This window comes from Aphis gossypii, chromosome X (genome assembly GCF_020184175.1).
Source record: "Aphis gossypii isolate Hap1 chromosome X, ASM2018417v2, whole genome shotgun sequence".
Classification (NCBI taxonomy): Eukaryota; Metazoa; Arthropoda; class Insecta; order Hemiptera; family Aphididae; genus Aphis; species Aphis gossypii.
Genome location: NC_065533.1, coordinates 29,982,293 through 30,101,768, shown reverse-complemented (window position 1 = coordinate 30,101,768; position 119,476 = coordinate 29,982,293). Strand labels below are relative to the sequence as shown.

The 119,476-nt window shown below is 30.4% G+C and overlaps 6 protein-coding genes, 2 long non-coding RNA genes and 3 pseudogenes across 14 annotated transcripts; 8 read left to right on the top strand and 3 right to left on the bottom strand.

The window, feature by feature from the left end:
• Nucleotides 1-5,682: 5,682 nt before the first annotated feature.
• LOC126552049 (uncharacterized) lies at nucleotides 5,683-9,276 on the top strand. The gene is made up of 5 exons (XR_007605905.1): nucleotides 5,683-5,745; nucleotides 6,146-6,202; nucleotides 7,265-7,883; nucleotides 8,015-8,163; nucleotides 8,241-9,276. It is a non-coding gene; the product is annotated as an uncharacterized LOC126552049 (long non-coding RNA).
• Nucleotides 9,277-13,308: 4,032 nt separating this feature from the next.
• LOC126552708 (insulin receptor substrate 1-like) lies at nucleotides 13,309-15,966 on the top strand. Its single transcript, XM_050207460.1, has 5 exons — nucleotides 13,309-13,443; nucleotides 14,034-14,088; nucleotides 14,157-14,305; nucleotides 14,511-14,682; nucleotides 15,799-15,966. Exons 1-5 carry the CDS (start codon nucleotides 13,417-13,419, stop codon nucleotides 15,831-15,833), a joined length of 438 nt encoding a protein of 145 aa, XP_050063417.1. The 5' UTR covers nucleotides 13,309-13,416; the 3' UTR covers nucleotides 15,834-15,966.
• Nucleotides 15,967-15,994: 28 nt separating this feature from the next.
• On the top strand, nucleotides 15,995-25,173 carry LOC114122528 (putative nuclease HARBI1; annotated as a pseudogene).
• A 340-nt stretch (nucleotides 25,174-25,513) lies between these two features.
• On the bottom strand, nucleotides 25,514-27,025 carry LOC126551900 (uncharacterized; annotated as a pseudogene).
• Nucleotides 27,026-29,282: 2,257 nt separating this feature from the next.
• LOC114120999 (uncharacterized) lies at nucleotides 29,283-31,667 on the top strand. The gene is made up of 9 exons (XM_050207823.1): nucleotides 29,283-29,423; nucleotides 29,605-29,775; nucleotides 29,836-30,043; nucleotides 30,120-30,320; nucleotides 30,427-30,513; nucleotides 30,586-30,779; nucleotides 30,874-30,965; nucleotides 31,083-31,147; nucleotides 31,233-31,667. Exons 1-9 carry the CDS (start codon nucleotides 29,329-29,331, stop codon nucleotides 31,392-31,394), a joined length of 1,275 nt encoding a protein of 424 aa, XP_050063780.1. The 5' UTR covers nucleotides 29,283-29,328; the 3' UTR covers nucleotides 31,395-31,667.
• A 9,317-nt stretch (nucleotides 31,668-40,984) lies between these two features.
• Nucleotides 40,985-42,068, top strand: LOC114130518 (uncharacterized). Its single transcript, XM_027995510.2, has 3 exons — nucleotides 40,985-41,204; nucleotides 41,339-41,459; nucleotides 41,919-42,068. The coding sequence occupies exons 1-3, from the start codon at nucleotides 40,985-40,987 to the stop codon at nucleotides 42,022-42,024; spliced, it is 447 nt and encodes a 148-aa protein (XP_027851311.2). The 3' UTR covers nucleotides 42,025-42,068.
• A 725-nt stretch (nucleotides 42,069-42,793) lies between these two features.
• LOC114130517 (uncharacterized) lies at nucleotides 42,794-44,247 on the top strand. Its single transcript, XR_007606078.1, has 3 exons — nucleotides 42,794-43,611; nucleotides 43,689-43,961; nucleotides 44,058-44,247. It is a non-coding gene; the product is annotated as an uncharacterized LOC114130517 (long non-coding RNA).
• Nucleotides 44,248-51,173: 6,926 nt separating this feature from the next.
• Nucleotides 51,174-52,016, top strand: LOC126552721 (uncharacterized). The gene is made up of 2 exons (XM_050207506.1): nucleotides 51,174-51,463; nucleotides 51,540-52,016. Exons 1-2 carry the CDS (start codon nucleotides 51,454-51,456, stop codon nucleotides 51,887-51,889), a joined length of 360 nt encoding a protein of 119 aa, XP_050063463.1. The 5' UTR covers nucleotides 51,174-51,453; the 3' UTR covers nucleotides 51,890-52,016.
• Nucleotides 52,017-52,038: 22 nt separating this feature from the next.
• LOC126552720 (uncharacterized) lies at nucleotides 52,039-94,131 on the bottom strand. Of its 7 annotated transcripts, XM_050207499.1 has the most exons (33): nucleotides 93,733-94,131; nucleotides 89,971-90,234; nucleotides 82,572-82,690; nucleotides 82,438-82,511; nucleotides 81,412-81,572; nucleotides 74,543-74,721; nucleotides 74,266-74,476; nucleotides 74,028-74,193; nucleotides 73,539-73,765; nucleotides 72,214-72,414; nucleotides 71,929-72,050; nucleotides 71,762-71,840; nucleotides 71,578-71,669; nucleotides 71,259-71,485; nucleotides 71,034-71,139; nucleotides 70,843-70,968; nucleotides 70,639-70,737; nucleotides 70,224-70,565; nucleotides 69,996-70,154; nucleotides 63,628-63,975; nucleotides 63,429-63,569; nucleotides 61,542-61,894; nucleotides 59,169-59,272; nucleotides 58,992-59,103; nucleotides 58,835-58,914; nucleotides 58,630-58,756; nucleotides 58,342-58,534; nucleotides 58,136-58,288; nucleotides 57,855-58,066; nucleotides 57,695-57,795; nucleotides 57,410-57,613; nucleotides 56,909-57,138; nucleotides 52,039-52,681 (listed from the first exon to the last, which is right to left on the bottom strand). In XM_050207499.1, exons 1-33 carry the CDS (start codon nucleotides 94,031-94,033, stop codon nucleotides 52,271-52,273), a joined length of 6,024 nt encoding a protein of 2,007 aa, XP_050063456.1. In that variant the 5' UTR covers nucleotides 94,034-94,131; the 3' UTR covers nucleotides 52,039-52,270. The 7 variants fall into 7 exon arrangements, with proteins under 7 accessions (XP_050063456.1, XP_050063455.1, XP_050063457.1 ...); XM_050207498.1 differs by having other exon boundaries at nucleotides 82,438-82,690; XM_050207500.1 differs by having other exon boundaries at nucleotides 71,094-71,139; nucleotides 82,438-82,690.
• On the bottom strand, nucleotides 54,278-55,456 carry LOC114130519 (uncharacterized; annotated as a pseudogene).
• A 6,977-nt stretch (nucleotides 94,132-101,108) lies between the features above and the next one.
• LOC126552461 (uncharacterized) lies at nucleotides 101,109-104,420 on the top strand. Its single transcript, XM_050207158.1, has 7 exons — nucleotides 101,109-101,655; nucleotides 101,721-102,124; nucleotides 102,186-102,416; nucleotides 102,483-102,716; nucleotides 102,792-102,948; nucleotides 103,015-103,568; nucleotides 104,402-104,420. Exons 2-7 carry the CDS (start codon nucleotides 101,766-101,768, stop codon nucleotides 104,418-104,420), a joined length of 1,554 nt encoding a protein of 517 aa, XP_050063115.1. The 5' UTR covers nucleotides 101,109-101,655; nucleotides 101,721-101,765.
• The last annotated feature ends 15,056 nt before the right edge of the window (nucleotides 104,421-119,476 follow it).

Sequence of the window (119,476 nt, the reverse complement as noted above, 5' to 3'; positions counted from 1 at the left end):
AATTATGCTAAATTTAGCCATAATTTCCCAGTTATCAGATTTATTTCAACTGATTCTAGCTATATAAACATTAGGAATCGTTGACACGATATCGAGTCTTTAACGAGTACGGACGTATCTATATCTACCTATCTGTAATTTTAAGACATAAAGTCACGGATAGAATATTTTTCTACCTATCTGTAACTTTAAGACATAAAGTCACGGATAGAATATTTTTCTACCTATCTGTAATTTTAAGACATAAAGTCACAGATAGGTAGAAAAATATTCTATCAGTGACTTTATGTCTTAAAGTTACAGATAGGTAGAAAAATATTCTATCCGTGACTTTATGTCTTAAAATTACAGATAGGTAGATATAGATACGTCCGTACTCGTTAAAGACTCGATATCGTGTCAACGATTCCTAATGTTTATATAGCTAGAATCAGTTGAAATAAATCTGATAACTGGGAAATTATGGCTAAATTTAGCATAATTCAATAAATAACATGCTTATCTTTGTACCTATATTAAAATATTACATTGCCGCGTAAAGTTTACCAAGACACTATTAAATACTTCAATCAATGATATTAAACCTGTTTTTAGATCTACACTAATTGGAAAGTTAGACAAAACAAAAATCGATTTATTCAATACCGAGTAAATCATTAAATAGAATTCATGAAAATAACCAGTCCATACAATAGATAGAATACTAATTATTACTATTTAGTATTTACTAAAGTACCTATTGATTAAAATATAATTTGATTATTATGAATTGATGATATTATAATATTATTTTATCTGAAAAATAAATTACCAAAATCGAAAGAATAACCAAGTTTTGTCTGATGGTTCCACGTGATAAAAAAAAAAATTAATTAACTTAACTGTAAAATAATGATAATTAACTGTAAAAAGCTAAGTTAAAAAAAATTAACTTTTTAACTTTTTAATAAATTAATGCCCACCATTGTAAGTTAGACATAGGTTTATAAGTTGTCTTTTAAAAGTAATTTATAAATTATTACAATTTTAATTTATTGAGTTAAGTTAAAGTAAAAGATTTATGTATTGTCTACCTACATAAATTGTTAGTATAGTGTCAATGTTTATTAATGTAAGAGGAAGAATTTAAACACATTATAAATACCTAAACATATTGTTTCTAAATCGAATACCTAATTTTTTAAATCTAGTGGATTTTTACCCCGGGGTAAATATTCACTTGTGAAAATATCATCTGTGAAATTTTACTAGGGTAAAATATGCCTAGCGAGATTTTACTTGGGGTAAATAATCGCTAGTAAAATTTTACCGGGGTAAATAATCGCTAGTGATATTTTAACTCAGTGGGGTAAAATATCACTGAGGTACATTTTCGCGGTTACACTGGCATTACCATCACAGTAATGCTATATTGCTGTAGTATTAGTATACAGAATGTGGAAAAGTCGGTGTTAGATTGACACACACCACGTCACCACTGCACGTGGCACGTCTACACAACAATTACAACACAGGGGGCTAGTATTAAAAAAAGTATTAAAAGATTTATTGCATTACATTTTCTTTGATTAAGACTGGTTAAAGATTTTCTAAATAAAACGTTTTAATTTTGGTTTCCATGTTATTTTTCCAAAAATCATCGTCTTGTTTTATTTTTACATACATCAAACCTGTAATGATTAGTTTTTTATAGTACATATCTATCTACCTATCCAGTAATCCTCATTCACTAATTGTTTCCAAGAATCGATGTGAGGTAATAGCATTGATTATAAAATATCTTATAAATATTAAGATTTAAATGATAAAAATCAAATGCTAATTATAAATGTAAATTATTCTTCATTTAACTCAGGCCTTAAGGCACCAACGAAAATGCTTAATTCTATAATCGATAATATTTAAAATATTTTTGAAAAAAATTTTGACAAATTAAAACATAAAAAAAAAATCAGACATAATTTAATCAACAAATTACAAACTAATGAAAAAATAAAAGCATGGGTTGAAATTAATGCCGATTGTGTTGAATATAAATTATATATTACAGAACAGCTTTGTGTGAAAAACTTATTTTCAAAAAACTTGTTATTCGCAAAATACATTAAGATTTTGAAATAAGCGCCCATAAAGCATATCGAGAAGTATTCTCAAGTATTGAAATTCAAGCATGTCGATTTCATTTAGGACAGTGTTGGTGGCGAAAAGTAATTAAAGTTAAAATGTATTATAAATATATACATTATAAAATTATAATATTAAAGGTATTAACTTTACAGATAAATGCTGTGCAGCAACTCCGTACAGCATAATATACTAACGACGACGAGTTAGGAAAATGGTTGAAACTATTTTTCGGGTTGCCATTCCTATCACCACATGTCCACATGAGATAGAAAATACATTCGTTGAACTTGTATAGTTGTATCTATATGTCCAAATATAGATATAGGATGCTTATTTTCTGATCATATATTAAATACGTACGTAGAAGATGATTGTCTATTTCCGCCAAAAATTTGGGCTCAAGAGACATCAGAAAATCCTCGGTAATACTAAATAACTATACATAGTAACATAGTAGATACTATAACCTAACAAGTTTTCTTATATTTTTTTATTGTTGTTAGTACAACAAATGGATCGGAGAGTTTCCATAGTACATACATGCGCAATTTCATAATCCACACCCTTCTATTCATTTGGTTATATCAGTTCTGAAGAAAACATAAGAGACCAAAACTATATCAGCATCTAAAGGGCGTTTCAATAAAATGGCATTAGCCGACAAACAACGTTTAAACCACACAATTAACGAATACAAAAAATATTTGATTCATAAAAATATAATAAAATATTTATCAAGTATTATATAATTATTTTTTTTACATTTTTAAAATTTTAAAATTTTTTTACCTCTGTCCTATAGTAAAATATCCAAGTTTAAAATATCCAGGGATAAAATAATCAATGTATAGGACAAAATATCCAAATAAAAAAAAATTATAAAAATCTGTATTTTTAATACTCATAATTTTGTTGATTATAAATTTGTTCATTTTTAAAGCACATTTTAATAACTTTATACTTTATAATACAGTGGGTAATAAAATAATAATAAAAATAATATGTTGCCTTATATAATAATCATATCTACAGTAAATAGTTATAGATTATAGTTTTAAATAATATTTAAATAAATATAGTCAGTTAAAATTAAAATTATAAAAAATCTGTTTAAAAAGAGGTAATAAATTGTATAAAATATCGTATTAATATCATATAAATTATCGCATTATATTTGCTATTGCAATTATAAAAATATCTTATTCTTTTTCACTATTAATATATTTAAGACAAAGAAGCTTAAGTTTTTCTTGCATCTTTACATATTTTTCGTTTTACGACTTACGCGTACGCCGATAAATTTACATTTTTGTGTTCAATCGTATGTGTATGTATGCCTATTGCCTATTTTGGGTAGGTAGACAAATGCTGAAATGCATACTTATAATATATAATAGCTACCTACAAGTCATCTGCCCTAATAATAGTTATTGGTTTAAACAGTTGAAACCAATATAAAGAACATAATCGTGTATACTGTATTACTGTATAATAAAGATCATACATTTTATACGCCATACATATTATTATATTATGTCTACATTTCTGTCCTATTGTATTTAACGTACCGCGTATTACAAATAATGAAATAAATAACTCCGAAATAACTATAGTTTAAATAGCAATGGCCAATGACGTTCCCATAAGTTCAAATCAAGTGTCTCTTAGTTGTTGAATAGATATGATAATGTTTTTAATTTTTAATTGTGCTTTTGTGCTTCTTGAAAAATTAAAGATATTCATTGAAATTCTGAATTTAAGATTTCAACCCTTTCAAAAATAATAATCATTATTTCTGTATAAAACAAAAAGTAAAAAATAAGAAATTGTTTGCTATAACCACTGACTTTTGCTCCATTTTCATTTTTTTCCTTGGAAATATTATCAAAAAATTCTATTAATACTGCATAATTATCATACATCTCCTTGTTAGACAAAATGAACGAAGAGTTTTGGAATTAATTATGATTTATGATTTATGTCTTGATCATCTTGAAGAGTATTACAGTGTTGGGACTTATCTAGATGAAAATGTCATTATCTATTATCTTATCTAGATAAAAATCTACTGATCATCTATTTTTTTTATCTTAGATGAAAACTTCGGTCATCTATATCAATTTATCTAGATATTTTTTTATACATATTATGTATTTTTTAATATTTTCGTATATAGATATCTACATTTTTGTACGAAATCAAAAACCATAACAGTATACTGTAACAGAAAGTACATAGTACACACTATTCTATAATAATTCTATTCTGTGGCATGATAAAATTTTATCATGTTCTGTGGTACAAATTTAAAGCATTCACAAAGTAATTTTATACTTTGTGAATGCTTAATATCCTGATTCTTGATAATCAGTAATTAAATGGTAGTTGGCTGTTGTGTTATTTGATATTTCCGTTTATTATTTATTTTAATGTTTCTGTAGGTTATTACTTATTAGTTATTTCTGACCGTGGCGACAGAAAAACATGATGATATAATTACTATTATTATAATAAAGATTATAAAGATTTCGTATTCCTGCGTATACTAGTTTATGTTTATCTATATATACTATTATATATATTGTTTACAATACGTATACTATTTTTCCATTGTAAATCCCGTGGAATTACCCATAAACTACCATTACCTATTGCAGTTATAAATAGTCTTATAATATATGATTATGTGTATAATATGTATATATAATATATTTTCAAATAATTAATCGATTATTTTCTATCGATTTTTCTCTTCATCAATTGGTCGTTTATTAGTCGATGTCTGTAGCTGTTATTCCTTAGATTTTAATCTTTGATCGTACTCAGACCTGTGCGGTTGTGCTGATCTGCCTGATCTACCTACACAAATATATTCTATATCACTGTAAGTACCAAGTATTTCCATTTTTGTTTTATTAATATTAAATAATATTATATTATTATTATTATCAATTAATTACAATATTAATTTATAATTGCTGATAAATTCCTAGATTATAATTCCCTAATTATAATAAGGTACTTGTGCGTTATTGCGACTATCTCGATGTCGAACACATGGCGTGCCATGTACACTATTATAAAAAAGTAATATGTATTTCGTAGGTAGGGGGTTTTTTTTTCCTATGACGGGGCTTTTTTTACCGTATTTTTTTTCTGGGGCTTTTTTTTCCTAGATTCCAAAAATTGTGACCATATTTTCCGTAAGAATAATTTACAAGATATTTTGTGTTTAAATTTTGAAAGTTTATATCAACAAGAATTATAGAGGTTTTTCTAACAAAACTGCTTAACACAATATAATTAATGCGCTACGCGCAGCTTTTAAAGCTTTTTTAATTTTTATGTAATTATTTTAGATGTTTCCCGCTAATTACATACATAATATGATGCCGTACCAGCAGCAGCTGCCGTACCAGCAGCTGCTGGTACAACAACAACCGTACCAGCAGCAGCAGCATATGTTTAACGGCAGTACGTTTGATAATTAATTTCATTTCAGTTAACGTAATATACCTACTTTGATTAAAACATTTAAATTTTAATTAATTACAGAATGCCACACCTGTAAACAAAAAGGGCACAAAGCTGCGAAATGTCTTAGGCGCCTTAAAAAAGGTATTGATGATATTTACGATAATTATGTTTTTATCACAAATAATTAATATTTTTAATAAATAAAATTTTTATTCTTAATGGTATAAAATATCTATATCAAAAATTCAAGTTAATATAACATAACATTAATAAACAACTACATATACCTAATAGGTAAATATATTTGCCTATAAGTAATTAAAATATTACCATTTATCCTAATCGTTATTCAATGTTTATTGTTTTATTTATTGAAATCAACATATTTATAAACATTAGTAGGTATATATTGCAATGTATGTATTTTAATGATTTTTAGGCATGTATAAATCTAAACAAAAATTGAATATACTTTGATTAGATTTATTATGTTAAAATACTAGTTAGATATTTTTAATTTATTGATAAATATATTTTTCAGATAACCGGAAAATCAAGATTAGGCCACCCCGCAAACACAGATTTATGACGCCCACTTGTAAGTTGCAAAAACATTTTAGTACTGAAATATTTCTTTTAAAAAATTACCTATATTGGCCTCTTATCAATTAACAATTATATTTTACTATTTATAATTATCTGTTATAGTAGTATATATGTAAATACATAGGAGTGCGCACGGGTAGGGCTGATTGTTAACATTTTCCAGTCACCAACAAAAAGGTCACTTCGTAATTTGTATTGGAAATTTCTACAATTTTTTTCTTGGGTCGCCATGACAGAGGGGGGGGGGTCAGATTAAATTTAGCCACACCTGATTCAGAAGTCTGCGCACACCTATGTGTATATACCTAAGACTTCTGTTTTTTACTTATAACTTATATCTTATATTAAAGTGGAGACGGACTTGTAAGGGTTTTAAAAAAAAAATACCAAACTTGGTCGCCCGCGTACCTCGTATTTCGATACGAGTGGCCGTCCTTCCGCGAGCTCCTGACAATTTTCCGGGCCGACTCGCCGCGTTCTGATTGCATATTCAAATTGTCCGTGTTATAACGAAAATTTTCATACCACTTAAAAAGTGGAGACGGACTTGTAAGGGTTTTAAAAAAAAATACCAAACTTGGTCGCCCGCGTACCTCGTATTTCGATACGAGTGGCCGTCCTTCCGCGAGCTCCTGACAATTTTCCAGGCTGACTCGACGCGTTCTGATTGCATATTCAAATTGTCCGTGTTACAACGAAAATTTTCATACCACTTAAAAAGTGGAGACGGACTTGTAAGGGTTTTAAAAAAAAATACCAAACTTGGTCGCCCGCGTACCTCGTATTTCGATACGAGTGGCCGTCCTTCCGCGAGCTCCTGACAATTTTCCGGGCCGACTCGCCGCGTTCTGATTGCATATTCAAATTGTCCGTGTTATAACGAAAATTTTCATACCACTTAAAAAGTGGAGACGGACATGTAAGGGTTTTAAAAAAAAATACCAAACTTGGTCGCCCGCGTACCTCGTAGGTGTCGGATATTGTTTAATTTGATTTGTATTGCTAGTGTTTTGCGCTATCTATTGGTTAAATATGATTTTTGTGTATTTTGTAGTTTTTTCACGTGTTTGGGAACCCTGCACTACCTTATCAAATATTGCTAGCGGAACATACGTTTGTATCACCACAAAAAGCTTGATATTTTCACTGTCGTCTTGATCATCCACCGTTCGGCGGGACGCACAAAACACTCGACCGGCCGGCCATTAGTCGGGTGTTCGTGCCAGTTCGTGGCTCGGTTGTATTATTATATTATCAAGATTTCTGCCGTCGTTCGGCTCCGAGTAGAAGCGGACGGAGGTTGTGCGCCGATCAAGGTCACCCACCACCACCACCACACACCGCAGCGGTGGCGATGGAATTCTTTCGTCTGGGCGGCGGTTACAATCGCGTTCGGACAACGCTATCGCGCGCGGAGTTTCGCGTGTCCCACCACAATATTGAACATTAATCCGTAGGGCAGGACATCAAATTATGAAATTATATTTTTTTTTTATTTTTAAAATTAAAATATCAATATTCATAACATAGATATTAGCACTGGCCCATCTACCAGCTACCAGAGGTCATCCAAATTGCCAACAATTTAGTATGGAAGATGGCTATAGAGAAATCATAGCCTATGTCCAGCAATATCCAGACGTGTACAATCGCATGCAAACATTTTTATTTGAGTATGTTACCAAAATATATAAGTAACATATACATAATATAGTTTCCATTCTAAATAAAATAAAAAAATAAAAGCATTAATATTTAATATTAATATATAATATAAAACTAAATTATGTGTTTTTATTGATAGATATATTGGACATTTTTGGATGACTCAGGTTGGACTATCATTAATTAGTGTTTTTGGTAGTGAAATAAGGACCAATAATTATCTGGAATTGTTTCACAACCAATTATTAAGATTTTTTGGTAATCATCCAAATATATGGGACTTTTTACGTAAGAAACTTTGAAGTATTAGACTTTTCTCCAATTTCTTGTTTCTATAAAAATGCATTATACTTTATTATTTATAGAAAAACTTAGAATATTGGAAAACCAAATGTTGGAGAATTCATACAAGCTGGCAAAAATCTAACAGTTCCTACTTACTTTATTTATAAAATATTTTAATACAATACCTATATATTGTTAATAAATACATACCTTATGTTCCTCTATGTTTAGATAAGTGATCAAACTTCTAGAAGTGAACGGGCTGCCAATACCCATTTATTAAAAAGAGCCATTGAGCAACTCAATGAACATGGCAATATAATACAATGCCTTACACAAAATGGGCCATGCTTATGATGGGTATCTGAGACGTCAAATCGGCCCTATGGCAGATCACTGATTTTATATTTATTATATTTGACTACCTATTTATTTTTATTTATTATTTTTTATTATTGACTATTTATTCGATTAATGTATTAGACTAATGCTAATTTAATAGCTATAATTTGACTATTTTTATACAATCTTTTTTCAAACTCATTTCAAATTCATTTTTTTTTTTTTGTATAAGCGTTTAAACGACTAATTTGAACGGACTATATCAAAATCGGGAAAATTTGCAAGTAATTTTGTCGTTGAAAATTCAAAAAAATAACATTAACAAGCGTAACAATAATGATTTATCCTCGAACGAATTTAAAAGAATAAGTCGTTCTTATTTGAATATTATCATTAATTATAATTTAGTTGTTACTTACTTTAAAATGCTTCTTTGAGTTTTGACCATGTGAATCGCCATCGTGTAAATAATTAAACGTTTCGTGTAAAATGTAAATACTAAACTGTTGTTATATAATAAAATTAATTTTATTTACGTTATTTTTAGCTGCTTGATAATTAGCACATTATTTTATTTTTATGTTGGTCACACCCTAAATGACAAAATTATTGTTTTTAGAATTATAGCTTTTTGCTGTTGGCAACAATGCTTCTTCAGTAATATTATATTTTGGAAGACGTGTTCTACGCCCTTTGGGAACCCTGCACTACCTTATCAAATATTGCTAGCGGAACATACGTGTCACCCGTGCATGTGTATGTGTGTGTGTTATAATCACGCCGTCGTCGTACGAAAAATAATATCACACACAAAAATAGGATTAATAATTAATATCATAACTCAATTTTGTTATTCGGATCTTATACCATAACACCTTTTGTTTATTATTTAGTTTTTTTATATTTTTATCGCTTACGTCGTCAGTGGGTTTGGCAATAGTTATACCGTCGTATACAATTTTTTACGTCTATATAATATTCATCACTATTCACTTGTCGTTGTTCGCTGTGTAACGGTGTCATATGTATACACGTTGTGAATCGGTAGTGTACACTGTGTATACTAAGTGACTTAGTATATAATATACAAATATAATACGTCAATACTCAACATAGGTACATACCATTAATCATGGCTAAATAACTAGGTATGATCTCATTAAGACGCATTTGCGTTCCGGGCTGCGCACGTACTATTCACGATTTGGCATGGAAAGAAATATTAACTGGCAGTGATTTTTATTACCGTACTACGTTGGTCGGTATACGTCTTATCTATCACTGCCAGTGGCGGCCATGACACCTGCGTATCACAAAGTTGCGATCATACCTAGTTATTTAGCCATGCCATTAATCATCTTAATAAAATGTTCGTCTTCAACCGATGATAATGGCTTCATGCTACATATGATATAATTTAAAAGATTTTTATCAAACGTTTTTTGTTTGGACTCGTTTTTTTGATGATCGTTTAAATACAAATGTAATTTCTGCTGTTTAGGTGTGTTTGGGTTAGAATCGTTTAAATTTCTTTTTGTACCACGACGTTCATTAACAACAGTTTTAATATAATTTTCGAATTCTTCCAGAACATTACTGTGAAGTCTCTGAAATTTAAAACAACATTATATAATTAATAAATATTAATAATTGATAAATTTACCTTGATATGAATGCGAAAATTTGAAGTGGATCTTAATGTGCCGCTATATTGTTTTTTAACATCATTGCAGAGAACACATTCTGTTTTGATGTATTCATTTTCCGTCTCTGGTAGTTTTTTTATTTTAAAATATTTTCCATCCAATATTAGTGGAATAGACAAATTATTTTTCACTTCAGACATATTAATATAATAATATATAACAATATAACACACTCTGACAATAAATATTTTAGTAGGTATAATAAAGGGAAAATGTTCGTCACATAATGACGTCCACAGAAGACAGAACACCTTTGTAACCGGCAGTGTCTGTGTAAAAATCTAATCTACTAATTTTATCGTGTTTAATATCTACTTTATCGCGAAAGGTATAATATAATAGACTATATGTCTATATATGTAAAATTATGGATATCTAATAAGGTACAGACGTAAAATCCAATTCAATGTGCGTGTGTTACAGATATTATATATTATATATCAGTTATCACATATATAACTATATTTTATGATTTATCGGTACTGAAAAATAATTTCCAAGGGCAAGATACTAAAAAAGCAGTATCGAGATACTAGATACAAGATACAATTGTATCTAAGATACTTGTATCGAAGATACTGTCCAACCCTGTGTACACATAGTATAATATACCATCGTACATTGTATATTTTATAACGATAATAATATTGCATAAGTGTATTCACAATCCGCCGTTGTGTGAGTGTGGGCGTCGCGATATACGCATAATTATTAATATACGCATATCATACATATTTGTATCACCGTCGTTGATCACGCCGGGAGCTACTTCTCATCTCACCCACAACCCGGATATCCAACGTCATGCTACCAGGGTCACGTAACGTTACAATTTTATATTTGTCATATTATTTTATACATGGCTAAATAACTAGGTATGATCTCATTAAGACGCATTTGCGTTCTGGGCTGCGCACGTACTATTCTTCACGTACTATTCACGATTTGGCATGGAAAGAAATATTAACTGGCAGTGATTTTTATCACCGTACTACGTTGGTCGGTATACTTCTTATCTATCACTGCCAGTGGCGGCCATGACATCTGCGTATCACAAAGTTGCGATCATACCTAGTTATTTAGCTAGTTATTTATAGAGTTACAAAGTATAAAAACAATGAACACAATTTATAAAAATACATATATACTATTTTTGTGTAATTGGTTTTTTTATATCTTCTAATTCTTCTAAATTGTTATTCTATTTCAGACAAAACCAAAGAAAATTAAAAAATTGATAGACACGTATCAACAACTGAATAAACATTTAAAAATATTTAAAAAAAATTGTGAAATGAGGTGTATTAAATAAATCAAATAAAAAGTAAAAATTATATTTGCGTTTGTGAGTTATGAAATTTATTACTCTTTCAAACATGCTTTAACAGGTGCTTTAAAAAAGCATAATATGGTTTTTTAGTAGGTTCCAGTTCATAAATCATAATTATAATTATTTTAAGGTGAGTTCTGTATATATAAAGATTCAGTGTGATATTATCTATCAGAAAAATATAATTTCATAAAGTTTGGGTAAAAATTAAAGGATAAATAGACTTATGTTCAAAATAGTAACCACTGTAATTACGATATTTTGGATTATCACAATATACATTTTTTGAAGTGATTTAGGAAAAAAATATCTTTCGTACTATGACAAAAATTAAATTAGCTTAACCGTCATGCCCTGGTCTATCAGAAAAATACAACTTCATAAAGTTTAGGTAAGAAATAAAAGTTTTATAGGCTTATGTTCAATACCAAAATAACCCTCTAAAACGATGCAAATATACTGAATAAATTATGTTCAATACGTGATTTTCTGTAAATATATTTGAACCTAAGCTATGATTTGTAAATAAAACGATTCGTCATGTAATTATCTATCAGAAATATATAAATTCATAGAGTTTGGTTGAGGAATATAGGTTTTCTACTACATATGGTCCGCAAAATTAAGAAATAACGTATTCGCAGATAGACTTAAGCAGCAAGGACGTTTTTCAAAAATATAAGAAATCCTAATTTCTTTAATATTGCACTTATCGACCTGATTTTTTTTTTCATTGTTCATAATGGTGTTCTTATTGATATTTTACTGTTGGAATACTTCCATCAATCCTAAAACCGAATTAATGAGGTGAATTTTTCGATATTTTGATTCGTCAAAACATATCAGATTTTGAAGAAATATAAAAGAAAAAAAATTGTAGGTTTATGACAAATGTTATATGCAATATAATAAATACTATAATATAATATAATATAATATAATATAATTAATACTCATCACATAATCTTCTATCAGAAAAAAATATGTTCATAAATTTTGGGTAAAAAATGAAGCAAAAATATGCTTACGTTCAAAACCGATAACACCCGCTAAATCGATGCAAATATACTGAATAAATTATGTTCAATACGTGATTTTCTGTAAATATATTTGAACCTAAGCTATGATTTGTATATAAAACGATTCGTCATGTAATTATCTATCAGAAATATATAAATTCATAGAGTTTGGTTGAGGAATATTGGTTTTCTACTACATATGGTCCGCGAAATTAAGAAATAACGTATTCGCAGATAAACGTATCAGCATGGACGTATTTCAAAAATATATGATATCCTAATTTCTTTGCATTAGCTTTATATAATGGAAAACATATTAAATTTCTTAAATTAAACCAACAGACAACAGAAAAATAGAAAACTTATGACATAAAAATATAACTTTATACTTGTTTGTTATGTGTTTTTAAATAAAAATAATTTCATATTTTTTGTATTATTCATATAATATTTATATTCTACATTTATAGCATTACGTGCCTATCCTTACAAGTACCTACACTTAACAGTAATTAAACATTTTAAACTTTAGTAAGCACTAAAATCGAAACATAAAACAAGTGTCGTATACGGCGGTATATAAATAAATTGTATTCCGTATTCGTCGTGGTGTACGGCAATGACGTCACATGACGGGGAATGAATGCGGGGGATTCGTTTTGTTAACACGACTATGAGGCAACCTATATTATCTATAAACCTTGAGTAATTAAGTAATATAAACAGCTGTTTTAATTATGAAAATCGTAAAATAATTGATTCTATAATCAATGGTATTAGTATATATCTGTGATGTCAATAAATATTGAATTACAATATTACAAATTCTTGGTTTGCTGACTGCTGTAGACTTGAGAAAATGCCGAAGTGGATTAGTCGTATAGCTGTATGTATTACCTACCTGTATTATATTATTGTAATAACTTTACTAATAACGAACTACACAAACTACAATCATAGGCGTGTCCAGACCTCCATGGCTGGGGAGGCCAGTTATAAAATTTAAATTTTTTACTCACTATAGCGTATAGCGATCTATTTGTGACTTATTTTTGCTGTATGGAAATCATATAGCACTTGGAATTTGTTCATCCCTCCAAATTATAGATTTATCTTGGTCTTAAAATTGGTTTTCTATATACTATTACAACTATGAACTAATAAATAAGGCCTCTTATATTATAATGTGCTACTTAGTTATTTTTTATAAATATTAAAAATTCGGCACAATATGCTGCTGCAGCTTATTAACAAAACAAACCGGCGTTCTTACCGATCACCTACTGTTACTGTTTCCAGCCCCTATTTTTCAAAAAAATGTGTACTATACACATTATTTACAATGATATTATTGACCAAGAATTTAAATTTAAATTGATATATTATTCAATAAAATATATGGAGCATAACTTTTTATCAATTTAAGAGAGTTTTTGATTAATCTGAGAGAGCTATTAATTTGTTTCTTATTTTCAGAATGTGTTTATAAAGTGCCTACCAGTTCGAGGTCAGGTCAAGAAACAATATAAAGGTAATTTTATAATAATTTAATACAATAATTTTTCATTTATTTCAATATATTAAATTAAATTTTTGCAGATTATGTTTGTCAAATTTCTATATTAAAAAAAGAATTGGGATTAAATAAAAACTTACTTGGCATGACTAGACTCCGTATATGTGACACAAAAATAAGCATAATTAACTATACATTTAAATCGGAGGAGCAAAATTCTATTGATATTATGGTATTTATATACAATCATTTATATTTTTGGGCTAAAATGCACTTTACCACGCCCCTCACGAATTTCAATTTTTTTTTTAAAAAAGACGTGTTTTTCAACGCTGATTTCGAAACTGTTTGAAATTTTGTGCGAAAACCATTATTTTGGAAGTTATAGCCTTCCAAACTTATTAACTACAGAATTAAATTAGTTTGTATTGTTATAGATATCAAGTATTACAGATGTCGGTGTTGACGAGACAATTTTTTATATTTTCCTGAAAGATGATTCACCATTAGGATATGGCCAACTATGGATGGAAACATATGACACAAAAATATCTTTAAAGCTACATGATATCATACGCGAAACGTTCTATAATAAAACTCAAAAGCAAGGTAATTTAATTAATGTTCTACAATTTATGTAAAAATTAAAAAAAATTCTCTACAAAAAAAATTAATGAATGACTGTACTTTAACTAAGAGCCTTGTATTCTATAACTGAAAGGTACAGGGAAAACACCAGATCAAATTATTTGTATTGAAGTACTATTCTATCTTTCAACTTTCCAGCAAATAAGGGAAAAAAGCAGATTAGTCGAGAGCTATGACCACCGGAAGTTTAGGCATACAAGGAAAATGTATTACGTTTTGAAATTAAAAAAAAAAAAGGATAAAACTTGTTCTTGTTTCATTTCATCTCGAAATGAAAAAAAGTGACTTTTCTGGTTTTTTCCCTGTACCCTTCCTGATAGTAAAGCTTAAGCCTTTATTGTGTTGTACTCATTAATTATAGTATAAGTAGTTATAGTCTATTTTAAGGCCGTACTGTAATATAAGAGCAATTTATAGAATTTTTTTTTGCCAAACACTATATTTAATTAAACTTACTATAAACTTTATTGATTATTAATATTAATTATTTGGTTTTTTTAATTAAATATATTTTCTAATAATTTTTCATTTATTAAATTCTTTGCAATTATTAATTTAGGGGAGACTGGCTTAATATGACATATTAGGGTAATATGACACATTGATGTTTTGATTAGAATTATTGATATTTTGGAACCAAAGACGCTTTAAATACGTGATTTATAATCACCTACATATAACTGTATATAGTGACCACTGGTTTTGACCTTATCAGAGAATTTGATAACGAAAATGTGTTTTGTGTCTTATCAACTTTTTTTTTAATCATTTTTAAAAATTCATTTAAAAATTCAAATTTTTATGTTCCTTCATTTTTTTTTGCTAGAAGTTGAACATAAAAAGGTAAGCTATACTACAATTGTTTTATAAATAAGCTTATTATAATACTTTTGCCATAAAATCTTTGAAAAAAACTTGTATAATATCAGGCAAAATGACATAGCAGTGTGTCATTTTACCCATGGTACATTTTTACATAATATTATTTATATTTTAATTTTATTATAGGTGTTATAGATTATTATGGTTATAGTTATTATCATAGTAATTAATTGTTTTTTAATTTGTTCACTGTAGTTGAGAATGGTGTCCCACTATGCACGAAAATCTGAACGACAAACATGGTCGGAAGAAAATATGAAAAAAGCTATATCTATATTTTAGAAATACTGGGTTTAATAAATAACAATTATGATCAATTGATTTATATAAATACAAATTATACTCTTTCATAATTATACTTAAGTGTTTTTTATTATACAGACAATTTCTAATGTTTTTAAATAAATGCACTGTATCTGCAAATATCCCAATTTTCTTAGATTGTTGTAAGTTATTTTTTATAAAGTCTATTTTACCGCTTATACCAAATTCTTCCCACATTTTTCGATAAGTTGTTGCCCCTTCACTAATAATACCATGTATAAGTACTTCATTATTTTATAATAGTAGTATAGCTGTTAGAATAAGATAAGCTATTACAGTCCCTAAAGTAAACCAGTTTAATTTTAATTACATTTTAATTATTAAAACCTTTAAATTTACCTTTTACCAGAGAGTAAGAAGCAAAAACTGCTATAGGTTGTGAATTATTTTATTTTAATGATTGGAACATAAAACCCATATAATTATAATTAGAGCCCGGATTTGTAGTAGTGACATAGTAGCATCCAGTGTTTAGGGTATCTTCTGGATTTTGAGTAACCTAAATTTATAATTTTATATACTCATAAATCATAATATACATTTTATTGAACAATTTTAATTATAAAGAAAACATTAAGTGTAATATAAGTGACTTGTCTTCCCGTTCCGTTTAGCCATTGGGACGTTGGTGGGAGAGACAACTAAGTCGTATCGTCGTAAGCAGTGGTGGCGGTTAGGTTGTTGCGGTGCCTGTACTTTGTACTGGCGACCGTTGCGTACCGTGTCAAAATCACATAATGAATTAATTTGAGTGACTCAATAGAAAAAAATATAAATTCGAAACAAAATAAAGGTTTTTAAGGTTTTTTTTAATCCAAGAGGTATCTATTGTTTATTTTAGTACTAAAATATTATTCAAGATCTCAATTAGTTCAGAAGCCTACATTTTGAACGATTGAACCGGTTAGCTACTGAATCATTAAATTTAATTTCTTTGTTGGAAGAATGTAGGATTGATTATTGTAGTTCATATTATACATTACTTAAAATTAATTATCTTACATTTAATATGTATTGAAACATAATATATACATTAAACTATCATGTATCTCATATAATCAAACATTAATATTAAACAATTATTCTTTAGAATGAATCATACCACATAAAATACATTTATTAAATAATTATTATCAATTACCTTTAAATGCAATATGCTAAAATTAAGTTATAATGGACTTGATAAATATCGTATTAAAAAATAATTGTTTTAATAAAATAATATATTTCCCTAACCTAATTATATCTTTACAGGCTAATCCAAAAATAAACGCTATGGATATTACACCTGCACTAAATGAATCTTTAATCAAACATTATTCATATTCAAATGCATTTTAATAAATTAAAACTTATAATATGTAGATTTTGTTAAATAACAAAACATTCAAAATTATAATATTATATAATTGAAACTGTGAGTTAACATAATGTTTTTCATTTAAATTGATATTTTCTAATTTTGTAAACATTAAATTTTTAGGGATAGTCCGTAATACAAGGCAGCAAATAAAATAAATCATTTAGTTAAAGTTCCAAAACTGTCATCACCATTACCATCCACATCGACAGCATTGTTAAGATTAAGAACTACAAAAAGTAGCAGTACCAATAGCGAACTGATTGACCTAACGTCTCCACCATCAAGTACAGGTCCTAGCAATCAGCAAGTGACGAGATTCCACATTAGTACTGATATGCAGTCGAATAGAAAATTTGATCAATTATTACATGACACATCACAAAAAAAATGGAAGCAAGGTAAATATTGTTTATAATCTGTAAAATAAAATATATATAAAAAACCCTTTGTAGATACTTAATCAGACCTTAATATTCTTGTTTTAATCATTTTTAAAACACAATACCTACCTCATTGAACCTGATAAGTAGTGACATCACAATACAATAAAAATTATAATAAATTATAATTGAATTTTTGAATTTAAATAATGTTTTTCATGTAAATAATAAAATGTAAATAAAAAAATAAAATATCTTTACTATTTGTAAACATTGAAATTTAAGGGATTGTTGGGAAAAAAATCAAGCCAGCAACAGCAAAAAAATACATACACTTCATCGTCGTCAACTACCATCCCCTCCACCAGCAATACCGATAGTTAACACTCAAACAAATAGCCGTAATGTTGTTACATTGGTAAGTACATTCTTTAAATTTGTTCTAGTAAATAAAATTTCAGTGAAAGGAAAAAATCGTATGCAATAATCTTTGTAGTTAATTTATCGAACATCAATGTTTTAATATTATTCATATTCAAATGAATTATAATAAATTAAAACTTATAATATTTAGAGTTAGTTAAATAACTAAACAATCAAAATTATAATATCTTATTATTGAAATTGTACATTTATTTACATTTTTCCACATATGTTGAAATTTTGTGATCTTTGAATTTTCAGAGATTGTTGGAAAAAAATCAAGGCGTTAACAGCAAAACTAATTCTACACTTCAACATCGACCATTGATTCATCATTAACCGGCAGTTAAACTGTTTTTCGAACTCCAGTTAAGCTAACCATCAGGTTTAACCGATAGTTGAACTAACCGCTACTATTTCTTCCGATTAACTTTTTAACTGTTAGTTAATTTGATAATTATCACTGATTTTTTTGTGATAATAATTTTAGCGAGTACATTTTAATACGTTTCACTTCTATTTTTCTTCATAATTTGAATTCAGATAGATACTTACTAACTATGAATTTCGAAAATGAAATACTTTTTTATGACGATGACGTTGAATTTCAAGAGTATTTAAATTATCAGCGCAGACTATATACTGTACCTAACTTAGGGTTGATCATTTTAGTACTTGGCCTGAACTAAATTTTAAAAATCGCTTTAGATTATCTAAAGAAATGGTTATGATGATATTAAATATGAATGGCCCTATAATATCATCAAATACAGACAGGTTATGTACATAGTAGTATTTATATTATTCAAAAATTAATCCAAATAAAATATTCAGTAACTGTTTTTTTATGGACCTATAGAAATCATGCCATAAAACCTAGGTCCTACACTAAAACTATTATTAGATCTGAGATTTTATGCTACAGGATCTTTTTTAATTAGTGCTAGAGATGTTATTGGTGTAAGTAAATCTGCTGCACGTGTTATAGTACATGATGTAAGTGTAGCCTTGGCAAAACTTCGTCCTCGTATAATTAAAATGCCAGAAACAAATGACGAAATAAAAGAGCTTCATAAACAATTTTATGGTATAGCCAAAATTCCGTTGGTTATTGGGGTGATTGACTGTACTCATATTAAAATTCAAAGCCCTAGTGAGTATTATAGAATTGTTGTACAAAATGATGTACTTGGTTTATGATTTACATTTTACTGTAGTTAAAAACCTATCTTAATTGTAATATTATATATTATGTAGGTATATATTTATTAAGTAGTAGGTACCTATAATAATATAGTATTGGCATAGCAGCTAACAGTGAAATACCCAGATTTTTTTTTTTTTTGGGGGGGGGGGGGGATTAGTGAACCTAACATTAAAAAATGCTTAAAAATGTAAAAAATGAAAACATAGTGTTTAACAATTTTACCCTGGATATGCTACTGACATTTAGTCTATAATAAAACTTTGCATTTATTTTATTATTAATAACTTTTTACTTTTTTGCTTTAAATTAATCTCAATGTTTGGAAAATGTCATTCTGTATCTAAAAGTTTGAAGTCCCCCACTAAAAATTATTTGTAATTTCAACAAAACAACAAATTAACTAGTTAATATTGCTATTCTTTGTTTAAATGTCTAATTTTTTACAAATTTTAATTTAATAACAAAAATTGAAATTGAAAATGAAAATTTAACTCAAGGTGGACCAAATGCAGAATATTTCCGTAACCGAAAAAGATGGTTTTCGTTTAATGTCGAGACTGTAGTCTCTCCTAAGTGGAAAATTATGGATATGGTTGTTCGCTGGATAGGTTCAACACATGACTCTACAATATTTTCACATTCAAAAATAAATAATGATTTACATGTTACTCAAAATTGGGGAAATAGCTTAATAATGGCAGATTCTGGTTATGCCAACACTGCATATTGTTACACCATTCCTGAATCCCCATGCGGGGCCAGAAAACTTGTACAAGGAATCTCAAATTTGTACTAGAATTTAGAACAATTTATTTTTAAAACACTACTAACGTATTAAGTAAAAGCAAAATAAGATAATATACATTTTTACAGTACAACCATTCGTAAGATATTTTGATTATACGATTAACCTCTATAGTTAATTAACTGGCACATAAATTTTATTTGATAAACAGTGCACAAATTGGTGATCAGAAGCTAATTCGTCAAAATGTTTTTTAATTTTGCTTTGCCGTGTAGTCAAACACCGATCATTGCATATTTTATGTATTTATAGGTATACAATATTTGTATTAAATTTCTAATATTCAATTATCATAATAAAAATATCCAACCTTTTTTCAATTTTATTTTAATTATTTTACGAATGTTTTTATAAAATTTACCAATAGCTCTTATGGCCCCTAAACTCTAAGGACCCCAGGGCACTGCCCTGCTTTGCCCGATGATAGCTACGCCACTGTTAGAATATTTTATAATCACATTTTTTTTTTGTAGAGTAGGAAGATGGTTTAGATAACTATAAAGCAGTACACTTGTGGGTAACCATTACAATTAGGTTGGGAAACTGTTTATAATGACAGTAAAATTCACAGTATCTTATACTTTAATAAGGTCTATGGTCATTATAACCAATAACCAATACATATAGTAAAAAGTGAAGATAAAAACATTTATTTATTTTAATTAGTTAAACTATTATTTTAAATTGAACTTAGTATAAAAATCATGCTTTATTTTTTTCTAGTTCTTCAGCATTTTTTTTTGGACAACATTTTTCCAATATAACCAAAAATAACCGTCATAGCTATACAGTTATTATACATACATCATAATAATTGATACAAATTAGTACATACAATATAGGATTTTTTGAGGGACTTTCAATCTAAGGTCATTTCAACCAATGTCATTATAAATTGTTTCTACTGTATTTTAATTAGCTTTTTAAATTCAATACCCATTACAAATAGGTTAGTTTAAGTTATTATACACTAGTAAAAATGTTTATTCATTAAGTAAATACTTCGTTCTATAAAAATCCTTTATTTGATAAACTAGAATAAAGTTTAAGTGTATATTTAGTTCTAATTAGATTAATTCTTGGAATATAAAATACAATTTTAAAAAAAGTCTGGGTAAAAAACTTATACAGTTTTTAATGGATGTAACTCCCAGAAATATTATCTGTTATATAACGATAAAGACTATGTCAACGCTGCATCAGAAAGTGTCAAGTCCCAATGATTATCTGCTTCCAGTAGTTGCAACTCGCAACATGCATCTTGATATGTATTGAACACTCGATCGTTCACTGTTCGCAAATATTCGAAAGACGTTGGTTCCGGAATATTCATCAGCAATAAACGTAAAAAGAAGCAATTACGTTGTTTAGGATGTACAGTGTAAAATCGTCCCAATGTCTTAGCTTTAAATATGCCTGGGATCGATGGATGTGGTTTTCCTTGCTTACGGGGTTCCCACTTTTTCCCTATTTTATTCCATGTAAAACAACGTGGAACATGGGTGTATAATAATGTTTTTGCAAATTGGCCGAATACATCAGATTTTTGACATAATGTAAAGAATTCAGTTAGTATCGTTTTCGGTGTCTCAATGCTCTTTGGAGAATATTTTCTTCGGTAAAATATACTCGTTGACCGTTTTCAAGATGTACTGCAAGATGCTGAACAGAAGGTTCTCTTTCGCGTATGGGAAAACTGAAAATACGACAGATAGCTTCGCTGCTGCTAATATATCTACCCATCTGGTATCTTGCTATTTCGTCGTTTTTGTTTATATTTTGTATTTCAAATACGGCTAAATCACTACCTTTATTAACATATTTACAAATGTACTTAATGGATTTGACGGAACTGCAAAATACGACATTAATAATGAGCCTTATACGCTTTTGACAGCAATGGTGAGTACGGAACTACCCACCGATTATCAATTTCAATTGTAGAATTCGACTTTCGTATTGTAAATGTGTGACCACCATGCTCAGAGTCTCTGCGACGATACAATGGATAACCATCGATATCCGTAATAGTATCATTGGTAAAGGGTTTCGGAAAACGTTTGTTACATCTTCCATGCATGGTGATGTCATGTTAAAAGTACCACACGGTCCGTGGATCATGTGACTGGTAACAATATCAAACAATTCTGGGGGTCTATTCTCGAATGTAACGTAAGAAAAATGAACGACCAAAGCGTACGTAAACCGCCATTTTTACGTAGTATATTAAAAAACCGTATTCTTGAATTTATATCGTACATACGTATACGTAATTATTCGTAGTTCTCTTACGATTACTTATCCACCATACGAATAGAGTGTTCGTACGTTTTATTATCATTATCTATCTAATTTTATTGTTTTAATCAAAACGTATTTACACCTACCAAACAATAAACGTTAATTAAAAGTGGAAATTCTTAAACTTGAATCATTTTTTTTCAATACAATTATTCGTTATTTATTTACCTACTTGTAGTGTAAACCCAAATTTAAAAGATGGCTTTTTAAGAATATGAACAAATGATGATTTTACAGCAATTAGAATTTGTAGAGTTAGACGCTGTAGATAATCATCATCGTCGATTTTACCAAGCTCTAAATGTTTTTGAAGGTTCGTTCAATATATTATGTCCTTTTTACAAAAATTATAATTAGTTCTAAAGCATATTTAAAATTTATTTCATATTGAATATGGTACCTATTGACTATATTCATTAAATAAATTATATATATATTAAGGCAGTTAAATAAATATAATATTCTAGCGGCTAGATTTTTTACGTTATTTCCCGGGAAAAGTTAAGAATTTAAATAAAATCAGCATTGTAACAACGGTTGTTTGGGACCCCAAACACATCCTTTATTTAATTGTTAATTATTATCGCCCTTATTTAATTTTAGAACTATCTGATTAACAGTTTATTAAAAAATTCCGCCTAAGTAAAGGGTGGGCTGGTGAACTCATTGAAGTATTAACGCCTTATATGTCTGAACCAACAAGAAAATCGTCAATTTCAATAGAAAGAAAGGTATTTAATAAGTAATTTTTCTACGTTTAAAGTAGGTGTAAGTATAGTACCTAATAAAAATTGTCAATCAATTTGATGTACAATTTTAAATTATTAATAGGTTTTGACAGCATTGCGATTTTTTGCAAGTGGATCTTATCAACTTGATATAGGAGATAACAGATCTTCAGGCTTAAGCCAAGCTTCTGTGAGTCGATGCATAACTGAGGTCACTGATGCAATGAATATATCTGACGTTGTCAAGCGTTATATCCATTTTCCAGATAGTTTTGAAAAACTTAATACTATCAGGAGAGGGTGAATATTATACCTAAATTATTTAAATATCAAGGTTTAAGGCATTAGGTACTGACATGGGAGGGGGTCTACATAAATACATTATTATTTTAATACCTATATAGGCTATAACTGTAATTAAATAATCACAAAAAAAAAATCAATTTAAATAATTTAATACTTAAATATATGGGTACCTAATATAATATCGGTCTTCACTCATACGACATACCTTATGTCCTATATTCATAAAAACTGAATATAAATTACCTTTACAGTTATACTAAAAATGTAAAACTGTTTATTAATAATATTTAGATTTTACGAAAAAACTGATGTACCGGGAGTTATAGGTTGCATAGATTGCACCCATATAGCAATTTTTCCACCTAATTCTAATGGAATATATCCGGAACATATTTACTTGAACAGGAAAGGATATCACAGTTTGAACACTCAACTAGTAAGTAATAAAAAAAAGGCACTAAAGTAACCATTTAAGTAGTACAGTAATAAATTTAGTTTAAATCATAAACAAATAACAATAAATATAAGTTATGTAAAGCTTGAATCTTATTAAAATAAAACAGGTACCTTTATTTTTGTACATTCAAAAATAACTTTTTGTATACATGAGAAATTCATAAAATTGTTATTTGTATGTAGTAACTGAAATAATTACACAAAACACTATTTTTTATTAACTAGATTTATTAAGCGACGTGTAAAGTGTAATACTTACCTACTACTTACCTAATACTTACCTGGTAGTTAATACTTTCTTGAATACTATATACTATTACTTTCACATTTCATTACATTATACAATTCAAGCCATTTCAAGGTTTGTGATTCAGATGCTAGAATTTTAAACGTAAATGCTAACTTTCCTGGCAGTACTCATGACTCCTATATATGGCGTCAAAGTTGTGTACCTATCAACGTACATGGAAAATTTACATAGTAATGGTCATTCATCATATTTTCTCTTAGGTATAAATTACCAATCTTCTCTGTAATTGGTATAAGATACATTTTATATATTCAGTAAAATATCTTCTGAAGGTGATTCAGGATATCCACTAAGATCTTGGCTTTTAACACCACTAAGTGACCCAGCGTCAGATTCTCCTGATGCTGGTTATAATAATTGGCATACAAGTACAAGGTCAACAATTGAAAGATGTAATGGTATTCTGAAAATGTACTTTAGGTACATATTCTCTTTAGGCTAAATAAATAATATGTAAATAATTCAAACATTTATTTTATTAAATTATAATTAGATGTTTACTGAAGCATAGAGTTTTGCACTACCACCCAGAGAGAGTATCAAAAATTATTATAGCTTGTACCATTATCCATAACATGTGCATTAATGATAACATACCTGTTCCAATAAATGAACCCGATGATCCTGCAAATTTCGACTTTGGAATGTATGGTGCACAGACTAATCCTGACCCTGAAGTAGGTCAACATTTAACAATTGGTCGTCGTATGCAACAAACTGGTCATACGTTCATATTTTACAAGACATTAATAAAAATCAACATCTATTAAAAATTTCATTATTTTTTGTTATACGTATTAATACATTTTATAACAAGCATGCAGTGTCTAATACTGTTAAAAACAAGCAAACCCCTTAGTCAGTAATAAACAATGTTTTTTCAAATTTGTGTTTGGTATTCTAATTATTTGTTTTTATAAATATTATATTATTATTAGTATTATAAAATATAATTTATTAATATATTATTAACATTTAACCAGTGTTGGGTAAATTACTTTAGAAACTATTAAAATTATGTTACTTTTACATTCATAAGACAAAAAATAAGGCATTATAACTGAAGTTACTTTTTTAAAAATGAATTTTAAAATTAGTCAATAATGACTAATATACCTATAGTAGGTATATTATTATTTGTATTGCCCAACACTGTATTTAACATATAATAATATATAATTTGAACTGTTAATTCAAAATAGTTAAAATCATCATTATACTATCTTAAATATTCTTTTCAAGCATACAATCAAAGCATACCAACCCTAAAAATATATAAACTCAATATTTTTATATTCAAGCACCCAATAATAATTAACATTAGATAAAAACCAAAAATCCAAGGTAAGAAGATTTTAATAAAAAAAACTTATAAAGCATAAAAGTTAAGCAAAGAAGAGAAGAAGAAAACCAATAAACAATTTTAAATAAGCGCTTAACAAGCAGTTAAATTTTATATCTACTTTCCAAACTTTGAGCAATACTCGTTAAAGCTTCAGCTTTTTTTTCCTCAGCTGCAGCAATTCTTTCCAGCAATATTAATTTTCTTTCATAATAATTAGACTTAATTTTTGTTTTTTTTTTGGTTTATAGCAGCAAATGATCTGGTGGCAGCAACAGTATTCTGTAAGTTGTTGATTTTTGATTTTTTTTACCACTATATACATTTCTATGAACAAATTAATTTAATTAATTAGAAAATACGTATACGTTTAATATTTATTATACATTTTTAAGTATGTAAGAACATTTTTTTCCAAATAATAGAACTATACAAACCTAATTGATGGTTGTGATACGGTTGGCCCATTCGTTATAGCGTCATTAGCACAATTATCATCAACTACTTTATTAATATCTTCTACACTTGTTAAAAGATCTTCAAGTCCTTGAGTCAAGCAACTGAGATAAAAGAAATTACACTCATACGACATACATTTATATATTTTTAAATATAACAAACCCATCATCCCACATAATATTTTCATCTGAGACATCATCTATCATAGCAGGCATATCATTGACCAATTCTATATTTGACTCATTTAAGCTTTGTGTTGATTTTTTGTATATTATAAAATTGAACAGTTAATATTAAAATAATTAATAATATATAATTTAATCTAATAATTAAATAAATGTTATTTGTTACCAAATAATTTAATATTGTTTGTTCTTTTAAAACACTATGGAAATTTAGCATTTTGTCTCAACAATAATCTAACTAAATTACAATTCACTATAATACACAAGATTAGTATTTAATGTAACATTAGCAACTATATTAGTACATTATTAGCCTACATAATAAACTTACAAATGTGGTACAAAAAAACGAAATATCAGCAGTGCTTTCTTGCACGGAACTATGTCCTTCAACTATTGTCGGACCGAGTAGTTCCAATGTCTTATTTTCAAATTCACTAAACACTTCTAAATCTATTTCTCCACCACCAGTTTTATTCCTTTCCTTTCTGTTCAACCCTGTCTTACTCTTAACATTTGTTTTTAAATCACACCATGTCTGAGTAAGCAAAAAAAAAAAAATAATAAAACTATTAAAAATCATTACACAACTATATAATACAATTACAATATATTATTATACATACCTTTCTCCACTCACTCCAAGATTTATTTGGACCAACTTCAGAGTTCAAAACTTCTGAAATTCTTTCCCACAGCTTTTGCCTATGTTTTACTGTAGACTTCGAGGTATTTTTCTCAGACACCAGTTCTGGATGTAATACCATGAAGTCTACTAGTAGTTTTTTTTGTTTATCTGTAGTATTTGGCTTTCTGTATTTTTTCGTGTCCATTGTAGAAAAAAAACGAATAAAACGATCAAATAGTACAGTAAAACCAAAAAATTTAATAAAAAAATAATAGAAAAACAAGGAACAATTTACGATGAGTTTAAGTTTTACTGCTTAGTAAGCTTCAATCAGTAATCATTAATAATTATCAAAGAAAAAAAAATATTTAGCCAATAATTCATAATTATAGCTATTATCATTACCATTTACCACATTTATTCTAAAATGCTGTGCCATGACTACGCCGGCCGAGATGGGGGTCGTTCTCCGACAAACATAAATTTGATAACAGGATATAACCTCAAATATTCTCCATTACCAACATAATTTTTATTAAACTGGCGTTAGGGAAATTTTGTATTAAAAAGTAAACGAATTTGTAATCTGAATCGTCAAAACTTAAAAGCTCATTTTTAAGAATAAAACCGCTTAAAAAGAAAATCTTTGAAATTAAGGCAATCTAAATCCAACAATATTATAATGCTCTATTGTTTTTACTTCTGTCATTATTGTAGACTCTACAAACTTAAATTTTGTATTAGATATATCTTTATTATAAATAAAATGTAAATACCATGGATAAATACATTTATAATATGAATAAAATGTAAATACCATGGCTCAATGCATTCATAATATAAATAAAATTTAAATACATAATATATTATTATTTATTATATTTGTTATGCATTTATACTTCAGTAGTTTAAAATATAAAGTGTATTGATTGTATTTGTTTAATTAATATAATTAAAAATATAAATAAAATTTAAATACATAATATATTATTATTTATTATTTTTGTTATGCATTTATACTTCAGTAGTTTAAAATATAAAGTGTATTGATTGTATTTGTTTAATTAATATAATTAAAAATATAAATAAAATTTAAATACATAATATATTATTATTTATTATTTTTGTTATGCATTTATACTTCAGTAGTTTAAAATATAAAGTGTATTGATTGTATTTGTTTAATTAATATAAAACGTTTAAATAATTATCTTCATCAAAAATATTTTAATATTAACAATTATTTTTGAAAAATAGGAATATATTTATATAGCTTACCTTGTTTACTCTTTATTTTAGTTTATTAAATTAGTTTAATATGTATTTTGTGTTTAATACGTATGGATTAGTTAGCATCAATTGTATTCAGCTATATATAATATTCGAGATCTTGAAACTCTTGAAATCTAAAAACTCTACTAAAGTATTAATAATATAAATAGATTATATAACCATATGTATGTATGAACGGGCTAAGAGCCCAATGGTACAACACAATTTGTAGTAATGAATATGAATAATATAACAATAAATAGGTAGACGCCAAACAATACACGGCGATTATATACAAATAAAAATAAAATAATAATTAAACAAAGGTAAAAACAGTAATAGACAGTAACAACAAAATAGAACTTACTAAGAGAAGCATAAGTGCTCATTACAAATGAGTCCAAGTTTATTAAATAAGTAGATCATATTGTAACGACAAGATAAGATGTATAGGATGTAATATATAAAATCAATTTATGTCAAGATAATATGGAGTTATTTTTGTTTAATTTATGACATTTTACTTATCTACAAAATACCATGTTAGTTTTCTTTTATTTATTATACTTCATTGCGGGAAATTTACAGAACAGTTTTATACATCAACTCTAGTATTGTGGTTTATATTTTGTTTGGTTAAACTCTCTAAACTTTCAGTTATACATATATCTGGGTTTTTTTTCAATATTAATATTCAATATGAATCATTTACATGACCATAATTATGTTTTACTTCTTCCCAATCTTCCAGAAGAAATTATTGTAGATGTAGATGTAGATGAAGAAGTAAACAGTAAGTACTAAATTATATACATATATTTATATAAAGGTAAATATTACTTACAAATAGCAATAGCCATAAATTAAATGTTAATTATAATTATTATTTTATTTGTATTATATTTTTATTTCATGCGACAGCATACACAATAATTCCTGGTGTTAGACTTAAGTCACAAATATTTGTGGACAATTTAAACTACAGGTATTATAAAAGTAGAAGTCGAAATAACAAAATGTGAGTAGAAATAATATTATTATTATTTTAGGATTTGGTTTGTTTAGCTAGCTAGTAAAATCTTAATTTATAACTTATTTAGATACTTAGTGTGCGAAAATCAAAAAAATCGAACAGCATTTTGTCCTGCCACTGCGTATGTTAATACAAATATAAATGACAATGCAATAACAGTATTAGGATTGCACAACCATGCACCTAGGATAGTTGATGTTCCTATGGTTCATTTAAGAAGAGCCATTGGTATAACTGGAACAAAACCTGGAAATATGTCCACCTCAGTTAGAGAAATTTATAACAGGGAAATAGTTGAGTAAGTAAGAGAAGATCAATAACCTAACCTAAGACCAATACAAAAGTAATATAATAGTAATAATAAAAAATATGCATAACTATTTTAACTACCCTAACCTAATCTAACTATACACCTATACTACTTAATATACTAAAAACTATACTATTAATTAAGTAAGAATATTTCATTACTGCATTAGGAATCCAGAAGGTGCAACAAACTACACCTATTTACAATCACAAATGTGTGTAAAAAAAATGCGTCGGCGCCGTCATCCCAACAATCCATCTACAGTCGAAGAACTGATAGATACCTTAAGCCAGCATCAAAACTCAGCATATGGAACAACAATGCAGAATCCGTCTTCAAAGTAAAATTTCACATTTATTAGAATAAATTAGAACATTTATTTAAATATATTTTTATTTAGTTTTTTTCAACAACAATTACCGTTTATGGTAGAAGGCGAACGGGTTGGCGTCATATTCTCAAATTTAGATGCGATTCAAAAATATAGAGAAGAACTACTAACTGTAACCTTTGCGGGAATTGACGGCACATTTAAAACGGTACCAAAAAGTCCACCACAGCTAACCAAAGGCTGTTTATTAACATTTCAAGTGGTTCTAAAAAATGTAGTAAGTATAATTAGTAAATTAATAAATATAGCTTCTCAAGTACCTATATACCTATTGACTGTATTTTCTATTTAAGTCTTTTCCGATGGTTTATGCGCTGACTTCCCGAATGACTCAAGCTACATACGAGTCATTCTTGAGGATTGTTCGTGAGGTTTTGCCATTGAATTATGCCCAGTTAACAATCATATCTGATTATGAAAGGGGGTTAATAAATGCAGTAGAATCAACCTTTCCTGAAAGCAGATTTCAGGGTTGTTGGTTCCATTACTGTCAAGTAAGTAATGTAAAGTATTAAGGTACTTAAGTATTTTATATCAATCAAGTTATTTCTTATTAGGAATAGTTAATATAATGTACATCATTTAATTAATATTTTTTAGGCTATTGTAAGGTATTGTAGAAGAAGTCTAAATAGTATTTACCATTTATTCCAATCGAATCCTGAGGCAGCTACAATATTGCGCATGGTAATTTAGTCTGAAATTAATAAGAATAAAATATTAATACCTTATACTGTTTTACAAAAATGTCTGTTATAGATCTTAGCTTTACCACATTTACCTGCTCAAGTACATCCCAATTGTACATTTACAATACATGATGGATTTTGGGTAATTGTTGAATTTGCCAATCAATATCCGAATATTTATCACCAGATGGAAGTATTTCTGAATGGTTATATTCAGGAATTTTGGCTTACACAAATTGGCGCTGCCTCTATAAGCGTCTATGGGTATGAGAATTATATAAAAAAACATTTTTTTACTAGGTGCCTAATAGTAATATACCTAACCTAATAGTTTTAAAATGTATAATATACTTTTTAGTTCAGATATACGCACCAACAATTACCTAGAGTCATTTCATGCTACGTTACTCAATCAAATGGGAAAACATCCAAATATTTGGGATTTTTTGCGTAAACTCAATTTTATAAAATATTTGTTATTAATAAGCAATTAATTATTTTATTCTTTTTATTTTGGAACTTTCAGCTACATAGTAACTATTACAGTTTATTTTATTTTTATTCTAGAAAAATTGTTGTTGATTGAAAATCAATTTTACGTTGAGATGGACCAAGTTCGAAGAAATCTAACAGTAGATTAATGAATTTATTTTATTTTAAATTTATGTACTCTTATTTTGTAATTACTCATTTATACTGTTGTTTTTAAATGTTTAGGTAAGAAATCATACATCTAGAGTACAACGGTCAGATGCTACTCGGAGGGTTAGAGAGTATATTGATACTCTCAATGCCAATGGGAATCTCTTAATGTTTCTCCAAAGAGCAGGCCATATGATGGATGGGTATCTACATGGACAAGTTGGCCCACAGCCATGATAACCTGCGAAAATATTTTATTTCAAATTTTATTATTATTTTTATACAATTTTTATACTTTTAACAACTTTTTTATGACAGATTTAATTATTGACAAATTATATATTTAATTTTTTACATTTATTGACAAATTCAATTAGTAGTGAATAGTGATGAATGTATTGATTTTACAATGACTATTTTTTTTATAGGTTTGTGTGTTTTATTATATTTATTATATAATTATATACAAATACAATAAATATAATAGGCGATGAATGTATTGGTTTTACAATGATTATGTGTGTTTTATAGTTCTATTATATTTATATATTATGATTTATGACATTGTATGTTTTATAATTTTTTTTAATAAATATAATATTTTAACAATGTTCATAATAATGGTTTAATGCCTTACCTTAGAAAAGAAAAAACAACTTCAGAAGCTTCAAACCATGACAAAATATATATTTTGTCATGCTTCAAACAGTTAAAAGTTAAAACTGAAACGTGTGTCGTGTACTAAAACTTTCAACTTCAAATTATGTAGGTTAGGATCACGGTTAATAGATATATCTATTAACCGTGGGTTAGGATCAGATATCTATACTATACTATATATATTTATTTAAAATAACGATTTGACATTTTTTTTTTCATGGTTGGTCACTCTGACTGTCGGAGAAAAAATTGGTTGTTATCATTTGTCGGAGAACGGCCCTCGGCCGACGCCGGTCGGCTGTGATAACGTACAAAATATTTCAAAAACCCGCTAAAACTTTGATAAGATTGACATTTTACAGAGTTACCAACTACACTTTTAATGATTTGTACGTTCGATTTATTCGTATACGAATTGGTCGTTTAAATTACTCGTATGCTGTTCAAGAGACAAGAATACGAGATAATGAACATAGACGAGCAATTCGTAACCTTTGCTCGTCTACGAGTAATTACGTATACGTTTACTCGATCTTTTCAAGAATAGACCCCCTGAGTCAGTTAGTGGATCTGGAATTTCAGCAAAAATTATTTTGCCAATTTCTTCTGGATGGATTTTATCTTCAAGCCAAACCAAAATATGAGAATGAGGCAATCCTCGCTTTTGCCACTCAATAGAATACAGCCAGCAACGTGTGTTACCAAAAACTGAATATTTTACGATTAAATCAATTTAAGATTTTAACTTTTGTTTGAACACACGTGTAACGATATCGTGACGATGTATTGATTGTTGGCCTGGTAATAACAAACTTTTTATTTCTTCTCAATTTGGATTACATGTAAATGTAACAAAGAAATCAGGTCGACCGTAATGAAGTACATAAGTCTTTGCATCTTGTATGTATTCCTGCATGCTCCGTGGACTGCCGATGTAGCTTGAAGGTAAAATACATGCAGTTCCGATGTCATTGGCGTTTAAACTTTTATCGATGTTTCCGGTGATAGCATCTCGTAAATGGATGTATTCCTCTGATCTTAATTTAGCCTGGTTGTATCTAATAAACCGTAAACGTTCACTTTCGATCTTAGTGAACATATCCACAACGTATTGATAGAATAGTTGACGATATCGAAAGATATAAGTATCTTGATTAAGTCTAATCATCAATCGATGCGCGTAGTAGTTCATTGAACTAACTTTTTTATTGATTTCATTACCTAAAAAAAATGAGTTATTAAATGGTTATAAAAATTAAGAGTAAGAAATTAAAATCACCAAAATAAGTTATTAAATAGTATAGATTATTAAACGTACTAGTGTTTGATGTTGATGATGTGATATTCATCCTATCCTTGCAAGAATATTAGGGGATACTGAAGTGCGTCATACGAACGATGAAGGTCTGAAATTATATGAACAGTGCTGTCTCGACGTATGATTTTGAGGTCTCTGTTGTTAACTGGATCACCAACCATAATACCATAATTTCTTCATCTACGGTTGGCGCGTTGAACCTTCCAGCGTGTTCTCCTGAAGGTACTTTGTCGGCTTTGATGACAATTTGATAATTATCATTTCTTAATTGAGGCGATACTCTAAGGGCAAGTTGTGAGATAAATACAACAATCTTAGAAAAGCAATAAGGAAAACAAATCAGCAATTAAATAACGTGTGTGAAGTTGGGTGACCAAAGCTAGGTGACTGTTTTTCAGACGAATAGTGATATGAAACCTTGTATGTGTTGCTGCATTATGTTTAATTCCAGGCGCCAAACATTTATATTGCCATTTCTAAGTTAGATAGCGCAGCTATGTTGCTAATTTTTATAGCACAGTAAATCGCCAGGTGTTCCCCGTGGAGTCGCCAGTGGCTTTAAAGGAGGGCCGATATGTTCAATTGATAATATATATATATATAAGTATAACACTTTTGACCCACCTACATATCCTACATATAAACCTACATATCCGGATAATTGTCTTCCGTAGGACGCGTATCGGGTAGTCGTGCGTAGTTTTTAATTTTTTTCGTCAAGTTCCCGGGAGAGTCGAAGAACTTAACCTACATACGTGGAAAGCCAAGAAAATTTCGTATCAGACGTATATATTTAAAAAGGACTCATAGCTTGTTGGGAAAACGAAAACGGCGTACCAACACGCCAGGTGACTGTTTTCCGTAGGACGCGTATCGGGTAGTCGTGCGTAGTTTTTAATTGTATTTCCTAATATTTTAATTGCAATTCGATTAAACTTAACAATTCCTGTTGCAAATTGTTCTGCTGAACGGGTATTTGTTTGTTTGGAGTACAATTTTGTTTTTTTATATATTTTTACCTGACTTGAAAAATGTTTTGTTTTTACTATTTTTTCTATATTTATATGTATTTAACTAAAAAAAAGCGGGCAAGTGGGTACCGCTCTGCTGTACATTAGGTGCCATGTGGATCACTATTATACATTATAGGAGGGTTAAATTTGAATCCAATGATAATTATTAATTATCATTGTATACGAAAAACGATTCTGAACGAAGATGATTTGTCAGCCTAGGATATAATTTTCAGTGGTTGGTGAAAAAGGTGGTTTGTATTTTAATGGCCTGAATACATCAAAATTTAAGTTATTTTATAATAATTGTAAGCTAAACTTATGAAAAATCTTGTATTAAATTTTCAACAATTAGATACGTATACAAACATTTTTATGAATTATACCTACAAAATAATTTGCAAATATTCATGCTTTTGACGAATTTTTGTCAATATTTGAACTTCAAATGCTAATAAAAAAAATTGTGCCTATTTATTCTTATAATTTTTTGATCACTATAAGAATAACTTATGAGGAACTTTGCATTAAATTTTCAAGTATTTTGATAGGGCCATAAAGATTTTATCGACACATAAAAAAACAATTTTCAGAAAAATTGAAAATTTCAGTTGTCTATAAATAGGTAGCTCCCCATCACCCTCGTAACTCATAAGTGAGCACATTCGATAATGATGTTTTATGATTCATTCAGAAACTGACCAAGTGTTAGACAATAAAACTAACAGAGAAGTGTTGCTCTTGTAGGAGTGCATTGAGGTTATGAATTAAAAAATAGTTAAAACTTGGCCACAATAAAGATTTCACTACTTTGATAGGCCAACTTTTTTGGGAGGGAGTTTGGAACTTGGCCTTTTTTAACTGTTATGTTTTTGTTGGGGACATCATTTATTTTTGCGGGCTTTTTACCTTTTACAACTTTGTTTGTATCCACCATAATTTAATCGGTTTTATTTTTCTACGGTGATTACTCTGAAGGATGGAAAATAAAAATCTTTAATATTTAAGTATAACATAATATTCTTGTTTATATAATTTCTTCGTTATTTTATAATACATAATATAACTATAAACGTCCAAGTAAATTATCAAGCGACTGCCGGAATGTATATCTATTATTATATCGTGGTTCGTTCGATCGCACGGCGTACACAACACACACACAATACATACAGATCTGATATATTTTATACGAATACGGGTGACGATCGATTCGTACTGGAACGATAGTGTAATTATAAATTTATAAACCAGTCACTGTGAATATTTTTAATTTTTATATAATATACTCGTACGTACTATGTATTATACTATTATGTACGCATAAGAATTAATAAGATATAATAAAAACGATATTTCGTCAACGAAAATTTATTTTCATTATTTTTTTTTGTCTTCTTTTTAAAAACGGGACATTTTAGCGTCCCGAAGATTCCACGTTTGACAACGGGACTGTCCTGTTCAAAACATGACGTATGGTCACCTTAAAATGAATATAGGTACCTTACCTATAATAATATTATATTGTTGACCTCATGACAAAATATGTTCAATGTTGTAATCTAATATAACTACATATTATCTTCGAAACATTAAATATAAATAAATTATTCTAAAATATAAATGGAATTAAACGTGATCTATAGAGCGTAAATTTACTATGTTACCCACTTGTAAGACGGAGACAACAATAAATGGTTTTTTTTTTTTTAATTATGGAAAACTAATAAATACTAAATAGTAAATTTTCAATATAATTTGATTGAAAGCTAAAAAAGTAAAAACCATTTTGATACCTATTTTATGGTTTTATAGAGATGGACCGTGCTGAACTGTAGAAGTCTGTTGTGAACAATGTATGTAATGTAAATAAAAAAGAACCTCGAAGAAACTGTTTGAGATGTTACCTAATGTTATACTTTATCGCATAAGCAGAATAACATCTACAGTAAAGCATATGTTATTTATAATAAAGCTTAAATAAATTTAATAACTTGATCCATATTTTTATTTTTATTTTAGATTATTTATAATATTATAATATTTATAATAGTACGTGGTAGTAAAACATTATGCCGCGTGCCTGCGTAAACGTTGAGAATGTTGCTATAGCGTTAGCGTCAATCAATGCCTTATTGCCTTCTGCCTTCATTACTCAATCAGCTTGCGACCTAGGCGCATCGCACACTAGATTCCGACACTAGAAAAAAAAAATTCTTAAATAAAGACTGTAAGTACAATACTTCTAGTATTTAATTTATTTAATGTTTTATGTTTCTTTGCACGTATGTTCAATATTAAATTAATTTAATGGTTATAATTAATTTGGTTACATCAATTACAATTTTTGAATATGATTTATTTATAGTAAAAAAAATTACAATTTCACGAAACACATGTTCTAAAAATCAAAATTTAAATAATTTTTCCACCATTCTATATTTCTATAAGTTTATTTGATTGCTTCAATATTTCTCGTGGGACATGCTGTATTTTAAATCAGTGAAAAAAATAGTTTCTTCAAATATTTTTATTTAAATTACATTTGCGTTAGGTACTTAAAATTATTTTTATCACGTTACATTATTATTAAATTATTTTGTAGGTATAATTCATAAAAATGTTTGTATAAGTAGCTAAGAGTTGAAAATTCAATACAATATTTTCCATAAGTTAAGCTTATAATAATTATAAAAAAACTTAAATTTTGATGTATTCAGGCCATTAAAACATAAACCACCTTTTTCACCAACCACTGAAAATTATATCCTAGGCTGACAAATCATCTTCGTTCAGAATTGTTTTTCGTATACAATGATAATTATCATTGGATTCAAATTTAACCCTCCTATAATAATATATAATAGTGATGCACGCGGCACCTAATGTACAACGGAGCGATACCCACTTCCCCACTTTTTTAAGCTTAAATTACTTATATTATTTATTTATTATATATTTAACTATTATTATATTGTATTGTAAAGTAAACACGAATTAAAATAACTAAAATTAAAAATTAATATTATAGTCTGCATATTAATTTTATAAACGTTCCGGTTCGTAAAATTTTTCATTTCAAGCACTGGGTATTGTTAACTATTATCGGAATTGAAAATAATTAATTAGTCTTTTTTTAATTTTTCTGGAATATCTTAACAGCTTGTTTTAGTAATACATTCAAATAAATAAATCATTAACATGGAAGATAACGCGATTATGTGTTACTTCGTAGAAATTACTTTTAAAAAGTAATTGCGTTACTTTAAGTAAAATGTAATGAAATTACTACTGCGTTACATACCTACTGAAAAAGTAATTAGTAATTTGCGTTACGTTACTACCTACCTACCCATTATGTTTAGTGCATAACTTTTAAAATCATTTTGTCACATTTATTAAATTATGAATAATGAATGAGAACGGCCATTTTCAACTGATGTTTCATATGTATAATTTAAACTTTATGCTAGAATTTAACTTATGTTTAGATGTCAACGTATATTTATAATTACGGCGGTGGTCAGAAGGGAGGCAGAGGCGGCAGAGGCGGGGGCAAATGGCCCAACAACAGGATTAGTAAGTTACCAATGAATACACTTACTAATTAGTTTTAGATTCTGAATTTCTGAATGAAGTGATGAATGTATTGATTTTACAATATGTATTTTTAAATTTTTTTTTGTCCGTGTACATGATAAATAGCAAAATTTTATTTTTATTCTTTCAAAATGGTAGACACTTTGATTTCCAACTTCAGTAGCTTTTTCGATAGAAAGGTGAAATTAATGTATTGGGGAGGTCAAAATTAAAATTCTCTGTAATTTTCTTAAGTGCCAAAAAAAAAAAATTCAGGATAATTGGTAACTTTTAGCATAATTGATTTTGGATTTTGTAACCTAAATCAAATCACTGTTGATACATAACATTTTCACTGAATGTTCATATTAGCGTTTGCTACAAATCTTAAAATTTTCCAAATGTTTTAGTTACTTCAAGCTGTCAACACAATTCTATTCTTTGGGTCAAAAAGTTTGAAAATGTATTTAATACACGGTTCACTATAAATTGATATAATAGCGGTTGGAAAATATTAAAAATATATGCATGGTTTTTTTTTTTAGAACTGTTTAAGTTCAAATTTTGACAAAACGCACTAAATTGAAAATTTTCAGATTATTTAGTTAAAATATCCTTCACTGACAAATGGTCTTCACTCAGAATCGTTTTTCGTAGGTATACAATTATATTATCATTGAGTTCAAATTTAATACCATCCATTTGGGTAATTCACTTATAACCTACTACACAGCTCTAATTCACTTACTCTCTTTTTATGGTTTTGATTTAGTTCTATCTTAATATATTGTATTGTAAATGTAATGGTTGTATCAAGTCAATATCTGTGTCAAGTGTATACATTTTTTCTTTTATACTTCGCTATTAAAATACTCTTTAAGTACTTATTGATTTGAAACAATAATGATAAAGCTCTTTTTTAACTTAATATATAATTTATACCTATTAATGTGTAATCAATGTAACCAGACAAAGATATTAGGGGTGTATCTATTTGTGATTGTCCATTTTTCAGTCCACCTATAGAAAAGAACTTGTTCAACATTTTCATTTGGTATATACCATTTATTGCGTTCACTTGTATTAATTTCAATTTAAAAAACTACTGATTTTGTTTGTTTTTCATACTTATTATTATAATTAAACAGTTAGTGATGTTATTTTAGGATTTAGTTACATAGCTTTAATATATTAGATATAACGTCTTGTTTTAAAATAACTTCATTGCTCAAAATCTACTGAGCAAAATTATGTCTCCCAGCAAAATATGGGCTTCCTGAAATTAGGTATTTAAATTTATCATGGATATGTTTTAATTTCAATTCTTTTGATCTTCTAGAATGCAATTTTTGCCAAAAAATTGGCCATAAAGCTGCTGACTGCCGGCATAATCGGCCAGCAGCAGCAGCAACAACAAAACAAGATGCTGCCAATGTGGCAGCACAAAAAGCGGAGAGGGCGAAAAAGGCAGCAGAGGCAGCTTTAGCCTATATGACATGTGTTAATATTATATTTTGGTTTAGAATTAGCTGAAGATATAGTATGGCTGAAAAATAATATTTCACCTTGTGAAATTATGAATATTGTTGTAGATAAATGGTTAAAAACATTTAAAGAGAAATATAATTATTTATTAAAAAATGATGATAGAAATTGTTGTTATCTGACAGATTATCCACCGTTAAAAAGCCTTCTTGGTTTTACATTGATCAGTAGGTATAAAATTGACCAACAATTAAAATTACTTAATCTATTTTTTTAAGAGTTATTTTTTAAGTGTACTTGATGATTACAGATTGATTTGGATTTCAGTCAGTTATATCCCCAAAAAACGCTGGTGTTATTTACTTACCGAATTTGAAGTTTTTAAAACTAAATTATCAAACTTTATAATAAGAAAAACTAAAGAGTATCTACACTACATGCAGATACATTGGTACATGTATATGTCTTGTTTCTACTGAATATAATTGATATAAGAATGTCAATGTCAATTTGGTATTAAATAAAAAATAGTTAAAAATAGTTAGATTAAACTAATAATATAATATATTTATTTTTTTTTGTTATTATTATTTTTATACATTTTTATATAGAAACCGGTTGCTATTACAACCATTTGCTATAAGCAATCGCTGTCTCAAATGGTAACATTCTTGGTGTCGGACAAATTAACAGAATGACCCCCAGCCATAAGACATATACATGTCAAAACAACATCAAAGGAATTGATAGTAAACTTATTGATGCAATCAAAAATCCTCCAGATTCTGGTAAATTTTAATGAATTATTACTTCAATAATTACATATTACTTCAAATGTGGCTTTAACTTATAATGGAATTCAACTTATTTAGGCCATTTATAATATTAATTCTGGAAGTGTTATAGTATTAATTACTTAAAATGAATTTAAAAAGATAAATCTTTATATTTTATAGGTATTGACACAGTTACTGCCTTGAGAGTTTTTGTAGAATTGTTCAAGCCGATAAATATATTCAAAAGAACTCATATTGGATCAAAAAAAAGTTTTACAAGATCGTCGAAGTTAGAGATTCAACAATCGTTCATTTACTAATTAATCACTGAGCTGACGACTGTAAGTTAGCCGCTTACCGCGCAATCACCCGTGTTCTATGCAAATATATTATGAATTAATTAATTACTAATTAAAACTCGAATAACCGTGCGATCGACTTGAATCCTACACTATTTGATTGCAAATGTTCCTGGCTACCATCCCTGCTAGTTTGGAGTAAAAACACTTAAAACCCTGGAGTCCAAGAATGGACGGGTGGAGATTGCCGGAGATTGTACACTCGTACATGCAAATGCCTAAGTCAATTCGCATGATATTGAACCGATTGGTCCAAGACTTGTAAATCGGATTGTAATTGCTTAAATAATCATAATTTAATCATGCATAAAAGTCCGTAGGACTAGTATTTGTCGAGATATCGTATTGTAAAAGAGTTGAATAACGATACGTAGATAATTCCATACTAATTCAATCCTAACAGGTATAATAGTAGAGTACGAGTGTAATGTAATGGTGCAAGTCTCTGGCACTATCGATTGAAAACTATCGAACTACCCGATAGTTTTAAACTATCGAACTATCGAAAAACTATCGAAGAACCGATACTATCGCCTATCGAAATTTTTTTACCATCCGATATCATCAGACAGTGAACGCTTTTATTTAATTATTTAAATTATTATTAATTATAATAATTATTATAAAAAGCAAAGCTATGTCTATCCCGAAGAAAAATTCTTCTATTGTTTGGAAGCACTTTCGAAGGGACCCAAATACTCCTGATGTGGCCACTTGTTCGATTTGCAATAACAAGTACAAAAGATCTAACGGCACAACTAACTTACTAGACCATTTGAAAAGGAAACATTTTACTGTTTTAAACCGTGATGAGTTACAACACACTGAACTGATTGAAGGAGATAGAAATCAACCTGGTATGTGATAAATATTTAGATTTAGTAGATACAATTTAGTATGTAGATTCTATATGTTATACATTCTAAGGGAATTAATAATTTATGCTAAGGTTTGTGAGTATTCAAAATAAATATTTCTTTTTTTTAAATAGGAACATCAGGGGAACAACAATCTATAGGTGTTTTCTCTTCTTGTAATAATCCAGTTATGGCAGTAACCAGTGTTGTTGAACCAGTATTAAAGAGGCAAAAACAACTTTTATTGTCTAATAGGTAAGAGTATTGTATTAATTTCTGAAAATTTTCAAAATGTAGTACAATTTTCTTATTACCATGTTAACATGTATTTTCTTATTTTTTAAAGCTAACTAAATTTCTTTATATGTTTTTGTATATTAAATTTAAGTGTATATGCTGGCATTGATTTTTATTTAAATTTTAAAGCTTGTCTGTTCCATATTATGCTTTATTGTACATGTTTATGCTTAACCTAGCCAATAAGTCTACAACATATATCAATTGAATATTGTTTATTTACTATTTGGTAAACAAAAACTAAGTAGTATTCATTTAAATGTTGCATGCATCACTATTTACCTGGATTTACACTATTTTATAAAAATATTTAGGTTATTATAATTACTTAATCTATATATTGATTTGTATACTGTATTCTTAAATATAAAGAATTAATTATTTTAATTATTTACAAATCTCATATTTAATTTTTAGTTTACAGGTTTTTTCATTATCCAACTGGTTTGGAATGCAATTATTTATTAAGAGAACTTCACAGTCAAAACACACAATTTTAAAACTGACTTTGTCTGCTATATAAGTAACATGTTAAAAAAACTTAAAATTCAATAGTTTGGATTATCAGCAGCATAAGTGTGAAGTATTTCAAAATAAAAGGAAGTGACTTTATAAATACTTATCTTAGTATATTAAAAAACCTTTTTCAATGATTTAAATTTCAAGTTTATATGTGATAATAAGTATTATTGCAAATTATCATACAATATTTTTTGTAGTCTATTTAAATACAATTTTTAAATTATAAAAATAACATTGACTGTTGATGTACACATATTATATATATATATACATTATACATGTTATGTTGTTATGTTATATTTTAAGTTTGGCATTTTATCTCAGTAGTAAGTATGTCTAATTTTTTTTCTTTAAGATTTGGTACACCATCGGAAAATCAAGTTAGAGCGTTCCATGGAGCTATTGTGAAGATGATAGCTGAAGATCTTCAGCCTCTTTCAATTGTTGAAAATTCAAGATTTCGTAATATGATACAGCTTTTGGACTTCAGGTGATAATTAAATAATAAATAAAAACTTTTAATATTCCAATTTTGGATATTGAGCAGAGTGATGAATGTATTTTTTTAACAAATCAAAATATTGTCAATCATAATATTAAATATTATACCATTTATTATCAATATTATATTACTCTAGGTATCAAACAAATATTGTTTCAGAACCTTGACTTAATGGTCTTTATATTCAAATTTTTTTTTTTTAAATTGTTTCAGTTAGAGTAAATAAAATTGCAGTAAATATACAAATGTACTTATTACAGGTATGAAATTCCCAGTAGGAGATCCCTTGGAAGGACAATAATACCAAGAATATTTTCAACAGTACAAAGTAAAGTTGAAGCTTTGTTAAACGAAGCAAGACATGTAGCTATCACAACCGATATTTGGACGTCAATGAATACTGATTCATATCTGACTATGACTGTTCACTTTCTAAGTCAAACCCAAATGAAAACTTTGGTGTTATGCACAAAAAAATTAGACTGTAATCATACTGGTACAAATATTTCTGAAATTATGGGCGAGGAATTAAATAAGTGGAATATTTTTGAAAAAGTTGTCGCAGTGGTAACGGATGGTGGAGCAAATATTAAATCTGCAGTCAGACTTATGGGACTGTCACATTTACCGTATACTGCGCATAAATTAAACTTAATAGTTCAAAAAGCATTAAAATTATCAGATAATGAAGAGATTGGACCAGATGACAATACTGATGAAAGTGATCTAAAAAAAATATTTAAGAAGTGTCGTAATATAGTTGGTTTTTTTAAGCGAAGTGAAGTAGGTAATAAATATTAGTAGAAAAACAGAAGCAACTTGGAAATGAAACGGTCCTTAAATTAAAACAAGATATACGTTCTCGCTGGAACATCACATTTCTCATGTTAGAACGGCTAATTAAACTTAAAGAACCACTCACCATAGTGATGATGAGTTTAAAAGAAGCTCCAAGTAATCTCAGCTCCGAAGAATGGAACATAATTGAGGATATGATACCATTACTAAGACCATTTGAAAAGTTAACTGTTGAGCTTTCTGCAGAACATTATCCGACCATTTCAATGGTTATACCATTAATACGAGGTAATTAATTTGATGATTCTCTGTTTAACTTTTGTATTTTCTATTCAATACTTCAAAATGTCATTCATTATTTATAGATCTGCAAAGTACATTAGGATCGAAAAATCCAAATACGCAACTTGGAATATTTATTAAAAATAGATTGATGGAAAATACTACCAAGCGTTTCGAAAGCCTAGAAAAACAAACTTGAAAAAACATATACAAGAATTGGTGATTAAAAATTATTTAATGATTGAAGTTTATAATACATACACAATTTACAATCTGAATATAGAAGCAAATATTCCGCAATATATAAATATGCAGGGTGATTGCTAGATAATTGCAGGGTGATTGCAAACAACCAGGTGATTGCTAGTAGTTAATGTATATAAATTCATAAATTTTCTTTTTAAAACCATTATTTAAAAGAATAAGTTATTATAGTTTCTTTTCCTATATAGGCTGTTTCTCAATTGAAAGAAGTAGATGACGAGAAATGTAACAAAGTATTAAGAACTGGAGACAAGCTTCAACTATATATGATTTTTGTGGAAGTTGACAGTCAGTTGACTTATTTTTATGTTATAATTAATAAGTATTTGTATAAAGTTGAGAGTGCCTTAAAAGCAATAGATATTTTTTTTAAATCATTTTTTATTTTTCATTTGAATTATACACCACAGTGTGAACAAATTTGGTATTTTATACAAAAATACTTTTATGAAATTGTTACTAAAATTGACAAAAACTGCATTCAAAACTTTAAAAACTTTATAGCTGAATTTAATAATTATTAATTACTTAATAATAATTCTAATCAAATACTAAAAAAAACTTGTTCAACAGTTATAACTAACAATTAATATAATTTGTAATTATATTTTAAATTTTTAAAGCATTTTACTATTTTTATTATTTTTTGAACAGGATATAGTGATATATTTCTAATATATATTATTATTTTTAATATATTTAATAACAAATTATAAAATGCCTTCTTGCTTTATTTGTCTTGTTAGTTTAAATTCTTTTAAAAGTCTTATAAGACATATAAAACTATTTCATTCTTGTGAAAATAATATAGAGTACAAATGTATAGAACCATCATGCTTTAGAAATTATAACTCTTTTGATTCTTTTAGTAGGCATTTATTGACCCATACTTTGGTGAATCAAGAGTCTTGTACTAATTTACATAATATAGAGCCACTGACTGTTGATACTTTACATACAAAAAGTAATGAAGATCTAATTATAATTCCCCCATGTGAGATATCAATTGAAGCATTTAAGGAACTTGTTACTGGGGAAGCAATAGTTTTAGTATCAAAATGGTATAACAAAGCGGTTGTACACTTGTACACAGGAATAAATTGCTAACTCTTGTAAATGACATTGATTTAATGATAAATGTATGCAAGTACTGAAAAAGGAAGTATTACAAAATTCAGAAAAAAATAAAAGTGATATTAATTCAATTTATAAAATATCAGTTATGTTTGATGTTATTAACAATCCCTTTAGAAAATTAAAAACCGAGTACATACGATTAAAAGTTTTGGAAGAGTTAGGAGTCCACATAAAACCAATCGAAATCACTATAGGTTGTAGAAACAACAATGTCACAGAACAAGATGACATTGTTATTGATTCTGTTAATGTCAAAATTTGTTTTATTCCATTAAAATGTGTTTTTAAAGCATTTTTTGAACAACCTGGTGTATTAAAAACAGTTCTAAATTATTTTAAACACTTAAGTTCTATGACTGGGGGAATTGTTTGTAGTTATTTTCAGAGTAAAGTTTGAAAAGAAAAATTTTATAATGACATAAATAAAATAATCATACCATTTTTTTTATACTTTGATGAGAATGAAACTAACAATCCTCTTGGTGCTCATGCTGGGAAAAAAAAGATTGGTGCAGTTTATGTATCATTTGGATCATGCATCCCTGCAGAATTCGTCTTCATTCAATTACATTTTTCTTGCTCTTCTTTTTATTGCTAATGATCGTAAGGAGTTTGGAAATAAAAATATATTTAAAGAACTAATTAATGAAATCAATTAGTTATGAACCGAAGGTGTAATTGTGAATTTGGGAAATGAAAATTACACAATTTACTTTTCATTAGCATTAATTATAGGTGATAACTTTGGGTTACATTCAATGCTAGGTTTTAGTGAAAACTTCAATGAAAATTATCCTTGTCGGTTTTGTCTTTGCTCTAAAATAGAATGTAATTATTTAGTGGTTCAAGATGACAGTAAAATGAGGAATAAAGAAAATTATTCACAGGGTGTAGCCATAGATAACTTGTCACTTACAGGTATCAATGAATTTTGCGTATGGAACCAAACTAATGACTCATGTAGCATATAATTATTCAGTTGACCTAATGCATGACATTTTGGAGGGAGTTTGTTCTTATGATTTATCTGGTATATTTTATGAATTTATCATTAATATAAAATACTTTTCTTTGGATACACTTAACAATCGTTTGCAATATTTTAACTATGGTCCTTTAGAGGTTCAAAACAAACCTCAGTTAATATCAATGGATGTTATAAGAAATAAAAAAAAAATTAAAAATGTTAGCAGGTGAAATATTATGTTTTAGCAGACATTTAGGTGTTATGATTGGTGATTTTGTACCCATAAATTCTGAATTTTGGCAGTTAAATATATTACCTACTTCGACAAATTATACAGGTAGTAATATTAAAAACTATTCAACCAGGACATGATTTATTATTAAAAACAATAATTACTGAACACCATGAATTGTATTTGAAGTAGTTTTCAACCAACTTAAAACCAAAATATCATCACTTACTACATTATCCTTACATAATGAGTAAAGTCGGGCCTATATCTCATTTATGGTCGATTAGATACGAGTCTAAACATAGGGAGTCAAAGCTAATAACCCATTCTATTACAAGTAGAAAAAACATTCGCTATTCATTAAGTGTCAAACACCAACTAAGACTTGCATATCGCTTATTATCCAAATCTAATATACTATCTTTTTCTTTGGAATCATCAAACATAGGGAAAATAATAGAAATGTCTAAAAATGAGATTGAAAAAATTCAAAATAAAATATTTAATCAGACTCTAAATTTAAATTCTGTGAGTTTTGTTTCTTGGGTTCAGTTTAAAGGCACTCGTTTCACTACCAAGCAGAGAATGATAATTATAATTGGTGTTAAAGATATGTGATAAGATATTAAAGATATATATAATAAAATATATATTTTTTAAGTTACAATGTGATCTTGACGCGGTCCTGCGTAATAGCCATTTGAATTCAAACGGCATTTACGCGGAATACCGCTAATTACTTTTCTTACCAACCGCCAGACGACGACGGACGACACCGACGTGCGATAATCGCACATGGACCAACCGAGCCGCCGACACCGCGATCCGGACCTAGGCCAGTCAGTCTAGTGATCCGCGCCTTCACGTACACACAGTTTTCATCTTTCCCCGTTGTTTTTTTTTTTTGCTTTCGCACCTTAAAGATATTTTGGTACGAAATATTTTATTTGACGTTGTCAGTGTTTTTTTTTTGTTTTTTACCAACAATAAACAACCACCCTGACCTCAGACATCTCATCGTGTTATTTATTTAATTCCACCCATCCTCACATCTCTTGACGCCGTGACAGCACCAGGTCCGCGTCAATCTCCCATTTTTAATTGGTCAAAGTATAAGTACATTAGGATTTAATGAACATCTACAGGCATATGCTATAGAGAACTGTAATGATCTTATATGTATTTCATTTGACAATCTTTTAATAGAACATAGTCCATGTGTTTGTAGCACTATGTCGGATGGTTGTACATATACCTATATCTAGTAATTAAAAAAAAATACATTTATGTATGTATTATAAAATTAATATTATTATTTGATTACTAGGTCAAGTGGGGTAAATGGAAATAAAATTTACATATTTAACAACTTTTTTAATTTTTTCATATGGTAATTATTTTTTTTATTTTTGGTTTTTGGTCAAAAACTATTAACCATGAATAATATGCGTCTAACATTTCAATCAAAAGTAAAAATAGTTGATTACTTAAAGAGAAAAAAATAATCTAGAATTGCATAAAAAATTTACTTTTGCCCCATACTTCTGGGGTAAATGAAAATAAAAGTATAATTTATAATGTTATATGCCTGGGGCAAATGAAAATATTTTTGAATCACATAAAATATAATTAAATTAATCAAACAATTAGGTATTCTTTATTATTTTAACATTATTTAGTACAGTAAATATATAAACAGTCTTTTGTTTTCATATATAATAAAATAATAACAGTTTAACATAATAAAAATAACAATGTACATTAAAAATTATAAACAAAATAACAAACTTACAGCCTTTATAGTTTTAAAATATATCACATGAATTAAAGTATGAATAAGTAGGTAACGTAGTCCCCTAAACTGATTTTTTTTCATTGACATTTATATATCCAGGAAATGTGTTAATCGTTTTTCTGTTCTTCTGATGTTCAGTTGGCGTTGGTAACATTGCAAGAATCGTTTTTACTGTAATATCTGACAAGTCATTTTCAACAATAAAAAAATCAGTTCCAATTTCATTATATTTTTTTAATCCTTGGACTAAAATATCTCTATCATCTACATCTACACGTTTAACTAAACACACATACTTAAAATGTTGTTTCTTACGATCCCCTCCAATAAAATCTACTAAAAGAAATACTCTAGGTTTTATTTGAGTCATTGCAATCATCTTCTGATGAATGATAAACCACATCATCAATATCATCAACTAATTGTTCTACCACAATATTTTCTACATCTTCTATAGCCTTTTTAGGTCTCCCACGCTTACCAGGATATTTGATTAGATTTTTCTTTGAGGTTGCTTCCTCCAATCTTTTTAACACATCTTCAGTTGTTAAAACTTCACCATACTTTGCTGCTCTAAGACGAGGAACTCGGTCTTTTGTAACACTAATTGTATGGTTGGTTTCATATTGAATTCTAATGAAATTTGATCCTTTACAACTGCTGGTGTAAATGACTGTTCAAAGCATTGATTGTTATTAACTTCATACTCATGCAAACTGAAGGTCATTATTGTCTTCATTGGCTTTACATTTTAAGTATTCTTCAAGATCAACTACTATCCAACTATATATTGTGTTTGTTGGTCCAGATTTACTATCTATAACAACATTTTATATTAGGATAGATCAAAACTTTTGGTGTTTTGATTGTCCCCTTAAAGCTTTGGAAGTGTGCTTCAAATCATATTTTGTTTTTCACCGTAACTATTCTAAGGAATGTCATGATACCTGGTTAGTTATTCAACAATTATTGTTTCAACTGACAACAAAGTATGACCGACCTACATCTATAACAACAACAGTGACAGGAATGCTAAAGCATTATTTGTATTTTATGATAGTTGCATCTATTAGATTATGTTGTATTATTGTAGCAAAGATCACTATTCAATTTTATAATTGGTACTATTATTACTTACATTGTCAATTTCCACATTGTTTCCACATTAATTGTTGTTCCTAAATTATTTAAATTACTAACCAAATTTTGTATTATTATTATATTACTATCGCCTTTTTTTGCTAAGCTCATCAATTGGTCAATTACGTGATTTATACATTTTTTATTATTGCTATACCAATTGTGATATTGTGAACATATATTATTATTTACTGTGCATATATTATTTATTGTTATTAGGTATATTATACTAGTCAGCAACATATTATTATTTTCTATTTATTTTATTTGAAACCTATTATTTATTTTATACACCGTTATGAAACAGATAAGTCTACTTATATTGTAGGCACCTGCGGTATTAACAATATGAGTATCTAGTAATTAAATAATAGTATAATAGTGCAACTTAAATGTATCATGTTTGTAAAGGAAAGTATAAGTTTGATCAAATTACATCCGAAGTTTACTACAGGTATTTATGCAGCTAATAGGTTAACTTAAGGATAATAATGATATGACATGACGTCCCGTTTTTGGTCATCATGTCCCGTTGTCCCGACAAAAGTTAAACGGAGTGCTTTTTATCCCATTTTTAGGACATTGTCCCGTTTTAATCCCGTTTTTTCCATATTATTATATTATGTTTGTGAAAAAAAATATCGACGTATGAAACAAATATAAAACAATTTTACTAGTATTCATGTTTAAAATTAGAAACCAAATTTATAAATAATAGATAACATTATAACAGTTATGCACACGACACACAATTATTATCTTTTATTATTATTGTATTATATTATATTATATTATTATATATGCATGACGTGTATTCGGAACGACCCACCAACGGTCGTCCGCTATTTTAGTTTGTCAATTATTATGAATATCCAGTATCGTCGATGCCTACAGTCGAAATGCAGTTGTCATTTTTGAACCTTCAAAATTTTTCGATGGACTCAATTATTAGATATTCCGGTTTGAATAGACGTTAAAGAAAGTATTCAATATTTTTAAATGAAAAATTCAACCGGGATGAGGATAAGTTATTTGAAAAATCTAATTATGTAATTCATGTGATACAAGTTAAAAAATTGTTTAAGTTTTTCAAAAAAAGTGACAGAAAAATGGCAAGCTGTACTTTAAATACTATAAAAAAATCAAATTTCTCTTAACACTTTCTCGACAATTATTTGGCTATTCATGGAACAAATGCATTTGCAGAAAGAATATTTTCAATAATAAATGTATTGTAGACAATTGAAAAAACCGTTTTAATGTCGAAACCATTTTATCAATAATTATTGAAAAACAGCACTTAAACTTGTTCACAATTTCATAAATTTCTTTTGAACTACCCAAAATTGTGAAATTCAATAAGTTCTTTAGAAAAATATGAAAAAATAGTAGAAAATGTGGAAGAAGGATTATCAAACTCACAAATAATGAAGAAAGCTGATGTTTTAAATTTCCTAATTCTTGTTAAAAAAAAAAAAATGTATCAGTATTGGTAACAAAATATAAATTATTTAATTGTTTTAACTGTTTAAAAAATTATAACATTTAAATGCTTTTATTATTTACTATTATTTGCTATTTACTCAAAAAATGGCAAATTAATAAGAAAATAATTGTTTGTGATATTATGGGCTACGAGATATCTATAAGATATCTACGAGATATTAATGCTAAGTTAGTATGACCATGCCTCGTGTCGAGGATAGTGATTCATACGCTACTATGACCATGACACGTATCGGGAAAGTTATCGCATCAATAATTGAGGCGCTGAGCGCAAAAGTGGCCTAAACCACAAAAAATGAAAAATTGAAACAACTGTACCACGTTATTCAAAATTGTGTAATTAATATAAAAGCAAGAACGGCCTATTTAGTTTCTTTATTTTTCCCCTAGATAGCAGCATTAGTCTGTTGTTGCATCCAGTCATTTTTTTTTTTATTGTAATGCAACACTGGCCTATTTACATTATTGCAATATAGGCCACTATGGTAACCAAATTTTATCAAAACTATTAGTAGGCCGTTTTAATCATAAATTATAAACACGTTTAGTTCGTGGTTATAAAGCCTTTATTATGAATTGTTTTAATATTGTATTCGATAAACATGATAAAACATGATAATAGGTACATATTACGTATTTACGTTATCATTTTACTCGTAATTCGGTATTTATAATACGAAATATGTAAGTACTCAATTACCTACGTCCTACAGTGTATTGTTAAATGAAAATGTGATTGACTTATAAGCTAAAATAGACTAGTAAAATATAAATTTAACAAGTGCAGCAAACTATCCTAACGTTATAATGTCTACAGGTAATGTACTTAATATTGAACTGTTCAAATGCATTAAATTATGAAACTGTTGAGTAACATAAATATTTTTTATTAGATTTTATTAGCAATCTTCTGTCAGAGTCTGAAGACGAATATTCGTCGACTTCATACGTCCCGTCTGACCTTAATGAATCATCATCTGATGATACATCAATTTCCGAAATTCAAAATGATAACACACAAATTATAGTCAATGGTGATGCTTCTTATATAGCTGATAATGATCAAAGCAATGAAGATATTAATTCAAATAAAGGGAGAAAGAGGATCAGAGATGAAACGAAATGGAAAAGGAACATTCGAAAAATTATTGTTTATTATTATTATTATTTCAGTTATTTAAATTATTACACAGATATACGTTACAAAAGTATAAAACCTAGGAAGTATCATTTGAGTAACTGAATATTTTTAAGTAGGTCGTAAAAAAACTATTAAGGAATTTTTTTTTGATTATTAAAGGGCAATCGATTTATTTGAATTATTATTATTGAGAAAATATTGAGTTATTATATTATTATTGAGGGCATATTGAGTTATTTGAGTTATTATTGAATTATTACGACAGAGGTACTTGGAGTTCCTTGAAAATGCTTCCAAGCGATAGCAGAATATTTCTTTGGGATTGATAGAACTTACAGAAAAGATAAAATTTTCATTGTGATTTTTTTTAATCACTTATTTTATATTTTAAGAATTAAAATACAATACAGAGATAAATATACAGGAAACAACGAATAATGTGTTACGATAACAACAACTTAAACGACAATTCACAACAGTTTGTTACTGTGTTCGCATTCGTGGCCAGCCACGTTCCCTCCACAGTATTATTGAGATCTTTAGTAGCGCTGCGGCCATTAGAATGGTTGTGAAGAATGTGCAAACAGAGTGCATATAGCATGCCGGCCATAAGTCAACGTACACGTCATCGGTAACAGAAGACAGCTCAGTTGTTGCTTGTTCCATGACAGTTAGGCGCTTGTAAAATGCAGCCACCGTAGCGGTTATCAACGTAATCAGTAGTCCGTCGTATGCTGTGGACCACTGAATCCATCGCCGGTAGATAGACCATCGGAATATGCGCACAAGCAGACATGCAACACCTGCTATCAACAGAAAACCAGACGCGGTCACCGTGAACGCAAAAATGTCCCATTCCGCAATCACTGAACTAGCTGGTACCGTTTGTACCACCTGCAATACCGATATCGTTAGAGGGTGTTTGATCTAGTGGTTGGCCTCAAGAGGACGCCACAGTAGCGAAAATACCGTACAAAAACATGTTATTTTTGTTCCAATAATTACAGCTTACTGAATGGTTTTAGAGCAAAATACCTTTTTTAAAAGAGAAGAGGTATATCGGGTGACGTATTAGACTCGATTTTTGATGTTTCAATTTTTTATACCAATTATTCACAACCAAAAAAGTGAAAAAAAAATAGAAAATGCAAAACGGTTTTATCGATTTTGAGAATGACATATCGAAAATTGAGTCTTATACATTACATTTTTTTACACAAAACCAGTTTTCGAAAAATCGATTTTTTTATTTTTTAGTAGTTATAACTCAAAAACTACTGTAAACACTTGACATTTTCACCAAATGTTTTTATAAGCGTTATCTATATACGATTAAATTAATTTCAAAATAATTTGGCTTATTTGAGTTATTTATAGATAACTGTAATTTTTGATTTTTCTGAGTATTTTTTTTCAAACCTTAATGAAAAATTTTAGGTGCCTAAAAACACTTGAAAATTGAATTTAAGGTTTCTCAAGTGTTATTCTTATTGTTATAAGCGTTTAAAGTTCAGTTTTTTCGAAGTAAGTCAAAATCACGAAAATTTGCAAGTAATTTTTTAGTTCAAATGTATAAAAAATTTTTTGTATAAATAGCTAAGAAGAGTTACAAGATTTTCCATAAGTTTGGCTTACAATAATTATAAAAGAACTTAAATATTGGCCAATTCAAAAATGTTTATGAACTTTAAAATTCACTCGTAAAATAACGATTAACTATCAAATAATTTTAATTTTTTTTTTTGTAATAGTTAAAATTCATAAGTCGTAGAAGCTTAAAATATACACCAGTTGTATAAATTGGCATTTTCTGTACAGACTGAACATGATTTAATTTTGGGGTATTTAGGTCATTAAGACATAAATCTCCTTTTTCACCACCCAGTTTAAAATATAATATATATATATACCTATATGCATATTATATATTATATCCTACAGTCTAGGAGTTAGACTGACAAATCATCTCCATTCAGAATCGTGTTTCGTATAAAATGATACCTATAATTGGATTCAAATTTATATACAGTATGTCCCGTTTTATATGTACCACTAAGTATCTCAGCTCGATGGCCTTAGATTGGAAAATGGTTTGCTGTGGTAGATAGGTGGTATCAAAGTGTACATTTTAGAAAATTTAAAATTTTTAACTCTTGGTTTGCGCATGCGCAATACAACTTAACTTTTTTTTTTAATAGCAACCATTATTGTTGACATCAGATATGTTTAGATCATTTCTTTAAGACATTTTGATCTATTGACCATAGTCCTAAACCTAAAATTGACCGAGTTATAGGCAAACAGATTTTTGAAAATTGAAAATAATTCAATATTTCAAAAACTATGGTACACTTGTATTGAATAGATTTTTTTATGAATAGATACATGAAAAAAAAAATACATGAAATCATGGTACTTACATACATAATAATGAAACAAAAAATAAATAACTTTTTATTAGGTATCTAATTTTTATTTAAGTTAATTTATTTATCTTATAAAATGTTCAAAATTGCCCCCGTTATTTTCTAAACATTTATTTAATCATCGAGTTACTTCTCTGTGTGTAGCTGCCAAAATGTGTTCTTTTATTATTTGATTGCAAGCTACCGTGATTTTATTCTTTATATTTTGTAAGCTTACTGATGGATCTGCATAAAAAAACTGTTTTTAAATGGCCTCTTAAAAAACTCTAATGGTGCCAAATCAAGTGATCGTGGGGGCCATTCCACCAAACCTTAATTTCCCATCCATCTATTTCTAAACATCTCGTTTAATTTTTGCTTAACAATTATAGCGTTATGCGCTGGTTAATCGTCCTGTTGAAAAAATATATTTTTACGAACAAATAAATGTACTTCTTCTAACATAATTGGTAACGAAATAAGAAAATCTGAATAACGTCTTCCTTTAGGAGTACTGTCATAAAAATATGGACCTATTAAATTAATTATTTATTAAATTATCTAATCCGTACCACACATTTGTGCCCCATACTGTTTGATAATTTGTTTCAACTGCCCAATGTGAATTTCCAATTGACCAATAACGGTTATTTTGTTTATTTAAAATACCGTTATTGGTAAATTTTGATTCATCTGTCCTCAAATATAATTTAAAAATAGAGGGTCGTTATCAATTTTCGTTGTTATTCTAGTAATAAATATTAATCTACGTTCGGCATCGCCTTGATGTAAATGCTGTATTAAATCAGCCCTATAGGGATGCAACTTGTATTTTTTGAATATGATGTGTACCTTTGTTTTTGAAATGCCGAATTCTCTAGCAACATGTCTCAAAGATGAGCGAAGATTCAATTGAATGTACGCGACTTCTTCATTTTCTTTATCATCATCATTTGGACCATATGATTTGATATTAAGTCGCTGTTGTCTCTGAATATCTCTAGTCGAAAATGCCCCATGCGTTCGTAAATTATTAACTAATCTTAAAAATAATTATGCGGTGGATGATATCTTTCGGGATATTGATTTGCATAAATTCTTGCAGCTTCATGAGGATGTTATGTTGATTACACTCACCGTAAATTAAAATTATATCAACTTTTTTATTATTATTTAACATTTTTATATTATAAAAAGAACATTCGATGTCAAGCATAATGTTCACAGTATTTTTTGAAAACTTAAAAATTATAATAATATGTATTATAAGTTATGATCGTCAATATTAAACATACAAGACTGAGCAAATCATGCATTTGTTAATTTTTAATAATATTAGCAATATCTTATTATAATATTAAAATAGGTAAAGTAATTATAATAATCATTATTTAATTATAACATAATTATAATCTAATAATCATATCAAATAATACCCAAATACTAATGCTAAAATTGGGAATAAATAGGTAACTTTTATAGATACAAAAAGATAATGTCAGGTACGTCATAATACTTTTAGTTAATTTAATTTTAGTTCTGTATTATTTTAAATTAATTCTTCTATTTAATTGTATCAAATTAACCCAAATAATAAAATATTTAACCATTTTAAATTGCATAACAATTGAGTTACGTATGCATCATGTATTCAATATATTAAAATATATCAAGTATCTATTCATGAAAAAAATCCATTCAATACAAGTGTACCATGTTTTTTGAAAAATTGAATTATTTTCAATTTTCAAAAATCTGTTTGCCTGTAACTCGGTCCATTTTAGGTTTAAGACTATGGAGAGGAAGTAATGCGATAGAGGAAGTTATGCGAAAGCGGTTCCCCTCGGTCGTCGATTTAACCCGAAAAAAAAAAGGTTTAAGACTATGGTCAATAGGTCAAAATGTCTTAAAAAAATTATCTACCCATATCAATGGTATATAAAAAAAAAGTTAAGTTGTATTGCGCATGCATGAACTAAAAGAGTTGAAAATTTGAAATATTCCCAAAATGTGCACTTATTAATTAATTAAATAAATAAATAAATAAATTTCAAATAAAAATTCAAAAACCTTCAGAACAATATTCATTCATTATCAGATTGGTACTAAATTTCACACATATTAAATAAAATAAATTAAAACTTACTGTATAATTATAAGAATCCTCCATCCAACAACCAATACAGCAGAAATAACAGACCTATACTCACCCACATTAAGAACCAGTCAAGTATCTAAAACCGTTCTGCTCGCTATACAAGGCGGTGGTAGGGACTTTGGAAAACTAATCGGCTAAATTTATAGTCTGTAGCAAGTATAGAATAAATTAGTTTTCAAGTACGCTAAATTATAGGTGTCTTACATAATCCACAAAAATAAAATTACTAATATTTTTCATCAACATTAAAGCTTCAAAATTAAATAAAGACATCTCCCATGTGAAACATGTACAAAAGTTTCATACCTATTTAAAGTTTTAAGTAAATATTAATATTTTACATGATTGTAACTCGCTTTAAATTTTAAAACCTATCGAAAGTACACAGATAATATTCTTTCTTTGATAATAGGCCATTTCACTCAAATATAAAAGCTAAACATATATAATTAGAATTTCTTAACATATAATTTGATATGGTACGTGTTAGTAAAATGGAGAAAATACATGTGGGTACTACGTCCATTTAACGGCTTAACTATTGTAAAATGCACTAACGTCAGTAATAATCGTATACGTAAGTCCACAGCCAGTCGACACGCGTATTTCGATCACGGTTATCAAATCCACATCAGGGGTGTAGATCTGAAATCTCACGTAAAATCGTCTGACCCTCGCATCCAACCATTTTTGTTTGGCGTATTCGTCGATAGTCAATTTTCCATTAATTAAACCTCCAGTCACATGCAATTCATAACCTGAATCGTCATCTGATGCCATCCGATTTTCTGTAATTATTTATGTCATGTTTAAGTCTCTTATTTTTATCACAAAGTCATTGCAGCAACGCGCCTATTATCTATACACAGAGTGAATTTTTTAATCTTAGAAGAAAACATAATAAAATTTAACTTTGTAGTTGAAGTGAACCTATATAAGTTCAAAACTTTTCTTATGCGAGATTAGGTTATTATTCGTTAATTAATATAGTTAAAAAAAACCCCTCTGTATTTCATCTTTAAGTTAACAAGTGATTTTATTTCATTCTTAAGTGAATACCATAAAACAGGAAGTTCCTAAGGTTCGCCGGTTTAGAATATGTCCATGGATTGTTTGGCATATCATTATCGTTGTATTCTGTCCAACCGGCGCCGTAATTTCTGTGGTCAATCTCACCGTTCATATTTATCCGTTTTTGTCTGAATCTAACGCCCCCGCCGACCAGCCTACTGTTGTATAGACCAAACCACCCTCTTTTGTCGTCTTTGAATATATAAAAATCAAAATTGGTTGTAAAATCAAACGTTAATTTATACATTAACTATTATATTATCGTATACTTACATTTTATTGTATCCATTGTGTTGTTGGAAATTGGAACGCCATTGTATAGTTCCAACGAATGTAATGATTTTAATAACTTAAGCAATAAGACATTTTTTAAACTGTTAAAAGAATAATACGCAATTAACTATTTACAAAAAATAAAATAACAAAATTATACTCGTTCAAATTAATTCGTCGATTGTTTGACGTAAACCCTCGTTCCAAGTATACGGATACCATTTGGTTGGTTCGATATTTATCATTTCTATTATTAAACACTTTCAGATTGTGAAGAAAACCCAAAGATGTTAATATCAAAACTATACAAATGACTCCGTCCGTAATTGCGTTATTACGATCAGCTATTAGGTTTCTTCGCTCTCTTAAAATCTTAGTGTTGTGAAAATATCGGTTAATGATAACTACTGATATCTAAAGGAAAAACTTAGCACGTCTTACTTCCGCCGTTTTTCTGGTCAATGGTTCGTAGAAATATCTTCGTCTTCGGTAATTTCTAATCGCCCTCACATACTCTACGTCTTGTAAAAGCGTTTGCGTTTTATTCCTGTACTTGTGTAATGTCAAATAATATCTAAACGTCATAAATTGGTCCTAGAAAAAAATTCAGTTAACACAACGTCAGTAAAAATGACAAATACACATACCACTGTTCTTGAATCATATGTTGCAATGACTGCACTCATCAATACGATCTTAAACGGTGTCGAAACCACAACTCCTTGAAGAATTCCAATTGTTATCGATGTAAGCCAACAGAGACTTTTTACTCGACCAAATTTTAAACCGTATAAAATTATGAAAAACACTGTTATCACATAAACTATAATGCAACAAGACCTAAGATGTATATTGTTTTAAAACAATACATTATTATGCACACGATGAATATTATATTATTAAATAATATTACAAATCATCTTATATATACTTACCATCCAATTATAAACCAATAATTCCATTGACTTATTTCCGTTATCATTTCAGTATGAACTGGATAATATAATTTATTTTCAACCAAACGCTCAATGATAAAAACGAACGCTTTTTTCGAAGTTGATTCTATATAAACATACATTACAAATGTAATGAGAAATAAAATTATTTATTTTACGAAAATAATCCAAGTATACTACGCACGATGTTCATTATCAGACATTTGCGTTTCTTGCCGTCCTGTGTTGTGCTTTATTTTATTTAACTGAACTAGTCTACCTTTTCTATACATATTTAATGAAAAAATGAAAATATATTTTAGTTAAAATCAATGTATTAATTATTTATGGTTCATTTTTACCGAAAACATTTATGCACTCCAAACGTTAATAAGTACTGGACTATACCGCTTTGTATAGCTATTATAATTTCTCTTAATTTCAATTCGAATTTTTGAAAGTTTTCTTCGTTTGCTAAACACGATGATAAAACATTATCAAACAATATTTATTACGTGTGTTTTTATTGCTATCATTACTGTGAACTTTTTCGTAGAACATCATACTGGATAACATTAAACATAAAATGCTACACAGTATAACACTAAGCCTCTGGCATCTGGTTATAGGAGACCTCGGATGACTGTTGTGTAAAAAGGTAAAAAGTAAAATTGGCATTAATTAACATATTTATTAATTTAAAATAGGTACTTGTATAAAATATAAAATATGTGATAGTTTGAGTTTACAATGTTAGATAATTTCATGGTGAGCGTGCGTGCTTTAGTATAAAGAGTGAAGAATCAGTTGTTAAATGTGTTGAATGTTTGTGACATAAAGAAACAGATCGAGTCTTTTTGCTTTTCTTCCATTTGTGTATGTTGTATAAATCTCATTTTTTGTAATACTGTATATTTTCTAGTATTTTAAATCAATTAAATTATGTCATATTCTTAGTTTTCTGTTATGATATAAATTTACATAACAATATATATCACTTATCATCCATTTCCTCTAACTAAGGACCAAATTGATTGACCACAAGATGTGTAATAGATTAGAAAAGGTTTAAAAGATGGTGCTTAACTCTATAGTGACGAAAATAAAATTTTATATATAATATAAGTGTTCTGTTGGTGGTGATGTTTTCCTGATAGAAAAAAAAGTCAGAAGTAGATGAGCTGACAGGCCAATGCTAGATAGTCGTCGTCCGTTAAAAATTAGTGGGAATTTGGTAATACTTATAATTAATGATAATAATTTAAGTATTCGAGTGTATAAATGGTGGTTGTTACTCTGAGTGTGTGGCTTGCTATGCTTTAATATTTAGCGTTAGTTTGTATGTTATAACAGAATATATATTATTATATATGAATAATATATAAAAACAAATTTACTCCAATTATATCGTACAGCACGTTACAACATGAAGATGTATAAAGAATCGATTGAGTACCTTTGATACAGGATTTGATACAATTGCAACTGTAAATTTATAACTAGTGATTTTTCAACGATGTCCAACAACACATTATGTCAAAAATGAACTGATCTTTCTGAGTTTAACCGAGTACTATTTTATCTCCTTAAGTTATAATAAGTTATTGTCTCCAACGGGGAGTTTTGAATTGGGTTCAAGATAAGAGGCAGAAGTCGATATTAGAAAAGTAGCTGAAAAATAAACTTGTGCTAACAGTTTTAAACGCTGCTGCCGAAGTAATTGAATTTCACACAGTTGCTAGTTAGTGTGGTTTCGAGGCAATGCTGTTACGACTTGATTAGGGAGTTGGTGATTTCCATAAAATTTGTTTTATGAGCATATAAATGATAGAGCCTTAATAAAAGTATCATAGTTATGAGCTAGATATTATGACATTATAAAAGTTAAAGGTCATATTTACTTGGATTTTAATCCATGATAGTTACATACTTTGATGCATTTAAAAATATCTTAGAGAATTAGGAATTGATTTCATATGTGATCATGTGAACGTTGTTCTTAAAGTATAATTATGAATTAGAACATAGGACTGGGATGAACAGTACATGTATATTGTATATTACCATATGAGAAAAATTTAGCAAAAAAAACAAAATGAACACAATTTGCCAAAATGTATGCTCACTTAAGTTTTAAATATTTGGACCTATATTGTGTGACTTAATGCCAAGGCTAGGCACTGATGAGTTAAAAAGTTAAAGTTAAATTACTCTTAACTAAGTTACATAACGACTTACTTTTTTTTTAAGTAATTTCCATAAGCACAACTAGATTCAAAAAAACCCAGCAGTTCGAAAATACCAACAATTGAAAAATTATGTTAAAAAAGTAGGAATTGGTAATGGTGTTTGGGGTATGGTTTGTGTGTCCTAAATAATGTCAGAATACCCAATTTTTAGAATCTAGTTGCCCCTATGGTAACTAAAATTGATTTAACGTGTTATTAATTTTTGTATATATCATCTGCGCATATACGCAAGGATATTAATTTTTTATCGACCTAATTCAACTCTTTCACATTAATTGATTTCTCTTACTATCTTTTCTAGCACAAAGTTAAATAGTATTAGGGAGGGCACATCCCCTTGTCACGAGCCTGTCTCTACTTTCACTGACTATGACACCATATTTGCTTGTTTTATTTTAACCTTTGTTCTATTTATACTATCCTCTACAAGATTAACTAGCTCTTTTGAAAACTTAAATTCCCTAAATATATTAATTAAGCTTGCTTTTTGGATTGAAATCTACTAATAATATATATACAACTTTATTGAATTTCCAAATATTTTGAAAGGTCTGCCTAATCACAAAACTTTGGTTAGAAACCTCCATGGTTTCAGTGTATACTATTTATGTTATATTGTATAACTCACATGTATTATTATTGTTTAAGAAAACCAATATTTACCGTATAAACACACTTGCCCACAAATGATTCTCTCGTATTCCCATTTCAACATATTTTTTAGTTTTTTTTGTCCAGTTATTTTGTGAATTTGAGGCATAAACCGTGTGTTCAATATTTTTCGTAGGTTCACGAATTGAAAACCATTGTTCGACTTCAAATACCCAAAGTTTATTACTACGTACCTCTGTCACTATGATTTCTTGACAGTACCAATCAGGATTTGTGCCATAATTGTCATGCCAAATATGAATGGATTGAAGTTCTCCTAGGCTCTGAGGTGTAAAAATAATGAACCAGTCGTCATTGGAACGCTGCATCGTTGGGTAATCATCCAAACTATGGAGCCAATGAGGCTTAAATTTTAATTTTGATTAGATTAAGGATATATATATATATCAAGCAATCTATTTATTTCCAACAAAATAGTCTATAATTAAGTCAATTTGTAAAAGTGATAAGACAGCTGAACTTGGAATAAATGATAGTTAATAGAGTATTATTTACTAGAATATTTTAGGTGAGGCGCCGCCGCACTTGCCTCACCCTCAAAACCACCACTGATAATATCTTCAATGACACGCAATCGACGCTTTATAGTCACGCTGAATAATAAATGTAGTAAATGGAGAAATCAGCGAAATAGCTTACCACAGAGTAGCGTACAGGCGCCCATGCTATTTAATATATACACCAATGGCCAACCCATCATAGAAGAAACAAGGCACTTTTTATACGCAGGCGACTTGGCCATAGCAGCACAGGACATAACATTCCAAGAGTCAAACGTATGTTAACAAAAACTCTCCAAGAGTTAATAATGTATTATGCGAGAAACCAATTAACACCAAACCCGGATAAAACAAAAATATGCTACTTCTACCTCCGAAATAATGAGTCAAAAAGAGAGCTCAAAGTTGAGTGGCTTAGAAAAACACTGTGAAACTCAAAACAGCCAGTCTATCTAGGGGTTAAATTGGACAGAAATCTCACGTTTAAGGAGCAGTGTAGAAAAACAAAAATGAAAGTCGAAACAAGGAATAATTTATTAAGGTAAAACTAGCAGGCTGATAGTGGGGTGCCACGAAAAATATGATTCGAACCACAGAACTGGCACTATGTTCTTCCATTGACGCCTGCCTAGAGTGGAACCAGTCGAAACATGTTAAACACGTCGATACGGCACTGAATGAAACTTGTAGGTTAATAACTGGATGCCTCAAAGCGACGCCATTAAAAAATATCTATCCATTAGCGGGGATTACTCCGCCAGAAATACGGAGATACGTAACCACATGTATTAAAAGAACAAAACAAACTACCGACCTAATGCATCCTATGAATGGTTATTTCGAATCACGAAGGAGATTTAAATCAAGAATAAGTTTAATTACTAAAACAAATGTGATTCAGGACTCTCTCGACCAGATCCGATTACGTAAATGGAGAGAAGAACTAGGAGCTGAAACACCTGTGCCTCCTGATGAACGACTTAAGGAGGAAACCAACCATGGCCCATATGGAAAACAATAAATAGGCTAAGAGCCGGAGTATTTAAGACAAGAGACAACATGATTAAATGGGGATACCATGAAGGACCTGACACTTGTGAATGTGGCAAGAGGCAATCCGATGAACACCTAATCAAATGTGCCCTTGCAACGCCAGGATGCACAATTAACGATTTGGTGATTGCCAATGTAAACGCTATATCAATAGCACCTACTGGCTGAAGTAAAATATTTAGCACTTTTATATTTTAATGTTTATTAATAATTTAATGCAATTAATATTTATAAGTCCAGCACCGGACACAATAAGAAAAAGAAGTTGTATGAAAGTAATAAATAACTTGATGCTGGTTATTTTTCAACAATTGTTAACACTCACTCTACTTTTACAAATGGTTCCATTCAATTCAATGCATACATTAGCTGAAGTTCCAGAACCCAGCCAATGTCCCGTATATACGGTCACTAAATATACTTCATCTTCTCCCATATGGTTGTCGTCAAGAATTATTACACGGTTCTGAAAAGATAATTTGAGTATTACAAAACACATTTTATAACCAATTAAATATCCTTACCTTGAATATATCATTTTTGTCATTAACACTGGACCAATACAGCAAGACAAAATATAAGATAAAAATTATCGACACCAGTATTAGGCAAACCATATTATTTGCTATAGTCGAAAATAAATGAATTTCATCAAATGGATTTATTAGGTCAGGTATCACAAAAATTGAACTTTTGAACATAGACAAATGATAAGCATAACATTGTACATTTCCATCAACAGAACTATTATGACCTATCTCCAACCCTTTGGATGACCAAGCACCATCCTTCCAATATAGGCATTGCATACAAACCATATTCATCTTAAATTTTATTTCGTCCAAATTATTTGGCGTTGAATAGTCATTAGCCTATAAGAACATAAAACTTAAAGTGCAGTCTAATTATAAAATAAAAATCATAAAATCATATATACATGTGGAGAAAAGCAGTAAAGATTTTCAGAAATTAGAGGAGTTTCCTGTACTAAAAAAAAAATGACATTATTTTTTTAAGGTGACCTTAAAAATGCAATGCAATGAATATTGTTTATTTTAGTAATAGGAAGTATGATTTTATAAGCATTGAATATCTGAAGTTAGTATTGAACACTTTTGGAGTGTTCTACACCAGGGGCGCCAACAAATCGGTCGCGATAATATAAAAAAAGAAATGTATATATATATAATAAAATAATAAATATATTCAAATATTTTAGATTGTTAAGTAATTTTTTTATCCATCGTAACGATCAAAAATTACTCAGAGGTCGATCAATTGTTCATAAAAGTTAGCCATCCTTGTTTTAAATTATCAATCAAATTAACAATTGTATAAAAAACAACTCAGCAAGTATACCATGTTGTATCTACCCTTTTAAAAAAATAAAATTATTGGTATATGTATAATGAAAGAACATTAAACATGGCTGTTCGATCACGAAACGAGTTTTGGCCACAGTTGACCACATAGTGTTCTGATAAATTGTACCATATGACGTGTGAGATTTGATGCGAAACTGACCCACCCGTTTATGGCCGATTTACCGCACGCACGTATACGAGTACAACAGCGACGACCGTTCGATCAAGTAGGCGTCGATTATGCGGGCCCGTTACAACTAAAAGAGTCGCGATTGCGCGTCTTGCATATATAAAATTTATATCGCTGTTTTCATTTGTTTTACCACCAAGGCGGTGCACTTAGAGGTGGTGACGGAACTATCTACCGACGCCTTTTTAGCTGCTTTCGACCGTTTTGTCGCTAGCCGGGGGTTACCAGCCGATGTGTATTCGAATTGCGGCACAAACTTTGTAGGCGCCGATAAAAAATTACGTGAATTAATTCTGAGCCCTGTAGGTCAGAGTACCATCGCTAATTGTCGTGCTATGTGCGTTTGGCATTTTAACCCTCCGAGCGCGCCGCACTTAGGGGACTTGTGGGAGGCGGCCGTCCGGTCTACCAAACGCCTATTGGTCCGCGTAATAGATACACACGTGTTCACGTATGAGGAGTCTACTACTGTGTTGACCCACATAGAAGCGATATTGAATTCACGCCCTTTGACGCCCGCCTCGACCAATCCACACGACCTGGAATGCCTGACACCGGGACATTTCTTAATTGGCTAACTGATACTCGCCGTGCCGTCGCGATCAAGTCCCTAGGCATCTAGCGCCCTTTTCGATCGGTGGAAACTCATGAGTTCCATGGACCAGTGCCATCGCGCCTTTTGGCGACGTTGGTTGTCAGAGTACTTGAACACCTTACAAAGTAGGCCAAAGTGGATTGAGGGTGTCCCCAACCTGAAGGCGAATGAGATGGTAATCGTGATCGACAATCAGAGTCCCCCGCTGTTGTGCCGCCTCGGCCGCGTGATTGAATTGTTACCTGGGGCAGATAGTCACGTTCGAGTCACCAGGGTGCTTACGCGCGCTGATATAGTCACGCACCCGGTAGTAAAACTGGTACAATTAGTAATTACCTACAAAGGTCCAGACCTAACATAATCTCAGCATTGTGTTCCCGGTCGGGGTCCCGCCTCACCCGGGGCGTTCTCCACTGTTCTATCACTTCGCTATTTTGTGTCATGTACACATAATTTATCTTATATGTATATATATTGACGGTAGACGGCTGTCCGGGGTTACACAATAAATTATACTATGTTTGTTTTATGTTATTTTATGTGATACCATGTATTATATTATGTCATTAAATTATTATTATTATTATTCATTTTACTATGACGAACCATATGTTCATTAAATTATTTTTTTGTCTTTTTTGTCTCTATTTTGAGTACATATCTATTTATAATTATTTATTAAAGTTAATGGTCGCATTAAAATTAAAAAAAAAAAATGTAAGTCTCTGACACGAACTGGGTCAAATTATGAATCCTGTTGTGAGCGGCTCCACATCAGACGTCATCAAGGACATCCGTTCTGGTTTTCCAATCAGTTCTTGTGTGAGATGACTCTCACGGCGGGGAGGATGTTCGATCGCGGAACGGGTTTTGGCCACCTATTTTTACACAGGTGTGGTGGAGATAAAATGTCAGGCAAGGAGATAAAGTGTCCGAAAAAGCTCCCCTCTCCATTGTCCGGTGACAATTCGCCAATCGATGGCCAGCCCGGCGTCCGAAAATATAGTTCGTCTTTTCCCAACGGTCGAACTGAGCACAACCGTGCTCGTTCACCGTCTTTGCGTGACGCAAAAACCTCGTGTGAACACGAGGTGTGATTTGAAAGTGTCGTTAAATACATTGATCATACCCATGTACCAGATATAACGAAAATTAAACGTAAAGAATTTGTCAATGAAGTAAAAGAAATTTCTAAAACTTTACAATTAACTACACATGTTGTTCTTGGAGTAGTTACAGCTAAAGTATGTATTTATTTTATATTTTATTATTTTATTTTATTTTTTTAAAAAAATATTATTGTAATATTATAATTTTTTTTTTAACTGTTTAGACTGTTATTAATATTGCTAGTCAACTACCACCAATCAACCAATTAAAACGTATAGTACAACGTACAAGAAAACAAATCAGTTCAGCACTACCTTATCCAGCAACATTATCTGATCTAAGTATTCCAGATGAGTATTAAAAAATATGTAAGTGGCGAACCATTTTTATTATACGATAGTTTTGAGGAGAATGTTGATAATAAACGAATTTTATTGTTTTCAAAGTTAAAAACTTTAGAACTATTACAGAATAGTTATTATTGGTTTTCCGATGGCACATTTTCATGCACTTCAAAATTATTTACTCAACTTTACACTATTCATAGCATTATAGATGCAAACGTGATACCATTAGTTTACGTTATTTTTCCCCATAAATCCGAAAATATATATCACCGAATATTTGTTGCATTAAATTCGATTAAATCTAATCTGAATCCAAAACTTTTCATGTTAGATTTTGAAAAGGTCGTCATGAATGCTGTAGTACATGTTTACCCTGAAATACAGGTTAAGGGTTGTTTTTTTCACTAGGGTCAATCTTTTTAGCGTCGTATCCAAAGTTTGGGACTTTAGAAAAATATTCAGAAGATCCAGAATTTTCATTATGTTCACGTAAATTATTGGCTTTAGCTTATGTCCCAGAAAATAATGTTATTGATTATTTTGAACCATTAATTAGTACAGATTTTTACGAAAAAAAATCAAAATTCATTAACTGAACTCCTAGATTATTTTGAAGATACGTAGGTATATTGGTAGACCGAACAGAAGGGGTCATAGAAGACCTGCATTATTTGATATTAGTATTTGAAATTGTTATGAATTAATCCAAAAAGACATTCCACGCACAAACAATGCAATAGAAGTTTGGCACAGCTGTTTTAATTCTATGATGAATGCAGTTCACCCGTCCATATATGTCCATATGGACATTTCTTAGCCCTTTCAGACCACCAGGTCACTTTTGTGACCCAATACTTTTATCGTCAATAACGAATGCGGGTTTATTATATTTCGATCACTCTGTATACGCATCGATGCGACAAGTTTCTAGGAATACGATAAAGCGATTATCATTATCATAACTGTATTGGTTCGATTTATATTTAGATATTTGTATGAGAAAATTTCCAGAAAAAGATACTCTTATATTTTTTCTATTTTTTTGTTTTATTAAACTCTGCGATTAGTTATGTGCTATTAATATACGTCACATAAAAGTAAACTTGTTATTCGTCGTAATAATATTATTGATAAAACTGTTGGATTATTTAAACTTTGGTACGAGCGTTTGAATGTTGGGTCATTTATGTGACCCATCGGTCTAATTGAATACTCTTGTTTACGTATATTCTAACGACGGACGGATGCGTAAGTGTTAATTTGCTTGTTTTATTTATATTATCCATGTATATTCTTTTCGGATATAATAATATCATAATATAATATTATTTTTAATGATTTAAATTATAATAAATTAATTAACAGATAATAATTACTATATAATCAATATTATAGTTACTAAACAATATACTCACTCGTTAAATATTTTTAAAATGACGCTGAAAAATTTACACGAACAATAAATTCTAGATTTATTAGAAGATGGAAATATCTCAGATATAGGAAGCATAGATTAATTCTGCGAAAATGTGATGTACATTTATGTTTGTCGTCAGACAGAAATTGTTTCAAAGAGTTTCATACAAAAAAGTAAAGAAATAATTAATTACATAATTTTAAGTTGATAAAAAGTTTTTATAAATGTAATTTATTGTTTTACAGGTGTTAATATTATTTATTTTGTATAAAAAGGTCATTAAAATTTTTAGTTTATTTGTCTAGCTATAATAATATTGTATTATATATGTTTTAAAATAAATAAAACAACTGTTCAATTCATTCCTTATAGACCCCTGGGTCATTTATGTGACCCTACCTGTTAGGTTTATTAAAAACGTATCTCAGTATCGTATTTCTATTCGTGGTAAAAAATGGTATTCATGTATAGTATTGTACTGTATTGATTTGGCTGTACAAAATGATTGGCAGTTGCATAAACTCAATACTAAAAAACCAATGGACCTTTTAGATTTTCGTAGACACATTGCGACTTATTATCTACAAAAATTTAACACAGCACCAACTCCTGGACGTAAAGGCGGATAACCATCAAATTATATTCCTCGGTATGATGGTGCAATGCATAACTTAGTACCTCAAGAAAAACAAACAAGATGCGCAGAATGTCATCAGAAAACTACTTCCAGATGTATCAAGTGTGATGTTGGAATGCATTTGAAGTGTAATTTACAGTTTCATACATTTAAACAATAATAATTTATAAATTTTATAATAAGTATACATATGTAATAACCATATTCAATTATAATTAAAAGAGTATCAATTTTTTTTTTTATATATTATACCCGATTTTCCCACTGTCCTACATATAGGACACATTTTATCTACTGAATTATGATTAAAGAATTTTTTTTGTTTCCCGAAACCAATAGTAGGATTAACTCGAAAAAAAGTAAATTAAAAAAAAAATTTAACCTTGGGCATGAATGGGTTAAAATAATTAAATTAATTAAAAAGTTAAGAATTATTAGATATTTTTTTTTTTTTTTTGTTATATATAGCTGCAGTTATTCTAGTGACATATTCGAAGGACAGTTAAGTTTGTAGAGGCTTGGATCTCGAATTTTCCCTTAATTTTTACCATTTATGAATACTCAGTAATACATCAACTATAGGGATTAGTTAAACTTGCTGAGTCGTTTTTAAAAATTGTACAGAAATAAGAAAGCTTTATAAACTAAATTTTATTACAAAGTTTGTCCTATCAATATGTTTATAAAAATTATTATTTCTATTCTCCTTGGGCCCGATCTGTCTCCAGTCAGCTTCTTATTATTACTGTATTTACGATAATTATAGTCTAAAATTTAGACTCTAAATTATTATAGTTTCAGGTTTATTTAAAAGTCAAAAATCAAATTATCTGTGTTCGTATTTCATAGAAATCCTATTTCTTTATTCATGGAGGTATTTAATATATGGCCTGTTCTGCGCATCCTCCTGCATCTCACTGCTATCGAAACTGGTTTCTCTAAAGCAGGGTGACATATGGGGATGCGCAGAAAAACCGATTTTGGTCGTCCCGCGGGACGTTCTCTTGATGGACAGAGAATAGATATTTTAAAAGTTGAATAATTATTTGTTTTTATATTAGTCATTCAAAAATTAGGTAAATTTTAAAAATTATGCAGAATTATATAAGTTAGTTTAAATAAACAATATATATTATATACTCATATCATGTGCAGGGAATCAATATGATGAGCTCAGAGAATTAATATAATTGGTTGCTACATTCAATTGTCAGTTTTGTGATTTAACTCACCGTTGTATCTACAAATATACCAATATAATGTATATAGTTTTGGTAGTCTTTGTTCGTTTGAAATGTAATCTGACAATTGTCGCCTGCCGATATTTTAGTCGTGTATTGTTCATCTGCCATTAGTTCCGAATCTGGTCTTCGATCCCTAGTCCATGCGACCTATTTTTAAATTGAAGTTTACGCAATTATACAACGAATGTATTCGTATTAAAATAATATTGTTTATACCAATAAACTGCGTGAAGAATCTTTAATCGTTACGGTAATCGCTCCAATCTCAGTCATATCAAATCTGAACACATGTATAGCCTTGTCAATCTCAATTTGCTTAGAACCGGCAGCAGGTACAACTATTGTATATGTTTTATAATTATTGAATATACGCATAGTTTTAGTGATATTAAAAGTTATCAAAACCGGTGAAATAAATTCATGAATTAGCCCTAAATATTTTCCATTTATCGGTTGATCGTAGGACGACAATGCAAGATACTTTATATTTGAATTAACTTCATTCGAATAGTTTTTAGTATGGGTCCATATCGCTAGTTTTTTATCTATTTCAAATATCTACAAAACAGGGCACATATTAATCAATGTAAAGTGCTATGCAATATAGGATAGGAAAATTAATAATGTATACTTTAAGCCCCCACGCTTGTCTTTTATCTGACAATAACTCTTCAACTAATGTGGAACTGAAAGTATTATTTTGTTTCTTTAACTTATCGGCGTCAAGGATCTAAAATAACGATATACGTTATAACTTATACAACGATACAAGAAAATAATCGTGTTCAATGAATTATTATTTGCGTATTCGTAAGTATTATAATATAAGGCGTACATTTGACCAAAAATACAATTCTGTACTCTCGTAAATTTTCGGTTTTTCAAATAAAAATTGATGTAATAAAATCGATTCACCGAAAATCGTTAGTGTAAGTTCAATGTTTTGTGTTAATAAGACCATCTACGAATAAAACGAAGTCAAATTAAAATTCATTAGAATAAAATATTTTAAAAATAATTTTATACGTTGTTCAAAGACGACCAAAAATATCGCATGGCATTTGAACTATTATGATTGTTAATTACCGGGTCAGTATCTTTAATCAAGACGTCAATAATGATCTTCAGGCAACTAAAAACGAAAGAGTAAAATTAGAAGATAGGGTAATTAGTATATTTAGTTTTATTAGTTTAGAGTATTATTTATAATAAGAAGTATTTTCAAGTTCATCGTCATTTAGCATAATATACTTATAGATCCGTTCAATTCGTTCTTCTGTCTCTCCTCTAATAGCATCGCTTTGTAGGGTTTTCAAATATTCGAACAGATTGCTCGCGATGTGTAAAAGATTTGAGGATATTGCCAGTGCATCAGCAGATTTTATTTTATGGTCATTGACAACAGAACACGTGTACACGACTTTAGTTAGAGCTAATGCCGTTTGTTCGATACATGAAATACACTTTTTTGATCGAATCTAGAATAGGTAATACTTATGCAAATTCAATAAAATAAAAACGATTTTTTTTTTCACAAGGCATCGCTTATTATTTTTTAATAAGTACGCACCTTAGACAAAGTGTTCAATAAAATAGAAAACCCATCTGCTTTTCTAGTATCAAGAAGTACATCGCAAATTAATGATAATATTCGTATTGTTGCTGTAAAAACATGTTGTCTTATATATAATTCATTAACCTTTTACTAAATCTAGCACAAAAAACGTGTTAATATTATGCATTTGAATTCACACCTGACGTATAACCGTTCTTCATTTCGACTTTCATCCTTTTGAACATCTTAACCAATTCGCTATCATTGCTTTTAAATATCTATAAAATGAATTTATTATTTAATTTAAAAAATATATAGGTAATAATTAATATAATAATTTAAATATATTATATAAAAAAAAAATACTTGGACACTTATATTGAAGTATGCATAAGTTTTAAATGAATTAATAGCTAAGACACCTATTTTACCGGACGTTGGTAGTATAATATTACTTAATGCATTAGATCCCCAGTCCATAAGTAAACCTACGACACATGAATAAACATGAAATTACTAAAATTTATGAAATATTAAGTTTTGAATTATAACATACGTTAAATACCAATAATTTATTAAATATTAACATAAATAATCTTAATATTACAATAGTAATAATAGCTATTCTGATAAAATTATTAATTTAATTACTTAATTCGCTTCGGTCGTTAACGTTTTCATACCATTCATAATAATAGTAAGATAATACATCATTATTTAGATATTTTGAACAAGTTAAATTGAAAAGCGTCTTCCCAGCCATTCCCGAGGCAGGTATTAATTGACAATTTCCTGATATTGGTTTAGCTTCTGTTCTAATAATTGTAGAGCTTTCTTGGTCGGAAATAGAGTCTAAAATAAAAATAAAATAAACAATTAAATTATTAGGTAGTAAAGATATACAGGTGTGTAATACAGTGTACTGATATCATAAAAGTATTTAATAGTAATGACTAGTTCATTTTGGTAAACAAAATATAATGTAATAGTATTATTAGAAAAATGATACGTTTGATTCAATCGTATTTGACTAGCTAAACTTATCAAGTAAATTAGGGAATTTGTCTCATTTTATATTGTCATATCATGTGTTACCGTTGGAATACGGCACAATTATTTCCAATATCATTTCTACTATTTATGAGATCTGCAAACAGTTACCTATTCTTAATGTTCGTAAAAGACTTAAAACACTTTACTCCTATTTACTCACATGGTGACTGAATTAAATTGCGTGCTAATTTAAATTAGTTTTATTATTAATGTTCATCAAATGGTTTAAATATAAATGGAAAAAAGCTTGCTAATGAGTAAATAGTTCAGAATTTATAATTAAACCTAGCTAAGAGATTGAGTAGCTATACATAATGTAATGAGTAATATAAGAAGTCATTGTTTAAAATTAAAAAATCCAAAATTATTTGAATTATTTTATTTTTTATAGTCAGTTCTATACAAAATTAATGGCTCAGTAGCTTGGAATCTCCATAATACTGGTTTAATCAATAAAATTGAATATTTTCAAAGAGATTTTAACGAGTACTTGAGTTTAAAAAAAACCGAAATCGTGGTCTTAAGCTCTTTATGGTACTGAATTGATCGAAATAAGAAAAAAATTTTAAGATGTTTCTAATTACCTATACAAATTATTAAATTCTTTGGTCGAGTGTCCAGAATTATTAATCCAAATACCATCAAATTTCCCTCAAACCAATCTCGAGTATCTCCAATGTTTTATAAATAGCTAAATAATAGCAATAGTTTATTAGCTTCTACCAATAGAATGTTAATTGAAATTAATTATTTTTATTATTTTATAATGACAATCAGGTTAAAATCTCTTAAACTGTAATCCATTTACTGTATTAATTTTAAAAAAACCGTTCTGAGATAAGAAGTCTGTGTTGTTTACCAATCACACATAAATCATGTTATAAATAAGTGAAGAAAAATATACTTTTTTTGTTATTACAAACCTTTTACTTTAAACGTGTATACTTTATTGTAGTCCAGCGAACTTTTTATTGATATAAAAATGTGAGAAGGTGTATCAAGTTCCCTTATTTTTTTTGCCGAAATGAACTTAGCTTCTGAATTTTCTTTGTAATACCATTCAAGTGAGCAATTTATATTACTTTTGGTTTGGGCCATTAAATAAAAAATTTCTGATGGCCTCGATAAATGTCTACAATTTTTCACACATCTATTAATAAAACAAATAAACCGTATCAAACCCAATTTCCGGTGTTAACTTCTTTTTTTATAGGTAGGTACCTATAATACATAAAAAAATATAGTTATTCAATTTACTTACGACGATAATTCGATAACAAGACAATCATAAAATATTTTTAACAATAAAGACTTCCACGGGGTATAGATGACTACAATACCAACACTAATTTGTTATTTTATATTTACTTTATTAGAATCCTACAACCTTTGTTAATTCATATAAAGCTCACTTAATACTGATATCTAAGGAAATCGCTTTTGGTAACAATATTATTTCTGCAGTTCCATCTTTTGGTTTCCCGACGCGTTTGGCGTACTCGTCGCTTACTCGTGTAATCAACTTGAACACGTACTTTTTTGCTTTGTCCAATAGCCCTGGAAGTTGGCGTGTGCGACCTAAAAATATAAGTTACAAACTTTGTGTAAACCAAAATTGGTAAGTGCATCGTAATTATATTGTTTTTTTACTAGTGCTCGTGTGCTCTTTACAATTGACATTGTCCGCTTCTACGTCACAACGCCATATATAATGTATGTCTTGGTCTTGTTTATGGCTTGGTTCGTTGGGATTGTATGATAGTGATGCATCCAAAGTAATCAAATAGGAACTACTAACATTCCTCACAGGACTGCCAACGATTTCAGCGTGTAATCCATCGATAGTTATATTTACATAACACTAAACTCGTAACCAATAGTTTAGACATATTGTATTTGACATGTCAGTTTTGGTGTAATTATATACCATATTCATGTTTGGTTTATTGTCCACTAAACTATTTCCTTTGTCTTTAACTTTTAATTGAAATAGTAAAGTTTTAGGCCCCTCAGCTAAAGTGTATCGAGGAATCACCAATTCCTTATTGGTCAAAATTTCATGGTCAATATCGGTAACTTTATTTGTATTATTCTTTAAATGAGAATCTAAAAAATGTTAGGGTTAAATATTTAAATGGGATAATACGTTTTATAATTGCATTACATTATTCAATTAATTTATATTCTTAATGTTATTAGTATTAATTGAGTTTTGGAAACTATTGCTTTAATGGTATATCTCATAAGTGGAATTTATTTTTACAGTGGGGTACCTACGGCACGATTTGTTTTTGAAAAACGTGTTCTCGTAAGAGGATCATCGTTAATGGTTTATCCGAAAGCTTGCAACGCCGAACTGCGATTGACCGCAATACCATTCAGTGATTACAGTCAAACACTACATCACAATACGCCTTAAGAATTAGATTAGGGAACTATAATTTTACAACGGTTAGGTATAGATAGTAAACTCTACAATATAATGTCGCTACTTTCGATCGACGTTTTACGTCTAATTACAAATAATTTTAAATATAATGAATAGGTTTTCTTTTTATTTAATAACAACAAATCATTGAAAACAATATTAATATATAACAAATATATGTTTTGATATTCACAAATACAATGTTAACAATCTGAGTACCTATACAAAGTTTTATATCATCTTTATATCATCCGTGACATAAGTAAAGAAATAAGAATATAATTTAAATGCGCGAACAATAAACAATAATGAATAATACAATTTTACTGTCCCTTTCCCATTTTTAACGTAAAGAAAAGAAGTCCGCTCGCTCCTGGCCGGTGGCGGCATCTTTACCTCTGATTCGCTAAAGCAACTGTGAAAAGGACGGCGGGGCCGCCGGCGATTGCCGGGGGACTGGACGGGCAATAGATGCGTGTATACCTTCGTACCACAGAGCGCGGGCAATTGCTGGACTGTTCGCGGGAGCTGGATGAAACTAGGGGAGCCGACAGAGGCGCCCGTAATCTATCGGAAGCTGGTGCGATCACATCGAAAGACAGGCCGATGGACCCAGTGGAAGCAGGGTGTACCGTCACCATGTTGAGCTTGAACGGGGTATCGCTCTTACCCTGAGTCTAAGGAACTCGAAAGACCGACCATAATCGTATTATAGCCGAAGTGGGCTGCTGGTCGCCAAACGTCTCTAAGCAGGTTCACCATATCCTGAGTTAGTGCCTGGTGGTGAAATGCTATATGATATTCGACTCGTACGGTGCTAGGCGTAATATTCTGGGCTTAATGGACATTGGGTCCCCGGGACGACGGGCGGTCGAACATGGGCCGGGCACCCGTCCGCCCTTTTCCCAAGTCACAGGCACCGGCTCGGAGGTGCTTGCGGCATCAATGCCAGTGCCGATCACTGGCGGGCGGGCTTGCCGTGAATGGTAAGCCAGGTCGAAAGCATACATCAGATGTTACTCGCGGCTGAGTCTTGCCCACTTCAAAATCGACGACTTCTGGAGCGCGCGTTAGGCTTCGGGCCATCCCCCCGGCTTACAGGAGGATGTCTGGGGACTGGTCGTCCCTGGCATTATTAGTCGACTAACCTATGGAAGACACGAATATATCTACAAATCCCGGGTTGACATTCGAATTAGGGAGTCGACCCATATGTTCACCTGCTATAGGTATTTCGACGGTATTGAGCCGGCCGTCAGAAAAACCCCGCTCCGGGGACTGTGCTGTCGTCACCACGGTCGACCGCACCGCGGATTCCCCAGGTCTACCTAATAGGAAGCCTAGAGGAAAAAGCGTAAATACGCTAATAAGAGGAGGGACGGATGGACCTCCATAGTCGAAACTGGTTCGCCCAGTGATACTATAAACGAAATAACCGATAAAGGTGCAAAAACCACGCCTAATTCTGACGGCTTCTTAATACACACGCCCGCCTAAACGAGTTCCGTGCTTTCGCGGGAAACACCTGACCGGGGAGTTTGCGCTGACTCACCCGTAAGGGAACGACCCGCACCGATGGTGGGTTTAAGACCGCCCGTAGTTCCAATTAAGGGATTCAGTTGAACGCCGCGCGGTCAAAATTGATCACCCATCAGCTGCTCTCCCTCGTGGAAAGGGAGAAAATGGATTTGGCGACCGATGGGTCGGACATTTACTTGCTCGACAGAAACCTTCTAAGGGTGGTTGTGGCGGCGGAGTCGCCAAAGGCGGCTATCGTTGTCGCTAACCCGGCCACATGTGTCCTGGCCTTGAAACATCTCTGTACACCACACATAGCCGCGGCAAAAATAACGGTAGGCGAACTCCAATGGACGGTGATATCTTCCTACTTCCAGTTCTCGGAACCAACGCAGATACACGCGAACGCCCTTGGATGCTATCGGCATTCTCATTCTCATCGGCGCAGACGTTAACGCCAGGGCTACGGCATGGCACGACCCGTCACCAGATGAGCGCGATGAAATTGTGGTCGAAATGATCCGGAAAAAGAATGAGCCAGGCGGGGCTCCGACGTTCAGAAACAATGGCGCGAAAAGTGGAAAAATGGACGGTAACGCATGATCTTACGTCGAGCGATCACGCAGTGATTGGATTTGAAATTAAGGGGCAGCCTGTGACCCCGGGAATCTCGAACGACCCGAACAGAATTAAGTACGATTGGAGATCGACTGATGGGACGAAATTCCGAAAAAACACTAAGAGAACTGAAATGCACGCGGTTGACCGACCTCGGTTGTCCGGACGTAGAGACCTTCACGCGGGCACTTTCACAAGTGCTCGCAACGGCGTGCGAAACCCACATGAGTAGGGCCAAGGTTGCCAGGCTAAAACCGGCTCCCTGGTGGAATTCCACCTTAGAAAAAGAAGTGAAAATACTTGGACGCTGGAAGGCTAAATTGAGAAATGTGCGAAATGCCCTTTCAATGAGAACCCTGAGGAAGAGATTCCTCCTTAGAAAGGCTATGTTCAAACGAACCTGCTTCCGGGCTAGAGAATTCGTGACCGAAGTCGGGAACGATGATCCGTGGGGCTTCGTCTACCGGTGGGCAAAAGCTGGAGGAAAACGACCTTCGGCGGAACTTCCAGCGTCGATCCGGAAGCTGGACGGATCATTCACTTGCTCGCTAAGGGAGACCGGTGAAAGACTACTTGAACAGCTGGTCCCTGAGGATAGCGAGCTAAACGAATCCGTGGAACAGATGGCGGTTCGAAGGGAGACCGGAATCTCGGTGGGCTCTTTCGCGCCGGTGCGACCTGGAATTATCCCGGGTAGTGACCCGGTCAGATTGTGAGATGTTGACGAGGTAAAAATGGCCATTTGGAGCATAGAATCAAAGAAGGCTGCATGCCTCGACAGTATAACCTCGGGAATCCTGAAACAAGCCTGGCCCGTACTCGGCGAGCCGATCACTCACGTATTTAACTGCGCACTTAGGTCTAGGATTTTCCCGAGCACGTGGAAAGACGCTGTTCTGGTGATTATCCGAAAAGGACCGGGAAAGGACCCGACGGAGACGAAATCTTATCTTCCGATAAGCCTCTTACCGGTTTTGGTGAAGGCGCTAGAAGGTATAATCGTGACGAGAATCCGAGCGGATACGGACTCGTGAATGTCGGCAAGGCAGTATGGCTTTACAAAGGATCGCTCGACCGTCGACGCAATTGACCGCGTATTGGGATGACTGTCGAACGCACGGAAAAGTATGTCCTCGGAATCTTTCTTGACATAACGGGCGCATTCGATTGCCTCTGGTGGCCTCGCCTCTTTAAGACTTGCAGTCCAACGGCTGTAGCCAACGGCCTGATCGAACTCACGAGAAGCTACCTAGACGGGCGCCGGGCTCATATCTCCGTGGAGGGAGAACTTATGTCAAGAACCTTGACGAGGGGCTGCCCGCAAGGAAGTTAGTTCGTGCCAGACCTATGGCGGCAAGCGGTGAACCCGCTACTGAACGACGATCTGGCCGTTGGTACAGAGATTGTCGCGTATGCAGACGATCTAGCAATCGTGATTGCGGGCAAACACTTTCGGGAGCTAACGGAAAGAGCAAACGAATTGCTCGAGGGCACGCCGCTGGGTGAATGAAAGAATGAAAGAAAGCTATCCTCCTCGACGGCCAAAACACAGACCCTCTGGAATAATCATTCAATCGGGATCATTAATGCCCGATAAGCCCTTGAATCCTAGAATTGGGGAACTGAAAGTCAAAATGACCTCCACGGAGAAATACTTGGGAGTGACTTTTGACCAAAAAAGGACATTCAGTAATCACTTAGCGGAAAAGGCGAGCGACACAGTGGGGCTTTACATCCAGCTACTATCGATAGCCAAGTCGAACTGGGGTCTTGGACATACGGTGACGAAGTCAATTTACAATAGCGTCTTTATACCTCGCATGTCGTACGCCGCCTCCACGTGGACAATAGAGTGTATGAGGCATTACCGACAGCGAAACTGAGCACAAATGGCCCACAGACGCCCGCTACTCACAATAACGGGCGTATAAAAAACAGTATTGACTGCCGCACTGCAAGTAATCGCCGGAGTAACCCCCCCCCCCCTAGACCTGGAACTCGAAAGGATAGCCCGAGTCAAAAGTGGGATATTCGCCGTGAGGAGAGGCGAAGCTAGGGCGATTGAGGACGCCATAAAAGAGAAACAACATAATATTGAGGCAATGCACTTCTGGGAGAGGAGATGGGTCGCAAACACGAAAGACAGACGCACCGCGTCGTGGTTCCCAACTGTTCGGGCACGTCTGGAACGGGAGTGGGTCATTCCTGACCACTACACGTCCCAGTTCATGACTGGACACGGGGACTTCGCCTCGTCGCTGCACCGGTTTGGCCTTACACGCGAAGCATCCTGCAGATGTGAATAGCTAGAAGATACCTCGGATATTCTATACCATTGCCCACTCTACTCCCAGGAAAGAGAAAAACTCGTCGCTGAAGCGCTCGCGGCCGAGCGGATTGGTCGTGCAGCGACAAGTTCATAACTTCATCGAAAGTTATGTACCTTGAGTTCAAAGACTTTGCTCATCGAGCACTTAACACTAAGATGAAGGGCTACCCGCGGGCGTGACTCCGGCGATAATTTAGATTCCGGACACGAGGCACAACGCGGTCCCGCCCTCGGAGGACACGGCCGACGTGTCATGGACTCAGGAAAGTCTATCTAATCCGTGCGGGGAAAATGGCCCGAGTGATGCCTCTGGCAAAAATATGAGCCTGGCGGTTACTTGCACGTACCGGATGGGGCCGCTGGTGCTGGCCCTGCGTTGGGGACTAAGACGGCATAAGACCGTTGAACACCCTTGGGCCGAAGCACTGTGGTCCAGGGCTACCGAAAGGCGAATTGGAGGACCTCATTAAGACAATGCGGCATACCCAGTCCGAGAGCCGTAAACGAACGGAAGGCCAGACCCCTTCTTACAGCGAAACAAGTGCGCGCCCCCTGGCTGGCTCGGAGTTGGGGACGCAACAATTGCACGTAAAACCCCTAACACGGTGTAGGAAGCGGGACTCTACCTTTGAGCCATTACGGCAGCAATAAAGGAAACTTCGTGGGAAGGCTAAGTCCTGATCGCGGAGGGACGCTTTGCGGGATAGGTAGTTGCGAGTTCCTGGAATTGGTCCGAAACTTGTACCACGAGTGTCGGAGATGCAAGCTCCTTGGCTCGGCGGTCATAACGATTGGCCGAACTACCGAGCGAGGCTCCGATGTCATGTCTCGCATGTCCGATCCCCGAGGCGTGGCCGCATGGTTTAGCCCTGCGTCGGGCGTCGCGCACCCGAGACGTATGAGGATGGACTCGTGGTAGCGCCAGGAGTATGCTAGATAGGAGAAGGGGTTGGCTCGGGGTTACCCCGCATCACTGGCTGCACGCGTCACTCATGGTCGTCCACACACGGATGCCGCCGCGTGAAAGCTGGTGCCTGATCTTAGGGGATTCACTAAGCTCTCGCAGGGCAGGAGGTAACGCGCCCGACAACGAAAAGGTGGTGGATCTGTAGGCGGCTCCGCTCGCCGGACTGCTTTACAAATCGTCTCCCCGTAACATGTACTACTGTCCCTTTCCCAAGTACAATTATTTGGCTACTCACGGTAAATTTGATACTCTAGTTTTACTGACTGACGGATGTGATATGTTGTGACGGCGCGACGATACGGTGCCTATTACAACCGGTGCACGACGGTCAATATTTCAAGCGTATTCCCGTTCTGACCTAGGTAGCCGAAAACATAGGACAGCACTTGGAAATAAAATGTATACGGTAAAACAGACGGTAAACAGACGAACTGTAAGCGCGGCTCCGGGCAAGTAATCGGCCGAACAATGACTTATTCTCTAACTAGAAAGGCAAAAGAAATCGTAATTTGCTAACCAGGTATCAGCTGTGAGCTCGACAATACACGTGTGGTGCTACGGATCGCTGCTTTAATATGTATGATTATCATAGCGTGCCGTTTGCAGTTGTCCGTTTTGACACACTAAATACAAAATAGATAAGATTTGCTATTGAAAGTGACCCCGAAGTTGTTGATAGTTGTAAGATTTTTTCTATTGAAGTGTCATCAGGTAAAAAAATTTAAAATTAAAAATAACACACATCATAAAATTAATAGTCATTGTTTCACTTAAAATGTAAAATACTATATATAAAAAGTTTTAAGCCGGAAAAAAATCAAGAATAAGTTATTTCTATTAAAATTATTTTTACATCTTACGAAAACATACTGCACATATAATATATTTTATATCAAAAATCTAAAATTTAAGTATATTATGCTTACTATAAATTACCTGCAAGAAAGGGTATTATTAATGGAACGATAAATATTATCCATTCGTAAGTGTAAGTAATGGAATCATAACGTTCACACACTTCAGTGTCTGGAATTATTTCCATTTTTATAATTTTGCTTTCGTTTCTTCTTATTGAAAGTGGTGACCCCATAGTTCCACTAGAAACCATATTTATGAAAAAACGAAATAAAAATATAATTGATTTTATATTGTGAATATCAATACCAATAGAAACTAGTAGTAATAGTGAATCAATTAAATATTCCTATATAAAATAATATAATATATGACGTGTTTTTCCGTTCTGTTGAATAAATCTTAATAAATCATAAAGTAAGTTTACGTGCTTGTACCCAACTTAACCACATTGAAATATGTGTAGATTATTTTTCAATAATTTAACACGTAGTGAGTTAAAATTGCACGATACATTTCACAATTTTCAAACATTTGGTTTAGGTTTGAATTTAAGTTTAATGATGAGGTGAGGGGATGACGATTTAAGTATTATAGTGACAATGTTCCAACTAAATCCGTATCACAAATACATTTGTTTACAATATTTAACTCTTGCCGCAATTTAGCACGTAATTAGTATATATTTACACTAGTCTTGAAACTAACTTTGCATATCCACTCGCCAAAACGTTTTTTCCTAATTTGTATTCACTTTAAGGCATCACCCAAACAGGAAATATTTTTTCAACAATAATTTTGCTATTCCATAATTTAACACAGAATTAACATAGGTGTGGAGGGATGAGAGACAAATGTTATTTAATTTCTGACTACATTATTACTAAACTTAATGTGAAATTGTGAATTGCTTTGTACAAATTGTTGCTCATTTATTCTAAAAAATAACATAAAACAATTAAATTTTTCATTGCGATGGAGGATTTACGTTAACCAAGTGATTAGCTTTATGAATCAATCAAATTACGTTATTTACAAATTTCAATGGTGTTAACATTTTCTAAGGTTTAAGTACTTGGTATATAAGAAAGAGTAAATAATACACACCAGTCTTTTCCAGAGTCTAAAAATGGTAAACAGTAAGACGAATTGTCATCAACAAGCAAATGATTATATTGGTACTGAAATAGTATTGGTGGTGAATCCAAATTTTCCTTTTTTTCATAAACCTTTAATACTACCTGATATGAACCACCCATTCTGCCTTCGTTCTTATCTTTGTTGAAATAAATATCCTCTCTTCCATTCTTTGTCTTGTATAACGTATAACCAATTACCGTAGCAGAAACTGTTGAATTACCTTTAGTAAAACACATAATAAGATTTAAAACTTACATCCACTTGGTATAATTATTTTAAATAAAATATAGCCGTTCGTTTTATAACAGTACAAGAATATAATTTTAAACTAAAATATTTTTTATTGTACTCGTAATATTAATTAATAATATTGTAAAATAATATCCAAATGATAAATGAAATATCTACAAAGTATGTACTTAATTACCATAGATTTTATATTAATTATATTTATCTAGTAGGTATATTATGTCTTTATTATACCTACTTATATGTTATTTATATCAAAGTAACTTAATAATATTGTTATTAGAAATTATGCCATTATTATTAATTTACGTTAATTAGTAAGCATTAATAATAAGTAGTTAGAATTTAATTTTAATAACGACTTCTTATCTCTAGGTATACTTGAAGGGCGGAAATCCAAAACGTACTATTGCAAAAATTGACAAAAACGAGTTAGATATCGTTGTAAAACAAAACCAATTTTAGATGACAGAACTAAAAAAAGGTTTCAAACTTAAAAGATAAAAATACAGTTGGCATAAGTAAGACATATGAAGGTGAAGTAACTAGAGTTAGTGTCATAAAAAGGTTCAGAAATCTTCAAGAGATTGGTCAAGTTGATATCCTGCTAAAACCATGTTAAGTTAGCAAAAAAAGAAGACTTTATCAAATTAAATAAATTTTTTAAAATACCAGCTGATGCTGAGGAATTTTATAATGATATCTTTCAAAATTTAAATAACAATAATATTGAAAACGACGAAGGGGTTTATGAAGAAGGCCCTTATTAAATAAGAATTTTTATTATATTTTAAAAATTAATAATAAATTAAGTTAGCTGAATCAGAGTATAAATAACTGTATTTTATATATTTTTCAGGAGATGAAAAAAAGTAAAAACCATTTAAATATGTAAACCAAAACACTATAGTCATTGATTTAAACATCTACTTATTATTAAGAAACTTAAGATTAATACTATTTTATTGTAATTTAATATCATATGAGTTATTAACTACAAAAACTGGATATACGACATTAGAATTAAGTATTTATGTGTCATGTTATTGTGCATATTATTTTAGAATGATAGTAAAAAAAATTTAAAATGTAAAAACAATAATTAATTAGAAATTAATATTTTTATTTTGGAAAAAGCACATTTTGGAGTACATTTTATTATGTTTTCAAAAACGAACTATTTCCATTACATTTTTCAAAACGATAGTACGATAAGGAAAAAGTACGTTTTGGATTATTGTACATTTTTATATGACAAAAAAATAGGGTTAGTACTTAAAAAATGATTTTTTTTTTTAACTCATTATACATTGTATTTATAGTAAGTGATTCAGTTAATTGACATTAGTTCATTAGTTACAGAAAAGGAGATACAGAAAAATCAGCATTTTGGCAATAGTACGTTTTGGATTTCCACCCCTTACTTAAGTCTCACAGATAAAATAGATTGTCAGAATATTAATACGAATTTGTAATAAAAGAAATTTAAAAATATAATAGTAGTATACTAGTATACGTAAAATAAATGTATATTTTACACAAGGCCGTAGCTACTAGCCATGGTTGGTGGGAGGGTAGTGGGTTAAATCCTCCCCTTTAACAAGTGTAGGAATTGTAAATTTTTTTAGCACATCCTAAAATTTAAAATTTTGATTTTTTAACTGAAATAATACTTAATATAATTTATAGTATAGTGTCCAAGGTGTCTGTAATGCATTGGGATAATTGATTAGATTTTTCCGGTCAAAATGATATCACTTATTTCAGTAACAATTTATTTACAGATCCACCAATACATAGACCCGATATCTTGAAATTGTTAGTTTTATTTTCAGTTAACGTTTTATAATATATTTATCAAATTTAGTTATAATGCATTAAAATATTTATAAAAAGCGTTTCACACAAATCATTAGTTATTTTTCTGGAGTTGATTCTACTATTAATGATAATAATAGTGAAATTATTTCTCGATCATCTGAGTTGTAACTTATTGGTATAGACCAAGGAACATTTCTACTTTACCGGGCACCCTTTTTTTGGTCATTTTTTGGGGGGACATGGTCATATTTTTGACGAAAAAAATGATGGTGAAATCAGAATTTGGCGCACGAACTTACTTTCAAAGTTATAGCTAATTAAAGTTTTCTATTTATACTGTAATCCTTAATTACCTATTTTGCATAAAAATGTTCCTGTTGAACTGTGGCGCAGTGGTAACTTAGCTGTTAAACTAATAACAGGGGATCAGCGTTCGAAACCGGGTTCGGACAATCTTTTTTTGCACTTTTAAAAAAAAAAAATATTATTTATTTTGTATGACATGACAGAATGATTTTTAATGTTAAAATTTTGTAGTAAGTAATGAATGATAGCGAGTAATTGCTCCCTACGTCTACAGGCTCCGGCCGCCAGGATGTAAAATGTAAAATGCGTAAAATTTGACTGCGCGTGTTTCGGAACTCGTCGCTACGCTCCTCGGCACCGTCGCTTCGCTCCGCACAAAATATCCGAAAATATCCGATAAATACTAAATTATAATTACTAAAATTAAAACTAAACTAAATTAAAATAAATATAAAACAAATAATTTATAGCATGTCGTTAAGGAAAAACACTTTTTTTGCGAAGTCCCACCTGTGACCTGTCATTATTAGATATTTGTGGCTTCGTAAATTTATGGGTGATGAGTTGCTCCTTTCCAGTACTACAACTAAAGTTGAGGCTGGCAAACCAAACAATTGTAGATTGGGCATCCTTCTGTAGAGAAGTTGTTTACGATTCCATGATTGTTCGGAAGGTAATGATTGGTGGTCATGGACAAACCGTCCAAATCGACGAGTCTAAATTTGGTAGGCGGAAACACCATCGAGGCCACCGTGTCGAGGGACAATGGGTGTTAGGCGGATATGAAAAAGAAACAGGAAACTGTTTTATGGTTTTTGTGGAAAATCGTACCGCCGACACCCTATTGAAAATAATAAAAGATTGGGTGAAACCTGGTACTACTATTATTTCGGATTGTTGGAAGGTATTTCTATAATAGTAAACTTGTAAAGACAGATTAACTTCTACTTACCTAATTTTAGGCTTATAACACTTTGAACAACGAAGGCTACGTTCACCTAACAGTAAATCATAGCCTTCATTTCAAGGATCCCAAAACAGGTGTTCACTCCAATACCATAGAGAGCTCATGGAGACACGCAAAAGCCTCCATCTCTCAATATTATAGGAAGAAAGAATTTTACCCGGGTTACCTGGCCAAATTCATGTTTTTAAAAAAATGTCGGGCCTTTAAATCAGATGCGACAGCTGAATTTTTTAAACAGGTAGGCATTTTATACAGTGGTACAAACGACATGAACGAATTCGACGAAGACAGTGACGAAAGTGATGATGACAAAGCTCCGGGATATAATTTTTTTTAATTAATGAAACATTTACCAATAAAAATAAATTAAAACAATTAAACGCATTACACTATCATGTGACAATTATTGACAAAATTACATAAAATAAGTACTGACATAACCTCAATACTTCATTAATTAATTACTCAAATTTAATGTTTAAACCACTTAGTCCGTGATTTAAACTTATTTATAGTTATCATTATCGTGATAACAGCCACAATCACTATTGTCGATACTAGGAGTTAGGTTGGCCAATCTGTTGTTACCACTGGTTAGCAGCTGCTCGTTGGTAATATAATATTATTATTCATTATACTGATCGCAAAAAAAGTGGAAAAAAAATTCAAAAATATTTTGTGGCCGTATGGGTTTTGCACCTGGGTAACCTAACTACAGTATTGCCGCGATACCCACTGCACCATGGTACGAGCTTTAGTGCACCGAAAAAAACAGGCACTATTTAACCAAAACTATCAAACTTTAATAGGCTGTAACTTCTCAACTAATGATCTGCCTAAATTTTCGTTTGCACCATCGATTTCAGCGTTAAAAAATACATATGATTTCATAAGAAAAAATCCGAAATTTTGGGTGCCCGGTAAAGTAGAAATATACCTAGACCAAAATCAAGTAGGTAGGTACGCATTTTTTATAATGTGGTTAAAATAATTTACTATTATATGTTATACAGTATAATTATTAGTTATTATTCATTTAATTTTATTGGAAAACCTCTTTATTTTATTTGTGAATTGTTTGTTAAACAGGATCATCTCAACGGATTGGTACTATTGAGTTATTACCGAAATATCGTCATCACGCAAGACTAAGTATTGAATGAAATTTTTTGAACTTTTAGGCGTTAAATATCGTATAATATCTATAATATTGATTCAAAACGGGTTCCTTTCAAGTTAATCCTTTTTTAAGCATTGTCGCATTATGTTGTAGAATACATTTAAATACCAACCAATATTATGGATTATTCGTTGAAGTTTATTGAAATAGATATTTCACCTTTAATAAAAATTGTTTGTTTTGTTGCCGTAATTCAAAGTGATTTCGTGTACAATTCATACAATTTTCCGGTAAAAAAAATATTAAAAATAGTATAAAAATTAATATTTTAATATTTTTTTCATTTTGTTTTTCTCATTATAAAAGCTGGTTTTAAATATTATTTGGAGTTTATTTTATTTTTATAGTCTAGGAAACGTTGACTATTGAGAATCTTACCAGTATTTATAAATACCATACTCGTTTTCCGTTTACCAATAAATAAATACTATACATTACTACAACCCACAAAAGAACATTACCGTTTCGCTCATGCGCAATGCGCATTAACAACAGTGACCGGTACGGCTAGCCCGAGGAACTATTTCCTCCATTATTTATACTACAGATATATAAAAAAATATATATTTTGAATATATCTTTGATGTGTACAATATACAATATTATTAGGGATGGGATTTTGATGCAAAAAAATATGTTTTAAATTGAATGTTTACAGATAAATTACTATTTATTGTATAACAAATCCTAACATTGCCCTCTCCTAAAAAAATTTCTGCGGGCGCCTATGAATGCATCTTTTTTTCTAGTGTTTCAAAACGTTGCTCTGTAAATATAAAATGTGTTTTGGGTGATGCTGATTAATTTAAAGTAATTTTTATTTTGCATTTCTTGTCAAAATTAACCTTAAATGCATTTTTATTAATAAAATATTTTAAGCAAACTGCCGACGCACGACGGATACGATTTAAAAATTATATAGCACAACGTTTCTTTAACTGTTTTGTCCGTGGAACCCTTTTTTATGTTCACTTTAATCGTAGAACCCCTACGTTTTTTTTAGATTTTTAGCTATTTATATTGAGCTTTCAACGATAAGTTATTACATCTCGATAATTAGACTCTGTACTTTGTTTCAATAGTGTAATGCGTAAAACATTTTTTCTCGCTAGTCGCTACTAATCTCTATTTAGATTTTTTAAGTTATTTTCTTTAACATTTTGAAAAAAGCACTTTAGTTTTGCAGAACCCCGAAGTGATCTTCGCGGAACCCTAGGGTTCCGCGGAACACAGTTTAAGAAACGCTGATATAGCACGACAATCGATTATCGTCGATAACTATTTTATCATAGCTTTTTGGTTAAATTATCGCCATTATATACCTATTGGCTAATATATGTACTAGCAAAAACAAGTTAAAATATTAAACTATTTTATTTTTTTATTACGAATGATTAAGAAAACAGATATACAACAAAACAAGTTACTACGTACAATAACAAAAAATTAACTATACAATTTTTTTTGGATATTTTTATTAAGCCATAATAAATATAAAATTAAATTAAATTTTTTTTTTTAATTTTGGCATTTTTTTAAGGGCATTTTTTGAGATTTTATAGGGCATTAAAATCCCAGCCCTAAATATTATACTATATTTAGTTGAGTGTAGCCGACCGCCAAAGAACCGTTGTCGAACATTTTCTGTAAGCCGATGAGTGGGAAAATGCGCGAAATCGGACATCTTTTTGTCGGGATACGATAATGTACTCTGAAGTATAACAAGGGACTATATTCCCTTTATTTATGCTTTTTAAGTAATAAGCTTAATAATATGAAGGCATGGGCATAAAGTGGGGGGGGGGTGAGAGGGGGCAACTGCCCCCGTTGATATTTTGTTAAATGTATTTATTGGGTTTATTTAGTCTCTAAGTATCTTAAAGTATACAATATATCGATAAAAAATAAAGTCCCCCTCACAAAAAAAAAATTTCCCAAGTTACGCCCATGTAAATTTACCAAAAAAGAACAGTTATATATTTAATTTTTTTTTGAAATAGAAAATTAATTTATACATCATATTATATTTTCTTAATTGTACAATCTAATATAGAGCTAAATGTCTATATTTAACATAAATAAATTGCTTAAATTCAGTGAAAACTCGATAACTCAGAGGAATTCCATAGTCCCTGCGTTTTAACATAGGATTTGTGGGATAAACTTTCTCAATAATTCGAATTCGATGACTCAAATTTTTCAAAATACATCACCCAACAATTACTGAATGATTCACCTCTAGGGTAAACCATGAATTTTTAATGACATAGTATCGTGCTATTGACGATATCTTCAATGATTTTACAAGCCGAGAACAATCTATTGGGTTAAAACCTATAACCTATAACCTATTGGTTTTTAAGTTGAGAAGAGTTGGATAAGATGACGTTGTGAAATTACATTTTACTACATTTGCCAAGGCAGTAGAGAAAGTAAAAGTACAAGTATTAAATAAATATATTCGCTAACAACCAAATATTCCAAAGGAGATGTTTTCTGCCCTCAATCTAAGTCGAACATTTTACAAATTGTGTGTCATGAGAAAATAAAGATTTATATATATATATATTGCATACAATTTTATACTACTGCTAATTACTACTATTATAGAATACGTACTTTCTTGAAAATTGTAAAAAAAAAATATATATTTTTGATAACTTAAATTTTTTTTTTACCCTAGCCCAGCGGTTCCCAAACTTTTTTAATTTTAATTTTAATTTTTACGCCACTCTAAAAATAAAAAATTGCGGCTCCTATGATTTATAGTCTCACAAATTTATAGTATTTAAATGTACAAATATTTTTAATGTTAAGACAAAATAACTCAGTTCTCGGCTCCCAAGGGAATCGCGCCTCACGATTTAGGAACGGCTGCCCTAGCCGAGTTATCGAGGTTCCACTTTCCACTGTACTTGTTTTTGTAGTTAGAATGTAAATAGTCAGTAAATAAAGTGTACATATATTTAATATTTACCATAAGTAGTTTTGGCAAAGTCACACATATTTTTATTCATTGGAAAATTTTCCTCACCTTCTATCAAACAATATTTATACAATAAATCCGTTGTTATTGTAAAATTTTCACTATTTTGTATAAAATAATTTTGTCTAGAGAATTGCGTTGAGTAATGGTGCTCGACATATTTTTCAATAACAAAATACATATTGGTTTTTTCTCCTAGTCTAATTTTTCTTCGAAAGTACAGACTTGGTTTCTTCATATAGGCATCATTCGTTTCTTATAATACAAATATTAAAAAAAAATATAATTTTTAAAACGTAAGCATCTGCATTCGTGATTTAAGAATAATTGGAATACAATATTGAACGCCAAATGTATGCGAGAAAATTCGTACATAATTTTCAAAAATTGATAAATTTATTTCTAATATGAAAAATGTTTTTAAAGGCGCCATTTTGCGTTCAATTGCTCCAAAGAGAAGCTCCAGAAAGACCATTGTCTCCTTCTCTTATCTTTACGCATTGGGGAACCTGATAAAAAGCTGCAATGTAGGTACTATTGTGAACATTTTAAAACAATAAAAAAATCGTGAATTTATTATATTCTAATAATCCACTAGCCATTGAAAAAGTTAAAAAAAAATAAGTCAAAACCACCCTATTTAGAATCAGATTTAGTTTTTATTCATACATATTACTTTTATAGTTACAGTCATTACATGTTTAGAAACTAAAGGAACTCTTTTAACTGACTTAAACTGTGGAGAATGTAAAAATAAATAAATATGGTTAAATGTTACAAAGAGGTATTTATAAAAATTAGAACAAGTTATTGAGAAGAAATTAGACTTTAAAATACCATCCAGAATTTCAAAAATTATGCTGAGAGAAAAAATTATAATAGATAGTTTACTGAAGATTATTCTTGTGATATATGATTAGATTTTCAATACGCACAAATTTCTTGAAATGAAGCCAGTGGTAGTTAAAATTTTGAAAAATTATCAGTTTTTGATTGTGAATTGCAATGTTTAAAAATTTATATTTATTGATAAATCAATGTTTATTTTTATTATATTTATAAATTAGAAAAAAAATAATGCTATATTTAAGAACATATATTAGGATTTATAAGCTCATAAGTGCACGCATAATTCGGTAGCTTTTAGTGCATTAACTTCCAGGCCCTACTTGTTAATCAGTTACATAATACGCTAATTCGGACAATTTGTTACATAATTAATTCATTGGTAACATGGAATGTAAAATTTGATCTGATTAAACGTTGTCGTTCTATATAAAACATCGACTTAATAATCCAGGACAATCATTATTATGAACAAAACATTGTAAAAAAAGTATAAATCAATGTATTATAATTCTAATATTATGTTTCACATTAATTTATATAAATTATACTGTTAGAATTTGTTTCATAATTTCATAAGTACTGTAAGATATTCCAATCATGTGATATCTCTGTTTTTATGTTTCAATTTCAAATTAAATATTTTCAATATCACTTTTATTTTCTTAATGGAAAAATATAAAGAAATTTCCTTTGAAAAATTCGTTGTTATAAATGCCCTAAGATATTAAGGTTAATCATATCGAAAAATTTCTAATAAAATGAAAGGAACATTATTGAAAGGTGTTGATTCAATAATTTTGAGATTCAGTAATACTGGACTTTATCATGATCACAATCGCAACATGTCCTAAAGTAATTACTTTCCAAGAAGACAAATATAATACTATTTTTGTAGTTGCTAATAAACGAAACAGACAATTAACAGATCATAAACCTGTACAGATGTTAATTTTTTTCTGTTTATATTAATTAATGTAAATTTACCTGACAGCTAAACTTATTGTTCTCAGAAATACCTATTTTTGCCACGTAGAAAATAGTTTACATAATTATTTACAAAACTAGTGAGGATGATAAATTACTGAGTTTTACAATATTCTATGTTCTAACTCTTAATAGTAGCAATATATACATATACAATTTAATTTACAATTATTAAGATGATAAAATTGTAATAGAAGGTCCCAACATAATATAATATGGGCGTCCGAGAATAAGACTGCGTACAGAGATGAGACATTTAATTTTTAACACTTTTCACTGCTAGCAGAAGTTTTGTGGTTGAAATTGGAAACCCAATATAATCGATGATTCATATTTATTAAGTAAAGGATTTTTTTTGTATTACCTCTTCGACATTCATGTCGGTTTCTTCTTAGTTATCACCATTTCAATCATCAAGATTATTAAGTAGGAAGTATTTATTTTTGTGGACATGCTACGGGGAGAGGACCGCTTTGCTAGTACTTTTATAGCCCTAATGTTGGGAAGTATTGACTTTAACCATAATTGCACCATATGCTGAACTTTGCCTTATAAACACACGCGATGGTAAAGATAAGTGAGCAGGATACGTGTAAATATTAACTGTTGCGATGAACACCATACGACAAGACTAACAGATGTTAATAGATCTCGTGAAAATTTAGTGTCACTCATGATATTTAAAAGATGTTTAAAAAGTGCTGATCTCAAAGATTGTGTAGCAAGTATTATTACATCCAGAAAATAAATGCAAACAATTTCAATGGGTCTTTCAACATGGACAATAATTCAATGAAAAAACAAACAATTCATGTTAAAAATGTTTGAATCTCATAAACGAACTTATGTTAAAAGAGTAGATCAGAAAAAACGACCTCTCAATGATTAGTGCCACAATTAAACATGAAAGTGGTTTTAATATTTATAACCTATGTGGAATCTTATAATTATATTTTTATGAATTTTGACTGTGAAAATTATTTTTATACTGATATTTATAGGAAAACAAACTAAAATATACATAAATATATATTTTTAATTAGTGGTATTTATTTCTTAATGTTGTTATGGGCTACGAGATATCTACGAGATATTAATGCTAAGTTAGTATGACCATGCCTCGTGTCGAGGGTGATGCATATTGCATATGCTACTATGACCATGACACGTTTCGGGATAGTAAGCGCACCAATAATTATAGTGCACTAATGATGCATTTGAGATGTTATTGCACATTATCAAATTCGTGTCCGAATTTGCAACAACAACTACAAGGACATCTAGTTTCAACTAGACTTTCACGTGAACAATAGACGCACCACAATATATAAGGGAGCCCGAAGACCAGTTATGGCAGATGTACCAAAGCTATCAACACCTGAGCACTTTCATGACACTCGGCCACTTATTTTATTTGCTACATGTATTTCGTTTGTATGTAATAAATACATTATTCGTTATTAAGTTTTAACTTCATTCAAAATACCATTTGGATTCAACTCCGATACTGGCACGCAACAATGTTATATAAATTTTTTTAATATAAATTGAGTTATGTCGTGAATTTTTTTTTTACACGTTTGTCTAGGTTATTTTAATTAGGTATATAGAAATATATTGTCGCGACTGTTCAACCGGCGTCGTGACATCAGCCCGACAAGATCACGTAATATTTATTATTTGTATTATTTAGTAAAGGTTAACAAAAATAGCGATAATAATGATTTGTTCACACCTGTTTTTGTAACAGTCGAAGTTGTCTATGTTAAATGTTAATTGGTGACAATAAGTCATTATTTGATATAATATATCATTTTTATAAACATAAGCGTTTTTACGTTTTTACTCGTATATATTTAAGTACCTGGGTAGCCCACAGATGAACAACTACTATTATTTAATATAATCATACATACTCACGATTACTGTTAAGATTGCATTTCTGTCCGTAATAATGATCTGGACAATCGCAATAAAAAAATCCCATAGACGAGATACATGTACCGTTGTTTAAGCACGGTGATTTCTTCTTACACGCGTCCACATACGATTCACATTCCTTTCCGGTCTGGATTCCCTGGGAAATTATGCAGTCGCATCCTTTGTTAACACCACCCTTATCGGTATACATACATCCGCCATCATTACATGAGAATTGGCATACGTTTGGACCGTGCAAATTGTATATGAGGCCGATAAAAGTTAATGTAAAGAGCCACATAATAATTATTATTTGTTTTCGTTTACGACGGTGAATTATTTTTCTTTTTACATCAATATTTTGTTACAATTTATGTACTTAAATATTATACTTTTAGTTTGTTATTGTGGTCGCCATATCCACACTATCATCATCATATATTTAAAAAAATATATATACATGTAACGAGCTGGCTATATACTATGTTATATTATTTATGAACAAATTGTACGTATTAATACATACATATGTATATATATATGCATGAATGTATGCGGTCAATTTTCTAGACATAAATTATGTTTATTATTTAATTTGTACGAGTTACCTACCAGTTTTATTACACATTATGATAGGTAAATTTTATAACAACGTATACAGTATTATATTTGCAGTTAAACTATAGTAACAAATCTATACTCCAGCCCACGAGAGAGCACTACTCCTTTGTGCATACTAATAGGTGAGTTTAGGCAGAGCGGCAACGGTATAGGCGGGCGCGTTGACGGCGGCCAGTGTTTTGGAGAGAACAGTGGTGAGAATGCGCGAGAACAGAAGAATTTTAGTCGCCGCCCAGAAGTGGTCTCTCGTGGGCTGGAGTATATATACGTAAGTGGATGGAAACCGTAAGGCTTTATTGATATTTATTGTTCCGATCTGTGAAGTGCGTGAACTTGGCACCTCACATCTTCTGATAAGAACCAAATTATTATCATCTTTTTGCAACCAATTTGCAAAAATTTGCAACGCATTTTTTACGACATCATACCAAAATTCCGTTTAGGGGTGCCAACTTCACGTATCACCCCGAAATCGTCCGATCGGTTCCAAATCAGTGTCATGTTTTTGCAACTAATTTGCAACATCAATTAACAAATTTGCAACGCATTTTTTAAGGCATCATACCAAAATTCCGTATAGGAATGCCAACTTCAGGCAGCATCCCAACATCGTCTGTTCGGTTCCAAATAGGTTTATTTAAGTTTAAACGATGGATTTGAAAACTTGGAAAAATCGTTGGAAGCTTACACTGAACCAATAGTAAGTGAATGTTCATTGATTTCATGTTCAGGAAATGTGACGACAACAAGGAATCTCAGTGAACATTTGTTCATTGAAACTGATGTTTATAGTAATAATGAACAATTTCCACTATAACAAATTTCCAACAAAGATGTCAAGTCAAAAACTCAAGGTTAAAATAATATAAACATATTTTGCATCTTATTATAAATCTGTCCAATTTTTAAATAATTGTCAAAATTACTAAAATAAATCAATTTTTTTTCTAGTTTAGGAATAAATAAAGTAAATTTAATAACCTTATTACGATCAATTGAGAAGAGTAATTTGGGAGATTTTTTAGAAAATTCTAAATTTGGAATGATACCTTTTTCAGCCATATCATTATTAGTCAAACAATTTACATTGTGCCAATTGTATGAGGTCACAACTTAAAGTAAAGAAGAATTTAATAAACTATTGCCAGTAGCAAATAAAAATTGAATTTATAATTTCTCAGAAAACGGTAGCATGTATACACAGATATAGATAATAAATTAGATTGCTAACTAGTGATAACAGCCGACGCCAAAAAAAGTCATATTGGTTATGGGCTCTGTTGTGTTATCATAATACAATACGATAAATGTGATACCCAATTTTAAATATATCATTTGGCGGGTATTTCATGTCACATACTCGCGTCACACATATTAACATATTAATATATTATACAAAAACATATAATGCAAAATAAGTTATACACGAATAAAATTAATTAAAATTTAGTAAAAATATGCTTGTATAAAATAATAAGATTAATTATTATAATAATAAGCAATATTAGATAGCAGTGGCGTAGCCATGACAAAATATATATATATAGATTTTATTAATTAAAAAAAACAATAATTAAAATACAATATTAATAATATTTATATTTATATTTAATATTGATAAAGATAATTTAAATAACTGTTTAATCTCACTAACTAATAATTTTTTAGAACTCAGGAGAAGCTGTCGTCAATGTTTTACGTCAAATAAGTGATATGCAATCCTCATTTGACGTAAAATCATTAGAGTTATTGTTAAAAGTTGGTGGCCACAATTTCCATTTTTTTGAGGAGGATTTTTTTAATAATATCAATGACTTGATGTGGATTATACCAACCAATCTGTCAGTCATTCGTATCAACGAGCTCCAACAAATCTATGATCATTTGTTAACCATTGGCCAATTGGATGAGTGCATGTCCAATGTGTCAATGGCTTACAAATTGGCATCCAGTTTCACGGAAATCAAATATAAAAAAAAAATGGGAAAAAAAACAAAACAAACTTATATTGCAAATTACACGAATATTTTAAAATTAAAAAAATGTCAATATTTTATTTTGTTCAAACAATCCATGTATGTATTATGCAATTGTTAATTAAATTGGCATGTCGTTTATTATTATCTGTTTTTGCCTTCAGCCAAAACCATGTTGAGACTGCTCCACCGATAATGGCCGAAAAGGTACTGTCCAGTCCACCCCTTAGGCTAGGTCTAAAGACGTGCATTTTCAATATGTTGGTGTAACAAACGTCAATTGATTGCATTAATGATGTACTGCAAAACGAAAATTGTATTGATATATGCAATACAATCAGGTATTATTAATATTATTAATATACATTTTAATATTAATTACCTTGTTCTGATGACGTTAATATTTATGTTTGTCATTATATTAGCCTCGAATATATTTCGTTTTCGGCGATTTTGACTGATCTTATGGCAACCAAAAACACGATCCGTCAGATGAGAAGGGCGGTAGATCTTGTAGATATCTTACAACAATGTGTAGGCAGTGACGGGTATACTATATATGCAAACCTTTACGTTCCTAGAACAATTATAAAAACATTTAAATTATTTTTGCTGTGCTCGAACTACAATATTAAATTTGACATCGGCGGCATCTACAAGAAGTTAGTCATATTACCATTCTCGTAATTGTTTCGTAAATAACTATATGTTTAATTGTCATCAGAAATCCTATGTTCCAATCCATCGAAATTAAACAGCGTGACAATTTATATAATTTCAAGAAAGTGGAAGACGGAGATGTCCTAAAGATGTTTATTGCTGCAGCATTGAGGAGGTGCGCTTCAATACTGGGTAAAATAAACTTAACAGTAAGTTTTTCATCCATGCCTAATAATAATAACAATAATATTAATACTTGTATTTTAGTTAAATGAAATATGCAAAAATGTAACTTCCATTTTCCGGGCAGTGCATTTACCAGCACCAAGTTACAAAATAATTAAAAATCTTGTCCCTAAAATGGTACAATCGGCAATTTTAGAAGTCATTGACTTCAAATACAAACAAAATTTCACTTATATTGTAAAGGCATGTGTAAATCTACCGAAAAATACTTACATTAAAGACATTTCTGAGGTGTCATCAGACAGATTTTTTGAGTGTTTGAATTGGTCAAATAAGGTATCAGCTAATAATAATAATATAAATAATTATATTAATAATTATATTTTCTTCAGGTGGAATACAACATCTACATTCAAGATATTGCTATCTACATGGACACATATTTAAAAGATTATTTTGGTACCAATACACACAATTTTAATGATACTGATAATATTGATAATAATTCTGCAGATAAGAGGCGCTGTCTCTAGACGCTGGTTACAATTGAGATACGACCTTTTTCGTTGGAAATCCAGAAAAATGGTTATACCAAAATGAAAAAAAAAAAAAAGAAAAATTCGTAAAAGTGAGATACGACCTTTTTCGTTGGGGCAGTCGAAATGTCTACACTATGCAGTGTAGGGTTAAACGAAAGTATTTGTACTTGGAAAATCGTATAAAATCAAGTTTAGGACTTAGAGCTTTGTAAGTGGTACGAGTGCATTTACTATCGTTCTGTAGTGTTTTTGAAAGCAGGAAGTCAAAAAAACGACCGTCCGATATCACAAACTTAAAATAATGATGATTATGATAATTTGGAAAATCACGTTTACGATCTGTTTCCCGGGAAAACCGTGGGAGATATGACGAAAACCATTAAAGATTAAATTGTTCTCCGTAGGGATCTGCATATGTTCTATTATTTAGATTTTTCGAAAACTTGTTGTTTAAGCTTTTTAAAAAGCATCAGCAGTGCGTTGCCGCAGGATGTCGCAACACTCATAACCCATGTAAGACGAAATGCCACCAGGCACGCTGCATCCGGTTCATCTCACAGCGCGTCGGTAACTTACCTGCCGCCGCCGATCTGTCAATCGTTCATGGACCGCCGACAGGCGCGTACACAAGGGGGGGTTTTAGGGGTTCAAACCCCCCCCCCGAAATTTCAGGAAATAAGTTTTATTATTTATAACCTTAGGTTAGATTATATAAGAATAAAAATTTAAAACCAAAACCCCCCCAAAATATTTTTTTGTGTACGCGCCTGACCGCCGATGACACACATACATAATACAATTTTTATTCAAAATACTAATGTTATTCAATACTATAATACTAGTAAATCATACACGTCATGTTCAAAATATTTACAATTTTATACAAATAACACTAATTACACAAAAATTATTAACATATCCTACAAGATAAAAGATTGTGTGATTTAACTAGATGTTTTATATATAAAAAAAAAAAATTTATTTAAGTAATGCAATTTTACATAGTAGTACGCACTATAAAAATGCACTTAAAACAAGTCGAAACGTATATATTAACGACCAGTCGGTTGTGCAATAGTGGTTGCCCCGCTACTGATATACATGTACCTACTACGTACTTGTACATGGAAAATTGTATAAAATCATGCGTTGGACTTAGAGCATTGACAATATGGTATGAGTGCATTCATGAGTGCATTTACAATCGTTTTGTAGTGGTTTTGAAAGCCGGAAATAAAAAAAAACGACCGTCCGATATCACATAAACTTATAATAATGATGATTATGATAATTTGGAAAATCACTTATCAGTTAAAATGTTATCCCTAAAAATATTTTCACAGGAAAAATCTAAATAATAGAACTTATGCAGATCCATACGGAGAACAATTTAATCTCTAATGATTTTCGTCATATCTCTCACGGTTTTCCCGGGAAACAGATCGTAATCGTTTTCCAAATCATTATATGTTTATATGTCATGTATTTATATTACGCACTCTGATTCCAACTAAAACAAATAAAATTATCAAGTACAAAACAAAAATTGGAGGGAAAGTATTATAGTTACGCAATCTCTGTGCTGACATTTTTTGAAGCTCTAACTTCTTGAATTCGTTTGTTTTTTTTTGTGATTAAAACATTAAATATGAGTAAACGAAGCTTGTCTCTTGTAGACCTTGCAAAATCTAATGTTGTAATGTTGCAGAAATCAAGATCACCTGAAATTTCTTGCAACGACAACAGTGGTTTGTTGTCGTTTGCTTCATGTAAGTAATAAACCTACAAATGTATTGTTTTATTTTTATTTTGGTTGGTATATTAGTCATAATTAACTCCTCTGGAGTAACCAAATCCCAAAGAAAAATTACCACTAAGGACATTAATAAAAGATACTAAGGTTATTGAATGGGAAATTCAAAATGTAATTGGTAATGTAGGATTTGGTTATGTTTATTGTGGTAATTTGAATTATTAATTTTTATTATTTAATTGTAATAAACCATACAAATACTAATTTATTTTATTTATTTATTTTTTCACCAATAAAATGTCGTTGTAACAAGTACGAATAAATAATAGTCCAAACGAGCGTTTGGCAGGGAGAAAAAAATTCTACAACATAATTACTTTCAACAATCATTAAGCTACGTTAATATGCATTTACTTATAGAATTTCTTCATTAAAGCCGGGGCTATACATGGCGTAATCTTTGACTTTTTCCATAATTGTAAATTTAGGTTTGAATTCAAACTCTTGATATATATTATATCTAGCTAGTTTTTAACTAGAGAAAACCATTTTAGTCCAGTCCACATAATATCATGATTAAAAGTAAGGGTCCAGTTAATCAGCACTGATCGTTTGTTTAACATTACACTAAACTTTTAGGTACAAAACGTACGGAATCGTGTCATAAATGTGCACGATTCAGTATGCTGACAAGGGCCGTAAGCAATCGTGTTCTACCGTAATCTACGATCGAAATCTAGTTTATAAAATAACTATACCTGTAATAAGTTCGGTAGTATAAATTAGCTAATTGACATTTAGTCGATTCGTACTATTGTACTAACCACGATGTAGAGAAGAGAAGGTGATAACACTCTAGAAGTCAAAACGAAATTTTATCTCAATTTCACAATACCCATTACGGTCATAATCGATAAAAACAAGATTGATAAACAATAATATTAGATAAAAAAAGTGTCCTATCTACACTCACACCAGAACACCGGCTACCGAGTGTCATTGAACGACTATTGTATGCCTGTATCAGCAATAAAGTATAAAAATAACATTTTACAATTTACCATTATGAATACACAATAAATAACTGGTTACTGATTACTGGTATACGGTATTATGACGTATTAGTAGATAAACGATAATAAATGCTGGCATTCCGGCGAACTGTTTATTAAAACATGTGGTTTTTGATTAATCGTTATTGTTATTTTCCCATTATCAAATATGGAATATTAATCATTAATTAATTAAGTACTATACTTTAAATGTTTAACCAAAGAATACGTTATAAACAAATACTAAATTATGTGTATTATTTAAAATATAAATTTAAAGTTTGCGCCAATTATTCGAAAGCATACAGCATACCTATTATATTTTTTGATAGTGTTTTAATGTTGTAATTTGATTAATAAATTTGAAATTAAATAAAAATATACTTCTATCCAATCAGCAATATTATTATGTATATGGGAATCAGATTTCATACTTTGCCGACAACTTTATTTGTATAATTTATATATTTTATATATTATTATTTGATACTAACTCTCCGTGATATTTGTAGTAGGTTGACCAAACTCGCAGGGACGGTAGCCCGGGATACTTGCTACGATGTGTGTAAGTTTCAAGACGATAGGTCAAAGGGTTGGTTTTATACGATTTTACGATTGGCGACTATTATCTAGGTGAACCACAGCCACGGTTATGATTACATTATTATTATTGTTTTCCTTTTATCAGTTTTTTAACCTAAATAACACGTTTTCGAAAAATCTAAATAATAGAACTTATGCAGATCCCTACGGAGAACAATTTAATCTTTATTGGTTTTCGTCATATCTCCCACGGTTTTCCCGGCAAACAGCTCGTAAACGTGATTTTCCAAATTATCATATATTATCATAAGTTACGAAAAAATAAACTGCAATGCTTTGTTTAATAATACTTCATTAATGGCCATGTTAAATATTGAGTTATTCCAAAGTCAGTTCTTTCTGTTACACCCTGTACATAATTTTTAAGTTGCATTTTATTAACATAATATTAAATTAATATATATGTATACTATTTAGTTGGTATTGAGACAATCGAGCGGACATACGGGACAAGAAATGATGAACCAGCTGTTTGGAAATCAGTAAAGGTGTTGAAACAAAAAGCTTTTAAAAAAAATATATATAAAAATGCAGTAAGTTTATTTTTTTTATAATCTGGATTAAAAACTAAATAACTAATAAATTATTATATGTTTAGAAAGTCTTACGATATATAGCTGTTGCTGTTACTCAATTAAGTGCAATGGGGAACGTAATAGCAATTGACGATATTGAGTTATATTTAAAAAAAAATGGAATGTTCAATATTCATGTTAGTGAACATATTAAAAACAATAATGCTCAAATTCAAAACGTTATGCACACAACAACCTCTGATTTAGATTACACTACTACATTAAACCAAAAATTATTTAATATAATACAGCAAAATAATTTTTTAAATAATTACAAATCGTATAAAACTGAAATAATCAATAACATCATGTCTGAAAACAAACATTTAAAAAAACAGAAAGCAAAATTCATTTCCGCATACAAAAAAAAATTAAACGATGCATTTGCTAGTAAGCAACTTGAAAACCTCGTTGAATTTGAAATTGAGTAAGTTTTTTATACATTGATATATACAAATTTTCAAATTTCAAACATATATTATTCACAGGAAGCAAATACCGAAGGTTGATTATTTTTATAATGCTACAAAAGAATGGAAAGTGAATGAAAAAAATGATCAATTGAACCACATGAAAAGTTTAAATATAATGCCGGTTGTCTTGTACAACAAATTCAAAAAACTAAGTGACGATTATTTGTTTGTCCAAAATAAAGAAAACACTGTTCATCATATTTTAAACAGAACAACTTTTTTTGAATGTGTGTCGTATGATAAATAGTAAGATTATTTTTATATTATACACAGTATACATTTTTAATTATATACATTTACATTTATTTAAAGTAAACAGAATCCAGAATTTGCGCAATTAATGCACGACGCAATTAGTAACATGGTGATATGTATACAATTCAATATTGTATACCAACATATTGGCCCATTTTACGAAGTCAATGATGCGTTGACGGAAGATGGATATTCAGTATATCGTAAAGAACTTTTCCATAATTTTAGAATGATGGTGTCCAAATTAGAAGATTTGGAAAAAAACAAATATTTCGACATCGATATGATTGTGTATGTTCCTGAAAGAAAATTAATTTAAATTTAAATCACAAATACTTTTTACGTATATACATAATATATTTACAGAAAGGACGTTCCACGAATGAAAACGGTGTATACGGACAATGGCCAATGTTTAACAAAATTTATTCACGAGGAACATGACAAATTAAAAATTATTGATATCATGATTTTAGGTGTATTTCAATGGTTCAACATAAATAAATATGATACCGATTTAACCGTAAGTTATTAACATATATAATATTAAATATTTGAAAATGTATATTATAATTTAAAAAAATTGCAGATGAAATGCCTGATAAAAAACGTTTTGATATTTTCAAAATTATTAAAATTAAATTTTAAAGAGTCCTTTTCCAATTCCCATATAAAAGCATCAGTACATAAATTAAGCAGCAACAAAATTCTAAATCAATACAGATTCTCATTAAAATCACCTTTTTCTTATTCATTGAACCAAAATTCATTTCCCTCAATCAAAAATTTAAACAATAATAAATTATTCTACACCATCATACGTATACATCCTCATTTATATGAAAATTACTTCAGAGGCCATAACATAAACCCCCCTCAATTCGACTTTTCAATTTTAAAAAAAAAAATTAATTTCCTTCAACAAAATGTGAATTCTATACTTTCCAATCACCTCAACACAAATTTCGACACATTCCATTCTGATTTCCGCCTCCAACTAAAAACCTATAATTCTAATATTGCAAAAATTGATAAATACATAAAAATAAACAGTTTGAAGTCCAAACAAAATAATTTGTTAACATCAGCAGTAATAAATACACCAAAATCTATTAGAAAATCAAAACCATCATTTTATCCAAGGTATGTTATTTTTTTAAAATTAAATCGACGTCTCACCCAAATGTTTTTTTTCTTACGTTCTTAACATACCCAGCCATGCGGGTGCGACGTCCTCTTAACTACCTCATTATTTATTAAATTTTTTTTTTTTTTACAGGAGTAATGAATTGAAATTGTATATGGATAAACATTTAAATTGTACAAATATTCTAAAATAATAAAGAAATTATATTTTGTGATTATTATTGTGATTTATTTATTATTATTATTATTTAATTCCTTGTAAACACCTGAATGACGATTTAAAACTTGAAACGGGACCCGAAAAGGCTGGAAAACCGTAAAAAACGGATGAAAGAATTAAAATAAAATTGACAATATTATCATAATGAATTATTGATGGTCGTTGGCCATGATAAGGAGGTAGGAACGGACAACGCCGTCGTAACAGGAGCGTCTAAACCATAGATAATAAATACACGGATAGGACGCCTCAAATTCATTACGTATTAGTTTTGCGGTCCAGCATAGATAAGAAATTGAGGCGATTTGCTTACATTTTTGAATGTGATAACAACTGTTTTCGAAATGATTAAAGTGTATCATAATGTAAACAAGCAACCTCAATTTTTATAACCAAGTGCTTCACTGATAAGATGTTATGTCCTATCCATGTATTTATTATCTATGGTCTAAACACAGGAATGCACCTCACGCATTCTGCGCATGCGCGTAATTTATTCACCACTATCATTATGTTAGGCTGTTATCAATATATCATATCAAATCACTATAATACGATAATAATTAATAATATGAATTATGAATCAATATATCAAAATATTTTCCTGTAGAACTGCTTACTGCGCATGATGACTACGTCATCCGGTCTCGGTAAAAAGGCGCGAAATCAAATATTGTATTTTCCATTTTTCCATTACTCTACATTATGAATTATAATCACTATAAATATGCAGCAGTAATAATAATAGTATAATATATTTATAGAAAATGTTCAACTCAATACAATGTATTATTATAATACAATAAGAATTTTCCTAAAAATAGTATTTCAAATTGTGGGATCGGCTCGTGTAATAAGATCTTCTCTTTTTAAGTTACTCCCTATATTGCCTCTGAAATCATCCAATATTCTTTCCATTGTCTCACCTTGTGATAATTTAGTTGCTATTTCATGCTTTTTTGTAATAAAGTATAAAAATAACAGTTTGCAATTTACCATTATGAATACACAATAAATAACTGGTTACTGATTTCTGGTATACGGTATTATGACGTATTAGTAGATAAACGATAATAAATGCCGGCATTCCGGCAAACTGCTTATTAAAACATGTGGTTTTTGATTAATCGTTAATGTTATTTTCTCATTATCAAATATGGAATATTAATCATTAATTAATTAAGTACTATACTTTAAATGTTTAACCAAAGAATACGTTATAAACAAATACTAAATTATGTGTATTATTTAAAATATAAATTTAAAGTTTGCGCCAATTATTCGAACGCATACAGCATACCTATTATATTTTTTGATAGTGTTTTAATGTTGTAATTTGATTAATAAATTTGAATTTAAATAAAAATATACTTCTATCCAATCAGCAATATTATTATGTATATGGGAATCAGATTTCATACTTTGCCGACAACTTTATTTGTATAATTTATATATTTTATATATTATTATTTGGTACTAACTCTCCGTGATATTTGTAGTAGGTTCACCAAACTCGCAGGGACGGTATCCCGGGATACTTGCTACGATGTATGTAAGTTTCAAGACGATAGGTCAAAGGGTTGGTTTTATACGATTTTACGATTGGCGACTATTATCTAGGTGAACCACAGCCACGGTTATGATTACATTATTATTATTGTTTTCCTTTTATCAGTTTTTTAACCTAAATAACACGTTTTCGAAAAATCTAAATAATAGAACTTATGCAGATCCCTACGGAAAACTACAGAATTTTATTCACAGGCCACACTCGCAGAGATGGTAGCCCGGGGTACTTGCTACGATGTGTGAAAGTTTCAGGACGATCGGTCGAACGGTTGATTTTATACGATTTTTGGAAAGGAGATTGTAATTTGCCGTGTAAGTCCCGCGGTAGACCAACAACATCCTGCTGTACCACAGCATCCTGCATCCTGCTGCACCTCAACATCAAGCATCCTGCTGTAGCACAGCATCCAGCATCATCCTGCACCACATCATCCAGCATCCTCCTGTACCACAGCATCCAGCATCCTCCTGCACCACAGCATCCAGCATCCTCCTGCACCACAACATCCAGCATCCTAGTGTAGTGCATTTACTATCGGCCTGTAGTGTTCTCCTGTTCCAAAATCGTAGAAAATCAACCCTTCGACCGATCGTCCTGAAACTTTCACACATCGATTTCGCAAGTTTAAGTGTGATCACTTAGATTCGGTCACACTTATCACAGCATATCAAACAAAAGACATTACATGTAAAAAAATAAACCTAATCCTTTCCAAAAATTAAATACCCTAACGCCAAACAATTTTTATCCGACCAACAACACCATTTCACGAATACATCAATACATATTATCTGAAATAAAACTTTTTTCACCCCAACCCATGTTTTCTGTTATTTAAGATTTAAAATTATATTATAATTATCATAGTTATATAAATCTCAAATAGATCGCACAAGTATTCAATTATTAATTAATTTTTATACGATCGATAGCCACTGTAGATTGCGCTGCAATAATATTTTCCCTCCAATTTGGTTTTGTATTCGATAATTTTATTTGTTTTTTTGTTTTATTGTGTCAAAATGTCTTGGCGAGCACGGTTAATTGTGGGAAATGCTATTGACGGTGTTGTAGCTAACACTAAAGCTCCACCGTCCTCCACTACCCCGAACACACCACGGTTTAGGGATTGTAAGTATTTCATCTTTTTCATTTATATTTTATTTAGTTTAATTATGTTATTATGAATTGTATTACTTTTATAAAATCTATAATTATATAAAATTATAAAAGCACCAATAGAAACCAAGCAGACGAAACCATAACAGAATCTATCATGCAAATCCACGAAACTTGTAAACCGCAGAAAAACCTTAATTTCATAACACTAACAAAAACGTTATTTCATAATTGAAAAATACACTCTAAGTTAGAAAACTACATAAAAGCAAAAATAACCTAGAAAGTTATTGAAAATGTTAGTACCAATTATAGAAACATGTTTTATTTATATACCTAACTGAAAGAAACTTTTCTACGTTTTAACCAAACCAAACCTAACATTTTTCCCCAAAACAAAAAAAGCTTACCGATAAATATTTTATAACGAATTGTAAGAAGTCTACTCTAATTGAAGCAGATAAACGTTGATGACATTAAATGACAAATTCCAGCTTTCGGTACCACCTATATATATGGTACATATATGCGTTTTATTATTTTCTTATGTCAAACATAACAATTTAGAATCTTGGTTCAGCTACGCTACCACACTCCGTAGACCCAGTTTACGCACAAGCCACTCAAGATGCAACAAATTTCAACTCAACTTTAGAATTGACACCATATTCAGCTCTTAAAATCCAAAAAAACTAAAGAACCTAGAACATTACCTACAAACAATTCTATGGAAGGTATAGCTACCAACTATCTTATTTCCAAAAACCATAATGTATTTTATGTTACAGGAATATTAATTATTAATCATCATTAACAACTCTGACAGGAAGAGAATAATAATTCAATTATATTTATTGACTATTATGTGTAAATTAAAAAAATTACTCCTAACATAACGACTTGCTTTTTTATTTAAAAAAATAATTAAAAAGGTGGGGTAAGTGGATGTCGCAATGTTCTCAATACCTCCCCCCCCCTTTGAATTCTTTGACAAAATAATAAAAAAAATATATTTTTGAATTACAAAATTACAAAACTAGATTGCGCTAGGTGGTATTAGAAACACACAAGAACTTTTCATGGACGTCTAATCACGAACCGTCCCGCAACCATAGGATCTATAGCCGTGGTTGTGGGTATGTATGACACAACCGTAGTCAGAAATTGATACGTCGATTGACGTATACGATGTTCTTAAAAAACCTAAATAACACGTTTTCGAAAAATCTAAATAATAGAACTTATGCAGATCCCTACGGACAACAATTTAATCTCTATTGGTTTTCGTCATATCTCCCACGGTTTTCCCGGCAAACAGCTCGTAAACGTGATTTTCCAAAGCACGAAATTGTCAGTTTTCATTCGCGTTTTCCCGGTAAACCGATGGCCGGACGTACAATTTGCATAGAGGTCGATAACCTAACCGGGGCGATAAGGTCGTAAAAATCTACGATGACATCTATAAGACCTTTGGCGCCCATCTGTCGGCAACCCTGTTCCGGCGCATGGTGGAGACCGAGGGCCGTGACCACAATGCTGCAACGTCTTTAAGTAAGACACCGCTGTGGTGTTTGGACAGGGACAGGACGAGGACGGCCAGACCGCAACACGTTTTCGCCACCAGGCGATCATCTGAAAACACAGAGGTCGGGGGCCGGTTAGACGACAACGTGGGACACGGCACAGTGGTGTATAGCTAACCATCTTCTGTATGCCGCTGCAACGGGGCTCGGACGATCACGACGGCTTCCGAACCCAGGTTTTCTTCCATGGAGGCGAGAAAACCTGGTACTTCCGCCTCGATCCCATCTATGACTGTCTTCACCACAACGTATTCCGGTAATGTATTTACCTCGTCTGTTTTTCTCAAAGACTGTGTCCCCCTCACCAGCGGACAATATAGTGTATGTCGATTCGAAATCTCTATCTCCTGGAGAACCAAACACCACCGAGCCAAGTACTATTGATTCAGAGCGTAACCAGGGCCGAAGAATGGCATCATCATCTGACTCAGAAACTGTGTACTGGTGGTCAAGGTTTCCCTCACCAGCGGACAGTATTGTGTATTGGCATTCGAGATCTCCATCCCCCGATGAAGTAGACACTCACGAGCCAGATACTGTTAATGCTGAGCGGAACCAGGGCCGAAGAATGGTCTCATTCAGGACGCCATCCCCATCAGTAACACCCCCTCCACCGTCAAGGACGTTGAAGGCTGATCAAGTGTGTATTAATGAACAATTTTATATTGTAAATATATATTTATTTATTAAAATATATTGCAGGGCAATCCTAGGTCCCGGGCGAGGAAGTGAGTAAATATATTTTAAATGAAATTTATTATAATGATATTTTGTTTTGTTTAAAGGATAGTTGAAATGGTTGTGAAGAAGTAGTTGATAGACGTCGGTTAAGTGGATTAGGTCTCATGGGGAAACCACTATAAAAAAAACGCACCATTCGCCGTACTTCTCTAGTGGTGTGGAAATTCGGCAAAACATCTCACACGTAACGGCCCGGCGAGCGTATTTACGAACCGTAACTGAATTCGGCCAGACGGGTATGCACATCACTCATTGCGCATGCGCGTGGCACAACTGTCAATTAGATACGTTATCACTTATCAGTTATCATAGCTCATTAGTTCATTATTTACAAGATAATTGAAATTTGAAGTTTTCTTATTCTGTAGTTCTGTTCCAGTTTTTCAGTTGTATCAAGATGTCTAAAACTATTAATTTTAATTTTGATATTTTTTCTAAAGTAATTAGTGCCAGTGCAAATAATTACTTAATTCGTACAGAATTTACTCTAGAAGAAAATAATACATTTAGTGAGCTATGTAACAATTGGGTTCAACATTTTTCTACAATAACCAAACCAAATTAGATTGTTTATAAGACTTATCCTAATAAACAGCGTTATGCATATAGGAAGGATTATGTGTGTCAACATGCATCAAAACACAAATGTCTCTCTGTAGAACAAACTCCTGACAAAAATAGAATTAGGAATAAAAATTGCCAAGCTTCTATTAAAATTTTAATTAAAAATGAAACTCCTAATACTTTAAGGAAAGATGAGTTCTTAAAAAAAGGACTTAATACTGAAATTAAGGTAAGGTTAGGTTAGGCTTATCAAAGTTAGTTTGTTTTATATTTCTAAGCTAATGTTTTTTACAATTTACTTATATAAGTAGATTGATAAACAACTCTAGTGACCAAACATCAAACAAACATTTTGTTCAAGGAGAGTTATGGAAAAAAAAATTGTCTAATCAAAATAAAATTGTAATCCCCTACTTTATGTATATAGACGATTTTGAAATTAATAACCCATTGGTTTCCCATGCTTCTGTCATTTAATTTCAGCAATTACTGTAGTTTTCCTCTGATTGATCAATCAAAACTTGTAAATATTTATTTGACAACTTTTCTTGGTGACAACTTGGGATTAAATAGTATTTGTGAATTTAGTAAATCATTTTCAGCAAATTACTTTTGTAGGTTTTGCAAAGCTGATAACCTTTAACGCGACATCTATTCAAAGAAAATAGTTTATTACTTCGTAATTCTATTAATTATGCAGAAGTTGCTAGGGTTAATGATTCAAATTTCAAAGCAAACAGGGGTGTATAAAGAATCAATTTTAAATAAAATAATATCCTTTCATGTTACAACTATAGTGTTGACTTAATGCATGATATTTTCGAAGAAATTTGCCATTATAACATGTACCATATAATAAACTAATATACTAATGTTGTTAAAATATTTTCACTAGAATTATTAAATTATAGAAAACAAAATTTTTCTTATGGGCCTATAGAAATTGGAAATATTTCACCTATTATCAAACAGGCTCACTTAAAAAACTTCCACTTGAAAATGTCAGCCAAAGAGATGATGACGTTTGTTTTTTATTTTTCATTAATGGTAGGTGATTTCATTTCAGAAGATGACACTATATGGATTTTTTTCTTAAATTTCCTTGAGATTATTGAAATTTTACTTTCAAGTCAGTTTTCTAATGGCTCAATATATTGCATTTACTGAGACTTATAGAAAAGCATAATTCTGAATATATTTCTTTGTTTAAAGATACCTTAAAGCCTAAGCACCATATATAAGTGCATTATCCTACTGTTATAAAGAATTCTGGTCCTCCTAAACATTTTTGGTGTTTTAGGTTTGAAGCCTAGCAAAGAAATTAAATTATATGCACATTCAATAACGTCCAGAAAAAATATTCCCCCGTCTTTGGCTAAAAAATTCCAATACAAATATGCATATCAAATTTTAAATTCTAATCATATGATTAATGAAATCCAAATTAAAGGTAGTAATTACAATGAACTTATTTCAAGAGTTTTAAATTTAACAAGTGACCAATTTTTATGTTACTCACAAATTCAATTTAAAGGTACTACCTATAAAATAGGTTACTTTTTAACAAGATTTATTGAGGAAGTATGTTTGTATGAGATTTTAGAAATTATTATAGTTAAAGCTAGTTTCAAAGTGCAGTTTATTGTGCAACAAATTGAGATAGATTTTTTTAACTCTCATTTAAAAGCATACCAAGTAAATAAAACAAAGACCATCATATAAAAACTATCACATTTGTTTGTTTACAATTCAATGATAATATTCAAAAAGAAATTTTCAGGTTTCTAACGGGTAACCGAATAAAAAAAACTACCCAAAAAATTGAATAAAATTAATTTAATTTAAAAAAACGTGATCAAGTGGGTACCACTCTGATGTACAGTTGGTCACTATTAATTATGTGTTGAAATTGAATCCATTTATATCATTTAATACGTAAAACGATTTTGTGAACGGAGATGATTTGTCAGCCTAGGATAGTAGAATATATTTTCCAGTGGGTGGTGAATAAGGTGGTTTATATTTTAAAGACCTGATGCTTGGAGTTTGCCAAGAGTCAAAATAACATTGATGAATCATTTTTATTTACACATTTCAAGGCTTATCAAAATAAAGTAAAAACAGCTTATGGAAAGTTAAACGTACCACCAGATTCTTTTCTAAATTATAAAAATTAATTAGATAATATTTTTGCAGACAACTTTTCTATACTTGCTATAGAAGATCAAGTAGGATGGAAAATAAAAAATTTGTTAGATAACTTACCATTTACACATCCATGCCCAAATTTTAATCTGTAATTTATGAAAAGCCTTTTTGTACGGTTAAGCTATTTCATGCTATCAAGAAATTAAATAAAAGTTTATTGTCAGCTCCTAGAAAATATAGAAAATTGGGCATTCATTCTCACTTATAGTAATGTAAATGTTTTATGTAGGTATAAATTATATTTTGACTTACCAATTAAACAATGTTTTGTATAATTTAAGAAGTGTTTTACTATTTATATTTTACTGTAATGGTACAAAAATTAAGTATTATGTTGAGTGTTGACTTAAAGTTAAAACGTGTTTGTGAATATTGTAAATTATTATTATTTAATATATTAAGTGTTAACCTTCAAATTTGTATTTTGAACTTTTAACAACTATTAATTAATAATTATCTAAATTATCTAACTTGGAATAAAGTTAAAAATGAAAATAGCATGGTTTTTTTATTCTTACTGGTCACACTGATTTTTCCTCCCAAAACATGGCGAACTGAATTTAATACCAGCCTATGCTGACTGTGTTATTTCATATCAGTATCCTTTCTGATTATTCTATTCTGTGGTTAGATGGCCGCGCACCGCGCAATCACACGGTGTGTCATGCAAATAGGTACATTATAAATTAATTAATAAAAAATCGAATAATTGTGCGATCGAAATGAGACTTGCACCATTAGATTACACTCGTACTCGACTATTATCCTTGATAATTTTATGCAAAAATACAAAAAGCCTGGAGTCAATGAGCTGACGGCGGGGGTTTTTAAAAGTGAATGCAGCAACCAAGTTTTCAAAATCGATTTCACAAGTTTAAGTGTGATCACTTAGATTCGGTCACACTTATCACAGCATATCAAATGAAAGACATTACATGCAAAAAAATAAACCTAATCCTTTCCAAAAATTAAATACCCAACGCCAAACAATTTTTATCCGACCAACAACACCATTTCACGAATACATCAATACATATTATCTGAAATAAAACTTTTTTCACCCCAACCCATGTTTTCTGTTATTTAAGATTTAAAATTATATTATAATTATCATAGTTATATAAATCTCAAATAGATCGCACAAGTATTCAATTATTAATTAATTTTTATACGATCGATAGTCACTGTAGATTGCGCTGCAATAATATTTTCCCTCCAATTTGGTTTTGTATTCGATAATTTTATTTGTTTTTTTGTTTTATTGTGTCAAAATGTCTTGGCGAGCACGGTTAATTGTGGGAAATGCTATTGACGGTGTTGTAGCTAACACTAAAGCTCCACCGTCCTCCACTACCCCGAACACACCACGGTTTAGGGATTGTAAGTATTTCATCTTTTTCATTTATATTTTATTTAGTTTAATTATGTTATTATGAATTGTATTACTTTTATAAAATCTATAATTATATAAAATTATAAAAGCACCAATAGAAACCAAGCAGACGAAACCATAACAGAATCTATCATGCAAATCCACGAAACTTGTAAACCGCAGAAAAACCTTAATTTCATAACACTAACAAAAACGTTATTTCATAATTGAAAAATACACTCTAAGTTAGAAAACTACATAAAAGCAAAAATAACCTAGAAAGTTATTGAAAATGTTAGTACCAATTATAGAAACATGTTTTATTTATATACCTAACTGAAAGAAACTTTTCTACGTTTTAACCAAACCAAACCTAACATTTTTCCCCAAAACAAAAAAAGCTTACCGATAAATATTTTATAACGAATTGTAAGAAGTCTACTCTAATTGAAGCAGATAAACGTTGATGACATTAAATGACAAATTCCAGCTTTCGGTACCACCTATATATATGGTACATATATGCGTTTTATTATTTTCTTATGTCAAACATAACAATTTAGAATCTTGGTTCAGCTACGCTACCACACTCCGTAGACCCAGTTTACGCACAAGCCACTCAAGATGCAACAAATTTCAACTCAACTTTAGAATTGACACCATATTCAGCTCTTAAAATCCAAAAAACTAAAGAACCTAGAACATTACCTACAAACAATTCTATGGAAGGTATAGCTACCAACTATCTTATTTCCAAAAACCATAATGTATTTTATGTTACAGGAATATTAATTATTAATCATCATTAACAACTCTGACAGGAAGAGAATAATAATTCAATTATATTTATTGACTATTATGTGTAAATTAAAAAAATTACTCCTAACATAACGACTTGCTTTTTTATTTAAAAAAATAATTAAAAAGGTGGGGTAAGTGGATGTCGCAATGTTCTCAATACCTCCCCCCCCCTTGAAACATTATTTTCGTATAATATGGAATACGGCTGGATAGTTTTAAGTCGCCTGGTAAACGAATTGGACTTGTAGTGGTGGCTAAACAAAGTACTTTACTCCGTAATCCTGCACCATATATTACTTTCTGGACAACTCGACCCCACCACCACTCTGCTAATTATATGTACCTAAAATGCATCCCTAGCATAGTAGAGATTCTGACAAATCCAGTGATATGATTATTTAAGTCGTAATACAAATTTATGATTTTTAGTGAATTTTAAATCGATTTGTATCTACCGCAGTAGTGCATATTATAAGTACCCGAGACAGATAGTTCGAAAAAAAATTATTAAAAATCAAAATTTTGTTCTACAGCTTTTAAAATGATATCACTCGATTTTAAATGACTTACTCTATATCAACAAACAGTTTTAGGTCGCCTGGTAAGCGAATTTTACTTGTAGTAGTAGCTAAACGTATTATTTTACACGCGGTAATCCTGCACCAAGTATTATTTTCTGGACAACTCGACTACACCGCAGTAGACCCTCCCGACCGCCAAACTTCACCGCCCAAAAACTTCCGAGATATTCATTTCCAAAAAAAAAAATGAAAGCGAAATCGTAATCAACAACTCGTGCACTACAGAATTATGATGTTAAATTGATAAATGTGTTCCCAACCAATGGGTTACGACTGACGATCCCATAAATATATACATGAAAATATTTTTAGCCATAAAATTATAAAAGCACCGATAAAAATCAAGCAGACGAAACCATAACAGAATCTATCATGCAAATCCACGAAACTTGTAAACCGCAGAAAACCCTTAATTTCATAACACTAACAAAAACGTTATTTCATAATTGAAAAATACACTCTAAGTTAGAAAACTACATAAAAGCAAAAATAACCTAGATAGTTATTGAAAATGTTAGTACCAATTATAGAAACATGTTTTATTTATATAACTGAAAGAAACTTTTCTACGTTTTAACCAAACCAAACCTAACATTTTTCCACAAAACAAAAAAAGCTTACCGATAAATATTTTATAACAAATTTTAAAAAGTCTACTCTAATTGAAGCAGGTATATCTGATTCCGACGGCGACGTCACCGAATGCTCCTTCGTCTACTCCTTTTTCAGGGGACCTTCTCCGATACGACGCATCTACCGTTGACGAGTCATCATCTTCAGCGTCCGTGCTGTAGTCGTCGTCTTCTTTGGTAGAGCTGAACCTACGTCTCCTGACCCGACAGCGACCAGACCACCGATCCGCCGCGCCTCCTCGACCTTCGCCTCCTTAATCGATGACCACGTCTCAATGTTATTAAATCGCTAATACCATTTTTTAACTGACCAACATCGTCAAAAGCTTCAGTAATACTGATGTTGTCTTTTAGGAGTTCTCTCGCATAGTTCTACTAACACGACTGCGGACGATTTCTTTGAAGTTGAGAGTTTACCAGACATAATAAATAATAAGCTGTGTTCAAAAACATCGGATTTCTCAAATGAAATCATATTCGGCATCATTGAACGATACATGCATGGGCAGCCCGCTTCCTGCCCAGCATAACTATTACGGTATTCGAAAATATTGTTGATCATATTATCCTGGTAGTACTCCCGTTTTATTTCTCTTACAGTAATTGGTTCGATTCATAGTAAAGTGTAAAAAATGAGTGATTCTCGCAACCACACAGTCCAGTCTTCCGCTACGTTCAAAACATTTGAACGCATCAGCATCAAAAAAGATAAAAACATCGTTCAAAACTGCTTAGTCGAACTTAAATTCATCGCCCCAAAAATCCCACTTTTATTTCTATTCCTTTGTAAATCACTACAGGGGCCCCGAACTGTTTTCACATTACTTAACCCACATTCAGCATCCTTTATTGAGTAAAAAACAAATTAATGTACAATATATACACTTTAATAAGCCCTCGAGAGACCGGGAAATACCTTCCTCAGTGTATGCTTGTATGTGTAGAACGTATGCGTAGAACTCAAGCCTAAGAGAGCGAATAGCCCAAACAGGTAAATAAAACTAACATGGGGATGCACGAAATATACCCCGTATCATCCTCTTAACAAAACTATTTTATAGAAATAAAATGACTTCAAGATATATGAAGAAAACGTAATGTACTCCTGTGACAATGAACAATAACAACTATGAACTAACAGACGCAATGATAATCTTGTATCAAATCAATTGTATTTATTAAAATGTCTATGGTATAAATACCAAATTTGATGTTCTGGCCCGTAATATTGCATTAATTGATTATGATATAATTGTTTTATCGGAAACCTGGCTATGTTAAGACGTCAATGACAGTGAACTCGGCTTTCTTCCAAATAATTCCATTTATCGTTGTGATAGAAGCAGAGTTAACGAAAATGATATAAGAGGAAATGGTGTTCTTATTACCATCAAAAACCGTTATAATTGCAGTCAAATAACTATCCACAACTACAACATCGAACAGTTAATTGTAAAATTAACAATTGGGTCTACTATGTTTATAATTGGAGCTGTGTATATTCCACTTCACTCTAGTTTAAATGTACACATTAATCATACTGGTATAATTAATAATCTGTTATGCCAATATATTAATATTCTAAGATTATATTATTAGATCAAAATTTACCCGCTATTCAATGGTCGACTGTAAGTGATGAAATTGTTTCTCACTTTAGTAAAATTGAGGCTGAAGCATTAGCTAATTTCTCATATCTTAATTATTTAAAACAATTTATTACAGTAAAAAATCACAAAAACTTAATTTTAGACTTAATCTTATCTAATTCATCTGAATCATTAGTTAAATCAAATAAACATGAAAAAAAAATTAATAATTCAATCTGTGGCAATAGAAAGTTATTGCTGTGATGAAATATCAATGATTTCTCCTAAAAATGAACCTTCCATATGAAGTGATATAAACGATTCTGATTCGTCGCTGAATGCTTTAGAAAACTGGGATGGCCAAGGAAAAGACAAAAATGCAATCCTAAAACTAAAACAACTAATTGCAAATATTTTTGACTATAAAATTATAAATGCACCAAAAAAAAAAACAAGCAAAAACGAAAACACAACAGAATCTATAATGCAAATCCACGAAACTTCTAAACCACAAAAAATCCTTAATTTAACAACTCTAACAAAAACGTTATTTCATAATTTAAAAATTCACACACTAAATTACAAAACTACATAAAAGCAAAAATAACCTAGATTAGTTATTGAACATTTTAGTATTGCAGAAGACACATTGTTAATTGTTGGTTTGATAAATGTGATATTTCTAAATTAATTTTGTTTCTACAGACAGACCCACCATTTGTTTACAGGGAGTGGAGAACTAACTCTCCATACCATTCTGAGAAACTGCCAAGTGGGTTGCCAATATTTCACTTTAGAAATCTAACTGAAAAACCTTTTTTTTAGTTTAGTTTATTACTATACTTCTGATAATACAATAAATAAATAAAAGTGTATAATATAAATATGTATATTAATTAAATAAATATATAATTAATATAATATAATAAAAGTTAATGTATATTAATTAAGTACTACTTTTTTTTCTGCCTTTATTAGAATATGATCACATTTTATCTCCAAAAATTCACAACATTTTTGACAAGACAAACTGTAGTTGAAATTTTGGACATTAAATAATTTATGATGTCCAGTTGAAAGGTATAACTGTACACTGGACAGAAACCAGAAAATCTGAACTGTCCAGGCGAAAACTGGACGGTTGGCAACCCTACCTATAAAACAAATACTTAATATAATTTTTTTTCTTGTAGTCTTCTTCTCCATCTTCTCACAATGATACAATAATTCTCACAATGATTTAGACGCACGTGATGCGCAACGGGAAAGTAGTAGACAACTATTTTAAAAAAGACGATAAGTAACGGTGAAGACGATGTTACAAGAATATTTAAAAATAAAGTGACGAGACATGCAGTAAGATGTAGCAGAAAAGCACAAGAATGTCCTTTGAAAGCACCATTTATGATTATGATCCACGCTTCGTATGATAATACAGCTAGCGATATTGCCCACATGATGGACGTGGCTGGATCAGTGGAGCTTGTCGGTACTTTTATGTATGTACCGGACATCTTAATAAGTGATCAAGGACACTTGAAAGCTTACAATGTTCATTGGCAAGTTATAAGAGATAGTAAAGGTAAAGCGAAAACTATACGCTTTGCTTTTGATAATGATTCATCGATTTTATATGAACATGATTTCAGTACCTACATGGATCTTGTGGGGAGAAATTACGTCATTAGTCCTTTTGGACAATTATATTTCATTGAAAGATTATTACACATTAATGGAATTGTTTTTTTTAAATTTATTAAAAATGTTTGCGATGGAAAAATACCCAGAAGTGATTTAATGCACAATCTGTGGTATGCAGAGCAATGTTCTATATACCAACTTAAATATTATGAATACGATATGGGTGGTCACTCAAGCAAATTAATGACACAATGATACTATTATGCCAGCAGCACACAATAATATGGATATTGATATCAATAAATTCTCTAAATTAATGAAGATAATTGAAGCAAACAATCGAGTAGGTAGGTAAAATTTGCGATGGGATACTGAATTATTGACTATTGTAAAGGTGTGTATTACAAGATATTTTATGTCCTATACAATAAACACATAATATATTTTTTTTTCTAGATTTGTTCTAAGCAAAATTTAATAGTTACTATATAATAAATTTAACTAGTAAACCCTGAAATTAATTTTAAAAAATAAAACTACTTAGTTGATGACCACTGTTAAAGATATGACATAGTACATGTTATATAGTTTTATTATAGTACATTTATTTGTGTCCAAAGAGTTCAGCCATTTTTATCACAATAAGTAAATAGCTATGTTAAACATATATTACAAACTTTAAATATCCATAACTTAATTTAAAAATAAAATGTAGATAAATATCTACCTGTAATAAGGTTCCTTATAAAATATTATATCTTTCAAGTTTGATACTATGTTAATTCTATCTAATCTTAAAGCTAACATTACAAAATTGAATCTGCTGTGCGCAAATTTGGTATGTTTCTTGTAGGTCCGAGTGAAAACAAAGCGTGCATTGATATATTTTTAACAAACTTAATTTGATAGTAATAAAATTTTGTTGAACTGTTCTTTAGTTAATAAGTATATTTCATCATTATCAATTTCAGATGGATGTCATATACTGAATGATAGGTACTAGTATACTACTGAATAACAATTTGATTTTTTTTGCAATTAATTATAATTATGAGATAATAAGTTTAAATATTAAACTATTATTAAGATTATAATAAATGTATACATTATTACACAGTTAAAAATTATATCTAAAATAAATCTAATGATTTGTATTAAATATAACTCAATAAGATTTTATATTTAATTTATGATTTATACACACAAATGGCAACCAATAAATATAAACGACATACAAAAATGTCAAAAACCACATCTAAGGATAACTGTTTAGACTTGTTATTT

What these genes read in the sequence shown, in the direction of transcription:
- LOC114120999 (XM_050207823.1), top strand. Translation starts at nt 29,329, where the DNA reads ATGGTTCATTTAAGAAGAGCCATTGGTATAACTGGAACAAAACCTGGA. An exon ending in GTTGGTTCCATTACTGTCAA is followed by an intron (nt 30,321 to 30,426) that starts GTAAGTAATGTA and finishes AATATTTTTTAG; the next exon opens with GCTATTGTAAGGTATTGTAG. An exon ending in AAGTTCGAAGAAATCTAACA is followed by an intron (nt 31,148 to 31,232) that starts GTAGATTAATGA and finishes TTAAATGTTTAG; the next exon opens with GTAAGAAATCATACATCTAG.
- LOC126552720 (XM_050207498.1), bottom strand. Translation starts at nt 94,033, where the DNA reads ATGTGGCTCTTTACATTAACTTTTATCGGCCTCATATACAATTTGCAC. An exon ending in ATAAACCAAACATGAATATG is followed by an intron (nt 74,477 to 74,542) that starts GTATATAATTAC and finishes TTACGAGTTTAG; the next exon opens with TGTTATGTAAATATAACTAT. An exon ending in GAAGAACGGTTATACGTCAG is followed by an intron (nt 71,670 to 71,761) that starts GTGTGAATTCAA and finishes ATGTTTTTACAG; the next exon opens with CAACAATACGAATATTATCA.
- LOC126552708 (XM_050207460.1), top strand. Translation starts at nt 13,417, where the DNA reads ATGCCGAAGTGGATTAGTCGTATAGCT. An exon ending in AGTGGATTAGTCGTATAGCT is followed by an intron (nt 13,444 to 14,033) that starts GTATGTATTACC and finishes TCTTATTTTCAG; the next exon opens with AATGTGTTTATAAAGTGCCT. An exon ending in GGTCAAGAAACAATATAAAG is followed by an intron (nt 14,089 to 14,156) that starts GTAATTTTATAA and finishes AAATTTTTGCAG; the next exon opens with ATTATGTTTGTCAAATTTCT.
- LOC114130518 (XM_027995510.2), top strand. Translation starts at nt 40,985, where the DNA reads ATGTCTATCCCGAAGAAAAATTCTTCTATTGTTTGGAAGCACTTTCGA. An exon ending in AGGAGATAGAAATCAACCTG is followed by an intron (nt 41,205 to 41,338) that starts GTATGTGATAAA and finishes TTTTTTAAATAG; the next exon opens with GAACATCAGGGGAACAACAA. An exon ending in CAACTTTTATTGTCTAATAG is followed by an intron (nt 41,460 to 41,918) that starts GTAAGAGTATTG and finishes TTTAATTTTTAG; the next exon opens with TTTACAGGTTTTTTCATTAT.
- LOC126552461 (XM_050207158.1), top strand. Translation starts at nt 101,766, where the DNA reads ATGGGGAACGTAATAGCAATTGACGATATTGAGTTATATTTAAAAAAA. An exon ending in CTCGTTGAATTTGAAATTGA is followed by an intron (nt 102,125 to 102,185) that starts GTAAGTTTTTTA and finishes TATTATTCACAG; the next exon opens with GAAGCAAATACCGAAGGTTG. An exon ending in TGTGTGTCGTATGATAAATA is followed by an intron (nt 102,417 to 102,482) that starts GTAAGATTATTT and finishes ATTTATTTAAAG; the next exon opens with TAAACAGAATCCAGAATTTG.